The 142,725-nt window shown below is 48.8% G+C and overlaps 2 protein-coding genes, 2 long non-coding RNA genes and 1 pseudogene across 12 annotated transcripts; 3 read left to right on the top strand and 2 right to left on the bottom strand.

Annotated features, from left to right (window-relative positions):
* Positions 1-71,907: 71,907 nt before the first annotated feature.
* Positions 71,908-103,711, bottom strand: MAP2K3 (mitogen-activated protein kinase kinase 3). The gene is made up of 12 exons (XM_081116156.1): positions 103,498-103,711; positions 85,569-85,635; positions 85,205-85,253; positions 83,880-83,993; positions 83,599-83,718; positions 82,070-82,186; positions 80,729-80,780; positions 79,204-79,331; positions 78,626-78,703; positions 74,528-74,667; positions 73,492-73,537; positions 71,908-72,944 (listed from the first exon to the last, which is right to left on the bottom strand). The coding sequence occupies exons 1-12, from the start codon at positions 103,544-103,546 to the stop codon at positions 72,861-72,863; spliced, it is 1,044 nt and encodes a 347-aa protein (XP_080972282.1). The 5' UTR covers positions 103,547-103,711; the 3' UTR covers positions 71,908-72,860.
* Positions 103,712-103,938: 227 nt separating this feature from the next.
* On the top strand, positions 103,939-122,400 carry LOC308546788. Of its 8 annotated transcripts, XR_013997393.1 has the most exons (8): positions 103,955-104,059; positions 105,706-105,931; positions 111,066-111,213; positions 114,858-115,037; positions 116,574-117,147; positions 117,765-118,004; positions 118,356-118,461; positions 118,763-122,400. It is a non-coding gene; the product is annotated as an uncharacterized lncRNA (long non-coding RNA). The 8 variants fall into 8 exon arrangements; XR_013997391.1 differs by lacking the exon at positions 105,706-105,931; XR_013997392.1 differs by lacking the exon at positions 111,066-111,213.
* Positions 122,132-123,645, bottom strand: LOC308546790. The gene is made up of 3 exons (XR_013997397.1): positions 123,471-123,645; positions 122,728-122,812; positions 122,132-122,217 (listed from the first exon to the last, which is right to left on the bottom strand). It is a non-coding gene; the product is annotated as an uncharacterized lncRNA (long non-coding RNA).
* Positions 123,646-125,464: 1,819 nt separating this feature from the next.
* NATD1 (N-acetyltransferase domain containing 1) lies at positions 125,465-142,403 on the top strand. The gene is made up of 3 exons (XM_081116166.1): positions 125,465-125,693; positions 136,284-136,402; positions 138,542-142,403. The coding sequence occupies exons 1-3, from the start codon at positions 125,588-125,590 to the stop codon at positions 138,656-138,658; spliced, it is 342 nt and encodes a 113-aa protein (XP_080972292.1). The 5' UTR covers positions 125,465-125,587; the 3' UTR covers positions 138,659-142,403.
* On the top strand, positions 128,105-129,711 carry LOC308568760 (glycolipid transfer protein pseudogene; annotated as a pseudogene). The gene is made up of 3 exons: positions 128,105-128,162; positions 128,955-129,019; positions 129,123-129,711. The product of its transcript is annotated as a glycolipid transfer protein pseudogene (transcript).
* Positions 142,404-142,725: the final 322 nt, after the last annotated feature.

Below are 142,725 nucleotides of genomic sequence, written 5' to 3'. Positions count from 1 at the left end.
GGCACTGGGCACCAGACTCATCACTGGCCAGATAGTCTCCACAGAGGGGGCCATTTAAGCAAGCTTTTCAGAAATTACTGATCCCTTGGCCCACTGAAGGCTCATGGATATCCTTGCGTATATGTGAAGCGACACCTGTGCAAAGATGCTCAGGTCAGGGGAATGTTGTCTGTTTGCAAGAGCAAAAGGTCAGACACCAGGATACCCACCATGGGGTACTAATGCAATAAATATCAGTGACATCACACCATAGAATATGACAGAGCCAAGAAAAAGAACAAGGTGGTTCCATCGCTTCTGACATGAGACACTTCCAAGATATATCAAGATTTTTAAAAAGCAAGGTCCAGAACAGCTTTCACACATGCTACTTTTTCTGGTTCAAAATAAGAACCATAAAAAAAAAAAAAGATTCTGTACCAGTGCTGTGTGTGTATGCAAACCTCTGGAAGACACCCAGGACATCCAGTAGTTGCCTCTGGAGAGATGTGAGAGGCTGGAGGACATAGAAGGGCAGGAGACATCCATGCTATACCTGAAAGCTCTGTGCACATTGTGTGCATTACAAATTCAATATAAAAATGAAACTTGCTAACCCATGGACCCAGGAATTTTATAATGTTGCACAAATTCTCTGTAAATAATTAGGATGGGTGGAAGTTATAACCTCAGGGATGCTGCAACAGCATTGTTTTTTTAACTTTATCTTTATTGATGAAAGTATTACAGATATCGCTCTTTTTTTCCCCGTTGATCCCCTCCAACTCGCATCCCCCCACCCACAGGTCTTCACCACACTATTGTCTGTGTCCATGGGTTATGCATATAAGTTCTCTCATTAACCTCTCCCCACCTATTCCCCACCCCCGCCTTCCCTCTGAGACCCTTCAGTCTGTGCCATGCTTCTATGTTTCTGGATCCATTTTGTTCCTCAGTCTATTTTGTTTATTAGATTCCACATATGAGTGAGATCATGTAAAACTGAATCAGGAAAAATCAGGAAACCTGAATAGGCCAATAACACCTGATGAAATCCAAGCAGCAATAAAAAACCTCCCAGCACACAAAAGCCCTGGTCCAGACAGTTTCACAGAGGAGCTTTCTGATTCTTTAAGTTGTAGGGTTAGATAGTTTACTAAAATTTTCTTACTTTTTGAGGTAGGCCTGCAGTGCTATGAACTTCCCTCTTAGGACTGCTTTTGCTGTGTCCCATAGGTTTTGGGTTGTTGTGTGTTCATTTTCATTTGTTTCCAGGAAGTTTTTGATTTCTTGATCTTATTGGTAACCCATTCATTGTTTAATAACATGCTATTTAGCCTCCATGTGTTTGAATGGTTTTGAGTGTTTTCACTGTAGTTGATTTCTAATTTCATGCCCTTGTGATCTGAGATGCTTGATATGACTTCAATCTTTTTAAACTCGTAGAGACTGGTTTTGTATCCTAACATGTGGTCTATCTTTGAGCATGACTCATGTGCACTTGAGAGAAATATATATTCTGCAGCTTTGGGGTGAAATGTCCTGTAAATATCAATTAAATTCATCTGATCTAGTGTGCCATTTAGAGTCACTGTTTCTGTGTTGACTTTTTGTCTGGAAGATCTATCCAGTGAAGTAAGTGGGGTGTTAAAGTCCACAACTATGACTGCATTGCAGTCAATCCCTCCTTTAAAGTCCTTAAGATTATTATTGATAGGTCCCTATTTATTGCCATTTTAATTCTTTATGCCTATGTTGTCTCTCTATTTCTTATTATTACAGCAGTCCCTTTAACATTTCCTGCAGTGCTGGTTTGGTGGTGATAAAATCCTTTAGCCTCTTTTTGTCCGGGAAGCTCTTTATTTCACCATCTATTTTGAATCATAGCCTTGCTGGATAGAGTAGTCTTGGTTTCAGATCCTTGTTTTGCATTACCTTGAATACTTCATGCCATTCCCTGTAGAGTTGCTGATGAGAAGTCAGCTGACAGCCTTATAGGAGCTCCTTTGCTTTTCTCTTGCTGCCTTTAATATTCTCTCTTTGTCTTGAATTTTTGGCATTTTAATTATGATGTGTCTGGGCATAAGCCTCTTTGTATTCTTCTTGCTTGGGACTCTCTGTGCCTCCTGAACTTGTGTGAGTTTTTCCTTGACCAGGTTAGGGAAGTTTTCTGCCATTATTTCTTCAAACAGGTTCTCTAAACCTTGCTTACTTTCGATCTCCCTGGCACTCCTATGATGCAAATATTGTTACATTTATGTTGTCCCACAGCTCCCTTAAACTGTCCTCCTGTTTTTAATTGATTTTTCTTTTTGGATCTCTGATTGATTTTTTTCTACCCTGTCTTCTAATTCACTGATCCTATCTTCAGCTTCCTGTAAGCTGCTATATATTCCTTCCAATGTATTCTTTATTTCTGCTATGTCATTCTTCATTTCTGACTGGTCATTTTTCATAGTTTCCATATCTCTTCTCATGCTGTTGAGCATCCTTACAATCAGTATTCTGAACTCTATATCTGATAGATTGCTATTCTCCATTTCATTTAGCTCTTTTTCTGGAGACTTCTCTTGTTCTTTCACTTGGAGCTTGTTTTTTTGTCTCCCCATTTTGGCTGCCTATTTGGGTTGGTTTTTATGTATTAGGTAGGCCTGCTAGGACTCTCAGTCTTTTTGGAAGGTCTCTGGTGCAGGCCAATTTCAGATGCTGTTCGTGACTGGCCTTGACTACCCTGTTTGGAGATATCACCAACCCAGAAGTCCCCTCTGTTGGGGCTGGGTGAATTTGGACTGGACCAAGATGCACACCAAAGGCTGCTTTTCTAAGACCCAGGTCCAGAAGCAGATCAGGCAAAGACTCAAAGCACTCTGAGGTCTGTCTCTGCCTGCAGGCTGGTTAATCTCATTCTCTTAATGAGCCTCAGGCTGCAGAAACTCCACGGGGTGGACAATTTTTTCCCTCTCAGACAAAAGCTGCTTGGAAGGCAAATGTCTGCCTTGGCACAGGAATCCAGAGGGTTGCCCTCTGAGCTCTACCTCCAGAGCCCACAACTCTGGATTCTCCTCATACAGCTCCAGTCCACTCTGCCCTCCCTCTGCTGGAGCCAAGGTAGTGGTTGCACATGAAATTTTGTGCACTGACCATTTAAGATGGTGCCTGCATTTCCAGGTGTCTCTTCCTGGCAGAGGGAAACCCAGCTGCTTTTCACAGCCAGATGTTATGTGGGCACCTTTATCAGTTCTGATGCTCTGGGTTGGGAAACCCAGCTTGGGGTTTAGGCCCCAGAGTTCTCAGTGGAAACCCCCCCACAACTGAGATAGCCCTCTGGACCTCCTGTGGGAGCCCAGCCAGTCCTCTTGCACCTCCACACTTCCTACCAGCCTCTATGTGGTCTCCACTTTTCCTCCTTGGTTATGAGGGTGCTCTCCAGCTCATCTTCAGTTGAATATTTAGGATGGTTTTTCTATATTTTAGTTGTAAATGCAGTTTGATCCCAGGAGAGTGTCAGCGTAGCTTCCACTGAGTCCACTGCCCTCTTTAATCTCCTCAGCAGTATTGTTTTAATGGCTAAGTGGTGGAAAGGGCTTGATGTCCAGTAAGGAAGACAGTGTCACACATGTGCAGCAGGACAACCTTTCCCACAGAAGGCGCCCCACACAGCCAGTGGTCAGGAAAATACACTGCAAGTGCTGCAGAAGAGTAGTAAGGTGTGTTTAAGGCACAGAGAAGTGGGGACAATATTCTAGATGTTAGCCAAGCTTAGCCCTAGGCCCAGATTTTTGGTCTTTTCTTTTTGCTTTATCTGTTTTTGAGAATGTATATTGCTGGTGGGGTGAAGAGACCTATACCCTAGCTAGACTCACTGACCTCCCAGGCTGTGCTGGGGACTCCACGGCAGCCCTGAGCTTGCGTCAGCACAGCACAGGCCATGTGGTGTGATATGCAGTGTCTGTGTGCTGTCCTGTAAGTGTCCTCCCTGCTGGCTCCTCCAGGACAAGGTCACACCTGATCACCACTGTCCCCACCAATGGGCTTAGCACCAGGGAAGGAGCCAGCTAAGGCCCTACTACAGCCCACCTTCAGGCTGCCAACCCTGGAGCCATCCTCATATTAGCTGGTCCCTCTCTGGGCTCAGAGAAAGGGACGCTCACCCATCTCACACACAACAAAATTGAATCCCTGACTCACGGAAACAAGTGGACATCATGCCTCTCAGTCCCACACCCGCATCAGGAGACCAACAAGGGACAGAATGGAGCTCACAGAGAGCTTTGAAAGGCTAGCATCCCCACACTGCACTACACCCCTCCTTCCACAGACGGGGCCCCACATGGTGTGCTGAGGACTCAGCAGAGGCAGTGGACTTATTGACCTGCCACTTACTGCTTTGTGACCTTGGGCAGAACGGAAGATTATATTTCAGTCTTCAGACCCCATTTAGCCCCCAAGTTCTAAACTTCTGGGAAAAGAGGAGGAGAAAGGAGCAAGGGCCTGAAAAGGGTCTGGAGATAGTGTACAGCAAGGGCAGGTGCTGCGTAACTGCGGGCAACTGGCTCAGCTTCTCTGGGCAACCTTTCTCTGAGTATGTAACCTCACCCCATAAGCTCATAAGTTCATAATCCTTTCAAGATTCCTGTAGCTGCCTTTGTGAGAAAGTCCTGACAGACTCAACCACAGACCCTAAGATGCAGAGTTGAGGCCACAAAACAGACCCTTTGAACCCACTTCCCAAACACCTGGCCCTAAGAACAGGCTAGTTTAGAGACTAAGTCATGCCTAGTGGTATAAGGGCTCTGAGTGTCTTGGAACAAGAATGAAGAGGAGTCCTAGGTCTGGGTCCCAGAGCTTCTGAGGGGGCAGGAGAAAGAGCTGGAAGCAAGCTCTGATGGCTGGACCAGTTCTCACAGCCTGAGACTGGAGGGCCAGGGGTCTCCCTCCTAATTTTCCTTGCTGCTTGGTGGGCACATGCTTCAGTTCTGAACACTAGGACCACAGAGGATGTTTGCTGGGGCCTCAAAATAGGCAACCCCATCATCTTGGGCAGGCTGTGCCCTATACATGTGAGGTGCCACTAAGGAGTGTCCAGGGAGCCAAGCCCAGGTTCAGGGGCCATGATCAGGTCAGGGGAAAGGGAGCTGGCTCTTCATGACAACCTTGAGCCACTGGACTTACCCTGGCTCCACCCACTCAAGAGATGACATGAAGTGACATTGTCCGATATGACATCATCAAAGGTCTTCTTGAAACCCAAACTCACAGCTGATGACTGCGGCCCTGAACTCTTCACTTGTTGGCCTTGGGAGAATCCGGTGTACTCCTGGAATCTGGGTTCTCTCTTCTCTAAGGTGGAGTCACCCCTCAAATGGCAAGATGGTTGAGGACCCCTCTCTCCGCCATTGGGAAGGGCTCTGGGACTGAGGTGAGATCACCAGATGGGAGATGCCAACAGGACAGAAGGAAAGAAAATCCTGTCCCCCAGGCCTGGAAGTTGGGCCCCAAACCACCATGGAGTTCTCATTCTCCCCCTCCCCTTCAATGGCCCATAGGTGTTGTCCTGAAAATGCACAGCCCCCACCCTTACCCTCTGCTACTCCCCAGCTGTGCGTCCTTGAGCAGGTCTGTGAGCCTTGCTGAACCCCAGTCACCTCATATGTAAGATGGGATTGATTAGAGCACTTTAGAAGGTGTTTGTACAAGTGCCTGGTACCCAGTAGATTTTATTCATTCCTTATACTTACTGAGAACCTACTATATGCTAGGGCCCTATGTCAGGCACTGTGGTAAACAAGGAGGCCTGGTCTTTGCCCCTTGGCACTTGAGGAAGTGCAGGTGTATAATCACATTCAGTGATAAGAATGTTGATGGGTGAACCCCCAAATGTGAGTGCCTAAAGCACACTGGGGGATCAGGGAGGGCCTCCTCAGGAAGGTCACATCTGTCCTGAAACCTGAAGCTTAAATAGAAGTTGGGAGAGGGTATTCCAAGCTGGGGGAAGAGCAAGGGCAAAGGCCTTTGCTGGAAGTAGGTTGGGGTATTTAAGGAGGGGAGAAGGCCACAGTGGAGCAAAGTCAGAGGTGGTCTGGGCTGGGGACATAGCAGAGGCCAGCAGTCTGAGGAAGAAGTATCCTTCATCCTTGGGACAGAGACAGCCTTTTCCAGTAGGATAGATGGAAAGGAGGTGGAGACCGGGACTCTTGTCCTAGCCCTGTCACCATCTTGCTATGGGACCTGCTCATGCCCATCTCTGGGCCCCATCTGCCCAAGGCAGGGGCAGGGAGGACAAGCCCATTAGCCCAGCACAGTTCTGTAGCTACTCCAGTCTCTGTCACAAGCCAAAGTCTCCGGCTTAACGTAGGCCATGCAGGGGGCTCTGCTGTGGATCAGGGGCAGACAATGGTGGGCAAATCCCCAGCAACCCAAGGACTCAAGCCTCGCTCTGACCTCCTAAATACTGCACAGAGACCTGCTTCTCTAACTCATCCCTTCAGCCGTCCCAGTTTGTGTGGCCAGGACATGGGCCTGGTGAAGCAGGTGGGTCCAGCCAGGAAACCAAGCCCCTGCAGGTCTCTCAAAGAGAATTTCTTCTAGGGAACTGGTTGTGCAGGCAATGAGGGCATGGGCTGGACACCAGTGATCAACATTAGTAGGAAACTGCCTCCCCTGAGGCCATGGAAAAGGTATAGCTGCTGCTGGGGAAGAGAGGGAAGGAGCAGAACACCTTCTTCCTATCCTCTGGGCAAGGGTAGGGACCACAGCTAGACTTCCAGCAGGGACCCTGACCCCCAGGGTCTGACACACAACAGGTGCTCAAAATACAGGCTGAACAAGGAATGGGAGGTAAAGGGCAGGTAGGAGGAAGAAAAGGAAGCAGACATGGTGCCTTTGATCCCAGATCTCCAGACCCTGGGTGCCAGGCTGGGTTTGGATAAAACCTAAAGTTTGGCATGTTTTCAAATCTCTCTTTGATCCTAAATTGAAAATATGTAAGATTTTTTAGCTCTAAAGCAAGGGTGGGGAACCTCCAGCTCATGGGCCATATACGGCCAGCAAAATCATTTGGCCTGGCCCTACCAAGGCAACTGCAGGCAGGACTCAAAATTTAATAAATCTAGGAACTTTTTTTTATAGCTAATTTTTAAGTTGATAATTTTGTATGGCCTGCAAATGATGTTATAAATAGCCAAATGGCCCTTGGGGAAAAAAGGTTCCCCACCCCTGCCCTAAAGCATCAAAGACCCTGAATTTCTATCCTGAGCTCGACAAATCAATGTTTATTTCCCCCCATTTTCCAGACGAGAAAACAGAGGCACAAGAGAAGTGGAGTAATTTAACCCAGTGACCAGGCAACTTATCTGAGATTTTACAGTTAGGGACAACACAGAGCACATGTATCCCCAATTTTCCAGAGGTAGAAAAATTGCTGTGAACTGGAGTGAACTAGGAAAATGACATTGTGCAACCTCTAGTCCAGCCTCATTTGGTGGCAACGGTGCTTCAAATGCTTCAATTACCAGTTTTCCTTGAGATGGAGTACAGAGAAGCAAAGTATACCATAATGCCTAAGTGATTCAGGCCCCACCCACAGATAAACTCAAGTGGCCCTGGCCAGGGACCACCAATGAAATCCACAGGACTCAAGCAAGAGAGCACAGTGAGAGAAAATTCGAGGCAAAGGGGTGGATGCTGTTTGACTCCAGATTTCCAAAACAAGGCCTTGTGTTTTGATTTCACAGTTTTGATTTCTTAAGAGAGGCTGGAAATGTGGATTTTTCATGGGTTAAAATAAAAATCTCAGATTGGAAAATGTTAGCCACTAATTCAAAATTTAAAAACCATCAGGAGAACTAATTCTTTGAGGCCAAACTGAATGTGTCTGAAGGCTGGACCACATCTGTGATCCCTGCCAGTCATTTTTATGGGTTTTTTAAATCTTTATTGCTGCAAATATTACAGAAGAACCCCTTTTTCCCCAAATTGACCCCCTCTACCCCACTTCTGCCCCCCTCCCCAGGCTTTCACCCCATTATTGTCTGTGTCCATAGGTTTTGCATGTACGCATATCTCTTCCCACCCCTCACCCCCCTGTGAAATATGTCTGTCTGTTGCATACTTCAGTGTCTCTGGGTCTATTTCATTCATCAGTTTATTTTGTTCATTAGATTAGTCTTAAAGAAGACTCTTCAACATTTCATGTAATACTGGTTTGGGGGTGATGAACTCCTTTAGCTTTTTTTTTGTCTGGAGATCTCTTTATCTGTTCTTCGATTCTAAATGATAGTTTTGCAGGGTAGAGTAATCTTGGTTGTAGGTCTTTGCTTCTCATCACTTTGAATATTTCTTGCTACTCCCTTCTGGCCTGCAAAGTTTCTGTTGAAAAGCCAGCTGACAGTGGTATGGGGGCTCCCTTGTAGGTAACTAATTGCTTTTCTCTTGCTACTTTTAAGATTCTCTCTTTGTCTTTGTCTTTGTCTCCCTTTGACATTTTAATTATGATGTGTCTTGTTGTGGGCCTCTTTGGGTTCATCTTGCTTGGGACTCTCTGTACTTCCTGGACTTGTAAGTCTATTTTTTCACCAGGTAAAGTAACTTTTCTGTCATTTTTTCAAATAGGTTTTTAACTTCTTGCTCTCTTTCTTCTCCCTCTGTTACCCCGATAATGTGAATGTTGGGCCACTTGAAGTTGTCCCAGGGACTCCTTACACTATCTTCATATTTCTGGATTCTTTTTGCTCTTTTCATTGGGTGTTTTTTGTTTCCTCATGTTACAAATTCCTGATTCGCTTCTCAGTGTTGTCTACTCTACTGTTGACTCCCTGTAAATTATTCTCTCTTTTTTTGTATTCACAGATAGATTTTTTTTCTAATATTCCTATTAATAAATATTTCCATCAATAATTCTATTGATAAATAAATATGAAATGTATTATGTACATTGGACACCATGAAGAAACTTAGGTATTTTGGAGATGTCAAATTTATTTTCTGATGCATTTTTAATCTAAAAATATTTATCAACTATCATGGCCCCACTCTTTGCTTTTTATCTTTTTTAAATTTTTTATATTTTATATTTTATTATTTTATTTTATTATTGTTCAAAATATTACAGATGTCCCCTTTTCTCCCCATTGATCCCTTCCACCCACATCCAGCCCCCCTCCCCAGTCCCTCACCACACTATTGTCTGTGTCCTTTGGTTATGCATATATGCATATAAATTCTTTAGTTAATCTCTATTCACCCACTCAGCCCCACCCCCCACCTTCCCTCTCAGATTTGTCAGTCTGATACATGCTTCCATGTCACTGAATCTATTTTGTTCATCAGTTTATTAAGTTCTTTAGATTCCACATATAAGCGAGATCATGTGATGTTTGTCTTTCTCTGCCTGGCTTATTTCACTTAGCATAATATTCTCCAGGTCCATCCATACTGTCCCAGAGGGTACGAGTTCCTTCTTTACACCTGCATAGTATTCCATGGTGTAAATGTCCCACAGCTTTTTTGTCCACTCATCTACTGATGGGCACTTGGGCTGCTTCCAGATCTTAGCTATTGTAAATTGCCGTACTATGAACATAGGGGTGCATATATTCTTTCTGATTGGTGTTTCTAGATTCTTAGGATATATTCCTAGAAGTGGGATCATTGGGTCAAAAAGGCAGTTCCATTTTTAATTTTTTGAGGAACCTCCACACTGTTTTCCATAGTGGCTGCACCAGTCTGCATTCCCACCAGCAGTGTACCCACCAGTGTACCAGGGCTCCCCTTTCTCCACACCCTCGCCAGCACATGTCGTTTGTTGATTTGTTGATGGAGCCATTCTGACAGGTGTGAGGTGATACCTCATTGTGGTTTGAACCTGCATCTCTCTGATGATTAGCAACGTCGAGCATTTTCTCATGTGTCTCTTGGCCAACCGTATGTCCTCTTTGGAGAAGTGTCTATTTAAGCCCTTTGCCCATTTCTTAATTGGGTTGTTTGTCTTCCTCTTGCTGAGTTGTATGAGCTCTTTGTACACTTTGGAAATTAGCCCCTTATCAAATGCATCCTTGGCAAATATGTTCTCCCAGACCGTGAGGTTCCTTTGTATTTGGGGGCTGTTTTCTTTTGCTGTGCAGAAGATTTTTAGTTTGATGTAGCCCCATATGTTTATTTTTTCTTGTTTCTTTTGCCCTAGGAGATGGTTCAGTGAAAATTTCACTACATGAGATGTCTGTGACTTTACTGCCTATGTTTTCTTCCAAGATTTTTATGGTTTCATGACTTACATTTAAGTCTTTTATCCATTTTGAATTTATTCTTGTGTATGGAGTAAGTTGGTGGTCTAGTTTCATGCTTTTTTTTATGTACCTGTTCAATTTTCCCAGCATCATTTATTGACGAGACTTTAGATTATTCTGATTTCAGTTAGTATATTCTTCATTTCTGACTGGTTCTTTATTATGTCATTGATGATCTCACTAGTTTCCTTAACAGTCTTACTGAGATCCTTCAGCATCCTTATAACCATGTTTTGACTCTGAATCTAGTAATTTGCTGGGATCAGTTTCATTTAGTCCTTTTTCTGGAGATTTCTTATGTTCTTTCCCTTGTGACATGTTTCTTTGTCTCTGCATTTTGGCTGCTTCCCTGTGTTTGTTTCTATGTATTAGGTAGAGCTACTGTGTTTCCTGGAATTGGTAGAGTAGCTTTGTGTAGTAGGTGTCCTATAGGATCCAGTGTCTCAGCCTCCCCAGTCACCTGAGCTGGGCCTTCTAGGTGCTCCCCTGTGTGGGCTGTGTGCACTGTACTGTGGTAGTTGAGCCTTGGTTGCTGTTGGAGTCACTGGGAGAAATTGACACACACACACACACACATCCCGCCAATCGGCTGTGTGGACCAACTGCAGCTATAGCTGGAGAGCTGCTGTGCTGAATACACCCCTATGGAGCAGAATTTATTTCAGTGGGGCTTTGATGCTCACCCAGTCTGCCCCTTGAGTGTGTCACTCATGGATGTGGTAGCGTTGTAATCTGGCATGGTAGAAGCTGACCACCGGGTACACTGTCTCTGGGGCCTCCTGTGAGGTGCAAAGTCAGCCTCTGTTTGTGCCCTGCCCAAGGCCACTCAGTATGAGCTACACAGCAATCTGTAGGTGGCTGGTACTTGTATTGGGCTTGAAGGCACCCTGGAGAAGCCAAGGTATGAACCAAGGCGGCTGCCACCAGGGCCGGGCCTGGGGCCATTTATCAAGAGGTCGGGGGTATGCTGAGGCCAGCTGCTGCTTACTTGAGAAATTTTAGGAAAGTCCAAAGCTTGAGGCGGTTGTATGGAAAAGCCACTGGAAGGAGCTTGGATGAGCCTGCAAGTAGGGAGGGACAGGGTCTCTTGAAATCACCAGAGCAGGGTGAAATATGTGAGGCAGGTTGATGGAGATTCAGAAATGGTGTCTGCCTGCCAGCTCTGTGTTATGGAGGGCCCAGCAAAGAAGCAATGGACTCTGCTAGTGCTTCTGTCCTTCCAGCTCTCTTCCTGATTCCAGGCAAGTTAGGTCCTCCCTGAATGTCTCAGGATCGTTTCAAGCTGCTGCCCATAGCTGGAGCTCAGAGGCAGTGATTCCTAGTAAGTCCTTGGGCCGGCCCTTTAAGAACTGCTTGGGACTCCTGTGGCCTCAGCTTCCGTCAGCCTCAATCCCCACTGGTTTTTACAGCCAGAAGTTGTGAGGACTTCTCCCAGCATTGGAATCCTGGGCTGGGGGGTCTGGTGTGGGGCTGGGACTCTTCACTCTTCCAGAAAACCACCATGGGGAAGATATCCCTCCCAATTTTAAACCTGGGCACCTGGGTGTGGGACCGTGGCCACATCTCCGCAATTATTCCCAGATTCTGCCCCTTGTTTCTGCCTCTCCTACCGGTCCCGATGGTTCTTCAGTTCTCTAGTTGTAGGACTTCTGTTCAGCTAGATTTCAGGTAGTTCTGAATAATGTTTGTTCTGTATTTTAGTTGTAATTTTGATGTGGTTGTGGGATGCGGCAAGTTACCTACACCGCCATCTTGATTGGAAGTCCCCTGCCAGTTCTTAAGCAACTTCCTCAAATCTGCCAGCACATGCTGACCTCAGGGCCTTTTGTACTTGCTGCTCCCCTACCTCCAGACATCTCATGGCTCACTCCCTCACTTTGTTCAGGTGTTTGCTCAAATGAACCTCTTCCAAGAGGCCTTCCTTGACCTTTTCTTCCCATTGTCCTGCATTTTTTTTCTTCACAGCACTTACCTCCACCTGGTACTTTAGTACTGTGTTTTCCTTGTGAGAACATCAGTTCCATGAGGTCAGAGTCCGTGTCAGGCATCCCTGGATGCACAAGATCTACCTAGCACAGATAGACACTCAGTCTACCCTGACCTCTCCACTATTCACAATGGCCAAAGGCAGAACAACCCAATGTCCATCCATAGATGATGGATAAGCAAATGGGTCCATCCACACATGAAATATTACTCAGCCATAAAAAAGAATGAAGTTATGATACATGCTACTACATGGATGAACCTTGAGGACATTATGCTAAGTAAGATAAGCCAAACACAAAAAGCCAAACACTGTATGATTTCACTTACATGAAATGTTCAAAACAGGCAAATTCGCAGAGACAGAAAGCAGGTTAGAGGTTGCCAGAGGCTGGTGGGAGGGAATGGAGAGTGACTGCTAATAGGTGCAAGGTGTTCTTTTGGGTGATGAAAATGTCCGGAACTAGAGTTCAGGTGTTCATACAACACTGAGAATGTATTCAATGCCACAGAATTATACACTTTACAATGGATAATTTTTTGTTATGTAAATTTTACCTCAATTAATAGGAGAAAACCCTCTAGGGACACAGTAGAACCACAGCAGAAACAACAGGTGACATAATGAGCCAGAACCCCAGGTGCCAGCTGTGTGATCTGGGCACATCTCTTCACCTCCCTAGACCCCAGAGCGGGGATAAGAAGAGTACCTGCCCCAAGGCTGCTGTGAGGACTGCCTGAGGGAGCTTGGGAGAGCACCAGGAGTAGACGTGCCCCACGGCAGCACCGCTCAGTGTCAGTCTTCTTCTCTTGGAGAACCTGGTGCTGCAATGAGCAGGGACCAAAGCATCTGCAGGAGGTCTAGGTGGTAAGCTTGGTGGCTCAGGGTGGGTGAGGCTCCCAAGCTGTCCCACCCAGACCACATCTAGGGCCAATGGCTGAGAGCTGAGCCAGAGCAGCCAGCTTTTTGTGTCCTTGTCAGCTCACATCTCCTCCCTGGGCCTCGCCTGCCCATCTGGGAAGGGGATGGACATCGGTCTTCAATGAAGCTTCTACTCCCAGAAGCTTCTAGCCCCAGAAGCTTTCTGCTTCTGAGATCTTCAAGGGAAGGCAATCAATCTATCACCATGATGGAGAGGGAGGCGGGGTCATGCACAGGGTCAGCAATGGTGACTAAGCGACAGATGAGGGATCAAATCCCAGCTACACTTCCCAGCTCTCCACCCTTCAGGCCCTGGTGGCTTCAGCTGCCTCTCTGAGCCGCATTCTCCCCACATACAAAATGCAGGTAATAACTGCAACTTCTTTGTTGGGTCTCGGGAGGACTGCACGGGTCCATTAGAGCAGTGCCTGTCTCTACAGTGTGGATTCTCTAGTGTCTAATTCCTACAGCAACCTTTCTTCAGGTGAAGGAGCAGAGGGTCATGAGTACAGCGAGCTGGAACAGGAAAAGAAGAGAGAGTAGATGCCACAATCCATGCCCCCTCCACCCTAAATAATGACTTTGCTAAGCCTGGGTGCCCCCAGGAGTGCAAACTCAGCTGGCAGGGCAGGACAGGGGGAGGCCAGGAAAAGAGGACACTGAAGGTGAAGGCAGGAGAGGGAGCTGACCTGCACACGTGCATGCACACACACACATGCACACACAGGAAAAGCTGCCCGGAGGGGGGGGGGGGCTGTTCCAGGGGTGGATTCAGCCCTACCAGCCATACTTTATAAATTTTGCATCACCTTGGCTATGAATAGCTTCCTCCACAGCAAGACAGATAGTTCAAAGGGAAGAGAAGGGTGTTGGAAGATGGGAACAACCTCCCACTGTATCCCATAAGGGCCAAGTGAGTTTCCAAGTCCAGGAAGGTGAGGCTGTGCAGGGGTCCCCACAGAGCCCTGGTAACTGCATAAAGACTTCCAAAATCTGGCCCACAGAGTGGGGAGGAGTCCAGGAGCCTGGAATGGCACATGAGGCCCCCCCAACCCTGCAGCTATAAATAAAGTCATTGCTGGGCAGCCCCCACATGCCACCAGGGGGCACCCTGAAGTGTTTGAAGCAAAAGTCCAGTCCCCACCAGGCTGTCTGGCCCTGGCTAAGGCCAGGGAGCATGTGAGGGGATGCTCAGATGCTGGTGACAACCCCAGTGGGTGAGGACCACACACTCAGCCCAAGCTGGACGGTGACTGAACCATCCAGCCACCTGCACCTGTGGCCCGGGTTGTCCACTCAGGGACTGTAGGCCATCTTCTTAACCCTGTGCCTCTGTGAACTGGCCTGTAAACTGAGGAGAGCACACCCACCACCTCGTTGGGCTGCAGAGAGAACTCCCGCATCCAGCACCCCATTCACACCACTTATTCATGTAACCCTGACAGCTGCTTTCCTGAGCTCCTAGTTTATGTGTGTTAAGGCACTTCATTCTCAAACTGCTCCCCTGAGGCAAATGTTAACATCTCATGTTACAGGGGCCTGAGACCTGGGAGGGAAGGAACTCGCCCAGGGCATAGCCCCTCGTCAGCCCTTCGTCACCATCGGCTCTTGGGATTTGCGGTCCCATCCCTTCCGTTCAAGTGTTAGGAGACCAAGATGAGGCTTCTCCTCTCCCCAGGCCTCAGTTTACCCATCAGGATAGGTCTGAGGTAGAGAGAGCAAGAGCCATCCTCAGCCTCTTCCCTAGCTAATTGGGGAGGTAAGTCCTTAACCCTCTCTGTGCCTGTTTACTTCTCTGTAAAGTAGGTACAGGCACAGTCCTTGCTCCAGGACAATGTGAGCTGAAGTGCACAGAGCTCTTAAGGCAGGACCTGACACTCAGGGAGTGCTCAAGAAATGAGACCCATATTATTGTTGTTGCTGCTGCTATAAATTGAGGGGTCTCTAAGACCCCTCCCTGCCAAGAGAGCCCAGACTGGAGGACCAGGGTACAGACAGCCAGGGTCCCGAGGAGCAGATGGACCTGGAGCCAGATCAGGCTTCTCTGTTCTTGCCCACAGCTTCCCATCTGCCAAAGGCCTACACCATAGGATCTCTCTCTCCTCTCTGCCCAGGAAGCAAAGATTTGAGGAGTGGACCACCCCCAAAGGAAAGGATGACCTCACTGATCCCTTGGAGCCCCACTCCCCAAGCAGTGGCTAGTCAAAGGCCTTGGAGCTTGGAAGGTTCCTAGCAAGGAAGCTCAGATTCAGGACTGACTCTTCAGAGTCCCAACTGCTGGGGACTCATTACTGGCCCTGCCACTTGCTATCTATGTGACATTGGGTGGGTTGCCACACTTCTTTGCCACAGTTTCCCCGTTTCTAAGATGGCAGGTGACAGCAGCCGCACTGGACTGACACCGTGGCTCCTGAGCCCAGGCAGCTTGGCAGGGATAAACAGGCTGCTGGAGTCATACTCCCCAGGTCCACACCCTGACCCACTGTGTGGCTTTGGGCAAGCAACTCACCTTTTTGTGCCTTAGTTTCCTCACCTGAAACACAGGGTTAGTAAGACCTACCCTCGGATGTTATCATGAGAATGAGGAGGGCAAGCCCAGGAGAGTGCTCTGCAAGCAATGCTGTTACTGTTCTTGCCGCTGCCAGGCCATGGTTGCCACCACATAGGGGACACCAGCAGGAGGCCATGGCTTCCCCTGCAGCAGCCCCAGCCTGGAGAACACAGGGCCTTGTGGCTTTCCTCACATTGAACATCCTCCCAGGTAACAAGGGACAGTTGCCAGGTGCAGCTCCCTCTTTGCTGACTGACACACAACAAACTCATCAAAAAGGAAAGGAAGTTGTGATACAGCCGGAGAGCTCAGTTGCAAAGCAGGCAGAGCAGGGACTGGGGAGCAGGTGGCTCCCAGAGTAGGGCCTGGCCAGGGCCCCAACCATGTGTCTAGAGACCCTCTGTTGGAGGCTCCAAGCAGGTCTGTCCCAGCTTCCATGCCCAAGCCTCCTGCCTCCTGCCTCCTGCCTCCTGCCTCCTGCCTCCCCAAGCATATGCACACACACCTACGTGTTGGGACCTGAGCATTGTGGGCTCACCTTCGAATGTCTCATCTATTGAGTCATCAGGTTGGAGTCAGTTGGTCTGGGACAGGTGCAGAAGGATGTGATTTGCAGTGTGAATAGGATGAGGCAGAGGCGATGCTGGGCCAGGTCTGAGACAGGATCTAAGAGGCTCTACAGACTCCACTACTGTGCTGCAGACCCATCTGCTGCCACAGGGACTAGCCTGCCTGCTGGAAAGTGAGAGAACCTCTTGGAGAGCGAGACTCAACCATCCCAGATGGGGTCACAGGCAGTGAGCAAGCCCAGTCCAGGACAGCTAGACCCAACCCAAACTGTCAACTCAAAGAATTGTGAGCTAAATAATATTGTTATTGTTTTGTATTGTTATTGTTATTGTATTTGTTATTGTTTTGTATCCCTGAATTTGTATCCCTGTATTAGCTAATTAATACACACCTTACCCCATTTTACAGGTGAAGAGACTGAGGTATCAATGGGCCTCATCTCCATCTGCAAAGGGCCATCCTACCCACTCTCCCATCAGGAGGAGATCAAGGGATGCAGCAGCAATGAATGAAAAATGCACACCCAGGAGATGAGTGGCTGTGACAATTTCTGCCAGGAGTTTTGGTTGCATTATTAAAAGCATTGTTAATAAAGATGTATTGTTGCAGATAAAGCTCATGCCAAGGGTGCCTTCTAATTGCTCCTGACCTTTCTGCACTGGCTGCTCATTAATCAAGTGGGAGCCTGGCTCCTGTCAGAGAGTATAAAAGGGCCAGCATCAGCCTCCTCCCTACTGACTTTGGGGGTATGAAAGGGGGCTTTTCCTGTATCTGAAAGTCGACTGTGCTCTGAATGGTGACAAAAGGGAGGTGTGGAGAACTCACAACCTGTTTTATGTATCAGGGCTCTTGGCTTCCTGCTGGCCAGCAGGGGCTCCCCTATGAGCCTGCAGCCCCAGGGGAAATTTGGTGTTTTCTGCACCTCCATGCCTTTGCAATTGCTGTTCCTTCTGCCTGGTACACCTTTCCCTCTTTCCTTGCTAAAGCATGTCCAACTTGTGTGCAACCATCAAGTCCCAGACAAGTTAAATTTTTTGCCTTGTTTGTTGCCCCGATTCCAAGTAGGATTCTTCTCTCTTTGGCCATATCTCCCCCAGACCTCAACTAAAATGATCAATTCAGCACCATCTCTCCTGCCAGTGTGGGAACCTCTTGAGGGCAGGAGCTATGCTCCCCACACCCTGTCCTCCAGCCCCAAGAAGGGCTGAGTCCCAGCAGTACTTGATGATGTGTGGATTTGCCTTGACCTGAATTAAAACAAGTTAGAGGGAAATAAAATCCAGGCACTATCTGACTGCACTTCTCTAGGAAAACACATTTCTGAGGCACTGTGTCCATTCCCATTGTCTCAAACCCAGTCATGGGCCTGGGTCACTGGGTGGAATCCAGGGAGGTGGGAGGTGTAAAAAAGTATGGATAATGGGCTTCCATTTCAGACCACACATCTAACTCTACAGATAGGGCTCCAGAATTTGTATTTTAACAAGCCTTGCCCTCTGACATTGCCCATTATTGCTGCACATGACCAAGACTGGGATTGGCTAGGCTCGATCAGGGGTTTTCAAACTGGGTTCCAGAGCACCCTAGGATCTACAGGGGTACAAGGTGGGGATGGGGAAGGTTCAGGCTCCCTCTCTTCTTCAAATTTGGTATCTAGCTTCCAACCTGTTTTATATATCAGGGCTCGTGGGCAAGTGTTTTGCCCCCATTTCAATGGGCTTGTTAACTTTCACAATGCAGATAAGAATATAATGAGGACAACCATTTTGGAAAGCAGTCCAGCAGTATCTACTAGAGATGCATAGAGCCTATGACCAAGCAAGTTCACTTCTGGGTGTGAACCCAAAGGAAACGAAGATATGTGTCCATAAGAAGACACACAGAGTGTTCTTGCAGTTTTATTCAGAACAGCACTAAATTAAAGCAAGCCATCAAGAGCATAAAGGATAGACATCTCGTGTCTACCTGTGCGTGAAATACAGCACAGCTAGAAAGAGAACACGTTGCAGACATCTGCAACATGAGCCGTGTGGACACTGTACCCAGGGAGGGAGGCCATATGCAAAAGGGCACATACTGTATGATTCTACTGACATGAAGTTCAAGGACAGGCCAAATGACTCCTAGTGATATTGGTCCTATGAAGGTGCTGGGCTGGCAGCGCTCTATTTCCTGAGCTGGGTAGTAGCCACATGTGTGGATACATGTAAACATGAAGAGAGCTGTATTTAGGTTTATGCACTTTATATAAGCTGAATCTTGGGGGGAAAGTTTGACAAAAGGAATTCGTTTAACAACCACTGGTGTCGAGGAAGAGACAGCATCAGCCTCAGAGATTTTCAGATCTGGGCTCAATCTCGACTTTGCCCCTCACCAGCCATGTGGTCTTGAACAAGTCCGTCACCACTTTGGGCTCACATGGAGACTGAACCATAGGAGGGCGTGCGAAGATTTCCCCAGTCTCAGGGCTGCTGAGAGTGAGCAGTCCATTTAGGCATTCATAAAGGCCTGGGTCTCCTTCTGACCCCACAAAGACTGCAGGCAGGGCCAGCCAAGTCAGCAATTAAAAAGGGAGCACCATTCTTGGCTTCCTCTGGCAGGGACACAAGACCCTGCTGCTGTTCCCCCAGCAGACAACTAAGCCTGGTGGCCCTGTCAGCCTGGATATTCTAGTGATCTGCTCTCTTCAACCACCTTCATCTCTCTCCATTCCTCTAATAGACTGTTTGCACCTGCCCACAGGCGCTTTGCATCAGCTCCTTGCATGGTGGCTCCTTCCTGTTATTCAAGTCTTGACTTTATGTCACCTTCTCTGAGGCTTCCTGTCAGCTCAGCCAAATGCTGGAAAAGCCTCCCCTCCCCTCATTACTCTACATAAGCACCTCTTATGGCTCTAGTTATTATTATTTGTTTCTTGGGGGTCATTTAGCCCTCTGACTGAGCACCACTGTGACAGATTGTGCTCAATAGACGATCTGCTAGCAGTGAGGCCCATGGATATGTACTGGATAAGTGAATAAAAAAATAAATGGCCAAACTTAACTCACAGCCAATGAGGTTAAAAATACACCTGAACAATGTTTCCATTGACTTTCCCTGAGTTATGGCTGCAGCTGCTGCCAGATCTGACTCCAGAGGCCTCAGAGGAGACCATGCTGCTCTGGGTGAGCCAGACCAGATGCACATCTCACCTTCCAGTCCAGCGGGACACCCTCACCTTTCTTGCCTGGAAGTGGACTAGAGATATACTTTCCTGAAGGCTCATGTGCACATTTCCAGGATGATGCACTTGTAATAGACTCTTCCAGTCTCAACACTCTGGTTTGAGGGGCCTGAACAGGTTAAGAACGTGATTTAGGAGAGCATAAACAACACTTGGAATTGTGCTCGGTGTCAGTTCCTTCCTGCTCTAGAGTAAAGGCCCTCAGCTGGAGAAACCTGAAGAGAAATCAAAACATTTATCAGAAGCAGGAAACCAAAGCCTTGAAGATGCTGTAGAGGAAGCTGCACTTTCCACAGTCCTCAGGGTGGGGCTGAGAGTCTTGGAAGCAGTGAACCCAGCACACTGGTCCATTCATCGGGTGAGTTCTCTCCAACTCCCCTCCTGGGGAAAGAACAGGAAATGTTTGAGGTCACACAGCCCTTCTTTAATGCCTCTTTCCCACCTTACCCACCACCACCCACCTGACTTCACTGGATAGATCTTCCAGACAAAAAGTCAACACAGAAACAGTGACTCTAAATGGCACACTAGATCACATGGATTTAATTGATATTTACAGAACATTTCACCCCAAAGCTGCAGAATATATATTCCTCTCAAGTGCACATGGGTCATTCTCAAAGATAGACCACATGTTAGGACACAAAACAAATCTCTACAAGTTCAAGAAGACTGAAATCATATCAAGCATCTCAGATCACAATGGCATGAAATTAGAAATCAACTACAGTAAAAACACTCAAAAACATTCAAACACATGGAGGCTAAATATCATGCTATTAAACAATGAATGGGTTACCAATAAGATCAAGAAAGAAATAAAAAACTTCCTGGAAACAAGTGAAAATGAACACACAACAACCCCAAATCTATGAGACACAGCAAAAGCAGTCCTAAGAGGGAAGTTCATAGCACTGCAGGCCTACCTCAAAAAGCAAGAAAAAATTTTAGTAAACTATCTAACCCTACAACTGAAAGAATTAGAAAGCTCCCCTGTGAAGCCATCTGGATCAGGGGAGATTTGCTGAGAGATTTTTTTATTGCTGCTTCAATGTCATCAGTTGTTATTGGCCTATTCAGGTTTTCTGATTCTTCCTGATTCAGTTTTACATGATCTCACTCATATGTGGAATCTAATAAACAAAATAGACTGAGGAACAAAATGGATCCAGAAACATAGAAGCATGGCACAGACTGAAGGGTCTCAGAGGGAAGATGGGGATGGGGGAGGGGTAAGGAGAGGTTAATGAGAGAACTTAAATGCATAACCCATGGACACTGACAATAGTGTGGTGAAGGCCTGTGGGTGGGGGGATGTGGGTTGGAGGGGATCAATGGGGGGGGGGAGTGTAATATCTGTAATACTTTCAACAATAAAGATAATTTTTTTAATAAAAGACTGACCAATCAGAACAGCAAAAAGAAAAAAGAATCCACAAATATAAAATAATGCAAGGAACCTCTGGGATAACTTCAAGTGTACCAACATGCAAATAATGGGAGTGCAAGAAGGAGAAGAGGGGGAGCAAGAAATTGAAACCCATTTGAAGAGAGGGAAGATGGTGGCACTCTGACAAGGAGTAGTGTGTCCTTCCTCTCAGCCAAGGACTGGACTTATCGCTAAAATACTGTGTAACCAGATTGGAAAAAAAAAAAAAGAAATATACCTGAGTGGACATATTTTGAATAAGGAGCACTGAAGAAACATCATAGAGTCTGGTAAGAGAAGATGGTGTTGAAAGGGGGAGTCCCCCTGAAGCCAGAGGGTTAAAGGCTGCAAAGCTCCCTCCCCTTGGGAGTGTGGACTGACACCCAAAAGCTGGGATCTCAAACCCGGAGCAGTGGAGAAGGTAAGGAGAGCCCATGCAGGGCAGGCAGAGGGAGCCAAGGGAACAGTGCACCTGCAAGGAGGGGACCACACCTTCTCAGTGAAACAACAGGCCTAATGGTGGCAGCCAGGACAGGAGACTTTCACCCTGGGTGCTGACTGCAGGAAAGTTTGTCCCACAAAGGGTAGCTTCTGAATAGAAAGAGACCAGAGGACTGCATTCAGCAGAGACCTAATGGAATCTTCTGCTTTCCTATAAGGCATTGTGTAAAACTCCAGAAAGCATTTGAATTGTGTGGCACAGAGAAGGGGAATAGAGCCCTCCTGCTTCATGAGAGAGGACTGGAGCCACCTGCGGGGCAGGTGGAGGCTCCAGCTGCCAGAGCTGCTGGTGGGGTGAATCGGAGATTTTTTACCTGTTCTGAGGGGAGTCAGGATAGTGCGCAAGGAGCTGCCCGACCTTTACTGAGATCACCTGTGTGGGTAACCTGAATGAGGCTGACTTTGTGAACCCTCCTGCTTCGTCCGAGGTGCTGGGGCAATGGGACCTCACAGAGTGCGTTCTCTGCCTGTTTATTGCTTTGTCCGTTTTTGAGTTTCTGATTGTTGAACAGGCATCTGCCTTCCTGGCTTGTGTTGGGGAGACAGACCAGTGAAAACTGGGATTTGTGTCTACATGTGGAGAGTTTGAACTGAGCACCCTGTGAGATCAGCCAACCAGATCTGGGAAAGGAGGTCGGAGCATGCCTACCTCTCCTGTAGGCTGGGAGCACCACCCCCAACAGGAAAGGGGCTGGTTCAGCTCACCGAAGCCCCAGATACCCCCACAGGGCAGAGTCCTGAGGGGGAAGAGAGAACAGCTCACTGGATGAAAAGACAATAATAAGACTCTCAGGGACTATTGTTTGGGAACTGGAGGAAAAGCTGAAAGCCCCTTCTAGGGGCTGGGCAGGCAACGTGCTCACCAGAGTATTTTTAAATCAAACCCACTGGGCCCAGGCCACTGAAAATGCCCATGAAGAAAAGGCAACAGACTGAATTCAATCTGAACCTGCAGCAGGCCATTGTATGTGGAACTAGAATCAGAGGATATGGTAGAGACTGAGGAGCTAGCTTTGAAGCACAGACTAACTTCCCCACAGTGAGTGCCTGACACAGAAACCTCTAAGTAAGGGGAGCAATATCCTGAGCTACACTAGCAAGCCCACACCCTAAAGACTCTTCGGAAGACTCTGGAGTAAGACCAGGCAACCACAAGGGGGAGGCAAAAGAGCTGACAAGTGGAGGTGGTCCACAGAGAGCCTCAGATCATCCAACTACCTAATGACCGCAGAGTGAAACCTAGACAGCTCCTGATATTGGCTGACACATAAAATCAGCATACAAAAGAGTGAGCCTCAGACAGAGCTGCCCAGACAAAACTCACCTGATTCACTTTTTTTTTTTTAGAAAAAAAAAGAAAAAAAATTCTTTTAAAATTTTTTGTTTTTAATTGCTTTTTATTTGTTTTGTCTTGCCTTGCTTGGTTTTTGCTTTCCTTTATTTGTTTGGGTTTTTGTTGTTGTTGTTGTTGTTGTTCTATTATCAATATTTTCTTGATATTCTCTGCTTTATTGCTGAGATATTATCATTATAACCAATAAGTTTATTGCTTTTCTCTATTGTTTTCCCCAAATCTCTTATTGGCCTCCTTCCCTGCCTTTGCTTTACCTCTGTCTCTCTCTTCTTGTTCCATTGGCATAACTTTATTTATTTTTTCTTTTCTTTTTCTCCCCCTTTATTCTCTGTCTTCCTGTCTTTTTGTTTGTATATTTACTTTATTTTTATTTTTTCTCTTTCAACCATTTTCCTATTCCTACTCTCTATCCTTAATTTTTTACTCTCTCTTTTTTCCTTTTAGAATGTTTTCTCTGCCCCTTTTATCTCCCAGCAGCCTCTCTATTTTTTACTTTTTATTTTCTTCTTCTTCTTCTTCTTCTTATTATTATTATCAATATTATTATTATTATTACTATTAGTAATAATATCCTTCTCTCTCTCTCTTTCTCTCTCTCTCTCTTAGCTTTAACATTTGTGTTCTCACTTCACTCTCCGAAATCTATTTTCTCTTGGAATGTTTTCATTGTGATTGTCAGGATATTTTGTGAATTACTGTTTGTTTCCTGATAGTTTGGTTGTGTTTTGTTTTGCCCTGTTAGCACCTGTACAACAACTCACACCACATGGTTGTGGCTGAGCCTCACAGTTAGCTAACTTGAGAGGAGAGTCCTCCCAAGAATGGGTCAACAACAATCTAGACCCAATCGCAACAGGAGAGCCTAAAGAACCCATGAAAAGGACATGCCTAGAGCATATAGCTCAGAAGTATAAAGAAAACACACCTCTGGGCTTCACTGGACATACACTACAAAATCCCACCCCACAAGACTGGGAGACATCAAATATATCTAATATACAGATACAAACACTAACAGCCACAAAAATGGGGAGACAAAGAAGCAACCCCAAACTAAAGAAAAGGAAATATCAACAGAAAAAGACCTTGCTGAGATGGAGTTATCAGAAATAGAGTTCAGAGTAATGGTTATAAAGATGCTCAAGTAAATTATTGAGAACCACAAGACACTGAATGGGAAGGTCCAGGAACTTAGTGAAAACATGAAAAAGAGCCAGGCAGAACTGAAGAATACTATATTTTATATAAAAAATACACTGGAAGGAATTAAAAGCAGGCTCAATGAAGCAGAGGATAGAATAAGTGAATTAGAAGATAAGGTAGAAAAACCCACTTAATCAAAGCAGCAAAAAGAAAAAAAAAAAACAACACTTAAAAAGCATTAGGACAGTTAAAGGGAACTTTGGGACAACATGAAGCGAAACAACATTCGCATCATGGGGATACAGAGGGGGAGAAAAGTGAGTAAGGGATAGAGAAACTAGAGGAGGAAATAATGACAGAAAACATTTCTAGCTGGTGAAGAAGAAAGACATACAAGTTCAGGAAGCACAGAGAGTTCTAAGTAAGAGGGACCCAGAGAGACCCACTCCAAGGTACATCATAATTAAAATGGCAAATGTTAAGGACAAACAGAGAATATTAAGGGATGCAAGGGAAAGACAAGCAGTGACCTACAAGGGAACACCCCTAAGGCTGACAGCAGATTTCTCAACAGAAACTCTTCAGGCCAGAAGGGACTGGCATGAAGCTCTCAAAGTAATGAAAAGCAAGAATCTGCAACCAAGATTGCTTTACCCAGCAAAGCTATCATTTAAAATTGAAGGTGAAATATAGAGCTTCCCAGACAAAAGAAGTCTAAAGGAGTTCAGCACCACCAAACCAGCATTGCAAGAAATGCTAAAAGGACTGCTTTAGGAAAAAGAAGGAATAGTGAGAGAAAGGTACATCAGCAAAAAGGGGAAAACTGGCATTAAATAAGTTTATATCAATATTAACCTTAAATGTAAACAGAATAAATGGTCCAATCAAAAGACATAGAGTAGCAGAATGGATAAGAAAACAAGGCCCATATATGTGCTGTTTACAAGAGATCCACCTGAGAGCAAAAGATTCACACAGGCTAAAAATGAAGGGATGGAGTAAAATATTCCATGAAAATGGAAAGGAAAGGAAAGCTGGAGTAGCAATTCTTATTTCTGACAAAATAGACTTCAAAATAAAGACCATAACAAGAGACAAGGAAGGTCACAACATAATACAAAAGGCATCAATCCACCAGGAGGAAATAACCCTTATAAATATATATGCACCTAAAAATATTTTTAAAAATCTTGGTGGACTTTAAGGGGGAGATTGACAGCAACATTATCATAGTGGGGGACTTGAACACCCAACTGTCAGCACTGGACAAATCATCACGACAAATAATCAACAGGGAAACACAGACCTTAAATGACACACTAGATCTAATGGATTTAATTGACATTTATGGAACATTTCATCCCAAAGCAGCAGAATACACATTCTTCTCAAGTGCACATGGAGCATTCTTAAAAATGCACCACATGTTAGAGCACAGGGCAAGTCTCTACAAATTCAAGAAGACTGAAGTCATATCAAGCATCTCCTTGAATCACAATGCCATGAAACTAGAAATCAACCACTATTTTAAAAAGTCAAAAATATTCAAACACATGGAGGATAAATTGCATGTTATTGAACAATGAATGTGTTACCAATGAGATCAAAGAAGAAATCAAAACCTTCCTTGAAAAAACTGAAAATGAACAGGCAACAACTCAAAATCTATGGGACACAGAGAAAGCCGTCCTGAGAGGAAAGTTTATAACATTAGAGGTATACCTCAAGAAACAAGAAAAAGATCTAATGAACCATCTAACACAACAACTAAAAGAACCAGAATGAGAACAGCAAGAAAAGCCCCGAGGAAGTAGAAGGAGGGAAGTAATAAAGATCAGAGCAGAAATTAATGACATGGAGACTAAAAATACAATACAAAAGATAAATGAAAAACCAAGAGCTGGTTCTTTGAAAAGATAAACAAAATTGATGAGCCTTTAGCTAGACTCACCAAGAAACAAAGAGAGAGGACCCAAATAAATAAAATCAGAAATGAAAGAGGCGATACAACAACTGAACCAACAGAAATACAAAGGATTGTAAGAAAATACTATGAGCAACTATATGCCAATAAACTGGACAATCTGGTTGAAATGGACAAATTCCTAGAAACATACAACCTTCCAAAGCTGAATCAAGAAGAGACAGAAAACCTGAACAGGCCAATTACAACTGATGAAATTGAAGGAGTAATCAAAAAACTCCCAGCAAACAACAGTCCTAGACCAGATGGATTTACAGGTGAGTTTTACCAAGCATTCAAAGGTGAATTAACATCTATTCTCCTCAAACTATTAAAAAAAAATTCAAGAGGAGGGAAGACTCTCAAGCTCTTTTTTTTTTTTTTTTTTTTAATTAGGCCAGCATCATGCTAATCCCAAAACCAGATAAAGACACTACAAAGAAAGAAAATTACAGGCCAATATCCCTGATGAACATAGATTTTAGCTCAACAAAATATGAGAAAACTGAATCCAGCAAGACATTAAAAAGATCATACACCACAACCAACTGGGATTTATTCCGGGGATGCAAGGCTGGTATAATATTCACAAGTCAATAAATGTGATACATCACATAAACAAAATGAGTGACAGAAATCATATGATCATATCAATAGATACAGAAAAATTCTTCTACAAAATCCAGCATCAATTTTTGATAAAAAACATTCAGCAAAGTGGGAATAGAGGGATCATATTTCAACATAATAAAGGTCATATATGACAAACCTACAGCCAACATCATACTCAATGGTCAAAAACAAAAACCATTTCCCTTAAAAACAGGAACAACACAGGATTGTCAGCCTTCACCACTCTTATTCAACATAGTACTGGAAGTCCTAGCCACAGCCATCAGACAGAAAGAAAACATAAAAGGTATCCAAATTGGAAAGCAGGAAGTAAAACTGTCATTATTTGCAGATGACATAATATTGTACATAGAAAACCCTAAAGACTCCATCAAAGTACTACTAGATTTAATAAATGAATTAGCAAGGTAGCTGGATAAAAATTTAACATCTGAAAATTGATGGCATTTTTATACATCAACAATGAACTCTCAGAAAGAGAAACTACAAAAACAATACCATTTACCATTGGAACTAAAAAAATAAGATACCTTGGAATAAACTTAACTAAGGATGTAAAAGACCTGTACTTCGACAACTATAGAACACTAGAAAGGGAAAAAATAGAGGAAGGTACTAACAAGTGGAAGAATATACCATGTTCATGGTTTGGAAGCATTAATATCATTAACGTGACCATACTCCCCAAAGCAATTTAAAGATTCAATGCAATTCTTATTAAAATACCAATAGCATATTTCACAGACCTAGAACAAATATTCCAAAAATTTATATGGAACCAAAAAAGACTCCAAATAGCCACAACCATCTTGAGAAAGAAGAACAGAGTTGGAGAGATCACTTTATCAAATATCAAACTACACTACAAAGCCATTGTAATCAAAACAACCTGGTATTGGTACAACAGACCTATAGATCTATAGAACAGAACAGAGACCCCAGAAATAGACCCATGCCCTTATGGTCAGTTAATACCTGACAAAGGAGGCAAGAGCATACAATGGAGTAAAGACAGTCTCTTCAATAAATGGTGTTGGGAAATTGGACAGGTACATGCAAAAAGATGAAACTAGTTCACCAAATTACATCATACACAAGAATAAATTCAAAATGGATAAAAAACTTAAATGTAAGTCATGAAACCATAAAAATCCTGGGAGAAAACATAGGCAGTAAAGTCACAGACATCTCATGTAGTGGAATTTTCACTGAATCATCCCCTAAGGCAAGAGAAACAAAAGAAAAAATAAACAAATGGGACTACATCAAACTAAAAAGCTTCTGCACAGCAAAAGAAAACAGCCTCAAAATACAAAGGAACCCCACAGTCTGGGAAAACATATTTGCCAAGGATGCATCTGATAAGGGGCTAATTTCCAAAGGGTACGAAGAACTCATAGCACTCAGCAAGAGGAAGACAAACAACCCAATTAAGAAATGGGCAAAGGACCTGAATAGACACTTCTCCAAAGAGGACATACGGATGGCCAAGAGACACATGAGAAAATGCTCAACCTTGCTAATCATTAGAGATGCAAATTAAAACCACAATGAGGTGTCACTTCACACCTGTCAGAATGGCTCCATCAACAAATCAACAAACAACTGGTGCTGGCAAGGATGTGGAGAAAAGGGAACCCTAGTGCACTGCTGGTGGGAATGCAGACTGGGGCAGCCACTGTGGAAAACAGTATGGAGGTTCCTCAAAAAATTAAAAATGGAGCTGCCTTTTGACTCAGTGATCCCACTCTAAGAATATATTCTAGGAATCCTGAAACACTGATCAGAAAGATTATATGCACCCCTATGTTCATAGTATGGCAATTTACAATAGCTAAGATCTGGAAACAGCCCAGGTGCCCATCAGTAGATGAGTGGATATAAAAGCTGTGGGACATTTACACCAAGGAATACTATGCAGGTGTAAAGAAGCATATCGTACCCTCTGGGACAGTATGGATGAACCTGAAGAATATTATGCTAAGTGAATAAGCCAGGCAGAGAAAGACAAACATCACATGATCTCGCTTATATGTGGAATCTAAAGAACTTAATAAACTGATGAACAAAATAGATTCAGTGACATGGAAGCATGGATCAGACTGATGAATCTCAGAGGGAAGGTTGAGGGTGAGGGTAAGAGATTAACCAAAGTATTTATATTGCATATATGCATAACCCAAGTACACAGACAATATTGTGGTAAGGTACTGAGGAGGAGAGTAGGGGTGGGGTGGAAGGGGTTCATGGGGAGAAAAAGGGACATCTGTAATATTTTGAACAATAAAATAAATGCATAATAAATTTTTAAGTGAAATAAAGAGCTTCCCAGACAAATAAAAGCCTGAAGGAGTTCATTACCACCAAATCAGCATTGCATGAAATGTTAAAGGAGTGCTTTGAGAAGATGAGAAAATAGAGAGAGGAATATAGGCATAAAGAAAAAATTAGCAATTAATAAGTACCTATCAATAATAATATTAAATGGGTTTAATCCTTCAATCAAAAGACATAGAGTAGCTGAATGAATAAGAAAATGTGACCCATATATATACTGTTTACAAGAGACCCACATCAGAACAAAAGATACACACAGACTGAAAGTGAAGGGCTGGAAAAGAAATATTCCATGCAAATGAAAACAAAAAATTCCTTGGGTAGCAATACTTTTATCTGACAAAATAGACTTCAAACAAAGGCCATACAAGAGACAAAGAAGGTCACTACATACAACTAAAGGGATTGATCCAACAAGAGGACAAAAACCTTGTGAACATATATGTATCCAATACAGGGGCATCTTAATATATAAAAAATTTTGGTGAAATTTAAGAGAGAGATTGGTAGGAATAGTCATTGTAAGGGACTTTAACACCCCAATATCACCACTGAATAGATTTTCCAGGCAAACAACTAACAAGTAAACAGTGACATCAAATGACACAGCAGTTGTAATGGATTTAATTGACATTTACAGAACATTTCATACCAAATCTGCAAAATATATATTATTCTCAAGTGCACATGGAACATTCTCAAAGACAGATCACATGTTAGGACACAAAATAAGTCTTAACAAATTCAAGAGGATTGAAATCATACCAAGCATCTTTTTGGACCACAATGGCATGAAAATAGAAATCACCTACAATTAAAAAATATCAAACACACACACACACACACACAGAAGCTAAATAGCTTTTTATTAAACCATGATACCAAGGAGATCAAGGAAAAAATTAAAAATTACCTGGAAAAAAGTCAAAATGAACACACAACAACCCCAAATCTATGGGACACAATTTAAACAGTCCTGAGAGGGAAATTCATAGCATTATGGGCCTACTTTAAGAAGGAAGAAACACCTCAAATAAACAATCTAACCCTACACCTATAAGAACTAGAAAAAGAACAACAAGAAAAGCCCAGAGTAAGTAGAAGGAAGAAAATAATAAAAATCAGAACAGAAATAAATAACATAGAGACTAAAAAAAACAAAACAAAAAACAAAAAAACAATACAAAAGATCAATAAAACCAAGATTGATGAACTTTTAAACAGACTTATCAAGAAACAAAGAGAGAGGACCCAAATAAATAAAATCAGAAATGAAAGAGGAGAGGTAACAATTAACACCAAAGAAATACAAAGGATTGTAAGAAAATAGTATGAACCACAATATGCCAACAATTTGAAGAACCTGGGTGAAATGGACAAATTCCTAGAAACATACAGTCTTCCAAAACTGAATCAGGAAAAATTAGAAAACTGTATTAGACCAATAACAACTACTGAAATTGAAGCAGTAATCAAAAAACTCTCAGCAAACAAAGTCCTAGACTAGATGGCTTCACAGTTGAATTTTACTAAACATTCAAAAAAGAACTAACATCTATCCTCTTCAAACTATTCCAAAAACTCAAGAGGAGGGAAAACTTCCAAACTCTTTTTAAGATGCCAGAATTATTCTACTTCCAAAATCAGATGAAGGCACTGTAAAGAAAGAAAATTACAGGCCAATATCCCTGATGAACATGGATGCTAAAATCCTCAACAAAATATTAGCAAACCAGATCCAGCAATACATTAAAAAGATCATACATCATGACAAGGTGGGATTTATTCCAGGGATGCAAGGCTGGTACAATATTTGCAAATGAAGGATACATCACATAAACAAAATGAAGGATAAAAATCACACGATTATATCACTAGATGCAGAAAAATCATTTGACAAAATCCAGCACCCATTTACGATAAAAACTCTCAACAAAGTGGGAATAGAGGGATCATACCTCAACCCTAATAAAGGCCCTATCAGACAAACCTACAGACAACATCATACTCAGTGGGCAAACCCTCAAAGTGTTCCCTTAAGATCAGTAATGAGAAAGGGATGTCCATTTTCATCACACTTTTTTGTTGTTATTAATCCTCACCCAAGGATTTTTTTCCTCTGAGTTTTAGAGAGAGAGGGAGGGAGAGAGGGAGGGAAGAAGAGAAGAAGGGAGGGAGGGAGGGATGGAGGGAGGGAGGGAAAGAAGGAGGGAGGGAGAGAGACACATTGATTGGTCATCTTCTGCATGTGCCCTTGACTGAGAATCAAACCTGTGACCCTTTGGTGCATGGACAAATGCTCTAACCACTGAGCCACACAGGCCAGGGCCCACTATCATCACTTGTTCAATATAGTGCCAGAAAACCTAGCCACAGTGATCAGACAAAAGAAGAAATAAAAGCCATCCAAGTTGGAAAGGAGAAAGTAAAAGTCTCATTATTCTCAAATGACCTTATATTGTACAGAGAAAACACTGAAGATTCCTCCAAAAAACTACTAGATCTAATAGATAAATTTGGCAAAGTAGCAGGATACAAATTAATATCCATAAATTTGTGGCATTTTTATACACCAATAACAAACTATCAAAAAGAGAGACTAAGAAAACAATCCCATTTACCACTGCAACAATATATGATACCTTGGAATAAACTTAACCAAGGAGGTAAAAGACCTGTACTTGGAAAACTATAGGATTTTAAAGAAAGAAATACAGGGAGATGAAAACAAGTGGAAGAATATACCACATTCATGGATTGGAAGAATTAACATAATTAAAATGTTCATACTACCCAAAGCAATCTATAGATCCAACACTATTCCTATTAAAATAACAATGGCACTTCACAGGTCAAGAACAAATATTCCAAAAATTTATAAGGAACTAAGAAAGACCCCAAATAACCTCAACATTCTTGAGAAAGAAAAAGAAAGTTGTAGGGAACACAATACCAGGTATCAAACCATACTACAAAGTCACTGTAATAGAAACAGCCTGGTACTGGCACAAGAACAGGTATATAAATCAGTGAAACAGAACTGAGACACCAGAAATCAACCCATGCCTTTATGATCAATTAACATTTGAGAAAGAAGGCAAGAGCATACAATGGAGTAAAAACAGCTTCTTCAATAAATGGTGCTGGAAAAATTGGACAGGTACATGCAAAAAATGAAACTGGACCACGAATTCCACCATACACAAGAATAAACTCAAAATAGATAAGATACTTAAATGTAAGTCACGAAACAATAAAAATCCTAGAAGAAAACATTAGTAGTAAAATATTAGACATCTCTCAGAGTAATATTTTTGAATATATATCTTCTAGAGCAAGGGAAACAAAGGAGAAAATAAACAAATGGGACCACATCAAAATAAAAAGCTTCTAAACAGCAAAAGAAACCATCAACAAAACAAAAAGGGAAAACACTCTATGGGAGAACATATTTGCCAAGGATACATCTGATAAGGGCTTAATTTCCAAAATATATAAAGTGCTAATACAACTCCACACTAGGAAAATAATCCAATTAAAATGGGTGAAGGACATGAATAGACACGCCTCCAAAGAGGACATACGGATGGCCAATAGACATGAAAAACTGCTCAAGGTCACTAATCATCAGAGGGATGCAGATTAAAACCACAATGAGGTGTCACCTCACACCTGTCAGAATGGCTCCATCAACAAATCAACAAACAACAAGTGCTGGTGAGGGTGTGGGGAAAGGGGAACCCTAGTGCCCTGCTGGTGGGAATGCAGACGGGGGCAGCCACTGTGGAAACAGTATGGAGGCTCCTCAAAAAATTAGAAGTGGAGCTGCCTTTTGACCCAGTGATCCCACTTCTGGGAATATACCCTAACGAATCCTGAAACATTCATCAGAAAGAATATATGCACCCCTATGTTCATAGCAGCGCAGTTTACAATAGCTAAGACCTGGAAACAGCCCAAGTGCCCATCAGGAGATGAGTGGGTAAAAAGCGGTGGGACGTTCACACCATGGGGTCCTACCTGGCTGTAGAAACAAGGAAGTCTTACTGTTTGCGGCAGCGTGGGTGGCCCTGAAAATTACTATGCTGAGTGAAATAAGCCCGTCAGAGAAAGGCAAATACCTTATGGTCTCACTCATATGTGAAATCTAATGACCAACTAAACTAATGAACAAAATACAGGGAACAGACCGACAGGTGTTAGAGGAGAGGGGGCGGGGGGGAATGCGGTGAAAGAGCGTGGAGATTAGCCGGCAAACATACATGTGCAGCCGGCAGACACAGGCGGCAGCAGTGTGGGGAGGGCCAGAGGGAAGGGAGGGCAGGATCTGTGTGGAGGGGCCAAAGGGGCAGAAAATGGAGTCATCTGTAGTAATGTCAACAATACAAAATTAATTAAGTAAATAAATAAAGCTTTGTAGTCTTCAGTATACAGGCTCTTTACATCCTTTGCTAAGTTAATTCCTAGGTGTTTTATCTTTTTGGTTGCAATAGTAAAAGGAATTTTTTTTCCATTTCTTCTTCTGAAGTTTCATTGTTAGTATACAGGAAGGCAGTGGATTTTTGTACATTGATTTTGTATCCTTCAGCTTTACTGTATTTGTTTATTGTTTCTAATACTATTATGGTGGAATCTTTAGGGTTTTCTATATACAAAATCATGTCATCTGCAAAAAGTGACACTTTTACTTCTTCCTTCCCAGTTTGGATGCCTTTTATTTCTTTCTCTTGCCCGATTGTTCTCGCTAGGCTTCCAGGACTATGTTGAATAAGTGGTGAGAGTGGGCATCCTTGTCTTGTTCCTGATCTTAGAGGAAAAGCTCAGTTTTTCACCAGTGAGTGTGATATTGGCTGAGGGCTGTCATACACGACCTTTATTATGTTGATGTACTTCCCATCTATAACCTGTTCACTGAGTTTTTAAACCATAAATGGATGTCGTATCTTATCAAATGCTGTTTCCACATCTATTGATGAGATCATATGATTTTTATCCATTCATTTGTTAATGTGGTGTGTCACATTGATCAATTGCATATTTGAACTGTCATGAAATGAACCCCACTTGATAGTGATGTATTTTTTTTTTAATGCATTGGCATATTTGATTTCCTAGTATTATGTTTAGGATTTTTGCATCTGGATTCATCAGAGATATTGGTCTGTAGTTTTCTTTTTCTGTGTTATCCTTCCCAGGTTTTGGTACCAGGGTTATGTTGGCCCCATAAAATGTGTTAGGAAGTATCACCTCTTCTTCAATTTTTTTCAAGAGTTTGAGAAGGATACGTATTAAATCTTCTTTGGATGTTTGGTAGAATTCACTAGTGCAGCCATCTGGTCCTGGACTTTTATTTTTTTGGAGGTTTTTTTTAAAAAAATGTTTTTAATATTCACCCAAGGATATTTTTTTCATTGCTTTTCAGAGAGAGTGGAAGGGGGGGGGGGGACATCAATGTGAGAGAGACACATTGATTGGTTGCCTCCTACATGCTCCCCAACCAAGGCCAGGGATCGAGGTACATGCTCTTGGCTGGTATTGAACCAGGGATCCTTGAGTCCATGGGCCGACACTCCAACCACTGAGCCAAACCAGCTAGGGTGATTTTTTTGGAGGTTTTTGATGGTTGTTTCAATTTCCTCACTGTTTATTGGTCTATTTAAATTTTCCAATTCTTCATGATTCAGTCTAGGAAAGTTATATGTTTCTAGAAACTTACCCATTTCTTCTAGGTTATTGAATTTGGTGGCATATAGTCTTTCATAATATTCTGGTATGATCCTTTGAATATCTGTGATGTCTGTGGTGACTTCTTTTCTCCCATTTCTGACTTTGTTTATATGGGTCTTTTCCCTTTTTTCCTTAGTGAGTCTAGACAAGGGGTTGTCAATTTTATTAATCTTTTCAAAGAACCAGCTCTTTGTTTTATTAACTTTTTGTATGGTCTCTTTGTTCTCTATTTCATTCAGTTCTGCTCTACTTTTTATTATTTCCTTTCTTCTGCTGACTTTGGGTTGCTTTTGTTCTTTTTTTCTAATTCTTAAGATGTGATGTTAGGTTGTTTACTTGGAGTTTCTCTTGTTTCTTGAGATGGGACTGTAACAATGCAAACTTCCCTCTTAGTACTGCTTTTGCTGCCTCCCAGAATTGTTGATATGTCATATTATCATTATCATTCTTCCCCATATACCTTTTAATCTCATCTTTTATTTATTCTTTGATCCAGTCATTTTTTATGAGTATGTTGTTTAATCTCCACATATTTGTGGGTTTCTTTACGTCTTTTTTGCAGTTGATTTCTAATTTCAAAGCATTGTGGTCAGAGAATATGCTTGGCATAATTTCAATCTTCTTGAATTTGTTGAGGCCTGTTTTGTGACCCAGCATATGGTCTACCCTTGAGAATATTCCATGTACCCTAGAGAAGAGTGTATAATCTGATGTTCTGGGATGAAAGGCTCTGTGAATGTCAGTTATGTCCATTTAGTCTAGTGTTTCATTTAAGGTTGATATTCTTTATTGATTTCCTGTTTGGTTGATCTGTCTAGAGCTGTCAATGGAGTATTAAGGTCCTAAACTATGATTGTGTTTTGATCTATTTCTCCCCTTAGTTCTGTGAGTAGTTGCTTTACATATTTCAGTGCTCCCTCGTTGGGTGCATATATATTGAGAAGTGTTATGTCTTCTTGATGTAGTGTCCCCTTTATCATTATAAAGTGTCCATCTTTGCCTCTTGTTGCCTTTGTATCTATTTTGTCAGATATAAGTGTGGCTACACCTGCTTTTCTGTGGATGTTATTTGCTTGGAGAATCACTTTTCACTATTTCGCTTTAAGTCTAACTTTGTCTTTTCAGCTTAGATGTGTCTTCTGAAGGAAGCATATGGTTAGGTTTTGTTTCTTTTTTATCCAATTTGCTACTCTGTGCCTTTTTATTGATGAATTTAGTCCACTTACATTTAAGGTAATTATTGATGTATGAGATTTCCTGTAGCCATTTTATCCTGTATTTTCTGGTAGCTCTGTGCCTCCATTGGTTCTTTTCCTTTCTGTTTCTGTCTGTTGTTCTTATTTGGTGGCATTCCATACTTTTTCCCCCTCTGTTTCCTCTTATTTTAAGTTATGTGTCTCAGTTTGTGTGTGTGTGTGTGTGTGTGTGTGTGGTTACCATTAGTTTTATAAAAAAGAAGATTTCATATATACAGTAGTCCTTTTTCTTTTGAATGCATCTGATTTCCATCCTCCTTTGCAAATTCAGACATTTACCCCTTCCTCTTTTATGTTTATCATTATTTTTTATTTTTTCAATTACAGTTGACACGTAATATTACATTAGTTTCAAGTGTATACCCCAGTGATTAGACATTATAAAACTTATTAAGTGATCATCCTGCAAAATCTCATACCCATCTGACACCATGCATAGTTATTAGAATATTACTGACTATATTCCCTATGCTATACTTTACACCCCCCATACCTACACTATAACTACTAATTTGTACTTCTAAATCCCTTCACCTTTTCCACCCATTCCCCCATCCCTCATCCCCACTCACATCTGGCAACTGTCAAAATGTTCTCTGTATGTATGAGTCTGTTTCCGTTCTGCTTGTTCATTTATTTTGATTTTTAGATTCAATGTTGATAGATATGTATTTATTGCCATTTTACTATTCATATGCTTTATCTTTCTTCTTCTTCTTCTTCTTAGAGAAGACCCTTTAACATTTAATGTAATACTGGCTCATTGGTGATGAACTCCTTTCACTTTTCCTTGCCTGGGAAGCTCTGTATCTGACTTTCAATTCTAAATGATAGCTTTGCTGGATAGAGTCATCTTGGTTGTAGATCCTTGCTTTACATCACTTTGAATATTTCTTGCCACTCCCTTCTGGCCTGCGAAGTTTCTATTGAGAAATCAGCTGACTGTCTTAAGGGAGCTCCCATGTAGGTAACTACCTGCTTTTCTCTTGCTGCTTTTAAGATTCTCTCTTTGTCTTTAACCTTTGGCATTTTAATTATGTGTCTTGGTGTGGGCCTCTTTGGGTTCATCTTGCTTGGGACTCTCTGTGCTTCCTGGACTTGTATGTCTATTTCTGTCACCAAGTAAAGGAATTTTTCTGTCATTATTTTTTCAAATAGATTTTCAATTTCTTGCTCCCTCTCTTACCCTTCTGGCACCCCACAATGCAAATGTTGGTACACTTGAAGTTGTCCCAGAGGCTCCTTACACTATCTTCATATTTTTGGATTCTTTTTTCTTTTTGCTGTTCTGATTGGGTGTTTTTTGCTTCCTCATATTCCAAATTCTTGATTTGATTCTCAGTGTCCTCTACTCTACTCTTGATCCCCTGTAAATTATTCTTTATTTCAGTTAGTGTAGCCTTCACTTTTGACTGGTCCTTTTTTATGTTTTTGATGTTCTCACTAAGTTCCTTAAAATTCTTACTAAGTTTCTTGAAGTTTTCAGTAAGCTCCTTGAGCATCCTTATAACCATTGTTTTGAACTCTGTTTTCTTGCTTCCACTCATTTAGTTCTTTCTGGAGATTTCTCCTGTTCTTTCATTTGTGACATGTTTCTTTGTCTACACATTTTGGTGGTCTCCCTGTGTTTGTTTCTATGTATTAGGTAGAGACTGTGAACACAATCTTTGCTGGTTAAATGAGAGACTGAGCTCTCTTTAGCTCAGAAAAAGAAAGGACACTCGCTTCCCCAACCTGAGTAGCAAATGGAGTGATGGTAGTTGTTCAGAACCCTGAATCTGGAGTGGCAGAAACAGGCGCCAGGAGGTGTCCAGTGCAGTAGTACAGCAGGTCCCAGAGAAGCTGGAAGGAGCCATGGGGAAGAGGTCAGGAGCCCTGGAATGGGTTCACACTGAGATGAGAGAGGAGCCCATGCCTTGGAAAGCATCGAGGTTACAGCAGCACCAGGTACGCTCTCACTGGCCCTAGCTCGGGTACTTTTAGGTGACTAAGAATCTTTGTGGGGTTGCCTGGAGATGTGCATGTCAGGGCTGGTTTTTCCTAGAAGTTTGTTTAGACTCTACAGATCTCAAAATTAATACGGGAATCATGTGTCTCAGGCTGACAAGACCCAAGACATAGTCTCCCATTAATACTAAGATGAGGACCCTTTGCTATTTCTACATTGCATGCACAATAGAAAAAGTCAGCTATAATATTAGACAGAATGGATTTTAAAAAAACTATTAAAGACTGTCTCAGAACTTAAAAAGCCTTCTCCCCTAAGCTAAAGTGAAACTATAGAAAAGGATTTACAAAAGAGAGAGAGAAAGACAGCTAAAGTATTTAAATAAATGTCATTTAGGTGTCAACTCAATTCTTAAAGGTATTAAAAATGGCTCTCCTAATTTAAAAGGGGGAAGGTCATTTGGACTTGTCAAGGACAGATAAATTGTAAATGCCTCCAGGGAAAATTTAGATCCAATTCTTTTATAAACTACTGACTATTTTTATGGCTAAAAAGTTTCTCTCTCTCTCTCTCTCTCTCTCTCTCTATATATATATATATATATATATGTGTATATATATATATACACACACACTTTAACAGCTGATTTCTATTACATTTTGAAAATGACATATGTTTTAATAAGCACTGCCTTTATAATTATTCAAAGTGTGTATACACTTTTTTAGGACACCCTACATGTATATATTAAATGCGAGATAATTTTTCTTTTTTTCTTTTTTTTTAACCTCTGGGTGATATTATTAAACTTAAAGACAAGTACTTGTAAGAACTGAGTATTCTAAAATTCTCAGAAATATAGAAACTAATTCAAATGTTTTTCAAGTTCAGGTGATCTAACATTAATCCTTAGTAAATAAAAGGTAGTTTAAGTTTGTTAAAGTAAAATAGCCATGTCTCTATTTTGCCTGAGTTTTACATAAATAAGTTTAAGTAAATAATTGACTTTCACATCTATGAAAAAAGTTTCTATAAAATGTCTAAGCTAGAGAATGCTAAGTGAATACTTCTTAAAGTTTTCATTAGATATTGAGGTTTTAAGGGTTAAACATCTGGATATATTTAGGACAACTTCTAGTGTATATAATATATGTGTAAACAATGGTTGCAAATTAAATGATTGGTGTGGGTTATGGGAAACCCAAAGAAGCTGCTTGGCTCTTCCCTGCTCCCCACTTTTTGGGTTTTACATTTTTTTTAATGCATCATAATATATTTAACCTGGACTTAAATTAGATGAAGGAATTTGTGAGTCATATTTTTGAACATTGATATTTTACACTTTTGCCAACCTAATGACAATGTATAATGCCTCCTTCATAGCTTATGTAAATGTTATGCTAGATGCCAAACACAGGAAAATGAGACAGGAAACAAAACTTGAACCATGATAGTTCGGAGAATAGAAATGATCCAGAGTACGTTTATCATACTGAAGGCCTTAAGATGACTGCCTTCCATTTACCTGTCTTTCTCTTTTGGGAAAAAATTTGGCCTGAACTCAAGGCCCCATGGTTATGGTGTTGTCTCAGTCCCAGTGGTTAACAAATGAGATTGATACTGAGACTTCCTAGGAATGGGCCTTCCTAGCACTGGGAGACTGACCATACTATCCAACTAAAAGGTTGGTCATCAATGCATCCTTTGGATTGACTTATAATCAAAAGGGGGAAATGTGGATAAAAGAAAGCGGTTCTATGGAAAATACCCTCACAGGGTGATATGATTATAATTCCTAATTGGGCAGGTCATGGTAGGTAGTAATGCTGCAGGTCTGAAACTTCTTTGAATGGTTTTAAGCCAGCCCTGTTTCTGTGAATCTATATTAACACACCTTTGAAATAACCACCCTCAAGAAAGCACATAATTTTGTTAATTATCTTGTAATCCAATCCCCACCTTGCTTTTTCCTACCTTTATGTAATCTTCCTGACATTCCCTCAATTTCAAAAGAAACTGCAAAACTAATTCTCCAGAGCATATGAGGTCTTGCTCCCTGGCATATGTCATCGGTTTGGCTGAAATAACCTCTTCTAAAAATTCTCTACAGGTTTGGACATTTCTGACTTTGACAGCTGTAAAGGAAAGCAAGCAAATGATGAACACAGAATTCTAAAGGGAAGTTTCTTCTAGAGAAGAGTGGGATGAAACCAAACAGGGACCCTTAGGGCTTAAAATGTACTGTGATGCTCTATTTCTTCAGATGGATGGTGAGCCTATTTGGGTTCATCTTAGCATTCTGGTTTAAACTCTAACACAATCATTTTATATACCCTTTTGTATGTATATATTCCACTTAGCATTTAAAAATTTTTAATTGTGATAAAATACACATAACATAAAGTTTACCATCTTAACCATTTTTAAGTGTATGGTTCAGTGAAATTAAATACATTTGTAACAGGGAATGAATACCCTATACTATTTATATTAGTCTAACTGTAGAATAGAACTAAAATAAGAATGCACTAACAAAGTAACCCATATTAATCTTGATGGATGTTAAACCCAGCTTGTTACTCTAACCTGATATTGTTCTTTCAAAACTAGAGTTTACATATTAAAAGTTTCTTTTCTAAGTGTACTTTATTAGAATCAGCAGTTTCTGTTCCTGTGGGAACCTAAGGAGCAGCCTGACCTTCAAGGCCGTAGCTAATGCTGACTGCTTAGACACAGGAATCCAAATGGCCGACTTCAAGGACACCCACCATGAACATCTATATCTGGACCAGCAAGGACACCATCAGCATGTCCACAGCCCCTTTCCTGATCTCTTTGTTCTGCTTCCCCTCTCCCTCCTTATAAAAACCTCTGCCTGTGCTGAGATGTTAAGATGGGTTTTTGCCCAGCCCGGCGTGGCTCAGCGGTTGAGCATCGACCTAGGATCCAGGCGATCGGGGTTCGATTCCCGGTCAGGGCACATGCCCGGGTTGCAGGCTGTAGCCAATCAATGACTCTCTCATCATTGATGTTTCTCTCTCTCCCCCTCCCTCTCCTTTTCTCTCTGAAATCAATAAAGATATATTTTTTTTAAAAAGGGGGGGGGGGACATCTGTAATACTTTAAACAAAAATAAAAATTAAATTAAAAAAAAAAGATGGGTTTTTGAGGACATGAGGCCCCCATCTTCTCAAGTTGCCAGCACTGAATAAACCACTTTCCTTCTAAACAGCACCTGTCTCGGGAATTTGTTTTCACTGAGGCAGACAGATGAATTTGGGTTTGGTTTCAGATTCACCTGTTATACTACCATCAACACTATCCATCTTCAGAACTTCTTTTTCATGTAAAAGTGAAACCCTGTACCCATTCAACACTTACTCCTCATTTCCCCCAACACCTTAGCCCCTTACAACCACTATTATTTCTCTATGAATTTGACTACTCTTGGTGCCTCATATAAATGTAATCATACAATATTTGTATTTTTGTGACTGATTTATTTCATTGAGCATAATATCCTCAAGGTTTATCAATGTTGTAGCATGTGTTAGAATTTCCTTTCTTCTTATAACCAAATAATATTCCATTGTATGTGTATACCACATTTTGTTTATCCATTCAAAAATCTATGGACTCCAGATAGAATTAAAAATATAAATAAAAATTCAACTCTTTGCTTCTGCATTTCACTCTTTTATTTACAGAGTGTATGGTGTAAGGTAGGGGTAGGCAGACTACTTGGAATTTCTCCACTTCTGAGAATTGTGAGAAAATCAGCCCTTCATTTCATAAGCTTTAGTGTAAACCTACACATGTATAGGGCATGGTGGGGATGCTAAAATAAAGCATCTCTTCTTTTATTCATCAGAGATTGAGTACCTGATACTCATCAGGGACTTTTGTGGGATCTCTGGGTACAGATCCATGAACATAGATATAAACTTTGCCCTCACCCTGCCAGTGACTGGTGCCAAATGCTGGAAGACAAGGACCAATTTGGGATTACAGGAGAGAGTCCAGCTTTTGTAGGGGATGTTAAGGTGGCCCTTGATCTGGGCCCTAAAACATGCATAAAATTTGGAAAGAAATGAGAAGAGAGACATTTCACTTAGAGGGAGTAATTTACTCAGAGGCTTGAAAGTTGAATGCAGGTATCGTTTCTTAGAAAGCATTCAGCTGTAGGTGACAGACACCCCCAACTACAGTAGCTTGAATAATGAAGACACTGAATTATGCCATATAAAGAAAATTTTAGAGACAGCTAGTTCTAAAGGTCAATGGAGCCCCAGGATCCTTCCATCCTGTTTTGCCCCCTTCAGTTTGTTGGCTTTTGTTCTTAGGCATATTGCTTTAGAGCTGCAAGATGGCTGCCACAGTTCCAGCCATCACGTCCTTTTACCACCACCTTCACAGGCTGGTGGAAAGGTAAGTAGCCAATGTGTAAAGAGTCTACTCCTTCCATGTCTATCTCTTTATATCAAGAGGATCATCTTTCCAAGTCTTCCCTTTTATCTCACTGTTCAGAAGAATGGTAAAGGAGAATGGAATTCTGTGATGGGTTTAGGTCAATCTGGAATCATCCTCTAGAGCTGAGCTGTCTAAGAGGACATCCTGTAATGATGGAAATGTCTAGATCTGTGTTGTCCAGTATGGAGCCCACTAGCCACATGTGGGTACTGAGCACTTGAACTGTATGTAGCTAGTGAGACTGAGGAACTAATTTTTTATTAAACTTAATTTTAATTAATTTAAATTTAAATAGCTGCATGTGGCTAGAAACTGCTGTAATGGACAGCATAACTCTAGATGGTAGGCACTTTGCCTTTGGCAGAATAAGGTCTTGGTTGGTTATTTGGGGAGAAGGGAGACAACTGTTGAGAGGGTAATCCAGGAGTCTGCTGGGTGTGTATGAGGAACCAGGTGGATGGTGTTAAAGTCCCCGACTATGACTGTATTCCTTAAAGTCCTTAATTTTATTATTGATAGGTCCTTATTTATTGCCATTTTAATTCTTTATACCTATGTTTCTCTCTCATTTTCTTCTTATTACTGCAGTCCCTTTAACATTTCTTTCAATGCTTTGATTTCTACTTCTGATTACAGCAGTCCCTTTAACATTTCCTGCAGTGCTGGTTTGGTGGTGATGAAATTCTTTAGCTCTTTTTTATCTGGGAAGCTCTTTATTTCACCATCTATTTTGAATGATAGCCTTGCTGGACAGAGAGTCTTGGTTTCAGATCCTTGTTTTGCATTACCTTGAACACTTCATGCCATTCCCTTCTAGCCTGTAGAGTTTCTGAGAAGTCAGCTGACAGTCTTATGGGAGTTCCCTTGTAGGTAATAGATTGCTTTTCTCTTGCTGTTTTTAATATTCTCTTTGTCTTGAATTTTTGGCATTTTAATTATCATGTGTCTGGGCGTGGGCCTCTTTGAATTCTTCTTGCTTGGGACTCTCTGTGCCTCCTGAACTTGTGTGACTTTTTCCTTGACCAGGTTAGGGAAGTTTTCTGCCATTATTTCTTCAAACAGGTTCTCTAACCCTTGCTTACTTTCCATCTCCTCTGGCACTCATATGATGCTAATATTGTTACATTTATATTGTCCCACAGCTCCCTTAGACTGCCCCCCTGTTTTTCAATTGTTTGTTTGTTTTTTAAATATATCTTTATTGATTTCAGACAGAGGAAAGGAGAGGGAGAGAGATAGAAACATCAATGATGAGAGAGTCATTGATCGAGCCCAGAACCTGGGCATGTGCCTTGACTTGGAATCGAACCCTGATCACCTGGATCCTAGGTTGACACTCAACCGCTGAGCCACTCCCGGCTGGGCTCAATTGTTTTTCTTTTTCGACCTCTGGTTGAGTGATTTTTTTCTACCCCGTCTTCTAATTCACTGATTCAATACTCAGCTTCCTCTAAGCTGCTATATATTCCTTCCAATGTATTTTTTATTTCTGCTATGTCATTCTTCATTTCTGACTGGTCATTTTTCATAGTTTCCTTATCTCTTCTCATGCTGTTGAGCATCCTTACAATCAGTATTCTGAACTCTATATCTGATAGATTGCTTATCTCCATTTCATTTAACTCTTTTTCTGGAGACTTCTCTTGTTCTTTCACTTGGGACTTGTTTTTTTTTTTTTTGTCTCCCCATTTTGGCTGCCTATTTGGGTTGGTTCCTATGTATTAGGTAGGCCTGCTAGGACTCTCAGTCTTTTTGGAAGGTCTCTGGTGCAGGCCAATTTCAGATGCTGTTCGTGACTGGCCTTGACTACCCTGTTTGGAGATATCACCAACCCAGAAGTCCCCTCTGTTGGGGCTGGGTGAATTTGGACTGGACCAAGATGCACACCAAAAGCTCTTTTCTAAGGCCCTGGTCCAGAAGCGGATCAGGCAAAGACTCAAAGCACTCTGAGGTCTGTCTCTGCCTGCAGGTTGGTTAATCTCAGTCTCTTAATTAGTCTCCAGCTGTAGAAACTCCACAGGGTAGGGCAAGAGATTTTCCAGCAAGGTGGGGCAATTGCTTCCCCTTCAGGCAAAAGCTGCTTGGAAGATAAATGTCTGCCTGAAAAAGATGTCCTCTGCAGTATGGGGGAATAACTCAGCACAGGAATCCACAAGGGTGTCCTCTGAACTCTATCACCAGAGCCCACAACCCTAGATTCTCCTCACAGAGCTCCAGTCCACTCTGCCCTCCCTCTGCTGGAGCCCAAGGTGAGTGGCTGCACATGAAACTTTGTGCATTGGCTCTTTAAGATTATGCCTGCATTTCCATCTGTCTCTCCCTGGTCGACAGAACCCAGCTGCTTTTCACAGCCAGATGTTATATGGGCACATTTCTCAGTTCTGGTGCTCTTGGCTAGGAAGCCCAGCTTGGGCTTTATGCCCCAGAGTCCTCAGTGGGAACACCCCACAGCTGAGATCTCCCTCCAGACCTTCAGGTGCTGCCTGTGGGAGCCCAGCCAGCCCTCTCGCGTCCACACTTCCTATCAGTCCCTATGTGGTCTCCACTTTTCCTCCTTGGTTAGGAGGGTGCTCCCAAGCTAGTCTTCAGTTGCAGTTAATTATTCAAGATGGTTTTTCTGTATTTTAGTTGTAATTCCAGTTTGGTCTTGGGAGAGTGTCAGTGTAGCTTCCACTTAGTCCGCCACCATCTTTTGATTGGGTGTTTTTTGCTTCCTCATATTCCAAATTGCTTATAGGAATCTCAGTGTCCTCTATTGTTTCTTGTAAATTGTTCATCCTTCATTTCTGACTGGTCCTTTTTTATGTAGTTGGTGTTCTCACTAAGTTCCTTGAGCATTCTTATAACCATTGCTTGCTTCCATTTCACTTAGTTCTTTTTCTAGAAATTTCTTCTGTTCTTTCTTTTGCGACGTTTCTTTGTCTCTGTATTTTGGCTGCTTCCCTGTGTTTGTTTCTTTGTATTAGGTAGAGCTGCTGTTTCCTGGACTTGGTAGAGTGACCTTTTGTAGTAGGTGTCCTGTAGGGCCCAGTGGCACAGTCCCTCCGGTCACCTGAGCTGGGTGCTCCAGAAGTGTACCAGTGAGGACTGTGCACTGTCCTGTTGTAGTTGAGCCTTGATTGCTGTTGGTGTCACGGGGAAGAATTGATCCCCAGGCCCATCAGTTATGAGGACCAGCTGTGACTACAGCAGAAGAGCTGTTGTGCAGGTGTCAACCCTATGGAGCAGGACTTGCTTCAGTGGGGCTTTGGTGCTCAACCAGTCTGCCCCTTGAGTGTGTCACTCATGGATGTGGTAGGGTTGTAATCTGGCATGGTAGAAGCTGACCACTGGGTCCACTGTCTCTGGGGCCTCCTGGGAGGTGCAAAGTCAGCCTCTGCCTGTGGCACCTGGCACAAGCTACTGAGTGATCTGGAGATGGATGCTACCTGTGTTGGGCTTGGTAGAGCACAGGAGAGACCAAGCTGTGAACCAAGGTGTGCTGCTGGACCTGGGGCCACTTAGCATGCTGTGGCCAGCTGCTGATTTTTTGAGAGATTTTAGGACAGTCCAAAGAGAAGTAAGAGAGGCCATTGTATGGAAAAGCCACTGGAAATGGCTTAGTTGAACCTGCAAGTTGGGAGGAGTGGGGACTCACCAGGGTGGGGCAAAAAGTGTGAGCCAGGTTGGTGGAGATTCAGAGATGGCACCCGCATGTCATATCTGTGGCAGAGAGGGTTCATCAAAGGAACACTGGTCTCTGCCAGCACTTTTGTCTGGGGGAAAGCTGCCTCCTAGCTCTTGCCTTGATGTCAGACAAATTGTTCCTCCCCAAATGTCCCTGGTTCCTTTCAAGCTCCTGCCTCATTGCTGGAGCTCAGAGGGTGTGAGTCCTAGTAAGTCTGTGTGCGGGACCTTTAAGAGGAACTGCCTGGGACTCCAGCAGCCTCAACCTTTCTCATCCTCAATCCCTGCTAGTTTTTACAGCCAGAAGTTGTGAGGACTTCTCTTCCTGGCACTGGAACCATGAGCAGAAGGGTGTGGTGTGGGTCTGGGACCCCTCATTCCTCAAGGGGGACCTCCACAGCCAAGATATCCTTCCCAATTAAAAAACACCATGCATGGGTGTGGGACCAAGCCCTTCGTGCCTTTGTTTCTCCTACCAGTCTCAATGTGGCTTCTTTAATTCTCTAGTTGTAGAACTTCCATTCAGCTAGATTTCAGGCAGTTCTGAATGATGGTTGTTCTGAAGATTAGTTGTATTTTTTATGTGGTTGTGGGAGGAGTCTAGTACAGCATTACCTAGGCTGCCATCTTGACCAGAAGCCAAAATTCATAGCAATCTTTTAGAACCCATCAGGCATACTTCCTGCAATCCCCACCTTGAAAGTAAGAAGGTTCGTGAATTGCGCCCTGAGTCTCTATGGCCCTTACTCTGCTTTTTGAGGGTCCTCTTCTTTTTTCCCTTGTTTCATTTTCTTTCTAGGCCATATCTCAAGTGAGCTACCTCACTTTATTAGCTCATTTACTGTTTCCTAGAAGGGGTGAAGGCCCAAACATCATTTCATCCCACTTAAAGTCTCAAATCATCAAAGCGTTTTGTAACCAGGCATGGATTTCATTGGAGTTATATTCCATTTAAAAGCCTAGCCAATATCTAATCTATTTCCCTCAGATTTGTTCTATGTGCCAGTTACTGCTCCTGAACTTCTTTACAGGAGATAGTTCTTAACCATATGCCTTCGCTTTATCACCGATGAGCTTCTTCCTCTCAATTTAATCTATCCAAAATAATAGGTGGGAAGGCCACACCCTTCATCTAGTATTTACGCCCTCAGGCACTTTAATCCTATGAGAGATGTTGCTGGATTTCTGGCCCCAAAGCCTTTTAAATACCGTCTCAGACTATTAGTAATCAAAAAGGAATTTAGTGTTTCAGCCCTGTTCTGTCCTGAGCTTCTGGCTTAGCCTGACTCCTTTCCATCTTTTAAGCCGATTTGTTTCTTGTAATCCCTCCTAAATGCAGCCAACAGTACTAAAGAAATATTACCACCTTCTTTTCCAACTTCCTCCCCTAGAATGATAAATTCAGGAGTCACTTGGTGTGTCTTCCAAATTGTCATAGGAGACAAGTTTGCAAAATGGTTTGCTTTTTGCATTACATGAGTCTTGGTCTTTCCAGCCTCTGATGTCAGTTCCCTTGCCTTCTGTCCCTATACCGCTAATTCAGTGCCACTGTTTCGGGGATTGCAATGGCAGCTTTCTCTTTTGCGTCAGTTTCTGTATGAGTCGGAATATGACAGACTGTGTTAATAAACCCCCAACATTCAATGACTTTACTGTTTGCTCATATTCAGTCTGATATGGACCGATGGGGGAGTCCAATACTCAGGGGTCTAGGCCCCTTCATCTCAGATGCAGCTGTTGTCCAAAATGACCATGGCTGTGAAAGAAAAAGGTGCAGGAGACGCACCAGGCCTAAGCTGCTTCCGCCTGAAAGCGACATGCATTGTGGCAGCTGGAAGGACTTGCCACACACTTCAGTGTGGGTGATAGCAGGGGCCAATGGAAAGTCCTGAGAGGTGGGAGCAGTGCAGGCCCCGTAAACTCTCAGTGCTAATCAACAAAAACTCCCTTCAGAGAAGGACCCCACACCAAGAAGAGTAGCATCCAAATTGGGCAAAACAAAGACAATAGGGACCAAGAAACAAAAACAAAAGAAGGAGAGACAGAGAGAGAGAGACAGAGAGAGAGAGACAGAGAAAGAGAGAGAGAGAAAGGGAACAGAAGAGAGGAGGGGAGGGGAGAGGGAGGGAGCGAAGGTCTAAGTGAAACGAAACACACAGGACTTTTAAAAAAACATTTCATAAAAACAGCAGAAGAGGAAACTCTAGAGCCATGAAGCTCAAAAAGTGATTCTGACCTACCCCTCCCCTCAAAAGTTCAGAGAATTCATTTCACATTAAAATGAGCATCAGAAAAAGATTGTAGTTAAATCCCACACAAAGTCATCAAAAGAAAAATGAGAATAATGATCATGTTCCTATAAATAATGAAAGCATTCCAGAAATATGTGCACACAGGACACAGGCCCAAAACATAAAAAATGTAGGCAAATATTTTGAAATGAGTCCACAGAAATAAAGTAATAAATGATACAAAAGAATAAATCAATACGTCAAGCCCTCAGAAAAGAGACGTTAGAACAGAGGAAAAATGAGAAATAAAAAACTCACTAAAGAGTGAAAACGAGGCCGTGGCCAGGCGCTCAGATGGTTAGAGCATGGTCCTGACGCTCCACGGCTGTGGGTTCCCCCGGTCAGGGCACATGCAACAACCAACGAATGACGTGTGAGTCAGTGAACAGCAAACCCCTCTCTCTTCCTTTCTCTCTCAAATCAAGTTTTAAAATTTTTTAAAAAGAAAACTAAACTAGAAGGAACAAAGACCAAATAAACACAACAGGTAATGTCTAAGAGAATTACAAGACAGAACAGTAGGAAATTTTTTAACAAACAAAAATGGAAAAGAAAAAAGATTTAAAAGAAAGTGACTATGCAGACGGTGGGCAGATCCAACATATGTATACTAGCAGTTTCTGAAGAAGGAAGCCAAAGCTAGCGAATCAACAAAAAAGTAAACACTATAATACAAAAAAAATTTTAAAAACTTTCCTGAAATAAATAACTTGAAACAACATTGGGTTCTTGGAAAAACTGGCCCAGAATATCAAATAGAGACACATTTTCTGTGATGTGTTCTATGTATGCTTTTGAGAGTCCAGGCAAAAAGAGGTCACTTATCAAGAAAATCAGTTTGGCATCAGACTTACCTACATCAGCACTTCCTGCCAGAGCCACAGAGGACGTGTCTATCCCACTAAGGCAGTGTGGCAGGAGCCAAGAGCTGAGTTCCGGTGCAAGGTCACACAGCGCTGTGCAGTGCCGCTGCAAGCCCCGGGCATCACTGTGCAGCCTGCTGACCAATGCAGTCAAAGTCCTCAGAAGCAAGTGTAGGGACACAGACCAGACCTCCCAATGGGATGGGTGTCCAAGAATTGTGACCATGCTTTACAACTATTACCAAGATAAGCCATATTTTTAATGGTTACATGGAGGGGGGAGACCCTCAATAAGGGTAATTATTGGAATCACTTAAAACACATAAAATACCTTTGAATCCATGAGTTTATAATCTCTTTATGATATCCATTTTTTAATCCCTACTTGGTCACCACTGGAAGATCAATTTAATTTACAAAACTGTTAGAGCAACCAAAGCAAGCCTATGTCCCACTTTTCCTTTACAAACCGTACCACCAAAGAGAAGAGGAGGGGAATTTCTCTCCATAGAAACATTTCAACTAATAAATGAAGCAGGACTGGTCGATTTAGGATGTCACCAGTTTGCAACCACTAGTAACTTAGAACCCTGGCACTGAGCTTCAGCAGCTGCTGACACCTCAGAAGCGGTAGGACATTCTGCCTCCCACTAGGAGAACAGAGAGCTCTCTACCAAGTATTCTTGCCCCCCCAAAAAATCCCACTGATAGATCAAGTGTCTACACCAGCTCCCAATTTATACAAAATACAGAAGTTCTGGGAAATTCTAGAGGTCTAACAACCCAATTTCTTCAACAAATAAATCACAAGGAAGGAAGCTCAGGGGGGCAGCCTTCGGATGAAAAATACCTGGGAGACACGTCAGCCAGTACGGTGCGGGAGGCGCAGATCCTGGTGAAAGCTGGTTTTTCTCATTTTGATAGTTCTGACACAACTTGCTGATAGTAAGGAATTATTGTTACATATGAAGTATTGAGTAATGGTATTGTCACTGTTTTTTAAGTCCTAATATTTCATTAATACACCCTGAAATATTTTTGGATGAAATTTTATGATGTTCAGGATGAATGGCATGAATGTCCCAATAATTTGGAAGGGAAAGTGGGCCAGGGTAGGGATTAGAGAAGACTGGCATGTGTTGATCACTGTTGAAATTGGGTGCTGGGTACCTGAAGCTCATTACTTGCTCTATTTTGTATATGTTTGAATCTTTCATAATAAAAGGCTTATATATGTAAATTTTGCCCAGTAAAATATGTAGAGAGAGAAACAAGGCTGAAAGGATATAAATCGAAGTACTAGCTATATACCTTAAACTTATACAATGTTATATGTCAATTATATCTCAATAAAAATAAATTTTTAAAAATGCTAGCCATAAATAATTCTGATAGATGGACTTATAAGTGTTTTCTTTTTAAAATACTCAATATCTTCTAAAATTTCTGCAGTGGATACACAGCATGCTACAAATCTAGGAAAGAAAGATTAAGCCAAAGTGGCCCACCTTTCCCACGGGCAAAGGTTTCTCTCAGGATGTGCAAGTGAACAGGTAACTTGGCACAACCAAGCTAGGAAGCTATTTGGCTGCACAAACCGTGACCCTTAGAGGCAAGTGCGATTCCCTTGGCCCTGCTTCTCTTCTGGGAATCATGCCCAGGGAAGTCCTCTAACACCTGAAAAGCCAGTCGAGCTGCCTGCTCAAGGATGCTCACGCCAGGTTAGTTACTAAAGTGAAAACCTGGAGTCAGAGGCTGTAGCCAACAAGAGGGGGTCATCTTGGTGAAGAAAAGCACATTGTGACAACTGAATGGTAAGTGGCCATCAAATGGTGATTACTGGATAGAACACCTCAGACTCAATGTGTGCACATCTGTATGTCTGACATGATTCCAGTTTTGCAAACATGTGGAAAATGAATGGAACCCTATTATCCGCCTCATGTGACCCCTGTAAGGGTAGGGGAAAGTTGGCTTTCTCAGAGCTTGTCTGGAAGCCCTCAGGAGGCTGACAGTCCCTTATACCCCGCTTGCTCCCAGGCCCTATGCCTCTCACATTCCCAATTTGGCTGTCCTTTGCAACCGTTCCCACTGCCTGGCCAGACTCCCATGGACACCGACTGGCTCCTTTTCCTTGATCTACAGCATCCTTCCAGGCTGCTGTGTGTGTCACGCTTTAACTGAAAAGTAGAGAAGGCTGGGATTTATAGCGAGGGTCTCCTCACTGCAGGCTGCTCCTCCCTGAACGCTTTTGTCTCTTCCTCCCCAACTCCTTGCTCCAGGATGCTCTGGTGCACTGCACATCTGCAGGAAGCTTCGCAGAGTCCTGCTGTTCCCCTGTGCCAGGCTGGCCCTCCCTCACAGGAGCCCCGTTTTACACACCCACAGAATCCTCAACATATTTTCTTAAACAAAGACTGTTCTCTCTGAAAGAAGAATTTTGTTCCAGCTCTAAATTAGTATTTTGTCCTCCTTTGACAGATTTCCCCCCTTTCTGCTCTGCACCACCTGCAGTCATAGAACCCCTGGTATGCAGGCCGCACCTGGCTGCCTGTATAAAAACTACATTTTCCAGCCTCCCGTAAAGCTATGGATGACCATGTGACTGAAGCATGGCCAATGGAATGTGAACCAAAAGAAGGGATGTGCCGAGCACGTAATCTTTCTCCCATGCTGGCACTCTACCATGGGCTTGGCGCTGGGGAACGACGCTGGGTCATATGGATAAAGGCATCAAACACTTCAGGAGTGGCAGAGCTACAAAATGAAAAGGTCCTAGACCCTGGCACCCTGTGGTTGCCATTGTTGCTACAGACCACTAACCCTCAAACTATAACAGGAGACAGAAAAATATTCATCTGTTGGTTCAAACAATCATCAGCTTGGTCTTTTTGTTTTTGTTGTTTTTTGTTTTGTTTTGTTTTTTAAATATATCTTTATTGATTTCAGAGAGAGGAAAGGAGAGAGAGAGAGACAGAAACATCAATGACGAGAGAGTCATTGATCAAGCCCGCAACCGGGCATGTGCCCTGACCGGGAATCGAACCCCGATCGCCTGGATCCTAGGTCGACACTCAACCGCTGAGCCACACCCAGCCAGGCTGTTTTTGTTTTTAATAAGCAGCCAAACCTAGATCCTTACTGACAAAGTTGCTCTATTAAAATGCACCCGTGATACCCAGTGCCAGCAAGTTGTCTTCTGTCAGGTTCTCCTAGAAGCAGAGCATGAGTCAAGGATATGGTGTGAGTGCTTCATGGAGGAAGTTTTTCTGGTAGAAACCAGTAACGGAGCGAGGGAAACAGGAGAGAGCAGGAGGAGCCAAGTAAGTGTGCATTTGGGTCCTGGCCAAGTCCTGATCCCAGGGAGCTCCGGTGTGTGGATTACATCTCTGAGTGTCTGCTGTCTTAAAACAAGGGGCTGAACTCTTGTGGTAATAGACTGGCTGGCAGTGCCCAAGGATGAGGGTATCAATTGTCAAGCACTCCAACTCTACCGTACAGGTGAAGCAGGCCCAAGGGCAATGCTCTGCAATAGGTCCAATATGTGAGCTGTCAGCCAGGAACACAGAGGAGGGGGTATTGGTGTTAAGTCCCCATAGGAGATCTGCAGGCTTCACAGAGGAGTGGTAGGTGGTAGGTGCTTCTGGGTCCTTTGTGATTTCCACCCTGTCAACCTCTCCCACCAGCCTCAGCTGCCCTCCTCACACTGTGGCCCCAGATGAGATGAACTACAGCCCCCAAAACACTCCCCTGGGACCCTTATCCAGTAGTGGCAGCAAACTCTGTGACAACTGGGATTGGGTTGCTGAGTAAACCCTGCTGGTGTTTGCCCTAAGAAGGCAACAGGTCCTAGCACATGGGGCTGAGAATGTGGAGAATCAGAGAGGTGCTGTGACTTGCCCATGACCACACAGCTAAGTCGGAGGGACTGAGGTAGGTGAGCAAAGGGAGGAGCAATGTTACACAAAAGCATAAAGCTGTGAGAGAACCTGGTGAAGCACACCCCAGACTCTCTGGGGAGCCAGGAGAACTTAAGAGGGTGGGGTGGCCCCAATAGGGTCAAGGGATCCCTGCAATGACTTCAGCGTAATTTACTGAGCACTTCTATGGATTAAAAGCCTGACCTCTATTAGGTCCTGCCTTCCCCACCATAATTCTCAAAGGCACCATCTCCTTAGGTTTCCCCAGTAGCAGACACTGAGAGAAGGATTTGAATGCAAGGCAATCCTGGGAAATACCCACAGGAAAGCCAGACAGGGCCAGTTGTGGAGACAGAGACAGAGCCAATATTAGTGTATTCTCAACATGGTTTCCCCTGGGGGGCCTGAAGCTCCCTCCAGCTGGGAAAGCCAGGAGGCAGTGCTATCCTGGCCCAGAGAAAGCTCATGGGCAGAGCTGTGGGCCCTGGGGCAGGACCAGTCATGGCAGCACTGTTACAGGCAGGTACTTTTATTCTTCCACACAGAGGCAAGGGATGCCTTTGGCCATGAGATCTTTTCACTCTTTATAGCTATTTTTTTCTTCTTAATCCTGAAAAATAGAACTTGACAATGTTTTGAAACCCATGTGCTCTCTTTATTTCAACTTCAATATTTGAATGAGAACAGATTCCAAATGGCTGCAGAATAGCTGGAAGCTGTATGCACTTGCTCCCAGCCACAGACCAGGTTTACGGCTAAACTACAGAGCCATCAATTTGAAAAACCAATTGAAGTGTAGCTGATTGGAAATATTCTATCTAAGGAGCACTGAAGAAGCCATGTAAAGACTGGTAAGAGGGGCAGAGATGCAGAAAGGGGCAGCCTTCTCGTGCAGGTGCAACCGCTGACAAGCCGAGGGATATCATGGCTGTAAAACTCCCTCCCCCTGGGAGCATGAGGTCTCAACCCCAAATAGGAATTCCCAACCCAGAGCACCAGAAGAGAAGAGGAGCCCATGTAGCATCGGGTGGCAGGAATCAGTGGGGATCCTGTCCACCTGGGAGACTTGGACTGAGCCATCCCAGGGGAGGAGCACTCCCACTGTTGCAGCACCAGTTTAGAGAGTTCGCTCCAGACTCCGACTGCTGGAGAGGTCACAATGCCATACTCAGGTTCTGTGGAGGAGTCTGCTGGCTTTGAGGGGTCCTCTGTTTTCTGTAAAGGCTTTGGGAAGAGACCCAGTCAGTTACTAAACTGTGTGGCTTGGGAAAGACAAATAGTCTCTCCCACCTCCAGGGCATAGTTGACACCCCTCGCCCCACCTGTTGAGCTTCTTGGCCTGCCCCGTCCTGCTGCTGGGTTCAGTGGCACAAAGGAACTGTGAAGGGTTGGGATTTCTGGCCCATCCTGCTGGGTTTAATAGTGCAGGGGAGATGGTCTCGAAGCCTGTCATGCTAGGCTTGGAGTCTAAGAGGAGCTGGGAATTTCTGCCTCTCCCTGCTGAGACCAGCCACGTGGAGAGATCAGAGTGCCATACAGGGCTGATTTTCAGTCCTCTCCTGCTTGGTTTGGCAGCGTGGGGATGCTGGGGAGCCATGCACAGCTGATATTTTCAGATTAGGTCTCCTGAGGAGGCTCTGTCTGGGAGCTAGATTGGCAAGTTCTGGGCTCTGTGTCTGCACTGTAGGGAAGCAGATCTGCACTCCCCTGAGAGTTCAGCCCGTGCTGCCCCAGGAAGGAGAGGAATTGCCCATCCCCAACTCAATCAGGAGTGGGCTTCAGACCACACCAGAACTTGACTCAACTAGCCACAGAAGCAGCACACCCAAAGGGGGACCCTGGCAGATACCAGAGCCTTATGGGAACAAACCTACCTCAGAAGGCAGCCCCTGCGCAACATCTCATACAAGGTGATTAAGGTTTACCCCTATAGTCACCCAGCCTGAAGGGTTAACTGCACTCACAAAAGGGCTAACAGCAATCAAGCCTCAACTACAACAGTGGGTGCATATAACCCACAAGAGACATTCCTGGACAAGGAGCTCAGATGATGTGGAAGATTGTGCCACAGAACCCAGCAAGGCACCTCAAAACTGCTCCTGCACAGCAACTTGTATGCCATGCTTGGGGTTGAGCCTTACAGTCAGCCAGCATGAGGGTTGATCTGCCCTTTACAAATGGGCCAACAGCAATCAAGACCTAATTACAACAGGAGGGCCCACATAACCCACGCAGGGGACATTTCTAGAGCACCCAGCTGAGGAGATGAAGGAGACTACACCACTGGGTCTCACAGGACACCTAATACATAAGGCCATGCCACAAAGATTGGGAGTCATAGCAGTTATATCTAAAACATAGAAATAAACACAAAGAGATAGCCAAAGTGAAGATACAAAGAAACAGACTCCAAATGAAAGAACAGGAGGAATCTCCAAAATAAGAGCTAAATAAAATGGAGGAGAGAAATTTATCAGAAATAGAGTTCAAAGTAATTGTTATAAGGATGCTCAAGAAACTTAGTGAGAACTACAATGGCTGAAAAGCACCACAGAAACTATGAATAAGAACCAGTCAGAAATGAAGAAAACTATCAAGAATACACAGGTAGAAATAAAAAGTAGGTTGGATACAGCAGAAGATCAAATCAGTGACTTGGAAGACAAGTAGGAAAAAAACACCCAATCAGGGCAGCTAAAAGAAAAAAAGAATTAAAAAGAATGAGGTTAAGTTTAAGGAAACTTAGGGACAACATGAAGTGTAATAATATCTGCATCATAGGGGTTCCATAAGGAGACAAAGTGAGCAAAGGATAGAGAACCTGTTTGAAGAAATAATGACAGAAAACTTCTCTAGCCTGGTGAAGGAAAAAGTCACACAAGTCCAGGAAGCACAGAGAGTGCCATTCAAGATGAAGCCAAAGAGACCCATGCCCAGGCACATCATAATTAAAATGACAAAGATTAAAGACAAAGAGAGAATCTTAAAGGCAGCAAGAGAGAGACAATAAGTTACCCATAAGGGAGCACCCAGAAGGTTTCTAGCTGATTTTTCAACAGAGACATTTCAGTCCAGAGGAGATTGGTATGAAGTACTCAAAGTGATGAAAAGCAAGGACATATGACCAAGACTACTCTACCCAGCAAGGCTATCATTTAAAATTGAAGGTGAAATAAAGAACTTCCCAGACCAAAAAAAAGGGGAGAGGAGCTAAAGGAGTTCATTACCACCAAACCAGCATTGCAAGACATGTTAAAGGAGCTACTGTAAGAAGCTTATATTTAGACAGAGGAACATAGGCATTACGAGTAAAAATGGAAATAAGTAAGTACCTATTGATAATAACCTTAAATGTAAATGGATTAAATGCTCCAATTAAAAGACATAGGGTAGCTGAATGGATAAGAAAACATGACCCATATATATGCTGTCTACAAGAGACCCATCTCAGAATAAAATACTTACACAGGCTGAAAGTCAAGGGGCATAAAAGAAATATCCCATGCAAAGGAAAACAAAGAATAGCTTGGGTCACAATACTGATATCTGACAAAATGGACTTCAAAACAAAGGCCATAAAAGAGACAAAAAAGGTCACTACATAATACTAAAGGGAACTATCCAGCATGAGGATATAACCCTTGCACCCCATACAGAAACACCTAAAAATGTATTTCTTTAAACCTCTTGGAGAGACCTCCATCCCTCCTTTCCACTTTGAGAAAGAGATTGATAGCAATACAGTCATAGTAGGGGAATTTAACATTCCACTGTAATCATTGGATAGATCTTCCAGAGAAAATATCAATGAGGAAAGAGTGACCTTAAAAGACACACTAGATTAATTGATTTAATTGATATTTACAGGACATTTCATCCCAAAGCAGCAGAATATACATTCTTCTCACGTGCACACAGGACATTCTCAAAGATAGACCACGTCAGGACACAAAATAAGTCTTAACAAATTCAAGATTAAAATCATATCAAGCATCTTCTTGGACCTCAATGGCATGAAACTAGAAATCAACTACAATAAAAAAAAAAATTCAAGCCTTGGCTGGTGTTGCTCAGTGGTTTGAGCATTAGCACATGAACCAAAGGGTCACAGGTTCAATCCTCTGATAAGGTAATACCTAGGTTACAGGTTCAATCCCCAGCCCCAGTCAGGGCACATGTGGGAGGCAATCAATCAATGTGTCTCTCTCATATCAATCTTTTTTCTCTCTCTCCCTCTTCCCCTTCATCCCTCCCTTCCACTCTCTCTAAAAAATAAAATGGAAAAAATATCCTCAGGTGAGGAAAAACAAAAAAAAATTTTTTAAATTAAAAACACACACATGGAGACGAAATAGCATGTTATTAAACAATAAATGTGTTACTAATGAGATCAAGTAAGAAATAAAAAACTTCCTGGAAACAAATGAAAATGAACATACAACAACCAAAAATCTATGGGACACAATGAGAGCAGTCCTGAGAGGGAAGTTCATAGCACTACTGGCTTACTTAAGAAGCAAGAAAAATCTCAAATAGACTCTCTAATCCTACAACTAAAAGATTAGAAAGAGAACAACAACAAAAAGCTCAGAGTAAGTAGAAGGAAGGAAATAATAAAGATCAGAACAAAAGTAAATGACATAGAGACTAAAAAACAATACAAAAGATCAATGAAACCAAGAGCTGATTCTTTGAAAAGATAAACAAGATTGACAAACCTTTAGCCAGGCTCATCAAGAAACAAAGAGGGAGGACCCAAATAAACAAAATCAGGAATGAAATCAGAGATGTAACAACAAACACCAAAGAAATATAAAGGATTGAAAGAAAATACTAATAACAACTATGTGCCAACACAAATTGGACAACCTGGGTGAAATGGAAAAATTCCTAGAAACATACAATCTTCCAAAACTGAATCAGGAAGAATCAGAAAACCTGAATAGGCCAATAATAACTGATGAAATTGAAGCAGTAATAAAAGAAACTCACAGCAAACAAGATGGCTTCACAGGTGAATTTTACTGAACATTCGAAGAATTAACACCTATTCTCCTCTAACTATTCCAAAAAATTCAAGAGGAAGGAAGACATCCAAGCTCTTTTTATGAGGCCAAAATTATCCTACTTCCAAAACCAGATAAAGACACTACAATGAAAGAAAATTAAAGGCCAATATCCCTGATGAACATAGATGCTAAAATCCTCAACAAAATATTAGCAAATCAGATCCAGCAAAACATTAAAAAGATTATACACCATGACCAAGTGAGATTTATTCCAGGAATGCAAGGTTGATACAATGTTCACAAATCAATAAACATGATACATCACATAAACAAATTGAAAGACAAAAATCACATGATCATATCAATAGATGCAGAAAAAGCATTTGATAAAATCCAGAAGCCATTTGTGATTTTTATTTTTATTTATTTATTTATTTGTTTATTTATTTATTTATTTAATATATCTTTATTGATTTCAGAGAGAGGAAGGGAGAGGGAGAGAGAGAGGTAGAAACATCAATGATGAGAGAACCATTGATCGGCTGCAGCCCGCAACCCGGGCATGTGCCCTGAACGGGAATTGAACCCTGATCGCCTGGATCCTAGGTCAATGCTCAACTGCTGAGCCATGACCGGCTGGGCCCATTTGTGATTTTTAAAAAAACAACTCTCAGCAGTGGGAATAGAGGGATCATACTTCAACATAATAAAGGCCATTTATAAAAAACCTACATCCAACACCATACTCAATGGGCAAAAACTAAAACCATTTCCCTTAAGATCAGGAACAAGACAGGGATGTCCACTTTCACCCTCTTATTCAACATAGTACTGGAAGTCCTAGCCACAGGGATGAGACAAGAAGGAAAAATAAAAAGAGGTCAAATTGGAAAGGAGGAAGTAAAACTGTCATTATTCACAGACAACATAATATTGTACATAGAAAACCCTAAAGACTCCATCAAAAAACTACTAGATCTAATAAATGAATTCGGTAAGGAAGCAGGATACAAAATTAATATTCAGAAATCAGTGGCATTTTTATTCACCAATAGTGAACTATCAGAAAGAGAGATAAAAAAACAATCTTATTTACTATTGCAACAAGAAAAATAAGGTAGCTGGGACTCATTTTAACACAGGAAGTAAAAGATTTATACTCAGAAAACTATAAGACATTAAAGAAATGAATTGAAGAAGATACAAACATGTGGAAGCATATAGCATGTTCATGGATTGGAAGAATTAACATAATTAAAATGTCCACATTACCCAAAGCAATCAATAGATTCAATGCAATTTCTATTAAAATATCATTCATATATTTCACAAATCTAGAACAAATATTCCAAAAATTTATATGGAATCAAAAAATGCTCCAAATAGCCTCAGCAATCTTGAGAAAGAAGAACAGAGTAGGAGGGATCACAATACCTGATATCAAACTATACTACAAAGCCGCTGTAATCAAAACGGCCTGGTACTGGCACAAGAACAGGTATATAGATCAGTGGAACAGAACAGAGAACCCAGAAATCGACCCAAGCCAAGGAGGCAAGAACATACAATGAAGTGAAAACAGCCTCTTCAATAAATGGTGCTGGGAAAATTGGACAGATACATGCAAAAAAATGAAACTAGACCACCAACTTACACCATACACAAGAATAAACTCAAAATAGATAAAAGACTTAAATGTAAGTCACAAAACCATAAAAATCCTAGAAGAAAAATATCAGACATCTGTCATAGCAATATTTTGCCAATATATCTCTTAAGGCAAGGGAAACAAAGGAAAAAATAAATGAGACCACATCAAATGAAAAAGCTTCTGCATGACATGGGACAGTCTCAAAGACAGACCACATGTTAGGACACAAAACAAGTCTCTACAACTTCAAGAAGATTGAAATCATATCAAGCATCTTCTCGGACATTTATACCATGGAACACTATGCAGTTGAAAAAAGGAAAGATCCCTTACCCTCTGAGACAGCATGGAGGAACCTGAAGAGTATTATGCGAAGCAAAATAAGCCAGTCAGAGAGAAACAAGTCATATGTGGAATCTAATCAACAAAATAAACAATGAACAAAATAGATTCAGAGACATAGAAGCAGGGAACAGACTGAGGGATCTCAGAGGGAAACTGGGGGCAGGGGAGGGAAAGATTAACCTAAGAACTTATATGCATATATGCATAAACCATGGACACAGGCAATAGTGAGATGATGCCCAGCCGGGTGTGGCTCAGCGGTTTAGCATAGACCTAGGATCCAGGAGATCATGATTCGATTCCCGATCAGGGCACATGCCTGGGTTGCAGGCTTGATCCCCAGTTGGGGGCGTGCAGGAGGCAGCCGATCAGTGACAACTCTCTTATCATTGATGTTTCTATCTCTCTCTCTCCCTCTCCCTTCCTCTCTCTGAAATCAATAAAGATATATTTTTTTAAAAAATAGTGTGGTGAAGCCCTAGGGGGAGGGATGCAAGGTGGAATTTTTAATCCTTTTAACAATAAAGATAAATTAAAACAAAAACAAAAAAGTTTCTAAGAGATCTTAAAAGTTCTCATCACAAGAAAAAATTTGTAACTATGTGTGGCGATGGATGTTACAAAAGTAAATAAATAAAAATAAAAAGGTTCGGCACAGCAAAAGAAACCATCAACACCCTGGCTGGTGTGGTTCAGTTGGTGGGAGCAGCATCCAGTGCACAGAAATGTCTTGGGTTTGATTTCCAGTCAGGGCACATGCCTGGTTGCAAGTTCAATCCCTGACCCTGGTTGGGGCGAGTGTGGGAGGCAATCGATCAATATTTCTCTCTCGCATTGATGTTTCTCCCTCTCTCTTTCCATTCCTCTCTCTCTAAAAATAAATAAAAATGTACTCAAGTGAGGACTGAAAAAAGAAGAAACCACCAACAAAATGTAAAGGAGCCCGCTGTATGGGAGAACATATTCACCAGTGACACATCTGATAAGGGCTTAATCTCCAAAATACATAAAAAATGTATACAACCCAACACCAGGAAGAGAAACAATCCAATTAAAAAATGGGCAAAGGACCTGAATATACACTACTAATGGCCAATAGACATGAAAAAATGCTCAAGGTCACTAATCATCAGAGAGATGCAAATAAAAACTACAATGAGATATCACCTCACACCTGTCAGAATGGCTACAAGTGCTGGCGAGGGTGTGGAGAAAGGGGAACCTGGCACACTGCTGGTGGGAATGCAGACGGGTGCAGCCACTGTGGAAAACAGTGCAGAGTTTCCTCAAAAAATTAAAAACTGAACTGCCATTTGGCCCAGTGATCCCACTTCTAGGAATATATCCTAAGAATCCCGAAACACTAATCAATCAGAAAGAACATATGCACCCCTATGTTCACAGCAGCACAACTTATAATAGCTCAGACCTGGAAACAGCCCAAGTGCCCACCAGGATGAGTGGATAGAAAAGCTGTGGGACATTCGCACCATGGAATACTATGCAGGTGTAATGGCCAATAGACATGAAAAAATGCTCAAGGTCACTAATCATCAGAGAGATGCAAATAAAAACTACATTTTGTTGATGGTTTCTTCTTTTTTCAATCCTCACCTGAGTACATTTTTATTTATTTTTAGAGAGAGAGGAATGGAAAGAGAGAGGGAGAAACATCAATGCGAGAGAGAAATATTGATCGACTGCCTCCCACACTCGCCCCAACCAGGGTCAGGGATTGAACTTGCAACCAGGCATGTGCCCTGACTGGAAATCAAACCCAACACTACGTACCCTCTGGGACAGCATGGAGGGACCTGGGGAATATCATGCTGAGTGAAATAAGCCAGGCAGAGAAAGACAGACATCACATGATCTCGCTCATACGTGGAATCTAATGAACAAAATAAACTGATGAACAAAATAGATCCAGAGACATAGAAGCATGGATCTCAGAGGGAAGGGGAGGGGAGATTAACCAAAGAACTTATACGCATGTACGCGTAACCCGTGGACACAAACCATAGTGTGGTGAAGGCCTGGGATGGGGAGGGAGGGAGGAAGCGTCAGTGGGGGGGAAAAGAGGACATCTGTAATCCTTTCAACAATAAAGATAAATTTTTAAAAATTTAAGAAATAAAATAAATACTAGATTACACTTTTTAAAAAATGAAATCAGAGAGGCTTATGTCTGGGTGAAAACTAGTATTAAAATAATGTCTCTTTTAAATAAATACATACATACATACATACATACATACATAAATCTTTACTGTATAGGGAATATATTTTAGCATTTGGAATATAGGAGGTAGAGATCCAGTGTTCTTTTCTAACAAATGTTAAATAAACAAACAGGGCATACTGAAAACTACGTTAGCCCTAAAAATACAGGGCATTCGCTCGCCTGCTTCTTCCCGCAGCTGGGAGACCTGTCCTCGGGATTTCTCGAGCCTTCGCTCCTTCGGTGGTTCCGGGTGCTTAGCAAAGCGCATCCAGGACCAACTGCACTTCCGACTCCAGGTAGAACACATGCCCGACGTGGGGAGCAAGGGAAATGGAGAAATGTGCTCTTGAGATGATACATGCCATTGACAGTGAGTGTGTGACCCAGCGTCTTATCAGACAAGCCCAGAATTGTGTTCACGTGATATAAAATTGTTTTCAGCCTAAACAAAAGCGCTGTGGTGCCTTTACACCATGGAATGCCCCTTCGGCTGTGAGAAAGACGGACCCCATGCCCTTTGGGACAGCCTGAGGGACTGGAGAGCACCCACCACTGTGCCCCTGCACTAAGCACGCGAAGCCGGGCAGAGCCAGACAAGCACCACATGGTCGCGCTCATACGTGGAATCTAATGAACGGAAAAAACTGACGAACAAAATGGAACCAAAATGGAACAGATTGACAGAGGTCAGAGGGGACGGGGGCGGGGGCTGGATGAAAGAAGGTGACGAGCCCTGGCCGGTGCTGCTCAGTGGTTAGAGCGTCAGCCCACGGACTGGAGGGTCCTGAGTTCAATTCTGGACAAGGGCACGCACCTCGGTTGCAGGCTCAATCCCTGGCTCTGGTCCTGTGCGGGAGGCAACCAGTCGATGTGTCTCTCTCACATCGATGTTTCTCTCTCTCTCCCTCTCGCTTCCTCTCTCTGAAAAGCAATGGAGAAAATATCCTCAGGTGAGGATCTAAAAAAAAAAAGTTAAAGAAAAAAGGAAGTGAAGAGATTAGCCAAAGAACATGCATGCGTAACCACAGACACGGACCACAGTGGAGGACAGGGCTGGGCGGGTGGGGGACACCTGTAATAGTGTCAACAGTAAAAACAAATTTTTAAAGATTTGAATGATGCAGAGCTTTTAGCCTGCTCACCTTGATTAACCCACTGGGGGTGGGGAGGGGAGGAAGGTCACTGTCTTCCAACACCAGAGAGGGGAAGAGCAGCCAAGTGGCCAGACCCTACCCTGGATGGAGCCATCTCTAGGGAGCTAAACACCCCCTCAATCACCAGCCCTTAGAGTCAGGCTACCTGGGTTCAGGACCCAGGTCCACCCCTCACCAGCTGTGTGATTTGGACAAATTGCTTAGCATCTCTACCCTTGGTTTTCATCATGTGTAAATGGGAAAAGCAACAGAGCCCAGCTCCTAGGGTTGTTGCGAAAATTCAATGCAATAACCCATACAAAGTGTGCAGGACCAAGGTTGGTGGGTAATCAATGATCACCCTCTGCCTCAAGAGAGCAGAGTCCGGTGCACAAGCAGACCTGGACATAGACATGGCATCCAGCATGATCGGGGCATCAGAGTGAAGGGAGAGGCTATGGAACCCAGAAAAGGAGTGGCTAAAGGGAATCTCACAAAGGCAGAGCCAGCAAAAATGAGTTTTGAGGGCTGAGTAGGAGTTCACAGGCAGAAAAGGGGAGGTGTAGTGAATATGTGTGTTGGGGTGGGGTGGCTGTACAACATCCAAATCCCTGCTTATTTGGGAAAGAGCCTCCTGTGTAGAATCCTGGGTGGGCAGTGTCCTATTTCACACAGCAGAAGCTGAACGAACCAGTCTTAGGTTTGGTCAATAGGCCACTCCTGCCTGGGACTCTGAAACGTAGTATCTGGGGCCAAGGCCACAGTAGAGCACTGACCAGATTGACCTGGATGCCCTGGCCCCTCGGGCCTCCTTATACCCTGAAAGTTCTCCTGTTCATTCTATAAGCCCTGAGATTGAGCCAAGAAATCCCTTTACCTTGGGTGGACAGTCACTGCTGTTGCTTGAAACCAAGAATTTCACAGGGAATTCCTAGCAGAAAGACCAAAATAAACAAGAGATTGTAAATGATAATATGAATTGAACCACTTCATGATGGAGGCAGAGCTGCGTGCCAGGGGAACTGCCTTCCACGACTTACTCTCAAACTATGGAAGGTTAAAACAGGGCCGAATAACCTCCGGACTGGGCCTAAGCATCCTTGTTTCCCAAAAAACTGCAAAGAAGAAAGCAGTTATGACTACTGGGCTGATGACTACCCGACTGAAAATTTAAAACATTGTTGAGAATGAACAGCACTGTGTTGTGTTCTCTGCACCATCAGAAATGCCTTCCACTGAGGTGATTGTCCTGTCCTTTCTCAGAAATGCCCATTGCCTTTGTCTCCTAATCAGAACATTATTTGGGCGTCTGCCTGAATCAGAGCATCCCCAAAAGTTATCCTTACTGGTCTCGAATGTTTGTTGCCTCTCACTTTGAAAGGCCCTTTTATTTCCAGTTCACAAGATGGGGGGGAGCGATTGCTCTGGCGGTCCTGGTCCTGAGCAGGGCCCTGCCCCTTAGGCAAGCTTTGACTGACTGCGATCAAGGAGGTAGCCTGGTGGGGTGGGGGACCTGCTCTCCACTGCCTTTCACCACCCACACAACTGGGACCTGAAAGAACTGGTGACTTATTTAAGGTCACCATTGACAGAAGGGACCAAGTGGGCTCCAGCAGAGGCTCAGACAACCAGCCAGGCTCTGCCTTTGCCCCTGGGACCCCAAGATGGGCAAGTCTGTCACCACCTGCCACAGCAGCCTGTGAAATTTTACAGTCCAGGACAGACACCAAGACCACGATTCAAAAGGCAAGCCCATCTCGGCAACAGATGTGCAGTGGCATCCTGGGGGACCACGGGGAATGATGTTTTGGTTTAAAAGCAACTGTGTGAAGGATGAATTCAGAGCCCAAGGAGCACAGTGCCTAATGCCTGTCATTCACTCTCTGGTACCAGACAGGCTCAAGGGGAGACGGTGGACAGGAACCAGGGAGAGGGCTTATTAACTGAGCACCCACTATGTGCCAGGCCTATGATGGGCCTTCATGCCCTCCAGGATTTTATTGAAACCACCTGTTATCCTGTAAGGTCAGTGTTAGCACCCTCGATTTGCAGATGAGGAAACTGAGTCTCAGAGAAGTGCTGTAACATTTTTAAGGGGTGACAGAGTCAAATCAAGGCTGCCTGATTCAAGAGCTGGGCTGGGGGTAGACAACCCTCCATGCCGACACGGCCACGGGCAGGCTTTGAAGCAGAAAGGCATCCGTCCACTTGGCAGAGACAGGACATTTCAGAAAGGGGGTCCTGTTATTGTTGTTCTTAACGTAAATCAGGTCACATCTCTCCCCTACTTAAAACCCTCCAATCATGCCGGTTGTGCCCTGAAAATAAAGTCTAGAGTGTTCGCCATGACCCCATGTGATCCGCCCCCCAGGTAATGCCAAGTTCCCTCCCGCTTCAGGGCCTTTGCACAGGCTGTTCCCGGCACGTGCTCTCCGCTCCCTGCCTACTTAATTCCATGCTGCTGCTTCCCGCGCCCTTCCGTGGAGTCTTCTGAAACTGTGGACTCTGCCGTGACCAAGACTCAGGAAGGGTCCCACTCTAATGCACCCCTTTTTTTCATGGCACTAAATGCAGTTGATAATTTTCTTAGCCATCCATTTTCAAGGGAGGCAAAAGTTAGTTCTTGGAGGAGTGAAAAAACATAGATGGCACATCTACATGACAAAATCTGATTCTTTAGTGTTGTATCTCTCATAAGAAAAAATTATTTTAAACAATTGTAATTAAGTTTAATTAATTTAAAAGTTAATTTATTTACTTCAATGTTTCTCCTTAGGGAGTTATAATTAAAGAGTTTGTAAAGCATTTTGTGAGTTTGCTTCTGCTATATCTGATGTACTCCCAGCTGCCAGGGCAGGCCCAGGCTTGTCTCAGTTTCAGCTCTAGAATGCTGCTTGGCACACAGTAGGTGCCAAATAGCACCTCCCCTATGCCAAGCCTTGTAGAGAACAATCCAGATAAGACTGCTGTAGAGCCCATGCTGGGTCTCCTTTCCCTGGGTCCCTGGGCATTGAGGAAACATGAAAGCTTTGGGAGCCAAGAAGGAAAGAGCTCCCTGGGCTGGTGCAACCCAACCAGAGAATGAAGCCTCCCAAGGCTCCTTCCTCCCAGGTCCCACCAGAGATGGGCCCAGGACAGGAATAGAGGAGCCGACAGCTTGTGTGAGGCTGAAGGGGACGGATGCAGTTAAGTCTGGCTTGGCAAATAGCTCACTGGGGTGGGCAGAGCCTGGGCTAGGGGTGGGGGTTGGGACAGGACTCCTGGGTTTCTGGGCTCACTCAGCTCTGTCTCACTGTCTGAGGGGCATTAGGTAGGGCTGGAACCTGGCTGGACCTCTGCAACTGATACAGGACACTAAATGGGTCTGAGGCCAATGTCACTACTGGAGCCAAATTAAGCAGAGACAGGGTTGAATCATATATGAGCATTTATTCCAATATTGCTGGCATTATGGGAAGAGCAGCAGGTCATCTTGAAAACTCTGCTCTCCTCTTTTTCTTCCAGTTGGCTGATTATATAGGGAAGAGGGAAGATAACTTGTGCAGCTGGGAGTGTAACAGCGAAAGGGGAGAGGAGGGTCTGCAGTCCAGCCTCCAGGAGCTGGAAGTCCAATAAGCAGGTGGCCAATCTTCTATGATGTTACAAACAGCTCAGCCTGTTCTGGGGACCAGAGAATGGTCAGCGTTCCTGAGGGAAACTCCCGAAGGGGGGGGGGATCAGCAACCAAAGCAAAGTGTGTCCTGTCCTGGTCTGTTCTCAAAATGTATTTCTTTTCTAAGTAATGGGCCCACCAAGGCGCCTTATCTTTTTATAGCCTTGTTTCAGCCTCCAGTTTCCCAGGGTCTGTAAGAAAACCTCTTGTCTTCAGTTAGTAAAGTGAACAATTCATGCCCTTCCCCTAACACAGCCTCCAGAAGAGCTGACTGCCTGGAAGTACAGACGAACAAGCTGTGGATGCACAGCTGCTGCACACAGGCGGGCGAAAGGAAGTTACAGCTGTGCGTGTGGGAAATAATACAGTGATTAGATCATAATACAAGAATAAATTCTGTGTTTCACGTACTCACAACTGTAAACCTACTTTGGCCCCACCGTGGTTGTAGACTCTTCTGCCTGGTTTCTAAAAGAACTTACAGTGGCTTTCCCAAGATGCAGAGATGAGCATGTAGAGTGCACTGGGGTTTACACAAGGCCCTCATGTCAGAGGAGTAGAGCCAGGACAGGAAGGATCCCTGACCCCTCCAGGAATCACATGTCAATGGGAGCTGTGCAAGCGGAAGATGCAGCCCTGGTGGGGGTGGGGTGGGGGTGAGGGTGAGGGTGGGGGTGGGGTGGGGGTGGGGTGGGAAGGGACCCATGCCTCACATGAAGGCTTAGCCACACGCTGTTAAGTCCCTGCTGGGAGAGGAGAGGACACAGTCCTGCTCAGTCACCATCCCCACCCACAACGCAGCCAGGGACAGGACCAGAGATAAAGGTGGTGGCAGAAGCCCTTCCCCTTTCCTGGTCCAGAGTTACCAGACAGGCTTTGAAAACGAAGCAGGGGAGGAATCCTTAATCTCCAACCCTGGATGGCCGGCCGAGGGGGCCCTGCCTGACCGAGCTGCTGCTGCTCCTGGAGACCCGCCCCTAGGCGCCCTTCCCAGCTTTTTGCCGCGTGCTGTGGCCTTCAGCAGGCCGCTCCCTTCTCTGCGCACTGTCTCTAGTCAGAACAACGAAGGGTTTGCCCGGCTCCTGGAGTCTTCCTAGGCTGATGCCCAGAGTAAACAGAGCTGCAGCCCCCACGCCGCCTCCAGCCAGACCTGGGCACGGTTCCGTGGGCCCAGCTGCCCTGGTTCTGGGCTCGGCTTTGGGGCCAGAGGGCACCTTCCGTGCGCCCGCCACCTCCGAGGTCATGGCCCCTCCATGCCAGACTTTGAGCAAGACAGACTCATCCCAGCCCCAGAAGAGCTCCCAGTACACAGAGGGAGGTGGTGAGTGGACAAGAGTGCAAATAAATTACTAACCTAAAAATAAAAGGGCCTTTCAAAGTAAGAGGCAATAAACATTTACTGAGTTCAAAAGAACAGCTATTTGAGATGCTCCGATTCAAGCAGAATCCCCAAAAATGTTCTTATTAAGACACAAAGGCAGCCCGGCCGGGCGTGGCTCAGCGGTTGAGTGCCAACCTAGGATCCAGGCGTCCGGGTTCAATTCCCGGTCAGGGCACACGCATGCAGGGGGCAGCCGATCAATGACTGTCTCATTGTTGATGTTTCTATCTCTCTCTGAAATCAATAAAGACATATTTTAAAAAAAAAAAAAAGACACAAAGGCAGGGGGTTATTTATGAGAAAGGGGAGGGGAACAATGACATCCGTAGAAGGAAGGCATTTCTATTGGTGCAGGCAACACAGTGGTGTTAATTCTAAACAATGTTTTTAATTTTCAGTCGGGTAGTCATTAGCCCAGTAATCATAATTGCGGTTATCTTTGCGGTTTTTCGGGAAACAAAGTGCTTAGGCCCAGTCCAAAGGTTATTTTGTCATTTTTAACCTTCCAAGGTTTAAGCATAAGAGGTGCAAAGCAGTTCCTCTGGCATGGCAGCTCCGCCTCCATTTTAAAGCAGCTGTTAATATTATTGTTAACAAAATAAATATTAAGAAAATACAGCAAGGTGAGGGGATAGAGTGATTGGATAATCAGGGGGGCCTCTGTGGGGAGGTAGCATCTGAGTAGAGACATCTGAGTCAGCCAGCAGGTCATCTTGAGGGAGGGCACTCTAGGCAACCGGGACAGCTAGTGCAAAGGCCCTGAGGCAAGTCTGGGCTTGATGTATCTGAGCACAGTGAGGCTGAAGCTCAGGGAGCAAGTGGAAGAGTGGTGGGTGCGGCAGTGACAGAGGACCAGCTGGTCTGAGCATTTTGGGGGCACCATCAGGAGGCTTAGACAGGGGGAGGTGTGAGCCACAGCAGGATTCTGTGGAGGAGAGGCTGAGCTGATATTTAACAAGAAGTCCGCCTTCCCTGACCTCCAGGAGGGAACTCACCAAATCCTCCCTTAGGGGCATCCACCCCACTCTAGACCAGGCTTGAATGTCGCAGTGTTTACCGTGCCTGATGAGGGTGCTCTCGCAGCAAAGACCACAGGTCTCCGTCCTCAGTCAGTCCAGAGATTCCTTAGCCCCAGGTCTGGGACATGCACCCAACCCCTGACGTCTGGAGAGCAATGGAGACACCTAAGCTAGGCGAAGGTCCCAGTCCAGCCCCTGCAGCTGGGACCTCCCCCTAACAGCCTAGGGACAGGGAAAAGGGCCCTGCCACTTGGGCAGGCACATAGTGAGAGCCTTCGCTGAGGGCTGGACAGGTACTTCATAAATGTCAAATTGACCTGCACACTGGCTTCCCCCACTTGGATGCCTGGACGCCCTTTGTAAAAGCAGAAGGGTCCATTAAATAATAACTGAACCTGTAAACAACCAGTGTTTGACTAATGTGGAGAAGAACCTGCAAACTCTGAATGTCTTCTAATCTGGCCATTGCTCGGCAAACTGTAAACTGCTTGGTAAACTATAAAGTGCTTTTTAATCCTGTAGAGGGCTTTGCAAACTGTAAATTACTTTGTAAATTGTGTCCTGTAAACAGCTTTGGGCTTTTCAAACTCCGACATCATGTGCCAACTGTAGGGTTCTCTGTAAACTGTAGTGATTTGCCAACTGTAGAGGACTGTGCACCCATGAGTACCTGTGGATGAGACCTCCCACCATCGCCCTACATCAGCAGAGCTCCCAACGGGGCCTATGCATGGAGGTGGGAGGACAGGATGTGCACACGGGCGGGCCAGTCGTTTTAAGGTGCAAGGGCAGAAAACAGCTGAGCTGTGGGAGCCCCAGAGCAGGACCCTGGCCCATCTGAAGACTCTGCCTCTAGGAGCCAGGGAAAGTGGCAGCAGGAGGGTAAGAGCGGTCAGATGGCATGTTCGCAGAATTCTAGGGACATGGGGTCAAAGTCGGGGTTCTGGTGCCTCCTGGGGGCTGCAAGAGGAAGGACTGGGACTGTGCCCCTAGGACTGAAACATGGCTGGCCCAGAGTGCAGGGGCGGGACGCGTGCGCTCACACACACCGGCACACACGCCTGCGCTCACACACAACACACACTAGCATATCCGCATGCGTGTGCACACACAAGGTTTTGGGACTCATTCACTCCTTCATGCTTCATTTTATCCATTCATTCAACAAAGGTTGAGGTTCCCTGAGCACACAGTGGCAGGTCAAATATACCCAGATGAAGCAGATAAAAATAATCTAGACTGGCTGGGCCAGATGGGGGGGGGTCTCCCTGAGAAAGTGACATGGGAGACCAGGATTGGAAGGGGGTTCCAGGCAGGGGGTTTTGTCATTGCAAAGACCCCAAAGTGAGAACATGCCTTCATCATGGAGGGAGGGGCACAAAAGCACCTTGAAATTGCTAAATGCTGTGCCAGGTAAGGGTTAATAGGCAGAGGCCTGTCCCCAGACTGAGGGCTATTTGGGGACAGGCTGAGCTAAGGATGGGAGGAGTGGTGGACTGAGGTAGAGGAGAGTGAACCTGGAGAAGATGCCCCGATTTCCCTTGGAGGACTGGGGAGACCCTGTTCTCAGATTCTGAGATGTGGGTGGGTTGACTCTCCTCCTGGCTTGTAACTGGATTGGGGAAGAGCACATGACCCCTTCCCACTGAATAAGCCAGACCTGGGACTTCAGCTGGAGCTCTGGGCCCCTTTGCTAAAATGGTAGAAGCCACTGGGTCCTGACTTATCCCCATGAGGGGAGTGTGGAACTGAGAGAAAACAGCTAAGACGGACACAAGTTCTAATAAGGATATTAACCACGCTCCTGGATCCGACTGTGCCTGAAGCCACATACAGTTCTGCTTACATGAGCAAGTAAACTCCCTTCCTGAAGACTGATGAACAGTTTCTGCCCCAGCCCAGGCTTCAAGGATCAAAGAGCCAGACTGGACCCTGGCAAAAAGGCCTTCCTTGAGTTGCTCCCACTCCCAAGAGCCTTCTCCAGGGGACCACTACCTGTCTCCAAGCCTGTTTCTCCAACATACAAGCTGTGTGGCTTTGGGCAAGTTACTTCAGATCTCTGGGCCTGTTTTCTCATCTGTAAACTAGGGATGACAACATTAATAACCCAAGTCAGTAACATAACTCTCTCAATGAGGCGAAAACGTCAAGGCCTGGGACCAGCACCTGCTCAACACACTGCATCAAGCCAAGCCCTCTTCCCAGACAGTGGGCCAGGTGGCCCCACTAGTGGTTGGGCCTGTGTCTGTTGCTCTGCCCAGCATCCAGCACAGAGCCTGGCTCCTCACCACAGCCCTCTGGGAGCCTCGGTGCCCTCATATGTGGAAGTGCAGGTCCCTGGCAGGTCAGCAAGCCCTGACTCCCTTGACCACACTGCCCCCCCGCAGGCCGCATCCCAGGGACAAGAGGTCCTTTAGTGGCCATAGACATTCACAAGGAGTGGGCTCACCACTTTGACAGTCTCACACAGCCTTCTGGCCCAGTTTTTGTTTTTTGTTTTTATTAAAACAGCAATCAGACAACTGCCCCAACCCATTAGGGATAGGATCCAGGACAGGTAGTCCTCTCTTCAAAGAAAAAATATATATATATATATCTATATATATATATCTATACACACACACACACACACACATATGTATATATACTAAAAGCGAATGCATAGCCTGTGAAGCCAGTCCCCAAGGAGAGTATCCCTCTGGGCAGGGACCTTGCGGCCCACCCTCCTAGACCCCAGCCTGAGCAGACAGGGTGAGTCTTGGCCTGATGGTTCCCTAGGGGGTGGCAGAAAACTTATCTGGCTCCAAACCATGCAAAACAAACAAAAACAAAACCAAAAAAAACCAACAGCCAAACCCACAAAGCAAAAAAGAAAAAAAGAGGGTAAATTTTAAAACATGAGCCAACAGCCCTGGTAGACGTAGCCGGAGGCTAGGCCACCCGTGCCCCGTGGAGGCCCGTTTGCCAGTGCGGGCGAAGGCCTCAAGCGGCTCTGCCGCCTCAGGGGCTCGGGGGACTCACGTGGCTCATCCCCCTCCGCGCTACCCAGGCCAGCACAGAAATGTGGCCACCCTGAGTCAAAGTGCACAAAGTCCATTCAGTCAAGAAATAAAAAAATATACAACTTGGGTGGCGTCCAGGGCTGGGCCAAGGCAGTGCACACGTGCCAGCTGCCTTCTCTTGAGGGGCAGCAGCATCTGTTGGGGCATCCAGGTCCCTCCAAGTCCGGGGTCTTGGGGGCTGAAGACTCGGGGCCCTCGGAGCAGCAGGACAGAGGCACTGGTGGGGCCCACGTGGGCCCAGCGGGAAGCCCTGGCAGTCGGGTTCTTTGGCACTCCCAGAATGCCCGAGGCTGGTATGGCAGTAGCTTATGGGTGTGGGCAAGCACTGTCCCTGCAGAGGGGCTCGGGGCTGCTGGCGGGCCCCGCCCTCTATGGGTCCTCTCCCAGGATCTCCTTCACGAACGCTGCGATGTCCGTCTTCTTGGTTTTGTGCAAGGTGAAGAAAGGATGCTCCTGGTGGGGGACAGGAGAAGGCATGGGGCACAGGAGCCTGCCACCTCCCCACACCAGTCCAGACCCGGGTGCTCCTTCTGCTTGGAAAACTCCTACCATCCTTCTAGGTCGCCGCCCCCAGAAAGCCCTCCCTGTTAGAGACAGCACGATTGATGGCTCCCTCCTCGGCCCTCCAGTAGCCATCCACTGGCCATACTAAACTCACTTCTCCCCACACACGCCAGGCCTCCGCCCGTGACGGGCATTCAGCTTGGAATGCCCCTCTCCATCAGAGGGTAAATCCTTATTCATCCTTCCAGGCCCAGTTCAAATGGCACCCCCTCTATGAAGCCTTCCCTGATGTCTTCAAATGAAACAGTCCACCTGCGCCCCCACCCCATCCCTCTGCGCCATCTGTCACAGCACTGCCTGTGTGCCCCTTCACAGGCCTGGCGTGGGGGAAGGAGGGAGCCAGGGAGTGAGTCCGTACCTGAACCGCCCAGCTCTGTGCATGGGGATGTAGCCCTCTCCCCAGAGAGCCAGCCCAGCGCTGCTCCCATCCACTTACCATCAGCTCCAGGTAGCTCATGCGCTCTGCGGGGTTCTTCCTCAGGCTAGGGGAGAACAGGGCAGGTTGGGGCCAGGCTGGCATGGAGGAGGCAAGGCCAGCCCCTCCGGGCCAGCCAAGCCAGCCGGGCTGACCCCTGACTGGGCAGCGGGGGGACATATGTGCTCCTGGGGCTCGGGGAATAAGGAGCGGGACAGTTCCAGGGAGCTCCCGAGGGTGGAGTGGGATCTGAGGGTACAAACTACAGAGACTTAGACCAAGTTCTGGGCCTCTGGGTGTGTTAGTTCTTTGTCTCTTGGGGTGTTAGCTTTCTTGTCTCTATAGCAACCTAGGAAATTTCCAATGAACCTAATATTGAAATGATACTGAAATGCTACCATTAACAACTGTGTCTGTGGTGTCCTTAAACAGGGGGAAAATTCCTTAACACAGGTCCTGGGAGAGGGGAGGACCTAATTAAAAGGAGTCAAAGTGACTGATGACTATTTACAAGCCTCGTTTGTCTTCAGTCTTTTTATTTTCTAATAAAAGAAAAAAAGGCTACAAATTTTCCTCCGAGTATCTCTTCACCCACAACACATAGATACTGACATGCTATTTTCTTACTACCTTTCACTTCTGAACAGCTTATAATTCCATTTTTCAAAACTCTCATAACCCAAGAGTGAGCAGAAGAATTTACTTTGAATTTCCCTTTAGTTGTGACGTCTCGTTTTATTAAATTATGGGCAGAGGCCATGGCCTGACGGCTTTGCCTTTTGCCTTTTTCCCTATTTCCTTTGTAATCTCAAACACAATTTTATAAGGTTCCTGTGAGCATTTGGTACAAAGTTCCAAACATCAATAAAAGTAAACTTCTTTATGCTACTCAAATCCTCCAAAAGCTTTTGTTCTCCTTCTGGTCTATCTCGGTCTGCCTACTTTCAGAAGGACTGTGCATATTTTGAGGCTAGTTGTTTGGGGTTATTTGCTAAAGGAGAGGGCGACTGGCCCAGGGAGGAGCCATGGTCTGGCCAGGAGAGGGCTGCAGACTCACCACTGTGCAGTGAAGTCCACAAACTCAGGAGAGAAACGGTCAGCTGGGAGCTGGGGGGACGGCTCCTCCACCACCTGCTTCAGCTGCTGGAACGGGGTCCCCCAGGACTCATAAGGAAAACGCAGAATAGCCATCTCAATCTGCAGTGAGGACAGCGGCACTGGGTCAGATAAACCCACACTCTGCACCCAGAAGCAGGGCACCTGGAGCTGGCCAAGAGGCCAGTCAAGTTCAAAGGACATCGGGTCAAAGATGAAAGCCAGGCGGACACAGCGTTTGCTACTCTGACCAACCAGCAACAATTATGGCTCACGGAGCAGGTCCTGCCCTGGGTTATGACTAGTTTGACCACCCTCAGATTTTCAAACAATCTGAATTCAGATTTTACATAAAAACCCAGGTTCCAGCTAATCTAGGAAAATCAGAGGAGCTGGCAGCCCTGAGCAGCCTTTCCCCAAGGCAACATTGGCAAAGGAAGTTGGACAGGCAATAACTTCACTATTCACCACAGGCCACTCCCCTCCCTAATGTCTCTACAATGTCCCAGCTTCTGCTGCCATTGATTAGAGGAGAAATGGGAATGAGATGATGCTCACTCGTACACCCCTCTCTCCCCAAGGCTGAGGAAGGAATGTTACACCATGAGGCCCACATCTGATCAGCTCCTTCACTGCAAGAACCTGCTCCAGGCCCCATCAGGTGTGAAGTCTGAAGCCCCACTCCTCCATAGCTCCCCATCACCCGCCCATCAACATCCTGTAAGGCCCATTTCCAATGCCTCCTCCTCCAGGAAGCCTTCTCCTCTCTGCCTCCATCATCTTCTCCCTGACTCCCTGGCCACCGTAGCCTTGTCAATCCTGCTAGACCTGGACCTGGACCTGCACCTCCCTGCATGCGACATCGGGGGCCCCCAGGCTCTGCACCCATGCCAGGCACCCAGCCTGTACCTCGCCTGCCATGGGAGAAAGTCACTTATGGAACAAACTGGCTAGCTTATGACAAACTCTGAGTTCTGATTTTGACTACCAAAATGAAAAAACAAATCAGGTCAATGCAGGTCCCTGCCTGAAACAGCACAGAGACTTCTCGATGACAGAAGAGCCCTCAACTCAAACAAATGCTTCACATTGGCAGCTGGCACCCAAATCGAGCACTAATTACTATGCTAAGAAAAACTCTTCCCATAAAGCTAAAGCCCCTCCCCAGCCATGATATAAACACCCCCCGGGTGGGGGACATGCACAGCACAGTGGGTGTGATTCTGTGTGTGTATTTTCACAGGAAAAATTCAGGCTGCACTTTCCTAGTTTTCGCTAATGCCAATAAGCAGGAGTGAGAACCCTGTATGGACTACAGAGGAGGGCCAGAGACCTACCAGAGTTTATAACTTAAAAATCAAAACATGTCCAAACCCTTGACCTGCTAATCCCTTTCCTGGTCATTTTCTCTAAAGAGCTCAAAAAAAAATGGAAAACAAAACAAAAAAAGCCCTCAGGGCCCAGAGGTGCATGGAATGGTGTGATTCATAATAGTGAATATTCAGAAGCAGTCTAAACACCCAGTGCCAAGGACCAGCCTGCCACAGGGCAGCTGAGAGGAGTGCCCTGTGACCCCAGACAAGTGCTCATGTGGTCAGCACCTGGTCAACATTCATTATGGCCGAGAGCCTTCGGGTGTCTATCGTAGTAAGTGTCCTGTGGCTGGGGTCAGTTGCCCACAGAGAGCTGCCCAGGGTGGGCTCACAGGATGGGAGGGGGGCCACCCAGAGGGTGAGCCAGTGTGCAGTGCTTCACCTGTCCCTCCTCAGGATGGCCAGGGACTTGCAGTGGGAAAAAAACACAGAAACAAGTGACATGCCCCGAGTTAGGAGACTGGCTGAGCAGAGAGTGGCAGATGGTTGTAAATTATTTGGAAGGGATGCCTACAGGGGTTAATCCGGGGAAACATGAATGATGTGAGGCTGTGTGGAAAAGGCAAAATATATGTTTTTACAAAGAGCAAAACACCTAGAAGGAAACATAGTGTTGAGTGCTAAACGCCGACGGTGGGAGAAGGGGCTGTGTGTGTAGAGTAGAAACACCCGGTGACTTTTCCTTTTCTCTTCCTCTGCATTTTTATATTGTGTTTTTATCACTTTGTCACTTGCCTGTGACGGCAGCTACACTCCATGTGTGCTTGCCAGTGCCCCACCAGAGGGAAAAGATCCTCCTGAACCTGGGCTGGCTTGTGACTCGCCTTGACTACACGACAAGGCAGACGGACACTGGGCTGGCCCTGGGCCTCGCCCTTAAGAGCACGTCCCTGTGGAAGCCACTCACAAGGCTGCTGGTCCCCTCACTGCTGCTGTGAGGACACCCCGGGAGCAGGCTCGCCCTCAGGAAGTCAGTAAAGCCTTCTTGAACCTTCCAGCCCGGCCCAACCCCGACCCCAGCTGTGCCCCCAGCTAGAACCGTGTGGAGTGGAAGACCCACCCTGCTGAATCCAGCTGACTACAGACACATAAGAAATAATAAGCCATGGTTGGTTTTTGAGTCACTAGGTCCGGACGTGGTCTGTTACACAGCACTTGACACCTGAAATACGTGCCCAGTTCCAGTAGAGACATCACAGGTCACTAGAATATGGTGGGTCCCCAATAATGCTGATAGACGGACAGATGGGAGGGACAGAGAGACACTCCTATAAATATAGCAAGAACTCCCTCTTATTTTTAACTGAGGATTTGGAAAACTTTCACCTGCAGGTATAATATCTACTTTTGGACTGTGGATACTGCTCCACTTCAAAAAGAAAAAGTTTCATTGCAGTATTAAGGAAAACTGAAGGTATCACCAGTTCCTCCATTTCATCTGACAAAATGATTTTGATTTTGACTCCTTCTCAGTCACTGTGAACAGACACAGCTTGTAAAGTTACAATTATACAGTGATGAGGAGGATTATGGTAACTGCAGCATCGGTAACATCTAAAACACCTCCATTGATCCTGAGCCCCCACCTAACACTTCTCTAACCTCCCAGACCTGTCCTCAGGCTCACACTAGGCCCACCTCACCTTGGGCTTCTGCCCCCAGACCCCTGCAGCCCCCCTCCCGCTCCCACCCAGAGGCTTTGCTGCTCTGCTCCTGCTGCCCCGGTCGCCCCCACTCGGCTCAACTCTTAACTCTTCTCCACACCCCTTCGCACCATGTTTTACTGATTGATTTTGACTATTGACTGCACTCTGTCCCCAACACCGAGAAGCCAGGGACTGAGGCACAGAGGGTGCTGACACCCCCCAGAAACATCAACAAACCACACCCGTTAGTTCCAACGGTTGTGACAAGAGCATGGGGGGCAAAAACCATTCAGGCCAGTAAGTCAGCTGGACTAATTCATGCATGATGGGCCCCTGACAGTAACGTTTTCCCGAGTATGCAGGTCTCACACACAACTAAGACTCCCTGGTGGCATCCTAGTCTTTTTCCTGTCCCTACAGCCGATGTCCCACCGGGTGCCTAAGTGGACTTCCAAAAAATAACTAAGTCTTGACCCACCTGAGCAGGGCCAGGGTTCTGCTGGACATTTCTTTAAAAAAGAGAGTCACATGGGCCCAGCCCTACCCTGGAACCTCCGATGGAGCCACTCCAGCTTAGCCAAGGGCTGTGCCCAGCCCACTCCGGCCCCCATAGGCCCAAGACTGAGAGCCACCTGCTCCATCCTACCACACCATGGAAATGCACCAGGACCCCACAGGCAACATACTTCTTGCTGTAAAAAATTTTTTAAAGATTTTTACCATTTTTGCTTCTAAAATTTTTTGTGTGCCAGCTCACTTAATTTGGAATTGGCTGTGATTTCTCAACAAGCAAACATGAGCTCTGGATAAAGTCCAACAGACCAGTGAGCACTGCTGTCCAGAACTTTTGTGAAGGGTCCTCCTCACTACTAGGGAGGGCTTAACATCACTGTAGTCGTTTTCTTCTCAGACTGTGAAGCCAACACTGTTTTCCAGGGTCTAAACTATTTGATGGGCCCTCCAAAAGCTCACCCACTGATCGAGCGTTGCCCCTGCCAGGCCCCACCCAACCAGCCAGGCCTGGCCTAGCCCCAGCAGTACCATGGTGATGCCAAGGCTCCAGACGTCAGACTTGACATTGTAGCCCTTCTGGTTCAGCTCCGGGTTGATTCTCTCAGGCTGCAAGAAGGACCAGTGAGGCATAAACACCCCCTCACAAGGAGGGGCCAGAACAGAGGTGAGCCACACACCCCCAACTGGGTCTTGCCTCCCCAACCTATCCCACCTCCCCATGGGACAGATGAGGAAACTGAGGAGAGGGCCAGAGTCTTGTGGTGAAGGCCCAAACCTTGCCTCAAAGGTACCCTCAACTGGGGGTTGAGAAGAGCACCTTCAGGAAACTAGGGGAGGAGTGGGACCTGCACAGACCCCACGAGTTGCCTCCGTGTGGGTGTCCATAAAATTTGTCATCCAAATGGGTACTTCAGGGCACAATTAATAACAAAGGTAGAGGGGCTGCTTGGGCAGGCTGGGTGTCAGAGCGCCACCTTTGTGGCACGAAAATGCGGTATCTGGAGGAGGCCCTGTCCCTGATGGACAGAGGACATGTTATCTCCCAGGCACATCCTCTCCTGACCCTCAGCTGTGGTCCAGGAGTTGGGGTTGGGGGGACTACTCACGGCCATGTAGGGCTTGCAGCCAGCATCCATCGTCTTGGCCACAGAATCCACCAAGTAGCCGCTGATCCCAAAGTCACACATCTTCACGTGCCCCTCCTTGTTGATGAGGACATTAGATGGCTTCACATCTGCCAGGGACAAAACAGGCCTTTCAGCTCCAGGAGTCCTGGCTCCTGGGGGCAGATGCTGCTCTGGCCCAGGGAGTGAATGAGGGGCTGAGGCTCCAAGAGGCACTGCCCAAGCAGCAGGTGACGACACAGCAAAGACGTGCTCTGGCCACCAGCCACGTGTAAGGACGAAGTCAGGGCTTGGCTGCTCCACCCCAGATGGCGTCCTGGTGCCATCAGCAGCACTTTGGAGACGAGGCCCAGAGAAGCAGGCTGTGCAGCCTCCAACTGCGACTCAACCTCCACTTCCCGGCACAACCTCTAGCTCTGGGGTCTTCCCAGGCTGGGGTGCAGGGGTCCTCACTGACAGGGTGAGACCCAGAAACCACCCAAGTGTCCATGCCAAGGAGCCAGCAGGTTCAGCCAGGAAGCACAGGGCAGCAGCTAAAATAGCAGGTGCAGGTCTGCAAGAGAACATGGAGCCCACCCCATGACTCAAGACTGACCAGAGCAGGCTTCACAGCAGGAAACCTTCCAGCAAACGTACACACAACACACACAGCCCATGTGCTTTCTACAGGGATGTGCACACGATAGAAATGCACAGAAAAAGGTCTGGAGGTTCCATGTTGAACTGCTGACAGTGGTGAGCTGGGGGTGGGCTTGGGAAGTCCACTGAGTGGCCAAAGGGGTTCAGTCTAATTAACTTTGTAGTAAAAAGCAGGACATCAGGGTAAGAGGACTACTAAGAATAATGAAAAGGGAAGAGCTACAACATGTACAAGCTGGGTGGATCCCAGAAACATCAGGCCAAGTGGAAGAGGCTGGGCAAAGGGCATGAGCATGTGAGTCCAGTGCTATGAAGTTCAAGAACCAGGAAGCCAGTCTACTGGGTGAGATCAGACAAGGAGCGTGGGGGGATGCGGGGCTCAGGGACCAGCCAGAAGGGCCGAGAGAACTTTCCAGGATGCGGTGAACGGTGGAAACATACTGCATCTTGCCAGGGGTGGCGGTTACATGGGTGTAAACTCTGAACAGATTCATTGAACAGTAACTACAGATCTGTATGTTTCACAATATGCAAATGATATATTCAAACAAAATCAGTCAGCCTTCCCAGGGAAAAGGTCCATCTAGTCCTTCTCGGAATACCAGCAAACCTAAGGGGAGGTGGCAAACCTAAGGGGGGGTGGGACTAGGTGGGGGCCAGGGAAAGTGGCTTGGAGAAGTAGAGTGGTCTAGACTGGGAAGCAGGCTCAGCTCCTAATTCCAGCAGGTGCATCCCTCCCTGTCACTCCTCTGAGCCTCAGCAAGCTCATCTTGAAAAGGGAGAGAGGTCCACCCGCCTCACAGGACTGGATGAGACCATGCGTATGAGTGGCCTTGGACCTCCCTGATGGTTGGTGGTGGGCACTGACCTCTGTGAATCACCGACAGCTTGCTGTGCAGGTGCTCCAGTGCCCTCACAATCTGACATGCGGGACAGAGAAACAGAACTGATGTTACTTCTGGTTGCATCGACGACAGAGCAGTAGCACACACCCCATCCGTGTCCACCTGTCTCCCTTACTTACATACCCAGCCCCTCATTAACCCAGGCTCCTACCCACATCCCAACCTTTGCCCCAGACACCTGGCAACTCTGACCTCCTGCTTCTCTCCTACCCACGCAAGTGGGCCAGGGTCTTGGGCCCAGCATTTACCAGGGAAATGATGTACTGGAAACCCCTGCAGAATCCTGGGCTCATGAACCCCCAAGGGGGCCATCACCACTCCCTACCAGGCTCTTGGGTAAAAGTCAGCCCTTCTGTAGCCTCCCTGGCTCCTCTCTTCTCCCTCAGCAGAGCTAGTGGACTATGTACCTGAGCTATTCCCTTCAGGAAGACACAGTAGGGGTGCCTGGGCAATCATCCCAAAGATTCTGACTCAATACCCAGCCCAGGCATGGGTATGTTTTAAATAGACCCAGATGCAGCCAGGATTAAAAACCACGGATATACCCATTTCCTTTTTTCCTCTGGCTGCCAGGAGCTAGAGCCCAGTGTTGCTACACTCCTCTAGCAACGTTCAACCTCAAGAGGTTGGGGGCTGGGTGAGAACGGTGAAGGGATTAAGCAAAGACAAAAAGAAAGACTCCTGGACACAGACAACAGTGTGGTGACTGCCAGAGGGAAGGGGGAGGTAGAAGAGGGTAAGGGGGTAAATGGCGGTGGAAGGAGACTTGACTTGGGGTAAAAAACACACAACACAATATACAGATGATGTGTTATAGAACTGTACACCTGAAACCTATATAATTTTATTAACCAATGTCACCTGAATAAATTCAATACGAATAAGTAAATAGATAAATAAATGTGAAAGGCAGACTTCAGGATGCTGACCTCCCTCCCAACTTAGCCTGGGCCTCTTTGAGCTGTCTCCGGGCCCTTTCGGCAGGAGGAAGCTCTAAGTACGAGGTCCTTTTTTAAAATGGTCCAAGAGCTTGGGGGCTGCATTCAAGGGCCTAGAGACCCAGGAGCTGCCAAACCTGTGTAGCTCTGGGAGCCCTAGGCTCCAGGGTCTCCTCAGCAAAAAGGCTCTGGTTCAGGTTGAGGAGTTGGCCCCTGGGGGGCTGTCACCCAGGTTCAGGGCCACACTGGGGCCCAGCTCTGCCCAAGATACCACATCAGACTGGGCTTTGTGCCTGTTGGAGCCAGGCTGGGGCCTCTGGCTATGCACCTGGAACTCCCAACCCCACCAGGCTTGCAGCCACTTACAGAAACAGCAATCTCCCCCAGAATGTCTTCTGGAATCATCATGCCTTTATCAAGCACCTTACGGTAGAACTTGTCCAGGGATGTGTCCATGAGTTCCATGCAGATCCACACATCTCCCTGTGGGTGGACACTGGAGGTTAGCTCAGGCCCACTGGGGCTGCACCTGTGCCTGGACAGCCAGGCCTCTGGCAGACACATCTGCCTACCCCAGCTTCTCCCATCCTGCCTTCCAAAATCTCAGCCCACCCACTTCTCCACCATCCAGGTTTGCCTACACTGCTGGGGTCACACTCCAGCCTCCCCCAGCTCTGTCACGTTTGGTCTCCCCTATCTGATCCCTGATTCCATGGTAATTTCCAAGAAGAAGTGACTAAAACACACACCTTACTGTGTCCCTCCAACAGGAATTTTCAGGATGTGGCTGCAGCTCAGCGCCATGACCCAGCCCTGCAAGTCCTCCTGCTTTAGCCCTGATGGCCCCCAACACATATGGCTCATCCCAGCTCTGACCTCAGCAGAAAGTTCCCTCCTCCACCCACAATGCCCTGCGTCCCTAGCCTCTGATCCCCAGCAAACTCCTGAGTATCCTTCAGGACAGCCTTCTTGCAAAGACTGGGTGCAGCATCTCCTCTGGCACCCACAGGCCCCTGGGCCTTCTTACCAACTGGGACCCAGCATATGGTGAGGCCCCCTCGCCCCCCGAAGAGACAAGGGATGGGCAGCCTGAACTGGCACAGGGGGTGCTCAGCCACTCAGACGAGTGGCGATGAGGCACTGACCTACCACTGGGCCTGGCACACCCAGCAAGCCCAGGGACCCACCAGGCCTGAGAGTGAGGCTGGGCACAGAGAGCCCTGACCTCACCCCTGAACTCGATATGGTAAATCACCATTGCAAACCAAGAGCATCTAACCTGGGCTCCTGGGCTCCACTCACACCCAACATCAGCCCTTCATGCCATCCAGCAGGAGCCCATCCTTTCAGTCCACAGGCCACACTCCCTTGGCTTCACCAGTCCTCTCACCTGACACTAACACCCAGTCTCCCCGAGGACCCAGAACCACACCCTGCACACCTCCACAGCCGCCCCTGCCTGGAGCCCCCCCTACCAGCCAGGAAGCTGATAAGGCAGGTGGTCACACAACCTGTGGCACACTCACTGAATGCCAGGCCAAGGGCGATACCATTTCATCTTATGACAACCTTGTGAGGTGAGTACAATTAAGGGTCTCATTTCATAGACAAGGAAACTGAGGCAGGAAGCAAAGAAGACAGGCAATCTGGCTGCTAGGCCTGAGCTCGGAAGAGCCCCGCTCTGCTCTCACAGGTAGGCAGGGCCTGTTTCATTCCTGTGCCCAGCACCTGGCACACAGTGGCACTCAGCAAGTGTCTGATAGGGGCTCAGAATGATCAAAAGGAGGCTTCAGGATAGGTGGAGGAGGGCAGGTGTGCAGACGGAAGGGAGGGCAGGGTGGTTTCTCCCAGCCCTAGCCCAGCACCCACCTCCCACCCTCCCGCCAAGGCCGCACCTCTCTGAAGAGGGCCCCATAGAAGGTGACAGTGTAGAAGCAGTCAACTGTGCGCATGTTGACGTCCAAGTCCATGAGCAGACGCTTCTGCTCCTGTGAGTTCACGGTGGCCCGGATCCGCTGCAGGTGAGAGGGCTGGAGTTAAGGGGCAACCCGGCAGGAGGCGAGCACCCCACCATCCCTTATGAGGGCTAGGTAGGCTCAGACCCGACACCTTCTGCAGGCAGCATCCTGGGTGTCCCGTAGCCCAGTGCTCCCTGGCAGGGCAGGACCCTGCTTACCTTAACAGCCATGATGGTGCCACTCTGGGCGTGTCGTACCTTCTCCACCACCCCATAGGCTCCGCGACCTAGCTCCGAAATGGTCACCAGGTCATCAGCCTCCACCTCAAAGTTCTTTGGGGACATAAAAGAGAAAAGGTTGGTGGTCAAAAGTCAGGAGCTGGCCCCTCACCTCATTCAGTGGAGAGAGCTGGGGCAGCAGAAAGAGAAGACAGCCAGTCAGACCTGGGTTCAAATCCTGCACCGACCACTTCCTGCTGTGTGACCTAGGGCAAGTCATTTAACCTCTCTGAGCATCATATTACCATCTATAAAGCAGGAACAGCACCAATATCCCAGGAGAGCCTGTGAAACTCCCCCAGTGGGCACAGAGAGCTTGAGATGCCCTTTCCCTCTGGCTCCCCACCCCATGCAGAAGGGTGGACTGAATTACTCATTCAACCAGTATTTCACTGAGCACCTACTATGTGGGAGTCCATTTTAGGCATTGAAGACAGAGGAAACAAAACAAAGGTCTTGCCCTCACAGTAAGCAGTGTGGCCACGGGTCACCTACTCTCTCTCGCTCTCTATTGCGGGAGGCAGACAAAAAAGAAATAAGCCCCTGGTCGGTGTGGCTCAGTGGGCAGAGCCTGGGGATGGAAGGGTCGCGGGCTGGACTCCAGTCAAGGGCATATACCTCAGTTGCAGGCTCGATCCTCAGCCCCGGCCAAGGCACATGCAGGAGGCAGCCGGTCGATACCTCTCTCTCCCTTCCACTTTCTCTGAAAAGCAATGGGAAGAACACCCTCGGGTGACTGGGTGAGGGTTACAGCAAAAAAGAAAGAAAGAAGCAGGGAGATGAGCTGGACACTGGTGACAAGTGTCCGGGAGGGAAATTCACGTGAAAGCAGCTGTCAGCCTAGGAGAGGCCTCCGGGGTGAGATCTCTGCCTGGAGCCCTCAGTGTAATGGTGGGTTAAGAGCCAGGATTCTCAGTCCCTGCTGCCAAAGCCACTGGAGGGGCATGTGGGATGCAGATTCCCAGGCATGGCCCTGAGGGTCAGGCAGGCGTCTGCATGCTCCACATGCAGTTTCCACAGGTGACATGGGGACAAACTCTGAGTTTCAGGAAAACTCAGAGCCCCATGAGGCAGGCCACTGTCCCCATTCCAGATGGGAAGACCAGAGAGGGGGCCCAAACAGCCAGCATCCAGGAAATGAGGCTCCTCCCCAAAGCCCAGCTCTGACACCCACAGCCACCTCTTAGTGGCCCTACAGGGTCTGCTCGGGCCCCTGTCAGGTGAGAAGACATGAAGGCCCCAGCCAGGCTGCAGCCAGCACCTACCCTGTCTCCGATGGTGATGAAGGTCCGTGAGTCCAGGTTTCTGGGGGGGCTTTAGGGAAAAACAGACCCCATGAGTCTCTGAGAAAACCACACCCTTCCCCACAGAAGGGGCAAACCCAGAACCAGAGCGCATCCTGTCCCCGGAGGTGGCCTCCAGGTCCCTCATCAGTCACTGGGCACCTGCTGTGCCAGGTCCAAGGGGCCTCACCTTCCCATCCCTAAGACGGGCTGAGGGCACAGCCCAGCCGCGCCCCAACCTGGCCAGCTTGAGAGAGGCTCCGCCGGGAGCACACTACCCCCTGCAGGCTACCGTCCACCGGGGCCCCTCCAGGCCGAGCCAGGGGAGAAGCTGAGGCAGACTCACGTGGGGCTGGGCGCGGGTGGCTTGGACACACAGGAAATCCGTAAGTCCTTCTTCCTCTTGGACTTTCCTAAAAGGGGAGACAGTGAGGCGTCCTTGAGACAGTTTCTGCGAAGGCCCCCAGCCTGACAGCCATAGCAAACTGACAAAGATGCCCTCCCCCATCGTGGCGCTAACCTCGGTGGGGGCGTCAGAGGCAGAGAGAGCTCCTTTCAGGTCCCAGCTCTGCTGCCCACCCCTTCGCTGAGCTTCGGCTTCCCTATCTGTCACCTTGGGGGTGGCTGGGAGGCATGGAACTGCTGCCCAGAGCCCATTTCTCTCCCACCCCCTCAGTTTTCGCCTTTGCTGCCCCTTGAAAGGCCACCCTGGAAGCCCACTCCCCTCATCGGGGCACCAGGTGGGCCTGAGTCCTGAGACAACGCCTCTCCCACCCTCACCCCGAGGACAGGGGAGGGCTTGGCCCTCCTGAGCCTGAGTGGTTGAGCTCCATGCCTCTCAAACTAGGCCAGTGTGGCCAGGTCCCAGGCATGCGCCGGTGCTAAAGGACACTCAGCTTGATGGAGCACTGGACAGGGCAGGGCCGCACGGCAGGGGGCGCTTTCACCAGGGCCACCCTTTGAAGATGGCAGGAAAGCAAGGTTTGGAGACACCAGGGAGCCCACCGGTGCGGAGGGAGGAGGGCTTGTGTCCACAGCCCCTTCGTCCAGATGCCCGGATTAGGGGCTCCGTTTTCCTGAGAAGGGAAGTGACTTGCCCAGGTCACTAAGCGCGCGGGCGGCAGAGCTGGGACTCGACCATGACTCCCCAAACCACCCACAACAGAAATGGTGACGCTCACATGCCAGCTCCTGTAGGAGAGCCCTTCCCGCCTCCCTGCACAGCCCTGCCGCAAGCTCCGCTCCCCACCCGCCCTGCACAGCCACTGCTGCCACACTGGCCACCAGGGAACTAAGACCGGGCGAGGCTCTGCCTCCACCTGCCACAAAGCATGGAGCACTGGGAGGCCAAGCCCCGAAACCACCTATGAACCAGGTCCAAATTCACCCTCTGCCATGCCCCACTGTGTGGCTGCCTGAGCCTAGCACGGGGGCCACCGTGCAGGCCCAGCAGCCAGGCCACCCGGCAGGACTGTGGGGTGATGGGATGGGGTTGTTATTGACACTGGGAAGACGAGGCCTGGCCCAGCTGTCCTCAGAGCTTGTGATCCACGAGGGAACAGAACAGCCCCCATGGGGATGGGATCCCAGTGTCTGCACTGTTGTAGGTGGGCAGAGCACAGCAGTCTCTGCACAGAAGTACCTCAGGAACCCCCCGATGCCAGGCCAAAAACATGGGCTCTCTCTGCCCCAAGTTTAAATCCCATCTTTGCCCCTTACAGGCTGGGTGACCTCGGGCGACTCCTCATGCGCCTGAGCCTCAGGGTGCTCCTCCTTGCAGTGGGGATGAGAAGAGCGCCTATGCTGTAGTCTCTGAGTAAGGCACTTAGAGCAGAACTCACAGCCCGTGTCAGAGCTACTGCGCCTGCCCAGGGCCTGACCCAGAGGCTCAGGAAACAGGTTTCCGTAAATAGCAGCAGCAGCAGTATTCACTGGGCGCCTGCCACCCGCTCCCCTAGCACTGGGTGCACCAGTCACCTCGTCATGACCTCACATGGGAAGAGTCCTCACCCCATTTTACAGAAGAGGCCATGTGAATGGTTGTCCAGGGCTGAGTGGGTCTCCAAAGCTTTCATCCATCAAAGAAGGAACCTGCCAGTCACACGTGTGGCCCCACCACAACCCTAAGGGAAGAGCTCTTAGCCTCACTTTATTTGGGGAAACTGAGGCTCAAAGGTGAAGCCACTGCGCAGTGAGTCAGGGGTCTGGCCAGGAGGCACTCCTGGATTTGCTAACTCAGAGACACGAACAGGCTGGGCCAGTGGCTCACAGCACCCCTCCTACAGGGAGCCTTGCCGGAGGGACAGGCCTATTATACCCCCAGTGGGAAGCACGGTAGCACCTCAGGCTGACCAGGAACCCAGAGGCCCCCCAGGTTTCCCTGGGCCCAGCACATTCCACACAGCAAAAGGAAAACAGAGAAGTCGAGGCATGCGGGACCATCGATTCCCAAGGCCACTTCTGTGCTGCCCCTGATCTAACTAGGTAGGCCCCCACTGACCTCTGGGGTAGGGACAGGGGCCCTGGATTGAAAGACTGTGAAGGCAACTGCCAGGCCGGTGTTGCCAACATTGCATTTGGTGTGTGGCAGCCCGAGGAAGTCCAGCTCTGCACCCTGGCTGAGACCAGCATGGACCCTCCTCTCTGCACCCTGAGACCAGCACAGACCCTCCTCTCTACATGGACCCTCCTCTCCACCCTGGCTGAAACCAGCACAGACCCTCCTGTCTGTACCCTGGCTGAGATCAGCATGGACCTGCCTCTCTGCACCTCAGATTCCAATTTGCAAAAGAGAACCTCAGAGAAACGCCCTGACAAGGTGAGGTCTTATCTGCAAGGCACTTGGCACTGGGCTTGGCACATGTACATGGTCCTATAATGGACCAGAAATGGGTGCTACTATTATTAAAGGCCTCTCCACAGAGGTGATAAATTTCATCCTAAGTAATGAGAATTATGGATACCTTTTATTCTTGACTTGACGCTTTTTGTAACTAGAAAGTGAAACATTTTATGTTTAAAGTTAATAACCCACTCGGGGCCCTGCACTATTCTGCTCTGGCTCCACTAGCACCTTCCTCTGACTCCAGCCTACACACCTATCTCCCACTCCGGGATTTCAGAATGCCATCAGATGTGTTCCCCCTCACCAAGCCTCAGTTTCCCTGTCTATCACCTGGCCAGGCCAGGTGAGTGAGGACCATATGAGGAGGCACACGGCACTCAGTGAAGGTAGCCTCCAATCTGCTTTCCTCCTAGGCCTTGGGAGGGAGAGAGGCTGCTGGGAGCACATGGGCTGGGCAGATGGGAGCACTATGGTCCTGGCCTTCTTGCCCTCCTGCCCATCAGGGTCACTAGGCTGCGTCTGGAGTGACATGGTCTTCCTGGGGCAGCTGTGCCAGCTATGGGAGGGAGTGGGTGAGGCTGCCATGGAGACAGCCCAGAAACAGGCCGTAGGCCACAAGCTGCTGCCACTATTTGCCATAGACGTCAGCACTGGGCCCACATGGCCAGGCAGCCCAGGGCTGCCCAGGTGCGAGGCTACTGTGGCGACCGTCACCACAACAAACAGAGTTTCACAGGCCACCACCACAAGCCACAATAAGCCCGCCAGCCTCGGCTTGCAGGGCCCCCAGCTCAGGCGGGCACAGCGCCAGGAGTCTGTGTCCTGGGCCAGCACCAGCTTCCCAGCAGTACCACAGGCAGGGAACAAGGAATTCAGCCACTGACCTACAATACACAGATAGTAAAGAGAGGCCCCTGGACTCAGACTCAAATCCCACCATTCTGTCAACCCCGTCTTTACTCCTCCCACTCATTTCTTGAATAAGCCACCTTCTTTCCACCTCAGGGCCTTGGCATGTTCTGTTCCCTCGCCTAGAACACTCTACCCTGCAACGTCGTCCTAGCTGGTATATGATCCTCCCCTTTCACATGCTCAGAGACGCACTCCTGAATACTCCAACTAAACCCCCTTATTAATGGCTGTCTTTGTGTCCAACTGGCTTCTCTCCTATCACTTCTCACAAGTCACCATCCTGTAGTTTCTATCTGAGAAGCAGCTAGCAAAATGCACTGACTGGAGCCAGGCAGCCTGAATTCACATGGTATCTCAGCCACTTCCTAGCTGCGAGCCCTTGGGCAAGTGACTTACCCTCTCTGGACAACATGGCCTCAACTGTGAAATGAGGATGATGGACCAGCCTCCCAGGATCATCAGGTGTGTAATGAGGTGGCCAGGGCATGCCTCAGCAGTGCCTGACACGTGGAAGATTACATGGAGCCATCCGGAAACCACAGTACCCAAGATAACCCCAGCCCTCTTCCCTAGACAGCCACTGTTAATACTCTCAGCAGCTCCAGGAGGGAAAACTTTTCTTGTGTCTGTTTTACCAAGGGGTTCAGAGAGCTCACAGAGTGAATGTCTAGTAGGAGGCAGACATGAAGACAGGTCTGTTGGCTTCAATGACCAAACATCAACAAAGAGCCTGAGAGAGGGGCCTTCCTACCCCTGCAGCCACCCCAGTCCCAAGGCCTTGGGGAGGTTCTAAATAAACTCATCTGTGCCACTTCCTCTCAGGGTTAGTCATGGGGGTAGTGGGTGGGACAACCCCTCACCATGAACCCTGCCAGGGATTCCACTCACGAAGGGGCCCCACAGCATGTTCCATTCAGCCCCATCCCAGTACCCAGTGACAAAGGCAACGCTCCCTCTTTATTATTCCTTCCTCCTCTTCGGAACATGCAGAGTGCTGCTCGTGTTTTCTGATCCACTGGAGAAGTCCTGGGTCCTGAGCGTCTATTCCCATCAGGTAAAGAACCACATGGTGCCATGGACATGGGGGAGGCCAGATGTCCAGAGGCTCCCCATGCTCCTTCCCAACCCCACTCGGCTGGTCATTCCTATTCTGTAGGGTCCCTTAGAGAGAGATCAATTAGGCCAACCCACTCCCATTGCACTGGTGGGTAAACTAAGGCCCCAAGAAGGGGAGGGGCAGGCTTTCAGGTGGGCAGTAGACTCGCCTAGAAAGCTAATGTTTATTGGCTTTGACAAGCTAAACCCATGCCCCGCATTTGACATTCATTATCTCCACTCGGCGCGGTCAGCACGCCAGCTCCCCCGGATGTGGTGCTCAGAGCACCCAGTTCGTGACGAGGGCCACTGGGGCTCAGAGCCCTTATGCAGGAGCAGTAACTGGCACTCAGGCCCACATCTGTGTGATGCTAGAGTCCCTGCCCCATAGTATCTCTCCCTCAAAGAGGCCCCTGTGGAGCTCTCAGGGGTCACCACAGTCAAGCACTGGCAGGTAGCAAGGACAAGCAGAGGCTAGTGGGGTCCCCAGTGCTGCAGCACCCTTTCCCTGAGGTCCTGAAAGAAGGGAAGGGCTCTCTCGTTTACTGAGCACCTATACACGCCAGGCCTGGCACCTGCTATAGTCACCATCTACGCCCTAGCACACAGGTGAGTCACAGGCTGGGCTATGGGGAATGCTCAACCCCTCGGCCCTGCCCTTTCTCTCCCAGCTGTGTGGTGGCCAGGCCCTGGACTGCAAGGCCCTTGGCAACCCCCCTAACCCTCAATCTCTCAGAGCCTTTCCCATCTGCAAAACATACGGGGAGGATTCTCTGTATCTGCCCACCTCAAGGCACCCATCTGTTCTGCAATGAGCAGACAGGGCCCTGGAATCCCCAGACTAAGCTCCAACCCGGGCATGTGTCAATGTCTGAAAACATTCGAACTGTCACAACTTGGGGGTGCTATTGGCATCCAGTGGGTAGAGGCCAGAGATGCTGCTGCATAACCCACAATGCATACCCAGCCCCCACAACTGAGAATAAATCCAGCCCCAGAACAGCTGACCAGGCCCTGGCCAGTGATGCTCAGTGGTTAGAGCGTCAACCCATGTACCAAAGGGTCACAGGTTCAATTCCTGGTCAAGGGCACGTGCCTGGGTTGCAGGTTCAATCCCTGGCCCCAGTTGAGGTGAGTGCAGGAGGCAACTGATTGATGTTTCTCTCTCTAATCTGTCTGTCTGTCTCCCTCTCTCTCTCCACCTCCCTCCCTCCCTTCCACTCTCTCTAGAGATCGAAAAAAATATCCTAGGGAGAGGAGTAAAGAAAACAAACGGCTTGGCCACAAGAAAATGGACAGACAGGCAAAGTCAGTGTGCGTAATGCTTACATAGAGTCCAAGTGTGCAAATGCTCTGAGGAGAAAGAGGTGGGGCCTGGGGCCTGGGGCCTGGCTGGCGTGGCTCAGCCACTGAGCATGGACCTGGGACCGGGGAGATCGCAGTTCGGTTCACAGTCAGGCACGTGCCCGGGGGGGGGGGGGGGGGGGGGGGGGGCGGCTCCACCCCCAGTCAGGGGCGTGCAGGAGGCAGCCAATCCATGACTCTCATCACTGATGTTTCTCTCTCTCTCCCTCTCCCTTCCTCTCTCTGAAATCACTAAAGACATATTAAAAAAAACACACACACAAAAAAAACAGCACGGCATGGAGACGTCTTGGAGGTAAGATCTGAGCTGAGGCTGACTTGGGAGGAGAAGACAGCTGTGGACAGCTCTAGAGCAAAAGTGGCCCAAGCACAGGAGACAGTGCACAGGGCCCTGGGCAGGGAGGAAGAAGGGGGGAAGAGCCTGCAGCCAGCCTGCGGGGCACAGCGGGCAGCCTCAGGCCACCCTTGGTGCTAGTGGGAATGTGGGCGCACAGGGCCCCCACTCTGGAGGGTGACTCAGTGCTACCCAGGAACCTCACCTCAGGAACTTACCCCTAAGCTACAGCTTTCACGAGAAAAAGAGCCGCAGCACTTGGGGAGGCCTGTGTGCGAGGCAAGGCCTGTGCTAACCCTGAGTCACATCCCAGTCGGTTCCTTAGGGATCCTAAGAGGCAGGGACGACAGATCTCCACGTGACCGATGAGGACACTGAGGCCCAGGGTTTATAAAATCAAGAGGCTGCCCCTAGGAGTGGCCAGGGTCTGGGGGCCCTCGGCAGACCGGGGGCACAAACACTGTGTGCCGCGACGGGGGCTGTCCCGGGTTCAGCAGAAGCAGGAGGAGGAGAGTCGTGAAAGGGAGAGGACGCTGGCCTCTTCACAGAGGAGTCCAGGGTAAGCAAGAAGCTGTCTTTTTGTACCTTCGAGGTTCCTAACCACTGCAGTACCAGTTACTGAAATGTAATTTAGATAAAATAATAAGAAAGGAAGAAACCCTATTTAACCCCGGGCCCTCGGTTGCTGCAGGCCTGGGACTCAGGGTCCTCCTCCACCTAAAGGTTCAGCGGGACTTACCGGTGTCCCTCGAAGGGCCTCCCAGTAGCAGGACCTGCTAAGAACTGGGTGGTGCCTCAGAGACTGTCCAGTGCAGATCCTGGGCCAGAGGCCTGGAGTCTCACTCAGGGACACACACCAGGACAGCGGCACAGCCAGGCTTGAATGCAGGCCCCTAGCTACTAGACCGGTGCTCCTCCCCAGGGCCACCAGATCCTGGCTCCCCACACCTCAGTTGTGGAAATGACAGCCTCCCCCAAGCCACTCTGGCAGAGGCTGAGAGAAAATGAGTGAGGAAGGATGGACTTTGGTATCAGGAAACCTAAGCTGCTGTATGACCGTGGGCAAGCCAAACCCCTCTCTGAGCCTCCCTTGACATTCTGGGGAGTGCAACGGCCTTGACCTCCAGGAGAGAATGAGCCCAGGTTAGGGTGGTTAAGACAAAGCCAAGCTCTGGACAGGCCTCTGTGACCTCAGGTGAGTCACTCCCCCGCTCTAGGCCTGTGTACTCATAACTCAGTGATATCCAAGGAGGAAAAACACACCCACGTTGTTGGGTGACCATGAGGCTAAATGAGATCTTGCATATAAAATGCCTGGCACCAAACAGGTTGGATCACTGGCCACCCTGGTCCTGGCCCAAAGGCCTCCAGTTACTAAGGTGGATCTTCAGATCACAGAGTGGCCCCCACACTGCAGGGTGAGCTCCTAGAGGGCAGGGTGGGCCCCCAGACTGCAGAGTGAGCCCCCAAAGGGCAGGGTGGGCCCCCAGACTGCAGGGTGAGCCCCCAAAGGGCAGGGTGGGCCCTCAGACTGCAGGGTGAGCCCCCAGAGGGCAGGGTGGCCCCCCAGACAGTAGCATGAGCCCCCAGAGGGCAGGGTGAGCCCCCAGAGGGCAAGGAGGACCTCAGACTATAGAGCCCAAATTCCAGGCCTCAAGAGGCTGTGACTAGAGAGGGACACACAACCTTCCCAGAGTCTCAGGGAAAAGGGGCCCTCCCAGTGCTTGGGCTGCGGGCTGAGTTCCCACAGGTCTCCATGTGGGGCCAGTGTGAGATAATCAAGCTCCCCAGGCCACCTGATGGGCCCCATGCTCCTGTTTGGGCAAAAGAGTGTAAGTGCCTTTCCTTAACAAATGTCATCCTTGCTCTTTTTGCTGTTGTTAAGCCTCATCTGAGGATATTTTTTCTATTACTTTTTCAGAGTAGAGGGAGGGGAGAGAGAGAAACATCAGTGTTAGAGAGACACATCAACTGGTTGCCTCCCACACTCATCCCAGCCAGGGGCAGGGAGCGAACCTACAACCGAGGTATGTGCCCTTAACCAGGAATCAAACCCAGGACCATCTGGTGTGCAGGCGGACGCTCTAACCACTGAACCACACTGGCCAGAGCACCACTCTTGCTTTTACTATCATTAGTATCAAAACAAAATCTTACAAAACAGGGTTGGCGGGAGAAATACCCAAAAAGGTAATCTTGGTGGTAAAAACACTGGTATGTAGCTAAGGTGCAAATTTAGCACTGCTTGGGCACCTACCGTGTTCCTGGACTTGGAAGTCCATGGCTCCTCACCTTCAACAGCAGCCTGAGAATGGGTGTTTTTATTCCCTTGGGTCACAGGAGAACAGGGGGGCTCAGGAGGTCACAAAAGGAGAAGGGACATAGCTAGGCCTAGAACCAGCCCCCCCACCTCAAAGTTCCCCCAGGCTCACCCATCAAGGGTCCAACCACATCATCATAGGGCCTGCCTAGGGCAACCTAGGGTGGGCAGCAAGCTGTGCTAGTAGCTGGAGGGTGTGGGGCAACCAGAAGTCCAAGTCAGAGACAAGCAGAAGGACAGGAGGGCAGGAGACTCTCCGACTCACGCCCAGAGCGGTCACGGCGGGCAATCCGTCCTCGCTCGGCAGGCACCAAGCACCCACACCCACAAAGCACCTACTTACTGGATGTACATGCTCCCAGCTCCCTATGTACTTCCTAATTGTGCCCCAACACTGCCACTGACATCCACAGCTCTTCGCCGGTCACCCCACACCACTGGCTAACGCACCCTTAGGAAAACCTTTGAGCTGACCATCAGCAAGGTCAGCAGAGGCAGGACAGTAGGGCTCAGCGCAGCTGTGCGGGCCGAGCGCTGTGCAACGGGCTCACTTAAAGCAACAATAGAAACAGCTGCAAACGCTCCTGTTCATGAACCTTGAGCAGCAAGTCCTCGCAGCCCTGCAGTTTAGGTTCAAGTGTCATACCCACTATGCAGGGGAGGAAACTAAGGCCACACAGCTCACAGGTAGAAGACTCCTGAACCTGGCAGGCTGGCTCTTGCCCCTCCCCACCGCCACACGGCATGGCAGGGCCATGGACAGGGTGAGCATGGGAGCCCAGGGGTTCTGTAGAACAGCGAGCTTAGATATACCACAGGTAAGTGAGAGCTCAATTTAAAAAAATCATAAAGAGAGCATGTGAGATCTTGCTCGCAGCAATGCTGTCAGTTTGGCTCAAACAACCTCTCATAAAAACTCTCTAGAGGTTCAGATGCTTCTTACATTGCCATTTAGTTGGCACAGTGAGACAGGATTTAGAAGAAGCCCATCCAGGGCCGCCCTACAGACCAGACCCAGTGCTGGGTGCCAGCAGGCCCCCTGTGCACCACGGCCTCCCTGCTCCTCCCAGGTGAACAGGAGTGAGTCCTCGCAGGACCCCAGGACCCCTCGCTGTGAGCAGCAAGCAGACCGGGGCGTTATTAGAGCTGTTCTTGGAAAATCCTTGAGATAGATAAGGGCTGACATAAACCAGGGAAAAGGGGGGGAAATGGGTTGCTGCTTTAAGTTTAGGCTTTTTAACTATGATGTTTACCGAAACTGTGAACACAATCTTTGCCGGTTAAATGAGAGACTGAGCTCTCTTTAGCTCAGAAAGAGAAAGGACACTCGCCTCCCCAACCTGAATAGCAAATGGAGTGATGGTAGTTGTTCAGAACCCTGAATCTGGAGTGGCAGAAACGGGCGCCAGGAGGCAGTAGCACAGCAGGTCCCAGAGAAGCTGGAAGGAGCCATGGGGAAGAGGTCAGGAGCCCTGGAATGGGTTCACACTGATGAGAGAGGAGCCCATGCCTTGGAAAGCATCGAGGTTCCAGCAGCACCAGGTACGCTCTCACTGGCCCTAGCTCGGGTACTTTTAGGTGACTAAGAATCTTTGTGGGGTTGTCTGGAGATGTGCATGTCAGGGCTGCTTTTTCCTAGAAGTTTGTTTAGACTCTACAGATCTCAAAATTAATACGGGAAATCATGTCTCCCAGGCCAACAAGACCCAAGACACAGCCTCCCATTAATACTAAGATGGCTGAGATGAGGATCCTTTGCTATTTCTACATTGCATGCACAATAGAAAAAGTCAGCTATATTAGACAGAATGGATGAAAAAACTATTAAAGACTGTCTCAGAACTTAAAAAGGCCTTCTCCCCTAAGCTAAAGTGAAACCACATAAAAGGATTTACAAAAGAGAGACAGCTAATTTAAATAAATGTCATTTAGGTGCCAACCCAATTCTTAGAGGTATTAAAAATGGCTCTCCTAATTTAAAAGGGGGAAGGTCATTTGGAACTTAACTTGTCAACAACAGATATAAATTGTAAATTCCTTCAAAACAGAATTTGGATCCAACTGTTCTGTGTCTGTCTGTGTATGTCTATATATGTGTGTTATAAATGTGAAATAATTTTCTACCTCTGGATGATATTGCTAAAATTAACCTAAAGGCAAGCACTTGTAAGGACCGGGTATTCTAAAATTCTCAGAAATAGAGAAACGAACTCAAATGCTTTTCAACTTCATGTGATCTAAGATTAATCCTCAGTAAATACAAGCTAGCTTAAGTTTGTTGCTTTAAGTAAAAGAAACATGTCTATTTGCCTGGACTTTACAAAAATAAGTCCATGTTAATAACTGACTTTGATGTCTATGAAATATGTTTCTAGAGATTAAGTGATAAAAAACAACAACAGCGCTTAGTCAGGGCTATGGAAACCCAGGTGGCTTCGTCCTTCCCTGCTCTGGGCTCCCCAGTTTTCGATTCTTACATTCCTTCATGCATTTAAGCTGGACTTACACTAGATGAAGGAACTGATGAGCTGGCTCTATTGAAAGGGGGGCATCTTACACTATTGCCAAGGCAGACAAAGTCACTTCAAGAAAATGCCAAATAGGTAACCGCCTCATTTCACAGCAAACTCGCGGGACACAAAGACTTTAAAAATCATCAAATAAAATACACTGTCCAACCTCATTGGAAGGGACCTTATCAGGCACTAACCACAAATGGACATCCACCTACTCCATCTCTGACACTTGCCTCCGCCTACAACAGACATCAAAGGCTCCTCACAGTCGAGAAGCCACTGACGTTGCAGGTAGACAGCTGTCCAAGGACATTCACAAGTCTGCAGACCTACAGATCGCTACTGAACTCAGAATCCATTTGGTTTGATTTTCTTCACCTGTCTGCTGACAATACTGTCATAATAATTATACTTGTCCTTTGGGTTTTTCTATATAGTCCAACTGGTCATGATCATTGAACATGTGTAAATCTTGTGCTAGATGCCAAATACAGGAAAATGAGACAGATGGCAAAACCCGGCCACAACAGTTCACAGGACAGAAATGACCCTGAGTCCTGTTGCTTTTGCCTTCGCCTCAACTCCGATCCCACGGTCACAGTACTGCCCCATCCCCAACGGCCAAGACAAGGTCGATACCAAGACTTCCTAGTAATGAACCTTCCTAGTGCTGTGAGACTACAGGCAGTATTCAACCAAAAGGGGGAACTGTGGACTTAAAAAAGGGGTTCTATGGAAAGTAACTTCACAGGGTGTCTTGGTCATAAATATGCCCCAGGCATGTAACTTCTTTGACCAAAAGACTTATCTTTTCCATAAGCAGGCCCTGTGCAGGGTTTCTGTGTATCTAGCTTAACACACTTTTGAAATGCCCCCTTCCAGATCCCCCCTTCTAAAGCAGACCACCTTCAAGACAGCACACAATCTGAACCATCCCGTAATGTAACCCCACCTTGCTTCCCCCACCCTGGCGTTATCACCCTCACAGCCCCTCCTTAACCCCAGGTGCATAAAAGAAGCTGCAAACCGTAATTCTCCAGAGCATCAGAGAGCTTCTCCCCACATATGTCATCAGTTTGGATCAAATAAATTCTTATACAATTTTTAAAAAATAGATATAAATAATAAAAAAATAAAGAAACGATTAATACAGAAGTCAGGACACTTGTTAAGGAGATACCTTTCAGGGGTTTCAGGGCACAGTAACATTCGATTTCTTTAACTGAGTGTTGGGTACACAGAATTAATTTTATTTTTATTCTTTAAAATATAGAGGTACAGCCCGGCAGGGCGTGGCTCAGCGGTTGAGCGTCGACCTGGGGTCCAGGCGATCGGGGTTCAATTCCCCGGCAGGGCACATGCCCGGTTGCAGGCTTGATCAATGACTCTCTCATCACTGATGTTTCTATCTCTCTCTCTCCCCCTCCTTTCCTCTCTCTGAAATCAATAAAGATATATTTAAAAATAAAATAAAATAAAATAGTAAAATAAAATATAGAGGTACATTCTATATATTCTTTTGGTGTCCAAGATATACTTACACTTAAAAAATTAAAAAGGAATAATAGAAAGCCCAACCTTCGGGGTGGGACTCGGCCAGGGTGTGTCAGCATAGCAGGGTGCAGGCCCCACCCAGATGTGGCAGGAGGGCTGGTACAGAACCACTGGGGGCAAGGCACCAGCTGGAAGAGGGACTGAGAAGCCAGGGTGGCTCCTGGAATGCCAGCTCAGATGTGACACCCCAGAGAGACACCCTCAGGGCTGGGGGAAGGGTGACAGGGACTTGTGCCAGGGACTGGGGTATAGGGTAGGAAAGATGCTTCAGGGTGAGCCTGGTGACCCTCTTCGAAGTTGGCGTGGACCCAGACTTGGTGTCTGTGAGCTGCAAGGGGCCTACCAGACAGCTACTGTCTGCTCTTCATGCCCTTAATACAGAGCCTTTGGGGGTTTCCAGGGCCACTGATGGGGCAGCTGAGCAAGCAGGCCTGACTTACGTGGGCAGTGCCCCAAGGCTGCGAGCCCCAATGTCAGGAGCTGAGTTCAGGGCACACCTGCCTCATCACCCCATCCAGCAGGGATGGGCTCTCTGCGTGGTGTCCTCCATGCTACTCCCGTGTCCTTCCTCTGGGACGAAATGGTAACGCAGCCCCCCTCCCGAGGTCAGCCTGCAGTAGCTAAGACCCTGCACCCCTCAGGTCGACTGGCACACCTGGCCTTGGGTCTACACTCGGAACCACTATTCCCAATGCCTCCTTCTGCTCCCCAGGCAGAGCTCCTTAAGAATCAGGGCTCCTCACTCACCCCTGTATTCCCTCAGCTAGCACTATGCCTGGCACCAATGAAGTTCTACCAACTGAGACGCCAGCCTAGGAGGCTCCTATCCTCCTGATTCCCCATCCCACACCTCCCCTTGATGCTTTGGGAGAGGCAGACCTGTAGCCCCCCAGTCCTCTCTGTGCCCCATGGGCCTTCCCCAGGAAGGCCCAAGAGACAATGGAAGCCCCCAGCTCCAGCTTGAGGACCAGTGGGAAAGAGCCTGGTACATTCTGGCTGGCATTATAGGACTCTGCAGCCTGACAATCCCCATGGCACAGAGCTTCCAATCCATCATCAGAAGGCCCAGTCTTGTTTATTCCACCACCAGTGAACAACTGCCATAACCACAACAATAGGGAAATAAGAACAGATGCCATTCCTCTGACAAACACTATCTGGAATCTTTACCACCACCTGCAAGGCAGGGGGTTTACTACCACTTTACAGAATGGAGACAGGATCAGAGAGGGCGTGTGAGGAAGTTGAGGAAGTCGGGAAGTAGTGGAACAAATCAAAACTTGAATGCAGCCCATTCACACCCCCAAGCTCAGGCTCCACCCCCACCTCCAGGTTCTTGGTAGGGAGAGGACAGTCTTCTTGTGCCCAGTACCTGACACAGAGCAAGAGTGAAGTGGCCCGGCCAGGTGTGGCTCAGCAGTTGAGCGTCGACCTAGGATCCAGGCGATCGGGGTTCGATTCCCGGTCAGGGCACATGCCCGGGTTGCAGGCTCGATCCCTAGTAGGGGGCGTGCAGGAGGCAGCCAATCAATGATTCTCTCATCATTGATGTTTCTATCTCTCTCCCTTTCCCTCTCCTTTCCTCTCTCTGAAATCAATAAAGATGTAGTTTAAAAAAAAAAAAGTGAAGTGAATGTCTACACCCAGCAAGATGGGCAGGTGGGGTCCCCATTCCCATTCCACAGGAGAGGAAACTGAGGACTCTCACCAGAAAAGTAGGCCATGCCCAGGGGATTGAAGTTATTGACAGAGCACAGTGAATGTACAAGACACGACGTGTCCCATGTCACGCAGCAAAAGGGGCTGAGCTGAGATTTGACTGCAGACAGTCTTCACCTCTCCATACCCACCTTTCCGACCTCAGGCCTCCTACCCTACACCACCTTTGCTCCTCAGCCTCCCAGAGTCCCCAGCCGTGGGTCTGAGCCTGAGGAGCCCCTGGGCCAAGGGCAGTGAAGAGCCACCACCACCTGCTCCTGCTCCATGAACAAGAGGAAGCAGGGCACTTGCCTAATAGAGGAAGCTCCTGGGCGGGGCTGGCACAGGGCCAGGAAGGGTACAGGGACCCAGCCCAGTCTGAGGCCCAAGAAGGGGGCCACCTCCCTTATCCAGCTCAGAGACAGATGCTGACCTGTGAGGCTGGGGCTCATAGTCTTCCTTCTTACCCACCAACTGACAGGCCATCACCCCTTTAAGCAACAGCCAGCAGGATGGCATGCTCAGTGGGTGAGTCAGTGCCCAGTGCTCGCTGACTCACCCACCGGAAGCTTCCCGCTGCCCTGGCTCTGTCCCCACACAGGCAACTGAGAACTTTGCTCCCTCCCTTCAGGCCTTGGGCCACAGGCTGGCTGATAGTTTCCTGTGCGTCACACCAGGGGTGGAGGAAGTCCCCAAGGTGCCACCCTCAAGTTTTTCCAACAGCTGGAAAGGGACGGGGTTGGAGGTGGGGCAGCGGCCACGGCAAGCAGGGCCAGGACACAGACAGATCCCTGCAGCCTCAGTGTACCATTGGGCAGCCGGGAGCAACATGAAGATCAACCATGAAGTACCCACATGGGGGCACACACAGTGCAGCGGGGGAAGTGACAGGATATGTGTGGTGCCACCAAGGACAAATGTAGCTTGGAGCAGCAAACCAGGGCCATGCCACTGTCTTTGGCTTCTGACCCCAGCCAAAGATGGCATGTGAGGGAGGAAGCCAGGGAATGCCAGCAGGGCTGTGGGCCTGGTGCACTCATGGAAAACTCCTCAGGCCAGGGGCACGGAAGACAAGGCAGGGCACCCACCACACGGCAGGCAACTCAAAGGTAAAGTTCCCTTAAGGCCAGTGCCAATCACACCCTGCTTTGTTCAAATTCCTTTGAGGAGCCAGAGAAGAGCACCACACTAGGGCCCTGTGCCCAGGATGGGGAGGACACAGGTGAGCACCCGGCTCTGTGGACTCTGTCCAGCCACACACATCACATCTGACCTCGGTTTTGCCATCTGCCAAATGGGCAGGACTCCAGTGAGTAAAATGTGCCAAATGTAAAGGGCTGTGCACAAAAGAGGCACCACCTTTGTCTTAGTCTGTCCTCCAAACTGGGCATGGACTGGAGGAGGCAGCGACTGGACACAGGTGTATGGGATGAGGGGAGTGTCCCAACAACTCAGCTCGAGCACCCAGCACAGGAAGAGTGGAGCACTGAGAAGGTCTTTGGAGACACACAGTCCTAGGTAGAACCCAAGCTCCATCTGTCACACCTATGACCTCAGGTGAGACACTGACCGTCTCAGAGGTTCCTCAACTCTAAATGGGGCTGTGAGGAATAAATGGAAGAGCTCATGGCACATGGAAAAAGGCTTGCTAAGTAGGAGCTTTTGGAATGTTTGGTGAGGGGGCACTGGGGTTTCCCCACCATATCCTTTCACAGGCCCCAAAAAGGCTGACAGGGCCCCTGGGCCCTGGGGAAGGCCCTCTATCTAACCCACCCAACATCATCTGTTACCTGAACTCACAAACTGGAAATTCATCTCTGTACAGAGGCTCAGGGAGGGCACTGCCAGGACTAAAGTCACACAGCACAGGGGGATCAAGCAGTGTCTCCCCAAAGTGCTTTTTCCCTTCACACCTCTGCAACTTTAACTTTTATTTGGATGAGGCATTCCCTGCCTAGAAGATCTGAAAGGGCCTTAAACAACAAACACTGCTTCCAACCTCTTCATTCTGCCCATGAAAACAGTGTCACAGAGAGACTGAGGGACCTGCCCTAAGTCCCATCCCACTGCACTGACCAAGCAAGGCCTAGACCCCGCTGGGGCTGGAGAAAAGTGTCTGATCTCCCAGTCCTCCAGAGTGGTTTCCTGGTTCCCAAGCTCCACAAGGTCTGTGCAGTGCAAGTCCCTCCCCAGCCACCCCCCCACCCCGCCCCCAAGTGCCTCCTGAGTTACTCACAATGGTTGGGCAATGGTCAGGGATCCTACATCCCACTTACATAAGATGTAATTGCCCTGCCCACCTCCGGCTGGGCTCTAGCTCACAGCCACCACAGCCCCTCTCCAGGACTCTGCATACCCTCCCACTGTCTGGGCCTCTCCAGAGAAAAAGAGGTAAGGGCAACCCCTAATTAGGGGCCCACTAAGTGCCCACTGTTCCCTCTCTTCCCCACCTCCAACTCTGCAGCTGCAACCCAAGCAGAGGCAAGACCTTGACCCCACATGGCTGAGCCCTTTCTAGCAAAAAAAAAAAAAAAGGTAACAATAGTAACAGGACAGCACAGCAACCGTCCCTTCCTAAGCACCTACTATGCGCAGGCACCACGCTGAGGTCTTCATCTCATCACCCACTCGTGCTTAAAAACTCTTTAGTATTCACTATCTCACGTGATGCTCCAGAGTACAGAAAAGGCATGTGCGGTCACTCCTAGTTACAGATAAGGAGAGCCCAGGGCCCTCGGCCGCCGAAGTGAGCAGCCCATTCATTACAGCTCGGGCTAGCTTGGAAATCTCCCCCACAGCCAGCCTGCGGAGACTGGCGTGCCAAAAACATCCTTTCCTCTTCCTACAAAAAAACCCTTTCACCCTCCAAGTCTCCCCCCCGCCCAGCATGACAAATCCCGCTGCCGCCGCAGCTGCCACCTCACAAAAATTTCCAGGAAGACTGGCTACTTGGGGAAGGCAGAGCGAGCCCCTGCGCGGCCGGCCCGCGCCCGCGGACGGCAGGGACGGGCGGCAGCAGCCCCCTGGAGACGCGGCCGGGGCCCCGGACAGGAGCGCGCGCCACGGCCGGGGCGGCGGAGGGCGGGCCGGGGGCGCCGGCGAGGCTCGGGGGCGGGGTTCCGGGCGCGGTGCGAGGCCAGGGACCGGCGAGCAGGGCCCACGAGGAGGGCGAGGGCTGGGGGAGAGGCGGAAGGGGGCTCGGGCTGGAGCAGCCGGGCGACCCACGGGGTGCGGGTGGGGTGCAGCAGCGACCCCCACGGGGAGGGCCGCTGGGGCCCAAAGGCGGAGCCCGTCAAATCAGGGCCGGGGACAGCCCTGAGCCCAGGCGTGGAGGGGCCGGGTGCAGGACCCGGGGGATCCCACCGGGTGCAGCCGAGGGCCCTGTGCGGGGCGCAGCTCCGGCCTAGAGGAGGCCGGGACGCTCCCGACCTGCAGAGGGGCGACCAGAAGGCGGCCCGGCCCGAGTCTGGGCCTGGGTGCAGAGCCCAGGCCTCATCGGGGTGCAGGGAGACCCCAGGCCGGCACCGGAGGGCGCCGGGGTACGGCCCGGGCCCGGGCGGGGCCGGGGCGGGTCCCAGGGCTCGGGGTTCGCATCCCGGGCCGGACCGGGCGCGGGAAGGCGGCGGGCGGCCCTACCTTTGGACTGGGGTAGGCCAGCGGGCTGGCTCGGGGCGGGCGACTCCATGGTGCGGGCGGGCCCGGGCGGCGGCGGGCCTAATCTAGAGGGCGACGGGCTCGGCCCGGGCGGAGCACGCTCATGGCTGCGGCCAGGGAGCCCGGGCGCGGCGGGGGCGGCGGCGGGCGGAGCGCGGGCCGCGGCTGGGAGGACGAGCGGAGCCCGGCGGCGCGGGAGCCAGACTGTGCGGGGCCCCGGCGGCCGGGGGGCGGGCGAGACGCAGGCCCCGCCCACGCGCGCCGATTGGCCCCCCGTCTCCGGCGTCCCCTGCCTATCAAACGCCAGCCTGGCCTTCCGGGGGGAGCGTGGCACCGCCCTCCGTGGGCCCAGGGCCCGGCTCCGCCCACTGCCCCGCCCGACCCCGGAAGCCGGGAGCCAGCCAGGCTCCGCCCCCGGGCGCCGGCCCCGCCCCCGACGCCGCGCGTCCGGACGCCCGCCGGGCTCGCTCCCGACACGTGGCGTGGCGCCCGCGGGTCCCCAGCCCGCTGCGCCCCGACGTTGCGCTTTGCGGACCCACCCCAGGTGCGTAATCTGAAAAACCTCCAGATCTCCTAGGGTGGCCGGGCCAGGGCGCGGGGAGCGGGAAGGAGGGTGCTGCGGAGGGGGAGAAGCACTCCCCAGAGCTCAGATTCTCGCCCGGGGTGCCCCTGGGCAAGTCAGGAGCCCCTGAGCTCCGCCTTCGCCGCGGAAAGAGCGGCCCTACGGGCCCTGCCTCCCCGCGCTTCTGGTGAGGACGGCGCTGGGCTTTCGAGGACGCCGGGAAGTGAGAGTGCCCTGGAAGGCTTAGCAGAGTCGCGCCCGCCCGCGCCCGCTCTAAACGCCCACCGAGCGCCGTGGGGAACTTGGGGGGCCACGCGACAGTCCAGTAGGTGTGTCTTTAACAGTTGTGTCGCTGCGGTCCCCCATTCTACACATGGGGAGACAGTCTCGGAGGAAGATGGCATTTCAGTGTATTTTGCTCCAGCCGACAAGCCTTGCTGTCTCTTAGGCCTTTGGTTCTCTCCTCCCCTCTTGACACCTGTCTGCTTATCTCTGTAATGGCCAGATGGGCCAATCCTCACCTCTCCTCCCACATGGAGTCTTGGTAGATTTAAGAAACCACTGATCAATCTGGTGCTGGGGTCAGGTGACTAGATTGGAAGCTACAAGCACCTGGCAAAGGTTAAGTGGTCAGCCCTTTGCCTCAGGGCAGGCATGAGTGTGTGGCCTGCCAGGGACCTCATGTGATGGAAGCAGATTCCACCATCTGCTAGAAATGCTTGGAGCATGGGTGCTGACCTCTGCTTGCCCATTTGTAAAACGGGTGATCCCTGTATGGCCCCCCCCATCCATACAGTGATAGGGAGGACCAGGTAAGATAAGGGGGGGAGACCTTATGATCTTTATTCTCTCCTGTGTCTCTTGCTTACTCTTTCCAGGAAGTGGGTGGAAATCATGAGCAATGGACTCAGAAAGGTATAAGTTCGAATGTCAATTCTGCCACTTACTAGAAGTCACTGAACAGCTCCGTGCCTGTCCCATGGGACAATGAGGCCTCTCTGATATAGGTTCATGAGCTCAGACTTGGCAATGCCTGGATCAAGGCCTGGCATTCACTAAATGCCCAGAAAATGTTTGTAAACACACTGTGGGCCAGTGTGTTTCTTGTAGGAACAAGAAACCTGGCCTTACCACTCCTGGGTGTCTGGAGTGGCCCAAATGGGCTATGTGACCTTGGGCTAGTCATTTCCTCTCAGAACCTGCTGCTTTTCCATCTGAAAATGGGCACCCAGGAGCAACTACCTCCCTACCAGGACTGCAAGCTTGGCCCAGTGTGTTTTCTGGGTTCAAGCCCCTGCCAACCAATCAGGCTTCCGTTCCTCCCATGTTCCCCCTTGCCCTTTCTGCTCTTGCTATGTTCAGGGTCTTAGTGCTGCCCCTTGAACATACCAATGCTGGTACTGCCTCACAGCCTCAACCCTTGCAATTCTCTCTGCCTAGAACATCTTTCCCCCCTACCCTCTCACCATAATTCCTGGGACTGGTTCCCTTTCATGCTGTAGGCTTCCTCTTAAATGAACTCTCATAAGAGGCCTTCCCAGTCATGCCCAGATCAGTTTTAATTCTCTGCACAACACTCGTGCCACCGGTGCCTTTCTTGAATGTTTTTAATCTGTCTCTCCCTCTAGACTATTGGCGCCTCCTGGGCAGGAATCTTGCCAACTCATTCTCTGCTGCATTCCTGATACACAGCCCAGGGCCTAGCACATAGTAGGTGTCTAATAAATATTTGAGGAATAAACAAAGGAAGGACAACGCATGCCACAGACATCGATGAAATGCCTCTAGTCCTGTGCTGGCCTCCCAGGCGCCCATATGACTCAGACAAGCCCTCCAGTTGGAGATGTTGACAAGGTTAGTCAGGGAGCCTGACAGACAACCCGAGAATTACAAAACTCTGTGTGGGGTGCTATAAACAGATGCATGAGTAAGAATCCCAGGAAGATGCCAGGTTCAGCTGGGCGAGGTCAGGGAAGGCTCCTCAGAGGAGGTGACTTTGAGACTGGACCTTTAAGGATCAGTAGGAGCTTATCATGCAGAGAAGCAAGAGTCTCCCTGGAAAGGGTTGTAGGATGAAAGGGCCACACACGAGGGCCAGTAGGGAGTACCATGGAGAGCTCCTTTTTCTCTCCCTAGCTAGTTGCAGCAATATGTCTCTGCCTCCCTCTGCCTGTAATTAGCACAGTGAGGCTGGGGAACTCCACAACCACTCAAAAACCAGGAAGGGCATTTGACAGTCTCACAACAGCTGCCTTTTACCCTGACTCCTAGAAGAAAAGTCCCAAACATCCCTCTCTCTAGACTCAGGGAAACTGAGGCACAGGTGGAAAGGGGTATGACCAAGTCATGATGTGGGTGTGAGCTGAGGTAGGCAGGACCTGGGGAGACAGAGGGCTGGAAAGAGGCTGGTCTGAACCCAGGATCGGGGAAGCTAACTCATTCATTCTTTCAACAACTATTTATGGAGCACTTACTGTGTGCCTAGCTCGAGGGCACAACACTGAACAAGACAGACACAACTCCCTGCCCTCGGGAGGCAATGGTCCAGTGGGTGAGCGAGACAAGCAAAATGCCTAAATGAAATTATAGTCTTTGTCAGAGGATGATAATTACTGTGGTGAAAAGGAGGGAAAGGGACATGGATGGAGTATGTCTGGGGTGGGAGCTGTAACTTTAAGGAGGGAGGTCTGAAAAAACCTCACTGGACGTAACATAAGCCTAGACCTGAGGAAGAAGTCATGAGGATGTCTGGGGGGACACGTGCCAGGCAGAGGAACAGCATGTGCAAATGCCCTGAGATGGATGGCTTATGGGGGAATAACAGTATAGCTGGAGTTGTGGGAGATGCTGAGGCCCCTGTTCTCGCCTCTGTGCACTCTTGCTCATTCACACATCTTTGCATAGTCCCAACCCCACCTGACTTCTTTTAAACCTAAGTCCACATACCCCAAATACACATGCACATACTCATGAACAAATGAAGTACACAAGCACGTACAGTCATGTGGAGTGGCCACACAGGCTCAGGTACATTCACAGACACAATCCACATGCACAGCTGTGCCCGCACACATCCTGACACTGACAGAGGTCCCCATGGCCTGCTGACCTACTGTGCCCTCTGGTGGCCAGTTTTGGGAGCTCAGCAGCATCAGCGACCCTCTCTGCCCCTCCTCCGTGCTTCCTGGTCCGTTTCTCCACACTGCAGCCTGAGAAAGCCTTCCAAAATAGGGTTGGCCAAGCTCCAAAACCTGCCACAGCTCCCTAAGTGGGGAACTGCCCAGACATCTCCCAAGTCCAGCCACTCCCAACTCAAGCTCTCCTCCCTGGACCTTTCTTTGCAAAGGCTGTTCCCACAGCTGGGAATGCCCTTCCCTGCATTCTCCACCTACTCATTCCCACCCCTTTAAGAAGGGCCAGCTTTGCCCCGCTTGGTGTGGCTTAGTTGGTTGGAGTGTTATCCCGTACACCAAAAGGTCGCAGGTTCTGTTCCTGGTCAGGACACATACCTCAGTTACATGTCAATCCCTGGCCCTGGTCGGGGCATGTGCAGAAGGCAGCCAATCGATGTTTCTCCCCCCCCCCCCCCAAAAGTCAATGAACATGTCCTTGGGTAAGGATTTAAAAAAAAAAAAAAAAAAGGACCAGCTTAGAAACCAGGAGGAGAGACTCTCCCTGGAACCCCCACCCAGCCCCTCGTCAGGAGCCCCAGCTCTGCCAGTGGCCGCATTCCCATCTGCCTCTCCATCAGACCTGTGCTACTCCAAAGCAGGCGCTGGGGCTTCTGGCCCAGCATCAGGCTGGCTGGAGGTAGTGCTTTGGGGCCATAGAGGCTACGCTTGAAGAGCTGGAGGGAAGCAGGAGCCTCTTATTCAGGGTCAGGCTTTGAAGTTACAGCACAGAAAGGAGAAAACTACAAGGGAGGGTGGGGCTTACCTGCTCTATTTAAATTGTCACCACTCTCAAGTATCAAAGGGTGAATTCATACACATTAGACGGCTCCACTAGCAAAACAGCAAGTACCATTTTTAGAGCATCTACTATGTGCTAATTCCTCAAAGCACATCATCTCATGGACTCACTCCAATGCAAGCTACAGGGGGGCGTTGACTTTGCTTTGGTCACTGAGGTTTCCCCAGCACACAGCAGGTGCTCAGTGAACAGCTAGAATGGGGGAAGGCTCACTTCACCCCAGCAAGGTGAGAAACATGGGAAAACTGAGGCTCAGAGAGGTGTCTTGAGGCCACTAGTAATAACAGAGCTATTATTCGAACTGTCAGATGGAGACAGTTTTCCCTGCCCTTTCCTACACAAGCTTCCCTTCTGAGCAAAATAAAGCTGCCTTCTAGAGAGATGTCAAGCTCTTTGCTTCTGATGGAGCCCTCAGGTCTGTTCTGCCCCATATCCTGCAGAGTTGCACAGATGCCCCAGGTCTCTGGGCACCCCAGAAGCCCCAGCTCAGAGCCTGCTGTCCCCACTCTGGTCCTCATGTGTGGCACTTCCTGCCCAGGAGGTGGGTACAGGCATTGATTGCCATCTGTTGCTCTCCAAGCCTGAGACTTGACATGACCTGATGAGGCCAGTGTGGTTATACCTTCATCTCAGATGAGGAAACTGAGGCCCAAGGCTTCAAGCAGCTTGCACAGGTCCCACTGCCCGGAAGGATGAAATCAGGCTTTTAGCCCAGATTGTTGGAACAGCCTACTACATATCGGTCATTTTACTAGAAGGCTCATGCTTGTTAATAGAACTCAGGACCTCAGTGTTGCCCAAGATCATAGGACCAGGAAGAGGAGAGGTAGAACTGCATGTGGACCAGGCTAACTCCAAGACCTGGGCGCATCCCAGTATCGGCCTAAGCTTATAGCTCTCCCAGGATGAGGGTCTGACCTTCTCACTGGCAGTGTCTTCCATTTTCAGGAAACTCTGGCCATCCCCAGCTTCTTCCTTAGGTTATGCTGAAGTTTGTCTCTTAGAAATCCTGAGCTGAAATTCATCCGGCCATTCAGCATGAATTCTTGAGCATGTGTTTTGCCTGACACTGTGTGAGGTGCTAAGGGTAGAGTGAAGAACAGACATACAAGGTCTTGCCCCCACATGGCAAATCTTCTGGGGGAGGCTGGGAGAAAGGCAAATACATCAATGAAAGTAAACATATAAAACAATTTCAAGTAGAGCTAAGGGCTGTGAACAAATGTCAAGAAGGCTGATGTGGCAGAGAGGCTCCAGGTGGCTCCATTAGATGAGGGTGGTTAAGGAGGCCTTCCTGGGAGAAGTGTCCTCTAAGCTCAGACTTAGGTGACAAAAGCCATGTGAAACTGGGGGTAGGGACTGGCACACAGAAGGTACTCAGAGAGAAGTGGGGGCTTCTAGTTAACCATGAACTGAGCGGGGATATTTGTCTCCTTTCCCTCCCAAATCCCCACTAAAATGACAGTAATATTTTAAAACATGAAGGCACAACCTCAGAACAGCACAAAGAACAGGAAGGTCAATGACAGGGACAAGAGAGATCTACAAAACTGTCAAAGCTGGAACATAAGTACAAAAATGGCAACCAATTTAGCAGAGTAGAGGGTGGAGTCCAGTGGGAGGGGCAGAGCCAGTGGGCAGCGCACAGGCTCGCGGCCGCGGGTCTGGGGGAGGCGGGATTGCGGGGGCCGGCCGGCGGCCAGGAGCGGGAGTCGGGCCCACCGCCCCCCGGGGCCCGGCGCCGCGACGCTCCAGTTGAAAGGACCCGGGGTGCCCAGCTGGATGCAGGGAGAAAACCAGGCGACTTGTAACTCCTGCAGTGGAGAGTATGCACAGCGCAGCCGGGTCAGCAGCGCCGTAGGCGCGAGGCTGCGAGCGCCGGCCGGGCGGGGCCTGGGGAAGGGGCTGCGTCTCCCCGCGCGGAGCAGGGCGCACGGGGCCGAAGGGAAGGAGGCGCGGGGCGGGGCGGGGCCTGGGGAAGGGGCTGCGTCTCCCCGCGCGGAGCAGGGCGCCCGGGGTCGGAGGGAAGGAGGCGCGGGGCGGGGCGGGGCCTGGGGAAGGGGCTGCGTCTCCCCGCGCGGAGCAGGGCGCCCGGGGCGGGAGGGAAGGACGCGCGGGGCGGGGCGGCGCCGCTGTTCTCGCCGCTGTCGGGAGCCGTGTGGCGCCTTTGGCCGTTACTCCGAGCGAGCGTTGCTTCATAGTAATAAAAGGGAAGGCCAAGGAGAGACTAAAAGGCTGGTGTGCCCAGGCGGGCGTGGCGCGGGCGGGGTCGGGGGCCGAGCTGCGAAAGACGGGAAGGGGACATTGCAGAGGACCTTCGGTCCCTCGGGGCGCTCCGGGCCGCCGGCCGCACGACCCAGGGAAAGAGCACGGGCCGGTCCCCAGTGCCCCGGCCCTGCGCCCCCCTCCCCCGCTAGGGGCGGGCGGGGAGCGCACGTGCCCACCCGCGGGGCGGGGCGGGGCGGGGCGGGGCGGGGGGCGCGGCGCGGCCTGCGCTGGGCTGGGGCGCAGCCTCCGCGCCCGGGCCCTGGCCGAGGGGTCTGCCGGGGAGACAGCTGGAGCCGTGCAGCCACGTGGATGGAAGTAAGCCCCGGGTCAGAGGGTACCTTGCAGAGCACTGTCACAACACTTTTTAGCAGAAACTCGATTTTTAATTTTTTTATTTTTTAATTACAGCCTACATTTAACAGTATTTTGTTTTAGTTTCAGGTGTACAGCATAGTGGTTAGACAATCGTATCCTGTACAAAGTGTTCCCTCGATACTTCTAGTACCCACCTGGCACCATACATAAATATTAGAATATTATTGACTGTACTTCCTGTGACTACCAAATTGTACTTCTTAATCCCTTCGCCATTTTCACCCAGCCCCCACCCGCCTCCCCTCTGTCAGTCATCAGTCTGTTCTCCCTGTCTGTGAGTCTGTTTCAATTTTGTTTATTTTGCTCTTTATATTCCACATATAAGTGAAATCATATGGTATCCGTCTTTCTCTGTCTAAATTATTTCATTTAGCATAACATCCTCTAGGTCCAATACTGCAGACAAAACAAACGGGGGTTTTCAGTGAGGACTGGGGAGCATTCCTTTCTTCAAACTTCTCTGTGCTTGTAGAACGGGTGCTCTGCTCCTTTGGGACCCTCCATCCATGCTGTAGCAAATGGTAAGATTTCATTCGTTTGTATCCACTTCTCTATTGATGAGCACGGGTTGCTTCCATATCTTGGCTATTGCAAATAACGCTGCAGTGAACATAGGGGTGCATATACAGTATTTTTCAAATTAGTGTTTTGGGTTTCTTCAGATAAATACCCAGAAGTAGAATCACTGGGTGAAAAGGCAGCTCCATTTTTTATTTTTTGAGGAACCTCCATACTGTTTTCCACAGTGGCTGCACCCGTCTGCATTCCCACCAATAGTGCTAGAGGTTTCCCTTTTCTCCACACCCTCACCAACACTTGTTGTTTATATCGATTTTTTTTTTCACTATTTCCCACCTCCCTGAGCAAAGAGGCTGTGTCTCCTCAAAAGAAAGCTCTTTGGGACCAGCTGGCCGAGGGCACTGCTACCCCCAGCCTGCTCCACAAAGGCCCAGCCATCCCATCCTCCCAAATGTTCTGTTTCCAGACCCTTTGTGGTGCTGAAGAGGTTGATCTTGGGGAACTGCAAATATTCTTGGGTGGAAAGAAAAATGTGTCCCCTGGGGAAGGCAGGTTGCTGGGGACACTTGAAGCCACCAGTGAAGGAATTAATTTCCTCCCCTAGTGCCCACACTCAGACTGACATGACATCTGTTGGGCAGGTGGTCATGGTGTCCCAGGCTCACTTAGACAAGTGGCTTCCTTTGCCCTCCTAAGCATAGATTTCCAATAATATAAAAGGAGTCACTTTAAAATGGAGCAAGAGCCGCTATGACAGAGAAAGTGCCTTGCATCACTTACGCCTCAAACCTTGCAATGTTAAAATGGCAAAATAACCTTTGCACTGGGCCTAGGGAAACACTGTGTCCCAAAGAACTGTTTGCAAAGATAACAAGAAAGCAGTTATGATGACTACTGGACCAAAAATTAAAAACATTGTTGAAAATTAACAGCACTGTGTTATGTTATCTGCACCATCAGAAATGTCTTCCACTGATGTAATTGTCCTGTCCTTTCTCATAAATGCCCGTTGCCTTTGTCACCTAATCAGAATATTAATTGTAGATTCTGCCTGAATCAGAGCATCCTCATCCCCAGTGGCTATTCTTATTGATCTCAGTAAATGCTTGTTGACTCTCACTTTCAAAGGCCCTTCCATTTTTAAGTTAGCAGAGGTCATTGTGCTTGAGGATCATTGAGCCAAGAAATGGCAGGAAGGGTGCTCTGTATTGCACACTCAGAAGTGTGTCCCACAGGGCTGTCCTGTGAATGACAGAATTTGGGCTATGGCAGGGGGAACTGCTGGGATGACCTGGTCCTTGGGGGCTGTGCAGGGGGCCAGAAGAAGGGCACAAGCCAGCACACTCCTCAGGGGCCACATGCAGCAAACATGACCTCATCTGCGACTAATGGGAACTCTTCTTTCTACCATCTGGTCTCTGCTTTGAGCCATTGGGAAAGTTTGCTAAAAGTTGCAGCTTGATCCAAGATCTAGAGTAGAAATGTAGGAAAGACTCCAATAGGTCAGCAATGTGGTTTCTGGGCATTGATATTACAAGAAATGTGTTTATCTTCTTTATGCTTTTTCTGTCAAATATTTCTGTAAGACCCATGTGTTATGTTTAATATATACTAAATATATACTATTTTAATGTTAAGAAAGTTCATTAACACAATTAATGTTAATTTAATATTTTAATATAAACAAATTAAACCCATGGTTATTTTTTATTGGTTTTTTTTGTTTTTGTTTTTGTTTGGAAGAGGGAGAAAAAGAGAGAAATATCGATTTGCTTTACCACTTATTTATGCATCCATTGGTTGCTTCTTGTATGTGCCCTGACTGGGGATCGAACTCACAATCTTGGTGTATTGGGACAACACTCTAATTGACTGAGCTACCTGGCCAAGGCCTGCCATGGTTATTTTTAACTTTGCCTGTTCTTTACAATTTATATCCTGCCTCTTACATTCAGCCTTCCTGGATTACCCAAACTGAGATCCTCATGGGACTTGATACCATCTAGTGACCCAAGGCTCCAGACTCCAGTGGTCAGGGGCTGGGTGTGTGTAGTGGTTTGGAGGAAGCAGAGGGTCACAGCCAATGTTCTCTGGTTCTAATCCAGCCCCATTGTTTCACTAGAGAGAGGTAAACAGTGGCTCTAGGGTTTGACCCTGGGCCGAGTTCTGAGCCAGCCCTTCACAGGTTGCAGCAGACATGTGTTGAGAAAGGAATGATGATCACAGGTGGGCAAAGTCACAAAATCCCCGTCTACTTACCTCCTGCTGGGTTACAGCCCCTTCTCCCAAACTCAGTAGTGCAAAAACCCGAGTGTTGCGATGCTCAGGACATAGCAGGGGTGTTCTGCCTCTGTCCCACATCAGCACCTGGGCCTGGAGGACTGCAGGCTGGGCCTGGCTGGGCCTGTGGACTGGACATCTGCACGTAGCCCCTGCGTTCCTCACTGCATGGCAGATGGACACCAAGCACAGGTGGCCTAAGAGAACCAGGCAGAAGGAGGCTGACCCTTTAGCTGATAAAATGTTAGAAGCCACACTTTGTTACTCTGCCTTACTCTGTTGGTTGAAGCAGCCCACACAGTTTAAAGGGAAGGCAACATAGACCCCACCTGGAAATGGGAGGAATGGCAGAGAACAGGCAGCCATTATTTAAAACCTCCACGTCCCTTCTGCAATCTATTGCAGACAGTGACCATTCACAGAGCCACCTACCACACTTTCCAGTGTGTCAGCATGCCCCTTAGGGCAGGGATCTTCTCCAGTGAGGAGGCTGGAGCAAGTCCAGATGGGACAAGTGTGGAGATGGAAGGTGGGGACAGGATCTGAAAAAGATTCAGAGCCTCAGTGGATGGTGGGAAAGGGTGGAGGCCAAGGGAGGAGGCCAGAGTAATGGGGAGGCTTGGAGCCTCCGAGCTCAGGAGAAGGATGCCAATTACAAAGATAACACCAGGCAGGCAGTAACTGTGGGGAGCAGATAGTGAGCACGGTGGGGAACATGTTAAGTTGAAGAGCTTGATGGGTACTTCATCTTTCTAGGCTGAGTGCCAGCCACCTCTCCAGGAAGCCCCTGCTGCAGGGGGAATTAGAATTGCTTTCTCTGGACTCCCCAAAACTCTGTGCTGCCATCATCACACTGGGTAGGGAGCCCAAAGGCCCAGGCCTGGTGCATCTTTGGCTTCCCAGTCATCCAGTGCAAGAGGAAGGCACCTCCAGGCTGCAGGGCCTCCTGGGGGGTGGAATACCAGTATCCCACAACAGGCTACTAAGAACCTCTGGGTTGAATTCTGGTTCCTCTGTTTACTAGAGTGTGACACCAAGTGAATTATGGGATTTCAGAACTGCTCTGAGCCTCAGTTTCCTTCTCTGTAAAGTGAAGGTTTGAATGGTACTCACTTTAAAGAGTCAGGGTGAGGAGTAGAGTGTGCCTGATGCTGTGAAACCAGCCCACTCCTGAGGCCTGGGGCAGAAGGAGGCCTCCGGATCTGGGCCAACTCAGTGGCCTGCTAGGGTCTTGAACTGGATATGTGGGCTCCCCTGAAAGATAAGCTTCAGCCTGCCCTTCCCTCAGGGGTGTTCAGTCTCACCCAAACACACAAGGGAAGGGCCACTCACCATCCCCCTTAGATCCTGTGTCCTTCTGTTTCAGTGCCTGGAGAGCAGCTGCTTCCTTTACACATCCACAGAGAATCCACCAAATGACTCCCACAATGCATTTAGCTGGTCCCCTGCTGGTAGGCCTTCCAGGCTTTTGCATTTACAATGCATATCCTCCTGCAAACATCATTTACCACACTTGTGACACGTGTGAGGAAGACAGTCCCAGAAGGTAGGTGGCTGGGGCAAAGGGCATCTTAATATAAACAGATCTTGCCATGTCACCCTCCACGTAGGGAGCCCCAACAGACGGAGTCAGCCTGTTTCCAGTGGGAAGATTTTAAATAATAGAGTGATACTGGAGTGGGATGGGTAGTCCAAGAAGCAGTACTGTCTCATGGATAAGGGTGGGAAGAGATGGGGAGCCATAATGAATTTGAAGGGAGATGGGAATGGAGGTTGAAACTGGGCTGCTGTGATGGTCAGTGAGGATGCACCATGCCATGCCTGGGTGCCCAGAACTGCCCAGTCTGGGCAGGCATCACGGAAGAGGCAGAGACCATGAGCTGGGCCCACAGTCAAGCACTCAGGCTGAGAGGACAGCATGCCTGGGTTTAAATCCTGCTCTACCACTAATTTATTGAGTGAGTCACTTGGTCTCTCCAAGCCTCAGTTTCCTCACCTGTAAAATGGGACATAAGAGCTGCTCCCTCAAGTGAGATACTTCATGCAGAGCCCAGTGCTTGGCACCTACTAGGTGCTCAATAAATGGTCACCGTGTGCCTCCAGCTGTTTTCTACTCAGCCTGGCAATATGTGCAAACTGAGTGAACATTTGCTGAATGAGGGTATGCTCAAATGATAATGTCTATGCAAGAAAACCTGTGCCACCCCTCTGGGCTGTAGGACTTCAAGCCCCAGTTGTCTCATCTGACAAATGGGAATCAGACACTGGGTGTGTGGTGAAGTTCGAATGAGGGGACATGTCTGTGCACAACCAGCGTCAGGGGCCATCGTGTTGGCTGGGAGATGGGAGGGGTGTGGTTTTGTCCTGTGGGCAGGGTGGAGGGGGCGTCTCCAAAGAGTCCTCTGGGCCCAGCCAAGCAGCTGAAGCCAGCTGGCTGGTTTTTATAAATGACAGTTACAAACAACAAACAACAGGGAGATATCCTGGGCTCCAGTGGAGGCTGAGTCTCCCTCGGAATTCCAACAGAGAGGACCCGAGTGCCAGGTTTTTGGCACCAAGGAGCCTCCACTGGCAGGTGCCACTGGGAGCTCTGGCCTGAGAGACATGAGGTCTTTTTCTAGCCACATGACAAAACAGAGTCATAAAATAACAGTAGTAATAAGAATCATAATGATAAGAGCACTCACTGAGTGTTTATTATGTTATTTAATTCTCAAAACAACTTGGAGAGAAAATATTTGCAAATCACATCTCCGATAAAGGCTTATACCTGGAATACAAAGAATTTTTACTACTCAATCATAAGAAAACAAATAACCCAATTTTTTAAATGTGCGAAAGACCTTAACAGAAACCTCACCAAAGAAGATATCCGGCCCGGCTGGAGTGGCTCAGTGGTTGAGCATTGACCTAGGATCCAGGAGATCACGGTCCGATTCCTGGTCAGGGCACAAGCCAGGGTTGCAGGCCCGATCCCCAGCAGGGTGCATGCAGGAGGCAGCCGGTCAATGACTCTCATCATTGATGTTTCTCTTTCTCTCTCTCTCTCCCCCCTCTCCCTCTCTCCCTGAAATCAATAAAGATATATTTGAAGAAGAAGAAGATCCTGGATGGCAAGTGAGCTTATCTTCATTAGCCTTTAGGGGAATGCAAACGGAAACCATGGTGAGCGGCCACTACACACCTATAGAATGAGCTAACAGTAAAAAGACTGACAATTCTAAGCATGGGACATGATATGTAAAAGCTGGAACTCTCACATTGCTGGTGGTAATGCGAAATGGCCAACCACCCTGGTAAGCAGCTTGTTAGTCTCATAAAATCAAATATACACCCACCTACAACCCAGCCCTTCCCCTCCCAAGAGAAATAAAAAACACACCAAAAAACCTGTATGCAAATATTTATAGAATTACTCATTATAACTAAAACAAAGAACTTGAAAGTCTATGAATCTGAAAAACCAATTGTGGAACACTGACCTGTGGAATACTTCTCAGCAACAAAAAAGAAATAACTACAGAAAGAGGCAACAACGTGGGTAAGTCTCAAGTGCATTATGCCAAGTCCAAGAAGCCAGACTGAAAGGCAGCATTCAGTACAAGTCCATTTGTGTGCCATTCTGGAAAAGGCAAAACCACAGTTACACAAAACAGGTCAGTGGTTGCTGCTGGGGGAAGGGGGAATTAACTGCAAAGGGGCATAAAGGAAATTTGAAAGTAAAACGAAAGGTTCTAGGTGGCTTTTGTGGTGATCATTACAAATTTGTATACATCGGTCGGAAATCATCAAACTTACATTTAAATGGGTGAATTTTATTGTATATAAATCACACCTTATTAAAGCTGGGGGAAGGCGAAGGAAGCCTGTTTAAGAAAAAAAGCCCAAAACAGTTGGGGCCATTACTGCTGTTACAGAAGAGGAAGCTGAGGCTCAGAAAGGTGGCACGCTGGCTCCAAGGCTGGCGGCAACCCCAACAGGAGGGGACACAGACCTGCAGGGAGGCTTGTGGGAGAGCAGCCAGTAGGTGGGGCTGGGGCTGGGGAGAGGGTTGGAGGCAGGGCCTAGGGCCCTGTGGGCTGCCTGGGTGGGTACAGTGGCTGGAGATGCTCAGATTCCAGGGGCTGCAAGGGCAGAGGGGCATGTGATAGTGCTGACTGAGTACAGGGCAGGGGGCAGGAGCCTCAGAGAAGTTAGGTGAGTCCCCGGTTCACACAGCAAAGCCAGCAGCAGAGCCGGCCCTGTGGACTCCAAAACCATGTTCTCATTCTAGATACAGAAGGGAAGGAGAGAGGCCCAGAGGACCAGCTTCACTCCCCACTCGTGCAGCTCAGCCCATTTCTCCTCTCTGGGCCTCAGTCTCCAGCTCTGTAATGTGACCTGTAATAGAACTGCCCTCACTGAGCTCTGTGAGGAAAGAGGGGAACCAAAGGGGGCAAGTGCTAACTACGGTCTCATCCCCACCAGCCCAAACACCCACTCTCACACTGGGTGAAGAGAACAAATTCGGAAGGTAAACCAGTGGGAAAAAGGGCACACTCTCCTTTGCTTTGGGCCTCAGTTTCCCTATCTTGCAGTGGGAGTGAATTGGGCTAAATGACAGCTGGCAAACTCGGAGCCATTTCTAGCCCCCACATACATTTCGTTTTACCCCATGATTGCTTTCTCCCTACCCTTTTCCCCAGTTTTTATTATGAAAAATTTCAAGCACATAAGCAACTGAAGCCTGGGACGGCCATCGTCCACACTTGACCCCTCTGCTCGCTCGCTCTGCTTCTCTCTCTCCCCATGTAGACATATATTGTTTTCTGAATCGTTTAAGGTAAGTTACTGACATCATAATCTTTTGCTCCTAACCCTTCAGCATGTATCGCCTGAGAACAAGACTTTCTCCTTGTAAGCATGATACGGTTATCCTACCGAAGGAAAAAGCAGTAATTCCAGACATCTAATACATGGTCCACATTCAGGTACCCAACCAGCTCCAAAATGTCGTATAGGCTAAATTTTTTTGAATCAGTTTCATTTTATCTCTTTTTCCCTCAGTTTTTATTTTGAAAAAATTTAGATCTCCAGAAAAATGGCCCAAACCCTGCCATGAATATGCATATGAACTTTATCTGGACCCATCAACTGTTAACAGTTTGCCAGATCCTCTCTCTTTCTCCCCTAACCATTGAAGAGTTAGTGGCAGACACACATAATTGTGTTTTTTAATCAGTTGCCATCACTTCAATATCAGAAGACCTCACTTTATTCTTTTATTTCCAGCTCCTATTGAAATAGCTCCTGTTCAGAGAACCCAGAACAGGTCTCCAATATGGAACAGTCAGCTGGAGTGAGCAGCAGCCCCCCCTTTGGACAGGCGGTTAATCTCCACTTTGCCACACCCACACTGCTCCCTGTTGTCTGATACCCTGCCTGTCTCTCTGTGACGTAGGTTCAGCCCTCGATCTACTCCCGATGATCTCCAAAGGCCTCCAGGTCTTCTGGGGAGGATGCCCGCCCACCCCTTCAGGAGGCCCCTGTCAGGGCCGCCACAGGGGCTTGTCCTCCACCCAGACGTCAGACTCTGGATTTAACCTCACCCCGGTTGGAATCCCGGCTCCATGATCCACCACCAAGGAGAACTTAGGACAGTTCTCAGTCTCTCCAAAGCCCAGCTCCTCATTTGTATGACCCCTGCTTCTCAGGGTGGGTGCGAGGATTAACAAAGTCATGCACACGGAGCACTCTACACAGCACCTGGCCTGGAAGGGACACTCAGTAGGTGTTGCTGCTGGTGTAACTTTTCTCAGAAGATAACCACGCAGGTGGATATGTATAAACATAATCCCATGTGATGGGAAATTGGAGATTGACCTACATGCTCAACAACAGGGAACTGGCTAGATAATTACTATACCCTGAAGATAGAAGAATCGGCAGCTGAGACAAAGCAGCTGCATTTAGAAATGATCCAAATAGCCATTAGTGAAGGACTGTGTATGAAAGGGAACGGCGCCGTCTAGTCCTCTGCTCGGACACCGTGGCAGCCACTCAGGGAAGACTACGCGGCTGGAAAGGAGCAGGAGGCTGCAGTGCGCCCGCAGGGGCAGAGCTCCAGGGCACCTGGTGGGCAACGTGCTTCACTTTCTTGTTTACTCCTTGCCTGAGGGTATTTTTTTCATTGCTTTTCAGAGAGAGTGGAAGGGGGAGAGAGAGAGAGAAAGACGGATGTGAGAGGCACATCAATTACCTGCCTCCCGCACACGCCCCAACCAGGGTCAGGGGTGGAGTCTTCGACCAAGGTAGGTGCCCTTAGCTGGAATCGAGCCGAGAGCCCTTCAGTGCACAGACTGACACTCTAACCACGGAGCCAAACAGGCCAGGGCGCTATGGTTAACTTTTGAGTAACATGCTGACTTACAGTTTAAAAATGGGAAGAAAGAATATGTCCTTGTTCTTACTTGGGTTTATATGTGGGAAACTGGAAACATTCATAAGAAACAAGTAAAAAGACTTCATCTCTGTGTGGTGGGGAGAAGGGGGCAGATGGAAGATAGGGGTCTGAGGCAGATTGTTCCCAGTTGCCTGTATTACATATTTTTTTAACCTTTTTTTCTTTTTTTTTTCTTTTTTAGTTTAGAGAGAAACCTCAGTCAGTTACCTCCTGCACGCACCCTGACCAGGGATCAAACCCACAACCTGGACATGTGCCCTGACCAGGAATCAAACCCATGACCTTTTGGTGCCTGGGACGACACTCCAACCAACTGAGCCACCCAGCCAGGGCTGCCTATATATATTTTGCTTTCGTTTTTGAAATGTGACTATATTACCTAATCAAAAATTGAATTAAAAATATCCTTAAAGAGCCCTGGCCTGTGTGCTCTGTGGTTAGAGTGTCGGCCCACGTACAGAAAGGTCACAGGTTCAAGTCCCGATCAAGGGTATGCACCTGGGTTGCAGGTGTGTTCCTGGCCGTGGTCAGGGCACATGAGGGAGGCAACCAATCGATGTGTCTCTCTCACATAGATAATTCTCTCTCTCTCTCTCCCCCCGCCTCCCTTCCACTCTCCCTAAAAATCAATGGAAAAAATGTCCTTGCCTGGCTGGCTCAGGGGTTGAGCGTCGACCTGGGATCCAGGAGATGGAGGTTGGATTTCCAGTCGGGGCACAGGCCTGGGTCGTGGGCTTGCTCCCCCGGGGGGGGGGGGGACTTGCAGGAGGCGGCCAGTCAGTGACTCTCATCACTGATATTTCTCTCTCTCCCTCTCCCTTCCTCTCTCTGCAGTCAATAAAGACATTTTATATATATATCTCCATGGATGGGGGTTAAACAACAACAAAAGCCCTTAAAGAATGAGTCTGTGGTTTTCTATAGATTAACAATGGAAAGTGACAGTATATTGTTAGGTGGAAAAAACAAAGACTGCAAAACAGTGACTATGCTTACGTTTTTTTGTTGGAAGAAAACCAGTGTGTAAAAAGCTCCGTGTGAATGGTTTTGTCTGCCTTGTTCCCTGCGGTGTCCCAGAGTCTAGAATACACAGCAATTCCTCAGCTAACACTGGACAAGCGAGCCAGCGAGTGAGACGAATAAATGGGTGGGCAGCTGCAAGAGCAAGAAGATGTCTAGAAGGACACAGCCAAACTGTGAACAGGGCAGGGCTTCAGAGGGGAGTTTACTAGGGACTTTTATCTTCTTGATCAGTTTCCATTTATGGGAAGAACGTTGGGCTTGTGGCCAGAGCAGGCGTTCCACCGTACCCCACCCACGTTGGTTCCACCCAGACCTGACAGAGCCCAGGTCCTGGAAGGCTGGGGCTGAGAGAAGGAAGGGGAGGGCCAGAGGGGGCCTGAGACTACCATGGGGGTGCACAGCAGGGCCTGCTCAGGTTTCAGCCTCCAACATCAGGACACTTGATGAAGTTATTCATGCCCCTTTCAGGACACTTGATGAAGTTATTCATGCCCCTTAACTCTGTTTCACAGATGAGGAAATCAAGGCCCAGGGATTAGAATTTGAGGTGCTAAGAGTGAAGCTCAAGAGACAGACTGGTTCAAATTCTCAATCTGCCACTTACTGGGACCGCCTTTTCTTATAGAGCTTCAGTTCCTCTCTCCTGCACTAGGGCAATAGCGTCAGTGGGTGCCAACCCTGTGAGCTACCTACACAAGGTAGGGTCTCCTGGTGGTGGTGGCAGTTGAGGTTGGCCTTTAGGATTCTAAGGCCAAGCTCGGCTGCCTCCCTGGAGTCAGTGGCCTCTGGCCCCACCACTGTGGATCAGAACATCTGCAAATGTCCATGGAACCCCTCGGGGTGCCCTACAGAGACTCACACTCTTGGGTACAGAGCAGAAAGATGCTGGGTTTGAATCTGACTCTGCCACTGGCCAGCCATGTAGCCAAAGGAAATTACTTAACCTCATCTGTAAAATGAGGCTGACAATAGCACCCATCCACATGGCATTTCTGTGAGAGTTGAAGAGCTCAGGACAATAGGCATTGGTCATTGTTGTCACTGTTTATCTGGATTAGTGCAGGGGTCCCCTGCCTCTTGCATTTCCCCTTCATGGTCCTCCCCCCCATGTGGCAGGCAGAGGGATCTTCAAAACATAGGCTGACACGCCATTCCATGGAACAGACTGCTCAGCACCCCAGGCCAATCACAAAGGCATCACACCAACAAAGGAAGCAGGCAGGCAAGGCAACATGCTCCATGATCCCATTTGTATGACATGCTGGAGAAGGCAAACCGACAAGGACAGAAGGTTAAGTTGGCAGTGGGGTGGGGAGGGTTAAGGGGCACGGGGCAGAGGGCTGATAAAGCTGCTTTACAACCAGGGTGTGGTGCTGGCTACATGAGGGTATACACTTGTCAAAACTACAATCTGAAAAGTATAGTGCTTACTGTATATAGATGCTATCTTAATTTTTTTTTTAATTAAAAAACACACAAACCAAAACCTCAGCCATGATGCATATGCTGGGCTTTATTTTTTTTGTTCTCTCTATTTACATACATGTTTGAGATTTTCCAATATTAAACAAACAAAAAAACCCCACTAAGGTCATGTCCTCAATCTGCTTAAAACTGTCCCACGGCTCCCTCCCGGCTCAGAGTAAAAGTTGAAGGCCTCACTGTTGCCAGGGAGGGCCCTGAATCTGCCCTCAGGTCCCTTAGCCTCACCCCCTATTCCCTGGCTCACTGTGCCCAGCCGTGCTGGCCTCCATGTATTCTTTAAACATACCTCAGGGCCTTTGCAGTGGCTCTTCTCTCTGCCTGCACCGCTCTTCTTCCAACATCTCTTGGCTCACTCTCTCGCCTCCTTAAGTCTTTCATAAAAAGAGACCAATCAGTTGAGGTCAGTCCCGGCCACCCTGTCTCAAACCTCCATCCCACACCCCTCCCAGCTGAATCTCTCTCTGGGGCACTTAAGATGAACCATATATCTACTTCCTTCTTTGCCCATTGTTTCTCCCTCCCCTAGAATGTATCTCCTGAAGGACAAGAAATTTGGTCCACTTTGTTTGCTGTTGTGTCCCCCTAGAATAGTGACTGGCACACAGTAGGTGCTCAATAAATATTTGCTAAGTGAATTACTGATTGGCTGAATAAATGATATCCTATATGCACATGACCTGGTCTCCATGTGGAATTGCCAGGCCCCTGCCATGGAGGCTTTCAGCACCCAGTGTCCATCTACCCCAAGACTGTTGGGACCCAGCTTTGCTTTCTAACTTCAGGGGCACACACTCATTCAGCAACCCCTCTCCAAGATCTCCTCCAGGACCAGCGAGCTTTGGAGCCGAGAGATAGAGCAAATCCATTCAACTCAGCAAACAGTAATTGCCTGCTTTATTCTTTTATTGATACAGTGCCTTGTTCCACAAAGGATTTCTGCAAGGTTCAAAGACCCCAATAAGCTAATAGACATTTAAAGATAGGAGAGAAAGAAGGGAGTCAAAAACAGGGAGGGTCCTGGGTTCTTACCCTGGGCCTGGCTTGCACTGTGCCCTGCCAGGGACGCCCCGGGACCCAGGCTAGCTGAGGAGCTGAGGAGCATCGGTGGAGGCTTCCTGAAGGAAGTGATAATTTGGTCAACAGCACACACAGAGACTCAGAGTGGGAGCCAGCAGAGCCTGTTCATGGAATCCCCAGACACTTGTTTCGGCCCCCTCGCCCCATTCAAGCTCTTTAAAACAAATCACCTGACACACATACAAGACCACATCTTGCGTGCTCAGGATTACAGCCGGCCCTGACTCAGCTGAGGCCAAGCCCCTCCGCACCCCACCCCGACTCTGACCCCAGCAGTCTTCCTCTCTGCCTGTATATCATGGCTCAGCCTTTCTTTCCAAACTCCATGATACAACACACTCTTGCTAAAAATAAAAAATAAATAAAATTTCTTAGTATTTTCTCAATAAATATATCTGACAAAGGACACATAACCAAACAATTGAAGGAATTCCAATTAATCAACGAGAAAAAAATGAATCAACAAAATACTTAACTGGCCCTTCACAAAAGTAGATTTCCTAATGGCCAAGGAGCGTACAAAAAAGGCTCCACACCATCAGTCACTAGGCAAATGCAAATTAAAGCCAGTGAGAGGAGACTTCGCACACATCAGAATGGCTAAAATAAAGAAGACTGCAAAGACTAACAATACCAAACTCCCAAAATTGTTGGTGGGAGTGTAAAGTGATACAACCACTTTGGAAAAAAGTCTGGCAATTTCTCATGACACTCAAGATGCAACTACTGTTGCGGCCACTCAAGAGAAATGGTACAATACAGACACCAAAAGATGTGGTCAAGAATGTCCATGGCAGGTTTACTTAATAAGTCAAAACCCCCAAACAGCCCAAATGCCCGTCATAGGTGGATAAATAAATTGTGGTAAATGCCACAGTGGAATACTACTCAGTGATGAAAAAGATACCCCCAGCAACATAGAAGAATCTCACGGATCAAGTGAACAAAAGAAATCGTACATTAAGTCGTACATACTGTGTGACTTCGTCTGTGTGAAGTTCTGGGATAAGCAAATGAGTCAATCCCGCTAGAAGTCAAGGTAGCAGTTACTTCAAGGGCTGGGGCACCGGTGGAAGGGGCAACGGGAACACTGGTGCCACGGATCCTGATTGCGCAGCGGTCACGTGGGCGTGAACAGCAGGCTGACACTCTAAGCAGCAAACTAGTAAAAAGTAACCTACAGGCATGCGACCCAGCGACGCAGCTGGGGGTGGGAGGGGCACAGTGCAGGTGTGAACAAGCTCAGGGGCAGCAAGCGCCTGGCCAAGTTCCCTTTCAAAAAAGAAATCTGGACCCCCGGAGAGCCCTGCGCCTCTTCAGGCAAGTTCCCGGGCTTCTTGGGACTCAGTCTCTCCATCTTTGGATTGAACCCAGACATCTCCAAGTCCTCTTCCTGCAATTCTGCCTCTTTTGAGGCGAGGAGGCATTTCGCCCCTATCGCAAACAGCTCATCCACGGGTGGGCCGCAGCACCCATCCTCCCGGGGCTCCAGCTGCGCGTGAGCTGACGAAGGGCTGCCACGGCCCCGCGCCTGCCCCGCGCCGGGAGGGCGGTGCACCTGTCTCAGGCGCGCCGCGAGTGTTGGCCGAGCTCGCGGGGTCCTTCCGGGGCGCTTCCCGTCGTTTGCTAGGGTTTTGCTAAGCACAGCCGCGCACACAGCAAGTGCTTAGTCAGCGGTGCCTGCGAGGGAAGAGCTGGGGTTTCCCTACAGGTCATCCTGTCTTTTTGAGGAGGGGTCCGGGCGGGGGGCCCCAGTTGCCAGTGGTTAAGCGCAAGAGGGAACAGCGGCCCCTGGCGGCGGCGGCGCGCGTTTTGTTCGCAGCTGCGCGCGGAACGCGCGGCGGGCCCGCGGCCCCTTTAAGAGGGGCCGGAATGTATCAAAACAAAAGCGCCGGCGCCCACTGGCCGCGCGCCGCACGTGACCGCACAGCTGATTTCCTGCCCTTTTGTCGCGGCCGCCGCCGGTGTCAGCGTCGGCGCCGCCCGCCGTCTCCCGGGCGGGCGCAGGCCTCCGGGGCCCCCGCGCCCGGCTAGGAGCCCGCCGGCCGGGGCGGGGCGTGCCCGCGCCGATGGCGCACTCGCCGGGCGCTGCGCCGCCGGGCGCGCTGGAGCAGGGCTGCCCCATCCGCGTGGAGCACGACCGTCGGCGCCGCCAGTTCACCGTCCGGCTCAACGGTAACCGAGGCCCGGCCGCTCCCGCCTTTTGTCCGCGGGCGGGCGGGCGGCGGGTCCGCTCGGGGCGCGGGCCGGGGGGGACGGGCTGCGGGGCGAGCGCCCACGCGGGACCGCCCCGCGGGGCGGCGGGGGCGGGGAAGCGGAAGCGCGGGGCGGCCGGGAGTCGCACCTGCCCGGGCCTCGCGCGCCCCGGCGCCCGCCGAGGGCGAGCCGCCCTGACGCCCGCCGCCCGCCCGCGCCGAGGGTGACGAGCCGCGCCTCTGCCCGCGGGTCCTTCCGACCCGGCGCCCGAGACGGCCGGGCCGCCCGCCGCGCCCGGTGCCCCCGGGAGGAGCGCCTCCCGCCGGCGGGGCGAGATGCTGCGGGAGAGCGGGGCCTGCGGGCCGCCCGCCGCGCCCGGTGCCCCCGGGAGGAGCGCCTCCCGCCGGCGGGGCGGGATGCTGCGGGAGAGCGCGGCCGGGACGGCGGGCGCGGGCGCCAGTCGGCGGCCCTGACCTTGTTTTCTAAACCAGAAAGCACGGCCAAGCCTTCATTTCCTGTGAAGAAAGGTTCCTCCGCTTTCTAGCCCACACCCGTCTCCTACGAAGCCTGGGGGTGGGAAGTGGAACTATGAAGTGAAGGGCCGTGACCCCCGGCGTCCCACCCGCGCCATCGCCGAGAAGGGAAGGCGGAGGCCCGCGGGCGGGGAGAGCCGGCGCGGGGCCCTGCCTGGGCTGACTCCCCGCTGAGCCCCGGCCTGCAGGCGGACGCATCGGCGGGGGCGGGGCGGGGCGGGGACATTTCTGAGACCCCCTTTTGGGCTGTGCTGGGCATTGAGCCATGTCCTGGCATATCCTTGTGATGTGGGCATCACTACCCTGTCAGGGGGGAGTAGCCGCCTCCATGTTCCTACCTGTTGCAGGTGGAAGTGGAGCTCCTGGGGTGCTCCTGAGGGAGGGTGAGGTACTGGGGAAAGCTTTATTAATGTTACATTAAGGGAGTTCCCCTGCAGGGTTCTCTCTCCCTCCGTCCTGCCGTGGAAAAAGTCCCATTTTGTCTTCAGCAGAGAGGATTAAAGCCACTGCCCAGAGCTTCCGTCCCATACTGAAGCACAGTCCAGCCCAGCATCTGGCTCGCTTAGCTTGTGTTCCCAGCTGCAGTCCATTGTGTGTAGGGTCTGCATGGCCATGGGCCATGCAACTTCTAGGGCCATATGGCAGGTGCTTGCAGGTGACAGAGCAAGCGAGAAATAGGAGTGCAGGTGGCAAGAGAGAGAAAGCTTCTTTGTCTGAGGATTTTAACCAAAGATTTCTCGAGCTTGCTATGGCTCTACCCTCCTAGCCAATCCATGGTTTCCCAGGCTAGACTGATAGGCAAGCATCTTTCCTATGTCACCCCGACTCCACTGCGCATGCGTGTATTTCTCTCTTTGCTTTCTTCTTATTATTAATATTAGCTAGCTAATTACAATGGTAACAACCCCACATTACAGATGAGTAAACTGAGGCTTAGAGCATAGGACAGGAGTGACTTTCTCAGCATCAATGAAGTGCCAGAGCCAGAACTCAGACACTGTTCTTTCCACATGGAAGCAAGTCCTTCCACTGCTGTGGCCCAACTGGGCATGACACCCAGGGCCCTGGCTGCTCTTGTTGAGAGGTGTTACCAAACTCAAGGGGTTCACTACTTGGGGGTGTTCCATTCTTGCCAGGTAGTTTTATATACTTGCAGCAAGTAAAAGAGAGTGGAGACCCATCTCCAAAGCTCTGCCTGCAGGCAATTACAGGTTGATTTCTTCTTTACAGTTAGCTACTTTTAAGTTTATGAGGTGGGTTCCTGTCAAGCTCCTCCTGTTTACAGCTGGTTTGCAAAGCACTGTGCTACATTTTAATGTTCAGCAAGAACAGCACTTAGTAAGAATGGCTCAGACCTTGACAGCCTTGTCCTATCTAACAAAGGGGCCTTTGGCTTTTCAAATCCTCTTTTCTGAGGTTCCAGAGAGGCCTCTGGTTCCCTTGGGTGCTCCAGCGGGTCTGTACACTCACAGAGACAAAAGAAAAAAGGGATTTTCAGGGTTCTCCTTCCAAATGAGTCCAGCCAAAGGATACCCCCTCTAGAGCTGGTTGTGGTGACAGCTAGATGTGCCCAGCCATATTTCTAAAGTTGCCCACTTCTGGAACCTACTGTCCAGACAGCTAACTATAAAGTGTCCCAGGAACCCCCCCCCCCCCCCCCCCCCCCCCCCCCCCCGCCAAGTCCAGGGAGCAGTGTAAGACTGCCTGTCCCTCTCCAGCCTGCACACCAGGGCTCTGCAGCCCATCCTGGTCCAGTCTGGCACTGGATATTGGGGGTGGGGGGCTCTGAGAGCAGGACCATCTGTATCTGGGTGGCACCCTGCCTCAGCTGGGGAGGGGATGGCTCGGTTTGCCGTAATGTCTCTCAACTGCAAGGCCAGCCCAGGTGGCCAGCTTAGCGTGCCTGTTGAGAGATGTGAGCACTAAAGCTGAGAGACAGTGGCCCTAGGGTTTCCAGTGCCCAGGTCAGGTAATAAATCAAGTGTAAGGTGTCCTAGAAAACAAAGGCCTTGTGAGAAATAAAGCAGGGCCGGGAGGAGGGTGTGTTGGGAAAGGGCTGCTGTTCAGAACCAGGTGTCCAGGAGGGCCTCCCTGGGGGGGGTGGCATTTAGTAAAGACCTAGCAGAAGCAAGGAAGGGAGTTAGAGTGGGAAGAGCTTTCCAAAAGAACGGAGCAGCAAGTGTGGAGGCCCTGTGGAGCCTGGTGGGCATCGGGAGCAGCAGGGGGTGGAGGAACAAAGAGAGGATCTTAGCAGATGTTGTCAGGAGGTGATGGTGTGAGGCCTTAGAAGGCGTTGTGAGGACTTGGCTTTGACTCTGAGGGAGATGGGTGCACAGGAGGGTCTTGAGCAGAAAATGGACAGGATGTTTCAGGCTCCCTCCAGGTGGTCTGAGGGAAACAGACTGTGGAGCAGGACAGAGCAGGGAAGCGGCTACTGTTCTGGTCCAGGCAGTGTGAGCAGAGGTGGGGAGAAGTAGCCAGCTCCTGGACAATTGTTGAAGGAAGCCTGGTTAGGACTTGCTGATGTGGGCATGAGAGAATGCTGAAGCTCAGGCTTGTCTGACCTCCAAATTCAGGTTCAGAAATGCTTGCTTGTATGTCCCCATTTCATAGGTGGGGAAACAGGGCACACAACCAGTAGGCAGCTAAGCCAGAATTGTGCTCCCCCTAGGGGGCCCTTTCTTTGGCCTTCCCTCTCCCCTCTCAGGCAGGGCCAAGTGTCCCATTTCCTTCAAGAAGAAGGGTCTAAGGCTGGTGTCCCCAGAGTCTGCGGCAGGCAGCAGTGACAGCTGTAGCACTGATGGGGCAGGGGACAGAGGCACTGCTTCGACTCCTGTGGAACTGGCTGGGGCATCACCACAGGCCTTGATCCCAGAATGGCGCTGCTGGTGAGCACCTGCTGAAGCTGCTGCCCACAGACAAGCACATCGAGACCCTGCCCTTCCTCAAGGTGATGTCCAACCTGCCCTCTCCTTCATTGCCCTGGGTCCCCAGTGTTCACCCCCATCAAGGCAGACATAGGTGGCAGTACCACAAAAATCAAAGCTGTGTGTGACACCGACCCAGCCAAGTGCTAGACCTTGCAGAGCATCCTGGAGGTGGAGAAGGAAATGTACGGAGTACAGTGGCCTGGAGTGGGGACCACGCTGGTGCTGATGTGGCTGAAAAGAGGCCTCCGCCTCATCCAGGTCCTCCTCCAGAGGAGTGGAATGAGAACCACCCAGCCTCATCCGTGTCAGTGCCATCAAAACCTGTGAGAAGGCCCACGGGAAGTACCACGGCTGGATCCTGAGAAGACCTCCAGATGGCTCTGTAGGTGGCACCCTGTAGTCCGGCTTCCTGAGAGCGCTCTCCAGGGGCCAGAACGTGACGGAGCAGAGCACCTAGAGAAGGTCTGCCTCTTCCTGCAGACCTCTCGTCATCTACGAGATGTACACCAAGAAGAGTGCCGAGCTCAACTGTGAGGTGTAGGCGAGCCCAAGAGCTGGTACATCCGGCCCCTCACAGAACAGACAGACCCAGGTCACTGTGAGTCAGGCCCCTGGCCTGCATCACCCTCCCCCAGGGTGGCCCGGAGCCTGGCTGGGGTCTGCCAGGAGGGCCCTGGCTTTTTAAAAGCCATTTTTTGGACTATCCTAATGGAGCAATACGTAACGATCCTACTTCTGAGTCCTTTGAGTTTCACATCAGCTCAGACTGACTGTACCTTCATTCAGTGGGTAAAAAAATGCTGCCGCCCATTAGGGCGTGGCTCAGCGGTTGAACATCGACCTAGGATCCAGGCAATCGGGGTTTAATTCCCGGTCAGGGCACATGCCCAGGTTGCGGGCTGGGTCCCCAGTCGGGGGCGTGCAGGAGGCAGCCGATCAATGACTCTCTCATCATTAATGTTTCTCTCTCTCTCTCCCTTTCCCTTCCTCTCTCTGAAATCAATAAAGATATATTTTTAAAAAACAAAACAAAAAAAGAAACGCTGCCAATAAATCAAGTCCTTGGGTTTTTTCCCCCCCACACACAGAGCATGACTCTGGGAGAGCCATGTCATTCACCTCACTTTAAAAATGAGGATGTGTCCTTCTAATTATGTTTTGGGTATTTTAAGGACCATAAGGAGTTTGATTTGAAATTATACAGGACCCCTATTGTAGGATTCTTTTTTTAAAACAAACTGAGTGTGCCCTCATGTGATTGCACAGCCCAACCTCATATCACTGTCATTCTAGATACCCTACTCTTTTTTTCTGACTGTCTTTTTCCAGACAGTTTTTAAAAATATATATTTTTATTGATTTTTAGTGAGAGAAGAAGGGAGAGGGAGAGAACATCAACATGAGAGCGGAACTTCTATTGGCTGTCTCCTGCACATCTGCTACCTGGAAATGAGCCCACAGCCCAGGTATGTGCCCTGACCTGGAAGGGAGCCAGGGTAGTTCTTTTTTCTTTTTAATCCTCACCTGAGGATATATTTTTATTGGTTTTAGAGAAAGTGAAAGGGAGAGAGAAAAAAACATCAGTGTGAGAGAGAGACATCAATTGACTGCCTCCCGTATGCACCCTGACCATGAATTGAACCTGCAACCTTTTGGTGTACAGGACGATACTCCAACTGAACCACCCGGCTGGAGCCCAGACAGTTCTTTTATAGCAGAAAATAACCAGCAAGCCTTTGATGACCGTGACCATGGGGACTTTGTGTTAAAACTATCAGGCACAAATAATTGACCAGAGATGACCAAATTGCCAGTCTTCTGGGACAGCTTTTTTTTAATTTTCTTCAGGGACAGCTTTTCCAATTTAAGAAACTACCTACATGTACATTCTCTCCAAGGGGAGACCACGAGCCTCCCGATGCTGAGACTCAAGGAAATACCTCGCTACCTTAACTGTCCTTTCTGGCACTAACGAGTTGTATTTTTGAAGGTATTAAGGTGAATAGAGGTACCCCCAAACAACTGATGTGTGTTAAAAATACAGTGAGGAACAATTGGGGATTTTTATGCAGAAACTAAATAATTCTTAATAAATAAATCTCTATTTTGGAAAAAATTTTTTTAAAAAAGAAGGTTCATTTGTGGGTCCTAGAATCCTATTGCGTTCCACATCCTCTCCAACCCTCTGAGGTACCAGAGAGCCAGCCGCTGCCTCTGGCTCCCTCAGCACCCCCAGAGGCAGCAGGGCGGAAAGTGCAGCCTCGGGTCTTGTGGCATTCAGATCCCTGGATATGAGGCTCCTGCATGAGCCCCAAGAAGTTCCCATGCCCCGTACCGTTCCGTCATAGCCACCTAGAACTGTGTCCCCAGGAGGGATGCCTGCTGTGGCAAGGGTACCAGTTGGGTCTGTGAGTGGACTTTCCTGGGTAACCCCCAGGGTCTGCCCTCACATGCTTCCTGGCTATGTTGGCTGGTCCTCTTGAGCTTTCCCACGTGGCAGCCCCCTCTGCCTAACCTACCTCTGAGCCACAAACTTGTGGCCCCTCCCCAAACCAGGCTCTGTGTGTGGAGACGCCTGCAATGCTGTCTGGGTGCTTCTGGGGCCTGCTCCCTGCTCCTGCACCCACTTGTCCCTGGTCAGCTTCCTCAGCTCCCAGAGGGAACAGAAGGCCCCTGCCCCTCATCTGTACAATGGGTGTTTTGACCTTCAGGCCTATCTCTCAGCTGTTGCTGGCAGAGTGGAGATGGTGGCTGTCGTTGCCCTCTGCACAGACCCCACATCTCCCACCCAGAACTCTGCTCCTCTTCCCACCTGCCAGGGAAGGCGATTTCTCAGTGACCACCTTCTGATACCTTCTTGGGGCCCTTGGTCCTGGGGTTGAAGCCAGCGGAGGGTACTGAGGTAGAGTCCCAGTGGTAGGGTCTCTCAGTCCCTGAGTAGCTTTAACTTTTCTCAAAACTACTTCAGTCTGTGATCTCAATGTGATTCTCAGGCCCAGGGGGGAAGTAGCAATTGTCCCAGGACAGGTGAGATCTTGGGCACAAGGTGTCGAGACTGGTTTTGAGTCACCTGGCAGAGCTGGGACTAGAACCCAGGGCTCTGCCCTACCTTGGACTTGTTCCTATGGCCCCCAGGAGTGGCAAGTACTGGTCCCCTTTGCTAGTCAGAGTCTTGATGGCTCACAGAACCCAACCCTGAGAATGTCCTGGGCCCAGCCAGACCCTGCCCTGGGGCTCGTCCTACAACACTGTGAGCAGAGATAGTGCTATCCATGAGCCAAGCTGCCGACACTGACAGATGATGTGGTGCCCAGGGGTGCAAGGTTGATTACATAGCCCTGCCCTTCCCTTCTGTTGATGGTCAGGGAGGCCTCTGGAGAGGTGACATTGGGTTCACCTTGAATAATAAGGAGGAGCCAACCTTAGGAGGCCCTAGGGGGAGGGATGCCAGGCAGAGGGAGCAACCTGACAGAAGCTGGGGGTTGAGAACTGAGTGTACGTGAGGAGCAGTGAGGAGGCCAGTGTGGCTGGACTAGGGCCCTGAGCAGAGGACAGATGGGATCTGACTCGGCTTCCATGGGTTGATGCAGAGGTGCCCACGGAGATGTGAGCAGCACTGGCCAAATGCTAAGCATGTTTTGAAGGTTATACCCATGGACCTGTCTCAGGATCATAAGAGAAAGACAAGGCAAGGAGGTCCCCAGGATCTTGACCTGAGCCACAGGGGGTGGCCATTTTCTGGGGCTTTCCAGGCAGGTTTAGGGGAGGGGGAAGGGCGTTTAGGTGATGTTGGGTGTGAGTGGTTGGGACTGGGTGGCCTTTGCAGGCCTTTACGACCAAGGTACCAGGCCACAGGCCAGGTGCTCTAGAATTGCCCACTGAGGGTCTGGTTCCTCCCTAGCCAGGGTGGTGTGATCTGGCCAGTAGAGGCCTTGGAAGGGGGGCATCATTAATGCATTTTTTCCCTCACGCGTAGCGTATGTCCACCCTGGCAGCTCCAATGTCCCTCTGTTTCTCTTTCAGCCAGAAGAGCCTCCTAATTGAGCTTAGCCTGTCTCCAGCCAGCTCCATACACCGAGAGGTGTGTGACTGCCTCTCAGAGCCTCAGTTTTCCCATCTGTAAACAGGGATCTGAGAATCCTACCCATTTTGTAAGATTTTCATGAGGATTAGTGTGTGGAGAGAGCTGACATGGGCCTGGCCAATGCCAAGGCTTCACAGGTGTGAGCTGCAGCTGTTGCCATCTGCTGTCTCCTCCAAGGCTTGGGCCCAGGCTGTGGGAAGGCTGGAGTGCTAGGCAGACCAGTAGCCCACAAGTCAGCCTCAAACCCCCATAATGTCTGGCAGAGAGAGAACAGCAGTTGTTTGTAGGACAGTATCTCCTGAGCGTCTTCCCTGGGCACCAAGATGCAGTGGTGATGGAACCCATGTGACCACCAGGAGCTGATGAACAAGGGTTGGGGGCACAACCCCAGGCCATTTGGGATCTGTTCCATCCACGGCCCAAGTGGCCACTTCAGGAATATTGATTGAGGGAATGGGTAGGCGGATGAACAGAGGAATTCGCAAGCTTTCTATGGCTTGAGGCCCCACCACTTCCCTCTCTGCAGAGATAGCAATGGCCTAAAAGCCGAGATCTCCTCAGGGCTTGCGAGGCCCCACGTGATTCGGCCCCAGAGCCTCCAGTGTGGCTTACTACCACTCTCCCCACTCCAGCCAGCCCTGCTGCCTCCTCATTGCTTCTGGAACATTGTACCTCAGGGCCTTTGCACATGCTGTTCTTGGTACCTGGACTCTTCATCCCCCACATCTCCTTTTGCATTCCTTACCCCTTTGGGTCTTTGCTCAAGGGAGGCCTTTCCTGTGTACCTTCTTTAAAATGGCAGCCCTGCCCTTCACCCCTTCTCTGCTGTAGTAGTCTCCAGGTTAGCCCCATTGAATCCTATATTGTCTATAACTTTGCTTATTTTCTGTTTCCTTCCATGAGGGAGCATTTGCTCCGTTTTCTTTATACATCCAGTGCCTGAAACCCTACCTGATATGTGGTAGGCCCTTGATGAGTTTGGGGTAATTAAGTGGCCAGGGTGGGCAGGCAGGCAGATCCTTTGGTGACTACTGACCGGGTAGTCCAAAAATAGCCTGCTGGTCTCTGCTGTCCTATTCTGGGTGAGTTGAATTAACCCCAGCAGGTGTGGGAGCTGAGACCTGAGTCCTGTGCTGCACAGCCAGGGCAGGTGGCAGTGGAGGCCAAAACTGGGCCCTGGCCCGCCAGAGCAGCAGTCAAGCAGTGAGGAGGAGATGCTGGGGCCCCTAGAACCTGCAGAGGGAACAGGGCCACCCCTCAGCAGGACCTGATGAGGGGAAGGGGTATTCCAAGCAGAAGAAACTACCTGGGCAAAGGCAGGAGACAGGGTATGTCAAGGTGGAGCAGGAAGACAGGACTGGGCACTGGGTCTGGAGGCCTGGGTTCCAGCTTTATCTCTGACTTGCTGTGGGATGTGGATCTCTGGGTCTTAGTTTCCCCATCTGGAAATAGGGGGGTGGATTATAGCATCACTCATGGAGCTTTGGGGGAGAATCAGAAAGCCTCCTAACTGGTGTTGGATCCTTTTCTGGTGTCCAATTTGCTGTGAAACCCTGGACTGGTCCTTTGTATCCCTCAGCCTGTCAGTCATCCACTTGTGACACTACAGGCCCCAAGCCCAGCAGCACTTAGCAAATTCTCTATGGTGCTTTAAAGTGAAAAACAGATGAAATACAATTTGCTTTTAGAAATCAGGGAAACACACTTGGCATTGACACATTTTCTTTTAGGGACAGTGAATTAGGTGTTCTAACCCCAGGGCCCTTGCACCCCTTCTAAGCCGTCAGCACGTCCTGCCAGCTGTACCTTCAAAACACCATGAGCCTGACCCCTCAGATGCCCCCTCTGCCTCCCCCTGTGCCCCTCACTGCTCTCCTGGGTTAGTGCAGCGCCGCTCCTCATAGCCAGAGGAGGGGCCCTGAGACGCCCATGTCCTGTTCCTCCTCCAAGGGTCCTCCTGGGACTCCCAGCTCACAATGGCGTAGGCTCTGCAGGACCTCCTCCCACCCGCCCCTCCCCGCCCTCGTCTGCTCCACCCTCTCCCTTGGCCACTCCTGCCTCAGAGCCTCTGTACTGGCTGTTCTCTCAGCCTGGACGCTGCTCCCTAGACAGCCATGGCCCACTTCCTCCTAATTTCTGCCCAGCACTCCCCCTCCCCCACCCCCTAACACTTCTTTGTTCCGTCTCCTGTTCTAGTGAGTTTCATAAGAGAGGGGTCTGGTCCGGCATGGTCATTGCTATGTTCCCAGCACCTGAAATAGTGTCTGGGGCTCAGTAAACATTTGTTAAATGGGACTGGCGGATAGATGTGTGGAGATGAATGGGTAAGTAGATGGGCAGGCAGATGGGAGATGGATGGATGGATGTGGTTGGATGGATGGATGGACAGAGACAGATGGGACTAAAGACATTGGTTAGAGGAACCCCAGTTATTGGGACTTTGGGATGGACTGGTGAGCTCCAGTCTTGGCAGGACTGCGAAGGCACAAAGGCCAGCTTGTTCCTGCTTATGTACCCAGTGTCACTTTCCTGTGGACTCTGGTGCCACACCTTCTGACCTTCCATGGGCCTGGCAAGTAGTCCTGATGCACCTCTTGACCTGCTCTCATCTCTTCAGGCTCTGGTTTAGTTGGGGGCTTGCCAAGTCCTGCTCTGCATCCAGCGCTGAGCCTAGGACTCCAGACCCTCTGGAGGGAGCTCAGGTGGGGACACAGATAGCTGGGCTGTGGGAGTGTTGGGGGTCCTGGGGTGCTGAGACCAAGAACAACAACAAAGGCTCATGGTAACCCAGAGTGATCTGGGTGTTGTTTTAAGCATTTTATGGAGATTACCTCATTTAATTCTCCAAACAACCCTATTATATCCCCACTTTATGGATGAGGAAACCGAGACAGAGAGGTTATTCAGGATCTAAGTGCAGCAGCCTGGCTCCAAATGCCTGTCCCTCCACCCCAGCTGCCATGCCTGGGTCAGGCCCCTAGAGTCTCCGCAGCCTTATGTGTTTACCACCCTCCCCCTGCAGGATGTCATGACCGGGCCGTCCTGCTCTATGAGTACGTGGGCAAGCGGATTGTGGACCTGCAGCACACCGAGGTCCCTGATGCTTATCGTGGGCGTGGCATCGCCAAGCACCTCGCCAAGGTAGGGAGGTGGTGGTAGGAGGTGAGCTCTCCCACTCAGAGGAAACCGTGGCCCTGGTGGCAGCCTCAACCTGTTTCTTGGTCAAAGTGCACATGGGTGCCCACCTTGCCACCAGGTTGCAGCTGGGAGCTGGTGGTTGTCAGGCAGCATGTTTCACCCACTTCTGGCTCCTCTTGGGCTGGTAGCACTGGTTCTGAGCCCAGGCCCCAGGTTCTGCATGGCTTAGCTTCCAAGGCCACTGCCCCTGCTGTGTCAGGAGCTCATTGGCTGGGGCCCCAGCATCCAGCATGAATGTTCAACTAAATCGGCTAGTGCCCCATTCCCTGCCCCGCCCCCGGTATCCCCAAAGTACCTCAAACTCCAGACTACTGGAGAACAAGTTTGAACCTAATAAAGGGAACTGCAGCCTGGACCAGAGAACGGCCTTAAATATCCTTGAGGCCTGCTCCTGAGGGCCCAGTTTCCTGCCTCTGCCTGCTCTTCCTGCCCCCACCCCACCCCAGGCCTCTGTTCCTCCTCCACCCTCCGTGTGACCAATAAAGAAACTGAGACCCCAGCCAGTGTGCTCAGTGGTTAGAGCATCAGCCCACACACCCAAGGGTCTCGGGTTTGATCCTGGTCAAGGGCAGGTACCTGGGTTGCAGGTTCGATTCCCTGCCCCAGTCAGGGTGAGTATGGAAGGCAACCAATTGATGTATCTCTCTCACATGGATGTTTCTCTCTCTCCTCCCCTCCCTCCCACTCTCTCTAAAAATCAATGGAAAAAATTAACTAAAATAAAGTCAACTGAGATTTACTGACCTGGGTAAAGGGGAGTTGGGCCCCACTCTAACCCTAGGGAGCCCTGCCCGTGTCTCCCTGAGCCCTGCCTGGCTAGGGCATGCGGGCATATACCTTGTGCCACTTACTTTGGCACCTTCATGGGCTTTCAGGTTTTTTTATCAGCAAAATGAGAGAATAGACTGGGTTCTTGTCACTAGAGGTTCTCAGGTTGTAAACCCCAGGGTGAGGTGTGGACTGCATGGTGAGGCACACGAAGGCCAGCTCGGGTGTTGGAAGGTCAAATGGGCCAACCGCGTAGCACCAGGCACCTCATAGGCGCTCAATAAATGCTGCTTCCTTTTTCATCAGAAGAGCCAGCACCCCCAGGCTGCCCTCTATGGTGTTTCAGCAAACATTGTTAACCCTCACGCAAGGATATTTTTTCCATTGATTTTTAGAGAGAGTGGAAGGGAGGGGGAGAGAGAGAGAGAGAGAGAGAGAGAAACAGAGAGAAACATTGATGTGAGAGAGACACATCAATTGGTTGCCTCCCACACATGCCCCAACTGGGGCTGGGGATCAAACCTGCAACCCAGGTATGTGCTCTTAACCAGGAATCGAACCTGCTACCGTTCAGCCAGGGCTCAGCAGAGACGGACATCACACATACCCTTTCCTCCATCCCCGGACCTCACTGGAGACCATGACAACAGCCATAGACCAAAGCCATGTGCTGGTCCCCCATCGTTTCCCCCACCATTGCCTTTGGGAGCCTTGTAATAACTAAGTGTGCCTTTTGCTGGGTGCAGGAAGCCCTGGGGGGGCAGTGAGAGCCCTGAGGCACCCTGACCCAGCCTCCAGAGGAAGGTTCCAGGAGGAAGCCTCAAGTGAGCTGTCACATGAAGAATACATGAAAAAGAGGAGCTTAGGGAGGCACCCAGGAGCACACAGCCCTGAGAATGGAAAGGGCAAGCTGTAGAGACAAGCTTGGGATGGGTGTGAGACAGACAAGATAGGCAGTGGGGCAGGGTTCTCTAGGTTTAGCCCCTGCCCATGTCACCCCTGGCCATTGGCTGCTCTGTGTGGAGAACACCTCCCAGGCAGTTTTGGGCAGGAGCTCAGGATCCAGTCCTGGCTTATTCTCTTCCATTACATGTGCTTCAGGCAGTTTACCAACACTTTCTGCTTCAGTTTCCCCAACTGAAATAGGGGTGGTGGTGACGGCACCCCTCCCTCTACTGCAGACTGAGTAGAACAGGTGTCATGGGCAGCCAGCTCCCGTCCTCGGAGGGAATAGCCTGGAAGGTGTGGGGGTCAGGCCATGAGCCAGGGTGTAGGCTACAGGCACTGACCTCTCTCTCTCTCCCCGGCTGTCAGGCTGCTCTGGACTTCGTGGTGGAGGAGGACCTGAAGGCCCACCTCACCTGCTGGTACATCCAAAAGTACGTCAAGGAGAACCCACTGCCGCAGTACCTGGAGCGTCTGCAGCCGTGACCCTGGCTTGCAGGGCAGGAGTGCTCCTGCCAGACCTTTCCTTGGCATTCTGCGTGCTCTCAGGAAACCTGGGTCCCATGGGCGACAACTCAGTTATTTTGTAAGGACATTCACCTGTGGCCCCTGGAGGTGGCTGGCCAAGGACAGGCAGTGCTCCAGCAACTGTGGCCAAGGGGAGGCCAAGCAACTGAAGTCCCAGCAGCTCCTGTTTGGCAGACACTGGCCAGCTTTTCAGAAGACTGCACGGCCTGTCGTGGGCAGGCCTGTGAGGGCCTGTGGCCAGGACTGGAACATGGATGGGGCATCCCTGTGGCCTGTCTGGGTCCCATCTGTGTTCCCTGCCCTGTGATTGGCAGGTAGGCTGTCTTGGTACCCCGCCACCACCACTGCCTCTCAGTCTATGTCTTTTTTGCAGATAAGGAGGGTGTTCCCTGTGTTGAGAGGAGCAATAACAAACTATGTGCCAACTTCTGAGGGGCCCAGCGCCAAGCTGTGGCCACCGTTAACGCTGCCCCTCCTCTTCCTCCAGCTGTCTGCCCTGGCAGAGGGTGGCAAGGGTCAGCTCTCCCTGATGTGTGAAGCCAGGAATGGGCAGACTGGGCATTGGCCCAGGCACAACTGTGCACACGCACACAGGCACGCACAGACACAATGCTGAGTGCCAAGCTGTGCATTGGTGGAGAGCTGAAGCAGGGAGCATGGGCTGCTCTCTCCTTGGTACCATTCCCATAACTCCTTGCCTCCTTGTCTCCTTGTCTGTCAGCTCTGCAGGAAACCAAGGTCCCTATCCCCTGTGGCACCCTACCCTCTCCATTTGCCAGTCTCCCAGAGGCCAGCTCCAGGTGCAGCTAAGCCTCACAGGGATCCCTGCCACTCACTGGCCTCTTGGCCACCCTGTGGGTGAGCTTCCTCAGAAAGGATCCTTTGGAGCTGAGATGGAAGGGAGGCAATCTGTCCTCAAAAAACATCCTCAGCACCCAAAGAAAGAAATATCTCTGCAAAGGGATTCCCTTTGTGGCCGCCAAACATCAGGGCATCTTTCATGGTGATCTTGTGGCTGGGCGTGGTCTGTGACCTGCACATGCACATTCTGGCCTCCAGGAGTTCCCAGGACGGCTGAGGGCACCCCTTTCCCATTGTGCTCCCCAGCTCTGTTTGCAGTGTGCTATTGTGAGGGCCAGAGAAGCCCCTGGGCCCCTGCTGTGCTGGGAGTTGTGGGCCAGAAAGGAATTGCTGGCAGGAGGTGGGCTCAGCTACTGGCTCTCTTCCAAGGCTGGAGGTGTCCCATTCCTAGGACAGTTGAAGAAAAGGGAGGGTTGTAGGCCTGAGAGTGGACACAGTCCAGCCCAGGGTCTTGTCTTTTCCCTCCCTAGGACCACCCCCTCCCACTCACACATCTCCCCAAGTTTAAGCACAGATATTGTCATGAAACTCTCCAGTAGCTCAGCGAGCTGGTGCTGTCTCCCTCTGCAGCCTGTGGGGCGAGGTGACCTAGTTCTAGAAGGGTGCCCTACACAGGATCCTAGGACAAGCAGGGTGTTGAGGAGCAGGGGGCCAGGTGGCACCGGAAGGGGCTTGTTTCTGTCCCCACTGTGTCCCAGCCTGCACCTGTGTTCTAACAGCAGTTGATTCACCATGCCTGGGCCAGCATGCAAACAAAACTCGTTCAACGAGGAGCTGCTCAGGGTCTGGGGTCGGAGGAGAGCTGTGAGCCTAGGACCCAGGGACAGCTCGCCCCCAGTTCATACGAGTGTGACCTGTCCCCTTGCCTCCACTGCCTTGAAGTGCTGCTGCACCACTGCAGGCATCTGATGCTGAGGCCAGCTCCGGGCTCCAGCAGAGCCTCGAGGCAGCAGCGTAGCTGACGACTCTGCCTGGCCAGGGACACTGCAGACCCTGGCCTGGAGCCTCAGTTAACATGGCTCGTTTCGCCATGGCCGGCCTGCCTTTGGTGCTGCCCCATGTGTCTGACATCCCGGCCTCTCCCCGACCTGTGCCAGGGGCAGGATGCCCCGGGAGCCCTTGCTCTGGAGGCAGGGCACCCCCAGCCCCCTTCCAGCAGGTTGCTCAAAGGCCCCGTGTTCTGTCACATCTCGCTTTGTGGAATTTTTACTTGCCCAGTAACTCATGTGCCTTTCCTACTCAGGACCTGTTCCAGGTGATGTCTGGGCTAAGGCTCCAGACCTCCCTTTGTTGTTTTTCAAACTCCTGAACAGACTGCATGACATACATTTCCTCGAAAGCTATGGCCTAGCCCACGGCTTCAGGACGACTTCTAGGAGAGGCACAGTATGGGCTGGTGTCCCCACGCCACCTTGCTCCATCTCCGAGGCGATCTGATTATTGGCCCCGCTTTACCAAGGCATAAACAGGCGTAGCAAGGTTTGGGAGCTCCCAGGGTGTAAGGGGGGGGGTGCAGGCAGGCCTGGTGGGTACCCCAGCCTCCCATCCCTACTTCTGTTACATAATTGGCAGCGCAGCCCCTGTTTTCAGGTAGGGAAAGTAGGGCTCTGAGAGGCATCAAGGTTTGGCGGAGGTCTCACGGCAAGACAGCAGTGGCATAAGGATCTGGGTGGGGACTTTGGCATCGTGCCTTCTGCATCTTTTACCAGGCCCCTGCCATGGTTCCTGCCTCCACCTGAGGTAAAGACCACTCTGAGGCTGTAGTCATGCTCTCAATGTGGACTCCCCTCACCTGCAGAGCAGCTGGAAGCGTTACCTGGAAGAACCTGTGATGTCATATGACCTCACATCAGCTGCCGCTCTTAGACATGTCTCTCTCCCCCTAAAAAGCCTTCTCTTGGGGCTTCTAGTCCTGGGGAGGGAGGTGGGGCACCCATGCAAGCCTGTGGTGTAGAATCACAAATGGCCTCAAAACAGGATCAAGGGAGCCCTGGCCAGCTTGGCTCTGTTGAGCAGCATCTCATGCACTGAAAGGTCACCAGTTCAACTCCCGGTCAGGGCACTTGCCCAAGTTACAGGTTTGATCCACAGTCAGGGTGTGCGAAGCAACCAAGCGAAGGTTTTTCCTCTCACTGCCCAGGGACTCCTTCCTGAGTGGGATGTTTTCCTCTTAATTCCCACCCTGGGGTTACAGTGCTGCCCCCCAACACAAGAGGAGGAGGCCGGCACTGCAATTGCAAGGACTTTACAATCTTGTCAGGCTGGATTCTCCCAGCAGTTCTGGGAGATTCCAGTCATCAGGCCTATCTTATGGATGAGAAAACAGGTCCTGTTGCCCTCGATGTGGCTGGAAGGGGAGGGGAGCAGGATCTGTGCCCAGTTCCTGCCCACTCTATAAAAGGATGTGCCCTTACGTGTCATTAGGTCTTATGTCCACTTAGGTGGCAGATGGTCTTGGAGATCAATACACAGGTAACACTTCTTGCAATTTCCCTGACCATTTGGAAGGCTGAGGTAGGTTCTGTGTTGAGGTACATGTATAATTAGGGGTGATGTTGGAAAGATGACACTGCATGCAAAGCTGGGTTGTGATGGGAACGTTGATGGAGCGTCCAACCATACACACGTTCCTTCCTCAGTTCAGGAGTCTCAGATCTGCTGAAGTCCACCCAAATGTTCCCTCTACTGTTCTCAGGGTCCCACTTCTTCTAAATCAACACCCTAAATTTTATATGAGAGGGCATGTGACTGCAGCCTGCAGGATCAAATATTGGGTTATGTTTTTAGTTCTATCATTCCTATGGCTACAGGATATTAAACAGATTCTTTTCTGGCTGTTGAAGAGGCTGTCTAGTTTTGTACCTGCGCCTTGAGCTGAGTCCAGTTTATTTTCTGCTGACTCCAGTGTGGTCCCAGCAGCCAGCCTACACCAGAGCTTTGTAGCTGTATTGTCCCCACCACAGTCACTAGGGTAGCAGCCGATCAGTCTCCCAGTTCTGCCATCAAGAGGCACCTCACCCCAGGCTCATAAAATACGTGAGATGTTAAGTCACCATTTTGCCCCTGAATGCTGTGAACTGGGTGCCATTTCCCCTGGCCAGTCAAGTCATTACTGTGACCCAGTTGGGTCAGATAACTGGCCCCAGGCTTCTGTGTGTAAGAGA

Source organism: Miniopterus schreibersii, assembly GCF_964146895.1.
Source record: "Miniopterus schreibersii genome assembly, chromosome: 16".
Lineage (NCBI taxonomy): Eukaryota > Metazoa > Chordata > Mammalia > Chiroptera > Miniopteridae > Miniopterus > Miniopterus schreibersii.
Note: the sequence above shows the minus strand (reverse complement) of the source record. Positions and strands in the feature narration are given on the sequence as shown.

What these genes read in the sequence shown, in the direction of transcription:
- NATD1 (XM_081116166.1), top strand. Translation starts at nt 125,588, where the DNA reads ATGGCGCACTCGCCGGGCGCTGCGCCGCCGGGCGCGCTGGAGCAGGGC. An exon ending in GTTCACCGTCCGGCTCAACG is followed by an intron (nt 125,694 to 136,283) that starts GTAACCGAGGCC and finishes CTCCCCCTGCAG; the next exon opens with GATGTCATGACCGGGCCGTC. An exon ending in TCGCCAAGCACCTCGCCAAG is followed by an intron (nt 136,403 to 138,541) that starts GTAGGGAGGTGG and finishes CCCGGCTGTCAG; the next exon opens with GCTGCTCTGGACTTCGTGGT.
- MAP2K3 (XM_081116156.1), bottom strand. Translation starts at nt 103,546, where the DNA reads ATGGAGTCGCCCGCCCCGAGCCAGCCCGCTGGCCTACCCCAGTCCAAA. An exon ending in TGGCCTACCCCAGTCCAAAG is followed by an intron (nt 85,636 to 103,497) that starts GTAGGGCCGCCC and finishes CTCCCCTTTTAG; the next exon opens with GAAAGTCCAAGAGGAAGAAG. An exon ending in TCATCACCATCGGAGACAGG is followed by an intron (nt 83,994 to 85,204) that starts GTAGGTGCTGGC and finishes ATGTCCCCAAAG; the next exon opens with AACTTTGAGGTGGAGGCTGA.